This window comes from Rhododendron vialii, chromosome 13a, assembly GCF_030253575.1.
Source record: "Rhododendron vialii isolate Sample 1 chromosome 13a, ASM3025357v1".
NCBI lineage: Eukaryota > Viridiplantae > Streptophyta > Magnoliopsida > Ericales > Ericaceae > Rhododendron > Rhododendron vialii.
In genome coordinates this window covers 29,093,829-29,219,427 of record NC_080569.1, presented here as the reverse complement: position 1 = coordinate 29,219,427, position 125,599 = coordinate 29,093,829, and the positions used below count along the sequence as shown (strand labels likewise).

Genomic DNA, 125,599 nt, shown 5'->3' with positions numbered 1-125,599 from the left:
TGGCCAACCAGACATAAGAAGGGCTGTAGAAATTGGAGTAGTACGAAATACGAGATAGCTGGCCCAGAACATTATTTGTTACAAAAAAATAAAAAACGTACGAGCTGCTGTACATACCAAGGGTGTTCGGACAAATAAGTCATTTTGACTTATTTTTTATTTTTATTCAAATTTTTTTCGTATCACTTGACTTATTGTCATTTTTTTGGGGATTATTGCATCTTCACGACAAGAGGAATCTAAAAAGTAAAAATTTTTGACCGAAATCCAATTTTTTTTGAATAAAGACGAAAGTAAATCAATAAGCCAATTTTTTCGTCTTTATTCAAAAAAAATTGAATTTCGGTCAAATTTTTTTACTTTTAAGATTCCTCTTGTCGTGAGGATGCAATAATCCTCAAAAAAATGATAATAATCCAAGTGATACGAAAAAAATTTGAATAAGGACAAAAAATAAGCCACTGTGACTTATTTATCCGAACGGGACCCAAATATAGAAAGATGGCGTTTGACGAATACTTTTCAATTTTCAAACTTCCATATGTACAGGAAATTTTCTAGAGAGATAGAGGCGTTCTTTTGTGATCTTGATTTGATCATATGATTTCTCGTGAATTGGGCTCTCCGCATAGTTTTCACAACACAGTACGCATGCTTTTTGATTAATGGAGTAAAAAATATTGCGTGGACCCCTGCCAAAGTTTTGACAAAATCTGGTGGTTTTTTTTTTTTTTTTATCAGAAAATCTGGTTCATTTTCAAGTTTTTAGAAAAAAAAAATTTGAGTCATGCTATAGAAACCGACGGATCCAATAGGGAAATCGTACCAACGGCCGCATCGGGCCGTCTCTGGCCACCGGACAACCAATCCAAGCCGTCCAAAAATTCTATAAAAAAAAATTCGAGGACCTACGCAGAAATCAATAGTATCCGATATGTATAGAGTGTTTAGATCAAGCACCATATACATATCGGATGCCGTTGATTCTCACGTGGGCCCTCTCATATTTTTTTTTAGAATTTTTGGATGGCTCGAATATGCCGTCAGGTGACAAGAGACGGCCTAGCACGGACATCGGTACAATTACTCTACGGGACCCTACCTATAGCTTTTCTGAAAAAAAATTAGGAGTATTTACAATCCTACAATTTAATCATGTGTAAAACAAACATGAATAAATGTTTCTTCTCCTCATTACTAATTACAATCTTAATCTTACCTCGTTACAAATTCTCCAAAATAATACAGTATTTGTTATCAAACACGCCCAAATGATATTAACAACCCATCATTCAATCCCATGCAAAACAAACAAGAAAGGTTAATATCTTACTTACTATGAATTCCAATCTCAGTCTCATCTCATTACCAATTCCACCAAATATAGTTCTGTGAAAGTAAATGACTAGAGAATAAATCTCACTATTTAAAATAAGGAGAGAAATCACTTTGTTTGGTTTTGAGTTTTGAATTATCTTTTCATGTGATGTATTGAGTGAAAAAAAATAGATAGAAAAAAAATTGATAAGAGGAATGCTAGGTACAAAGAAAACATACCCCGAAAGTACCTGAAAAAAGCGACATGTTTGTTTTGGCTAGAATTAAGATTAGAATTAGGATTGGTATTGAGGTTAGATTTTAGACTTTTCTTTCTCAATCCCATGGATGGGATTCATACTAACACCACCCATGTGAGAGACCAGGGTTCGAGCCTCGATGTGAATAGTTTGTGGGTTCAAGGTTATGGACAGCCTTTGAACTGGTTTGGATTAACTCACTAACTTCTCCCACTAACCTCCACTCATGTATAAAATATTAGCCAAAAAAAAATTAAAAAATCTCGTGGGACAACTACCCCTTCCACAAATGCCTACCAAACAAGGTAGTATTAGAAATCCCCTCGCCCTTACAATCCTAATCCCCCCTCCAAGACGGTTATTAAACATGCCCAAAGTTGTTTAGGATAGGGTAGGATCGGATTACAATGCTAATGTCCTTTTTTACCCTCAAGGAAAGAGGAGAAAAAGCAAATGATTGCCCCTTTTTTGCTGATGATCGGTGGTCACATCAATATTGGAAGCTTTCTTACCTGTTCTTACACAAGGGAAAATACAGAAAGTCTACACACATATAATCTGTGCTCGTAGTTTCATTATGGAGCCCACCATGGGTCTTACACAAATTATTCGAGTCGTTCATTAAATGTAAAATATTTTTTCAAGGGTTCCTGTAAAAAATAAGCTCAATCCAATACCGATAGGTGCTTCATCCAACCATCTAACTTTCATTCTGACTAAAGAAAATATACTCGAATTTTATGCCCCTTTTCCTTTCATCATTGTGAAATTATTCCTATCTTAGGAATCACTCCTCTTCTCGGACGTGTTTCATACCCAAATCACAAGGATAGACACCAATTTTTGGACCAATTAGAAAATTTGACGTAGGACGTTTCATCCGAGAAATGTCAAGAAATAAGCTGTCAAGAAACATGGGTAATTTGAACTTTTCATTGCAAACACAAATCAGGGGTATATTGATAAATAGAGTGAGTAATCATTGGTAATTTGGCCTTTTAGCATTTAGTGGGTAGGATAGGATTGCTAATACCCCATTTTGGGGATTAACAATTCAATTAGTAATAATGAAAGTTTTTTTCATGGGTAATTTAGGATTGCTTCTCATTGTTCTATTTCTTTTTTCTTCCACAAATCAAATATTCAACTCAAAAAATACGAAGAGTTAAGGATTGTCGATCTGGTAAACAATTAATCGTGAACTTTTCCGTAAAACTACGTCTTACAAAATTTAAAAAATGCCCCGTATAATTGATGTTTTGCATTTACCTATAAATAGTAAAAGTTCGGATTATATTTTTTAGTTCAGGACGAGACCCAACCTGAGGGCACAACAGGATCCTTGAGATTGCCTCGAATCATTCGTGGGGAACCCAAAAGTGGGCCCTATTCGCTGTTTTGTGCACCACTGGTGCATTACCGTCGATACTGATAGAATAATTGATTATGCCTTCAGTTTGGGCCTTGTTTCTGGCTTCCAAGCTTAAAAACATAATCCGAATCGATTATTGTTTATAGTTTGATGCAAAGCAAAACCCCAATAAAATCAAGTCAATCGGAGTAATCAAATCACAATTTTTCTATAGCAAAATAACACCAAATAAAATTTTACAAAAATAGTACATTAAGCCACCAATGCTAGATAGACTCGATTTTTATCGAAGATATTGTTTGTATCCAGTTGTAACAGGTGAATGGTTTGGATTATATTTTCAAACTCGAAACAAGACCCAAACTAAGAGCACAACAAGGCCCTGAGTGGTCCCAACTCTTAAGCATGGGATTAGCATTTTACTAATAATGTAAAGACCCGTAAATTCATAAAATTGATTTAAATGTGTTACAAAGAAATAAAAGGAGGAAATTAATTTGGACTATTGAGATTTGGGGTAAAAATGTTGAAGTGTTATGCTTGAGGGGTAAATGTGTGAAATGTGTATATAACACATGTGTGTGTGTACCCCCCTTTCCTCACACTCCATTCCCCGTTCTTCTCTCCTCCCTCTCGGCTCCCTCTCTTATTCTCACTCAAATTCCAACCAAACAACTCAAAACCTCCACAAAACAGCCTTTAATCTTTCATTCCTTCGCGTAGTGGGGCATGTTTCTCGTTGGTTTGAGCTCGGTGGAGGCGTATTCCATTCGGTTTCAAGGTTTGAGGCTAGGGCTTGGAAAATCATTTAATTTCGTTCTTCAATCTTGAGGTGGGGAGTTCTAACTTGCAATATATGTTTATGATTTGTTTACTGTAGCTTGATTCTTGCCATTGGTTGTCGTTGTTGTTGTTGAGAAACCCATGAAAATCAGCTGAAAATCTGCTCGAAATGAATTCTTATCGATACCTTTAGCATTGTTATCGATACCTTTGTATTCCAAAACCCAGAAATTCACTTGTTATCGATACCCTTTGTCCTTATTATCGATACCCTTGCGTTTGGAATGCTTTTTGACCAAATGGTATCGATACATTTTTTCTTGGTATCGATACCTGTTGCTTATCTCCAGTTTTCATTGTTTTGCTTCATTTTTCACCGTTTTGGTTTTCAATCACTTCCAACATATCCAAACACCTCACAAATGACTCTTAACTTGGTTACTTATATTTTAATGACTTTGTTGAATGTATTCATAACTTTAAAACTCGTTTGGACATGATTTTACAAGAATCATGTATGTGTCAAAGTTGGGTTTGAATGATACGAACGCGACGATAAAGAGGATTTTGGAACTTTACGGACATAACACGAACATTCATGACTCATCAATGGACGAGTGCCTGGCAGAGGACATCAGGGTCTTTTAATTGGCCCGGCAAGAGCTATATGCTCGTATTGGATACTTTAGGACCACCATATAGGTAAGGTACCTGGCAGAGGACATCGGGGTCCTTTAATTGGCCCGGCAGAAGCTACGGCTCATGACACTTGTACGAGACATGTTTTGACATATGATGCTTTCAAAGCTTACTCCTTGAGACGCATGATTGATTCTAGAAATGAAAGGTTGGAATTGGATTGCTATTATTGTCCATTCATCAGATCTTGTTGTCATTGTTTGTCTTGTGATCATCCTTATATTTCATATGCATACATTGTTAGATTAGAGCTTTCTACTGGGCTAGTGTAGCTCAAATCTTACATTATTTTTCAGGCACTAACCCTGGACAATAGCTTCATATTTGGAGTGCATGGTTGTGGACATTCTTTTGGAAGCTAACATTGAGGAGTTACTAAGTCATCTTTGTAATTTATCTTTTGGAAGATGTATTCATAACTCTATTTGTAAATTTTTGATTAAGGAATATTGCAAGTTCTTAACTCTGGTTTGGTATTCAATACTTATGTTGATTTGAATCATGGAGCCAAAGATGTACTTTTTGAAAACATTTGGGTGTTGAAGTGTTATTAAGGAAATGGGAATGTTAAATTCTTTTGGGATATTATACGGATTATTGTGAGATTTTATGTATGAAAATCCTCTTATATGTATATTGAAAAATAGATGATGTGACAAATAAGGTGTCACCCTCTCCCATATTAAAAGATCCACGTGATATTTAGAGAGAAAAAACAATACTAAAACGAGTATCTAAAGATTAAACCCATAGCCCATATCTAAACCCACATCATGTTTGTCTAAACTCTTAAGTGAAGTAACTGAAGTGAAGCGGATTCTCTCCCGTTCATGTTTTGGATTGAAAAAGCTTTTTTAGTTCATGGGCCGGACTGAAGAGACTATCGTAATTTGAGCAAATTCTAATCATTCATTTTTTCAACGGTCCGGCTAATGGGTGCTATATTGCACCCCTTAACCTCGTAATCAGAGTAGTACTTTAGTCCTTATGTGGGTCCATTGGCTTTGCTGGCACGTTCTTTCTTTGTGTGTACCAATGCAAGTGTCAGTCCCAAATGAGTGCATAGCAAACACATATGAAAAGACAATACTACCCCTAGATTCTTTTTAAACTAATTTTGCTCAGCAAATAGTTTTTACGGTTCTACCTATGTACGTAGTAACTGACAACTGTAAGTGTTACCCACTTCTTTATTTTCTTTTTCTTTTCTTTTTGCTTTTTTTTTTCCCTTAAGGGGTTAGAAGTTAAGGTAAAAAAAATTATATTTGATTTTTTTCTAAAAGGGCTGTTTTGTGTTGTTTCAGAAGGATATACTACTATTTGACAAATTCTGAAACAACCATTTTAGAAAAAGCAAAAAATTCATTTGTCAATTACATAGGTTGAGAAAAAAAAAATTTGTCAGTTACATGGGTAGTGTAAAAAGGCAAAAATAATTTTCTTTGCGGTCCGGCTATCCAGCGCCACCATGCACTAGTTAATTATGAAACTCTTGACTTTTTTTTATTATTCAAATACAAGACAACCATCAAAGGATATGTACTTTCCAGTTCCCAATTCTGTGTAAAAAAGATTTTTTTAATTTTCTTGTCTTTATTCAAAATAATATGAGTTTCGATCATAACTTTTTATTTTTTCAATTTCTCTCGTCAAAATAAATTAATAAGTCAAAAAAATTTGATGCAAAACTAACTAATGTGAAAAAAAATTTGAATAAAGACACAAAAGAAGAAGTCATCTTTACTTTCTATACATAGACAATTAACATTTGAAACATGCAAAAATTTAGAGTGTAAAACTCTAGAAATGATTTTCACACTCTCTTTATTTATATTTTCTCTTTTCGTCTTTTAGCAAAAAAAATACATGCACTTTCAACAATAAAAAAATTTAAAAAGTTTGAATATCAAAAATAGGGATGTGAAAATCACTTCCCTAAAATTCAGTTACAATAATATAAAATTCATATTGAAAAATTAAAATTTTAGTTTTAAATAATTTTATATTCAATATAGATCTCATTTAGTAGATTTATACGAGTAGAGTTGAGTATATAATTTGTGTAAAAAATGAATATGTATAATAGTGGAGTAAATAGTTATAAACATTTTCAGAACAAAAATAAAAAATGAGATACGGAAAAGTGAGGAAGAGAGAGAGAGAGTTAAAAGTACTTGTAAAAGTAATGAGGTGGGAGCGAGTACATGAGGTGGGAACTGGGAACAACAAGAAGGGTAAAAACGTCATTTCAGCGCACATGGTAAAAGTAACGCTGCACACTCTGACATTGAGTTGACTGTCACAGCAAAAAAGTTGCAAAGCTCGCGCGTGAGCTACACAAACCGGTGCCATATTGCGGTAGTTAGCATTTGCCTTTTTTCAATAGTTCAAATTTGAACTGTTTCTTTCAATCCAAAACATGGAGATGATCCGAAGGATGAAGTGAAGATACGTATGCTTGTATCTACACATCATCACCTCACTGATTAGTGACTAGTCCCACTGATTATCCTGTCATCTGGAACCCATACCCAAAAGGCCAAAACAACTCAAAAGCCACCCAAAATCAAGAACCCACCAAGAAAATCAAATCCCAAAATGGGTTTCACAATGGGCCTCAACATGCTCCTCCTACTGGCAATGGTGGCCACCAACCTCCTCTCTCTCTACCACCTATCCTCCACCCTCCAGTCCCGCCCCCCCGCCCCCCCTCCCGTCCCCGACCACCTCCTCCGCCAGCTCCACACCATACGCGCCACCATCAACCACCTCACGCGCCTCAACCACCCCACCCCCGCCGCCACCACAGTAAAACCCACCAAATCCCCCACCCCTTCAGACCTCCTCATCTACACCCACCTCTCCCCCATCGCCTCCGCCTGCCACCTCCACCCTGACCTCCTCCACGCCTACATGACCTACTCTCCATTCTCTCTCTGCCCTCCTGACCCCAACAACATCGCCGAAACCCTAATCCTCCGCGGCTGCCACCCCCTCCCCCGCCGCCGCTGCTTCTCTATCTCCCCGCATAAACCCCAATCCTCTCTCTCCTCACACCCTTTCTCCCCCCTGCCCAAGACGTGGACCCAGAAATACCCTAACAATGGGTTTGACATGGAATCTGAGAAAGACAAGTTCGTGGCGTACAAGACGGATCTAGACCTTCCAACGTCCCAGCTGTTTCGAATCGCGAGGGATTCGGGGTTTTCGATCCGGCTAGGGTTAGACGTGGGAGGGGGGACGGGCACGTTCGCCGCGCGCATGAAGGTGGATATGAACGCGACGGTGGTCACGACGACGATGAACTGGGGGGCGCCCTACAACGAGGCGGTGGCGGCGAGGGGGCTGGTGCCGGTGCACGTGCCGCTGCAGCAGCGGCTTCCGGTGTTCGACGGGGTCCTGGATCTGGTGAGGTGCGGGCGGGCGGTGAACCGGTGGATACCCCTGGCGGCAATGGAGTTCTTGCTTTACGACGTGGATAGGGTTTTGAGGGGTGGTGGGTATTTGTGGCTGGACAGGTTTTTTAGCAAAGGGGTGGATTTGGATAGGGTTTACGGGCCGTTGATCGGGAAGTTGGGGTATAAGAAGGTGAAGTGGGCAGTGGCGAATAAGAGCGATTCGAGCGGGGTGAAGAATGGGGAGGTTTACTTGACTGCTCTTTTGCAGAAGCCTCTTTCAAAATGAGGCTTCTGAATCTAATGATCTAGGTAATTGATTTATGATATAGCCTTAATGGGAATTCTGTGTTTTTTGTATGGTTAGGTAACTTAGGTTTATGCTTGTTGATGGCTTTGGTCCTTTAGGTGTTAATGATATTAATGTGGAGTTTAAACTAGTGACTGCATCTTGTCAAAACACTAGGACTGTATGATTTCAATGAAAATGGGAGGATCTGCAAGCTATGAGCAGAGTTGAACTTTGTGTGTAGCTTGTAGGTTTGTGAAGGGCATTTTCCTATTATATGCATCGCATCGTTGGCCTGTGAATCCAATGTTGTAGAGCTGATATTCGACTCGTTATCTCCCCCCAGGACTCCGTATTTATCTCTGTTTTTTCTTATCCCTGTGTACTTGTACTTAGAGGAGGGATTTTGTTCCTAGGTTCATGTATAATCTGCCTTTAATTGCACCTGGTGCTTGAATTCGCGCCAATAGAATTGTCTGCGGATACAAATCGCGGCGAAAGTGGTGGCTGTAGCCTGAATTTCAGTTAAGGATAGAGGTCATTAATTGTGATAGAAGAGGTAAATTTGGCGTTCTAATAGATGGCTGTTTAGAAAGTCTCCAACTCTGAAGTTCACTGTAGTAATTCTTAGGCGTTCCTCTTTTTCAACCTAGCATTATGAGATACAAAATACACTTTGGGGCTTGAGAGCTTTAGTGTTGGATCTTCTTAAATTTGCTCTCTTCCTTTTTTCTCTATCAATGCACTTAACTAGTAAAGTATAAGATAAATCTTAGTTTGGAAAACTTCCTGAAAATTATGTTGGTCTCAAATACCTTTCTGATCTCAAGATCTACGACATTGGGGAAGGTGGGCAACTCTTGGCTGCTAGCTCACTGTCCTCCTTCCCCCGTGACATGTATTTTATAGAACACCGTTTGCATGCTATTTTTATTGCACTCACAAGAATTGCTATTGTTTTTAGCAGGTGGTTGTGCTGAACCTTCTCTTCCGCCATGACAAGGAACCAACTCTTCTGTCCAGAACTAAATTCGCAGCTATTTCATGCTGTCCACAGACATGAGTTGAGGTTTTTGCTGGTTCCAAATGGTGTATATTTTTATTATGACGGTGGAGAAAATTCTGGGAAGTTGAAAGGAAGAGCAAAAACAACGGCTTGTCGTGCGCAAGAATGTACTCTCAAGGTGAATCCCTTTTGTTTGTTGAATGTAATTTATTCATTAAATGTTGCATTTTAGAATCTAGAAATGTAGTTTGAAATGAATGTTTCAATAACAGGGATCGGGTTTGATTCAGATGGCCTGCGCTCTCCATGAAATTCTTCTTTTTACTTGTAGCCTGTAGGCTGTGTAACTCTGTTCTTTTTTTTTTAATAATGGCGGCTGTGTTTCTGGCTAGTTCCGGATGGGTATGTACAAATGGAACAGAAGCGTTAGGAATTGTTTTTGCTAAATGCGAAACATTTGGTGTTTGTTACAAATTATTTTGGTTAGCTTTTAAAGTATCGGCTGAAGTGTGCACCGATAGCCTTTCCCGTGTTGTTTCCCCGCTCATTTTGTTCTTCCCCGCACAATTTCCTTGTCCAAAACCAGCTTTACACAGCATTCTTTTTCTCCAATTCGTCAAAAATTGAATACTTTGCGCTCGATTATCTGCCCACATTTGAGTATCGGATAAGATTATAAATTGAATGGATCACGTATTTTTTGTTTAAATTTATAATGTTGCGATTAAAAATAAATAGATGTCGAGTTTAAGATTCACAAAAACCTGGGCATATAATGTTGGATAGATGGTATTCCTAATCTCGTTACTAACGGTAACGTGCTTGTGAAGTTAGATATTACTCCTATTTTAGTAGTAATTACCGGCTATTAATGTCTTATGAGTCATTAACTGTTTGCCATCCATGTGAACACCAAGTGACCGTTGCCCAACGGCATCAAAAAAAATGAGGTCAGGTGTTCAACTCCTACAATCATATACACACATTCACATTCATGTGGGTATCCCACATACACTGTGTAGGACCCTGAGAGTGCGCGCGAAGTGTGTGTACTTTGTATATGTGTGTGTATTTGTTCTATTAAAGTTGCCAAAGCGAAACCATTTGGTACAGACCCCCATATATGAGGGGATGGTTGGTGGATGCGTTGCCTATCTATCAATTTCGAATTCTCAATCATGCTTTATTGAGGGACCGGGCTCATGTGGGGCTGATTTTAGAGCGTCTCCATTGCAATAAGCAAATGGGCCTGGATAAACAAATTTAACAACAATACTCAAAAAATGTCCTACGTTGTAATAAGCAAAGTTACAAGTATTTTAGCAAATAATCAAATTTTACTCATTTCATAACCAAACTTACAACTTTTATCAATAACCAAATTCAATAATTCAAATACACTTCCCATTAAAATCGTCTCATCGAGACGAATAATTTGGTATGGTCGGGTGCGTAATTGAAACTCGTTTGCAATTGAGAATGTGTATTGTGGAGAGTTTTTTGGTTAGAAATGCAAAAATAACCAATATGGAAGTAGAGGTTATTAAGTTTGATTATGAACTAAATGGATAATCAAATGCTAACGTGACACATTTTGATTATTAGTTTTGACTATTCCCATTGCGGATGCTCTTAGACTTTGAAAAACTTGCAATGAATGCTTCTTAACCTTTCGAGCAACCCCATATCCTAAGAGCAAATGCTAATAGCTTGACGGAGGCTAAACAATTGCAGTTCTTTTCCATTTTAATCTTAAACAGGTGGTAATATTGGTCAGGTCAAGCAAAGCTTCAGTTGCACTGTGAAAGAGGCAAGATGTACATTGGGCAAAATGTCAAACCAAGCCTGCTCAAACATTAAACGGACACCCAAATACTAGCTGCAAGCCACAGGCCAGATAAATTGTTAATGTGATTGAACTGTCGCAAATGTAACCAGGACAAAATGTCACCAGACTACAGCGCATAATGAACCAGTCATATCTTTAGCTTTGAAATGTTAGCGTACTGTTTGGTGCCAAAAATTCTCTATTCGAAAACCCTTCTTGACTAAAATTCCCAAAATAGCATAAGTTGCTCAACAAAACTGCTATTTCAAACAACCCTACCAACAAATGTTCAGACAGAATGATGAGAGGAAAGGAAATTGAGTTGAACTGCATATAAGATGTCTGTCCATACAGAATCACTGCCATTAACTGAGAGACTACCATAACAAACTGTAGTTTCGCAGAGTTGTGGTACTTATTGACATTTAAGCCCTTGCGTACTTCTATCCATTAGAAGCTTTTCTACGCAAGAGATCATGCAACTTGAGCCCATTGATCTTAGCAGCAAGAATGAAATCGTTTTCTGTAAGTCCACCTGCACAACAAGTCAAAACATATACATTTATGTATTCTCGTTCACACAGTTTTGACCAACTGAAACAATGAGTCTACTATGAAGGCAACTGGAAGAACAATGATCCCAAAGATAGTTTAGTTCTGGAAAAATATTTCTAGATGTCTTATTTCATGTTTATTGATTTTTTTTTTCAGCTTCTCATATTTAATTACTTTTTTCATATCCAATCAGTGAGAGCATCTCTACTAGTGTAGCATTTTATTCTATTTTAGCACAATGAAAGAACACTTCATATCGATTTGTGGTGTCCAACTCCACCTTTATTCTATTTCAAAAGCGTAATAATAAAACATAACATGCTATTTTCTGTGCCAAATAGGGAATACAAAATAGCACAATACTAACTTAGCATGAGATACAGTACTCTACTGGAGTGAGTGTTTTCTGCTGCACTATGCTATTTTACCAGTGCTAAACGTAAAGACTACGGCAATGGAGATGCTCTAACCAGTCAGGTTGTAACGGTCCACCTCATTGCCTCAAATGGGGTAGTCCACCACACTAGCATATCAAATCCTTCAAGGTGTTCGGAGCTTACAATCATTTTAAATTCCACACATGTGCACTTGTTATGATCAAAACCGAATTGATGTCAGGATTGTTCTGTCTCTTCATACCGACACACCTAATCGGTTGTTGTATCTAGGGGTAGGAGTTCCCATGGTGGCTATCCGTCCGCAAAGACATCCATGACATCCTGGCTCAGTAAAAACTCATGCAGATACTGTGTCAGCAATTGCTACATGTCAAGTACATTCATTAGCTTTGCCTTTTACATCCTAATTGATCTACACTTTTTGTTTGTAACAGTTGATTAAGATTTCACCACCCACAACCATAATAAATAAAAAAACTAATAAAACCATCGTTCTAATAATGATATCCATATCGTGAAGGCAAGAATTGCAAACTACAATATTTTGGTGGTGTTCTGGACATCCATATGGATGACAACAAACATACAAAAAAATGTTTTTTTTTTTTTTTTGCTGTCCATGTGCCAATTTTTTCAGAACTGGATGTTCTGTATCTGTGCTTCTTAGGTCAAAATACTCCAATAGCTAAGCTGGCAGGCTTTTGGAGTTGTAGTAGTGCCCATGATAGAAACAACATCATCACAAACATAAACTGAGAAAATAAAAGCATGAATTGCAAAGGTTAGCGCAATAAACAGATGATTCTTACCAACAGCATGTGTCCATATCTCAATTTTGACATTGTTCCATCCAACAAGATGAAGATCTGGATGATGACCTGTAATGAAGGCTTGATTTCCTTAGTGCTATAACCACCGAAACATAGTTTACCAGAATGCGGATCACGTCAAAAGAATAGGGTCAAAAAGTGGACCAAGTTAGGACAGTGAGCCTACAAAGAGGTATCTTATCAGATTTGACTCATTTGAGCCCAAAAATTTGAAAGGACCACAACATAGGCTCGTTGTTCAATGGACTTGTAAACATGGGAAAACCATAAACTGATTCACACAGATTGCCCATAGCATAAACATTACAACAAGCACTATTGTGTTTTATCTTGGTGATACCCTACTTGAACAGGAAATTGAAGAATGTATATTAGATCTTCATTTTGTGGTATGAGGTACAGGAAAGTAATTATTCATAATATACACGCCGGAGAAGGAAGAAGAATGTCTCTCTCCTAAGCATGAGATTGAAAGGAGAAGGAAGAAGAATGTCTCTCTCCTAAGCATGAGATTGAAAGTTATCCAACAGTTACGAGAAATGAGGTCAATAGATGGAATACCCCACAACAGCCATATCACAGAGATCATAATGGAAATAGGGGATTCCATAACTAAGGAAGAAAGGTGTGGATCCAGTAGAATCCAACAAACCAAACCAAACCGAGCCTTATGTCCCAATCACTTGGGGTCGGCTACATGAATCCGTTTCCTCCATCGAGCACTGTCAAGGGCCGCTTGTTCACACAAACCCATTATACTCATATCTTTGCGCACAACAACATCTAATGTCAATTTAGGTCTACCCCTCCCCATAGCATTGCTACCTAGAGCTATCCTATCCACTCTCTTAACTACTGCATCTTTTGGTCTACAGTAGGCATGCTCAAACCACCTTAGCATATTTTCCCTCAACTTCTCCTCTATAAGAAAGCAGTATGCATAAGCCTCAAGCTCATATTGTATATGCTCTATCCAAAAACCTCCATTGTTGCACTTTTTCCATTCATGGATCATTGGGTTTAATCTGACAGACACAACTCCAGTCCCACCCAGAAAATGGATAATTCCATATTCTAACAGAATAGTGCAACTCCACAAAAGAACACCAACTGAAATAAGAGTAAAATATTAAAGCATCTTCGTGTCACATCTTAGCATGTCTAAACCTAAAAAGCCTAAAACAAGATCCAATTGAGCATTCTTTAAGGGCTACCACCCACAATTTGACTAATCATCTCTATCTGGCTGGGAAATAATGGCTTCGCTAAAAGTTTCTCTAGCAATGAACTCGTATAGACTTTAATAGAATGAAAAACCAGCACAACCAAATTCAAGTCATGTCCCTTTGAGGATGGCAAAATTTTTGAAATGATAACTTCCCAACTATGACATTGCTATTCAGTCATTGACACTTCAACGTGGTTGCATTTTTCAAAAGAGCAAGTCCACTGTGGCAGCATATTCAGTCACGAGAAACTCCACTCAAAAGACTTTGCATAAATATACAACCAAATAAGCAATGGACAAGAAAGAAAAAATAACAACCCCAATAGATAATATTCTATAGACCATATAGGAGTATCAATTGGAAACAACGAGAAGGAAAGTTGACTAAGATCTTGTGAGTCTTATAGTTGAGAGCACAGTATCCACTTATATAGAGAAGATTTTATCCCAATGGAGGCACTGCAGGGAAGACTGAAGTTAACATAGGCAACAGTCTACACGAATACTCAAGAGGACACAGCCTCAGGTAGAGTTTATTGAGTAAAAGATACTGAATTAAGCCAGTTTAAGTAACTATCATGCCGTATAATATGCCGGCAAATGTACCCAGTATGTGCGTACTGAGTTAATGGGTTAGTAAGCAGATCATGCTAGAATTTTGTATCATGCATGTTACCTCCCTCTAGATGGAACGGTGAGTATAGCAGTAAAAGAAGTAATACTAGTCAGTGAATGAAACCATACATGTAAAAACAAGGGTAGGCAAGTACAAAGGTTGTTCAACTTCCTCCATATTATTGTTGTCTTCAAATTAGTGATTGATGCATAACAAATTTAAAAGAATCCATTCTTAGTACTTACTTAAGTTCATGATCAACCGTTAACACCAATGTGGGCATAGCATTAAGTTTTGATGCACTTTGCTTAAGATGAACATGCTGGAGATGCAGCTTCAGATTATGTGTTCCTCAAGACTAGCCAGACCTCAAGCTCTTAAAAGAGTATCAGCAATTTAGAGGAGTTTTGATCTGAGATTAGTGAGATACCTTCTGCTTCAGCAACATTAGCAACAGCCTCAAAGAACTCCAAACCTTTCAAGAAAGTCTTGACTTTCCATGACCGACTTAACCTCAATCTACCACCTTCATTTACCAAGTCCCATTCAGGAACCTAAACAAGAAACCAGATTAGTAAATACCTAAAAAAGGAGGAAGCGACATAAATATTACAAACTCAGATCTAAAATGTAAACCTGTGAGATCAGTTCATGTGCTGCTTGTTCTGTCATGGGCCTCATCTCATTTGAGTTGCATGGCACACACTTCTTGGCTGACAAATCTGACAAGGAAATCATATTATTACCTACAAGCAGAGGAGAAGGCAAGAAGGACCCGGTGGGGGGCACCGGCCCCAATGAATGATTTGGGAACTGCACTTGGACCTACAGACTTCAGAAACTAATACAAATTATCCCTTCTAAAGTTATACTACGCACCCGACTAACTTCATTTGTGATTCCTAGTGTTAACCAAACTATCATGCAAACCTTTTAATACATGAAAACTCATAGGGGACTATGTTAAAATGAATAATAGATACCTCAATAAGTTCCTAACTCCACTCACCATAGTTGACTTGAAGTTATGTTTAATAGTTGCCCCCACCGGTGGTGGTGTAAATTACTGACACCATCACTGCTCACAAGAAAGAGCCAATTACATATAACCAAGTTGTTACCAATTGCGAATTCTCTCCTCTTTTTTCCTCATCTTTTCTTCGTTTTTTCAGTTCCACAACCATCACTAAATATAGTGGAGGCTAGGCATGGAAACTTAGATAGGCAGCAACATTAACAAAGGTATTGCCTAATTCCACAAAAGACGGTTTCAAAACATATTAATGTTCCAAAACCTATCAGCTTGGCAAGTAGCCACGCAGGTCTTGTTTTTCTGCAAAGACCACTCACGCCTTCCAGTTTATGGCCCATTGTCCAAGAAGAACTTCAACAGATGAAATTCTAAGAATATTAAAGCTTCAGTGCTTCACCAAAAGGAGAATGAGAGTTCCGAAAAGAGCACACTGTCCTTGCCGGTCTCACCAACTGTAACTCAACCGTCATATATTCTACCATTCCTCCCTTGCTACGCAACTCATACTTCCCATGAACATAGTACCTACTACCACCAATAGAGAACAAAATACAAGGTTCCTAATACGCTTCCTGACATTTACACTCTTTGTTTTATAGGCTCGCGAAATTCTTTATTCTTCTTTCCGTTGTTAACATTCCATTTTCCATACGAATAATTAATTAGTTACTATTACCATCGCCTGTTACTGAGCACAATGAAGCCAGTGGAGTAAGTCTCCTTATTACTACCTCCGTTCCAAAAAGGTTGTTTGGTGACTCTGGTCCGCAATTAGTGGATATCAATGAATTCTTTAAGTTTATGGGACAAAGTTCGAATTTCTTTTGACAAAAATGCATTATTTTCAAGTTCTCAAGTTGCGGCCCAGACAATCTTTTTGGAACAGAGGGAGTAACAATCAGTACCAACGGATCGTTCATCAAGGGAAAAGCACCCAGCAATGAAAGAAATAGCACTTACAAGACAAAGAATATCCCTACAACGCTGCAGATACCTAGGAGCACCTATTATTCCCGAGTTATGAGATAATGTCTAAAATGATTTATTATTATTTTTAAAGCTAGTTCATGATAACTGATAAAATTGAACCCCGACGCACTAACACAACCTCATCTGTTCTGGAAAATGAAATGGGAAGAAAAAAGTGCCAAAAAGCCATATGCTAGGGGGTGGTATGTGGTATAAAGGGATACATTTACATGTTAATATAACTGGTATGTGATACAGTTGTCAGTTGTAACAATGGATGGAACTATCATTTCCAAGCACGAAATATACTCACTTTTTCTAAAGCTTTTAAAAAGACTCATTACGTATTAGCATTATTGACTGGAGGAGACCTCTATAGGTTGAGTTGACGATGTGATATCTGCCTATCGCCCTTAACTTTTATTCTCTTCCGAAATTGACACTGTTCTACAAGAGTTTATTTGTTCTCCTCAGGTATAATCTTAGAAAGCAAAAACAAGACACTTATCATTGTTATCAAAGAAAGTGTTAAATCATCCAACTCAAAACCAATTAGCAATAGGTGGAGTAGCCTTTACAATATATTAACCAAGCTTGGGTGGCTTAGATGAGTGGCTTAGATGAGTGATGTGGGATAAGTCTAACAGAAAGAAAGACCCTAAACGAAGCAAAGGACAAGCACTTTAGTTATTTCATTTATTTTACCTACTCTCCATGTGGGTTGTGCATGGGTTACGCAATTTTTTCAATCTTCTTCTTTTTCTTTTCTTTTCCTCCTGGGGTATGCCTCTTGTAGGCTGTACATTCAGTTAACCTTTTTTAATTTCAAGCTATTTTACACCCCCCCCACCCCCCCCCCAAAAAAAAAAGAAAAGAAAAGACAAGAACTTTTACGGATTGTTAAAGTTGGTATTACAAAATAAAGTTTTAGCAGTCTTAGCAAGAGTGAACCAACTGAAGAATTACAACAACCCACATTACAACTGAGCGAGGAAAAACAGAGCAACTAGAACTCCAACTAGTATGTCGTTATTTATGATGCCATTACCAGTTCAAAGGATGTAGGACCAACCGGAGATGGTGCTATGACTAGGCCTTATTAAGCTTAACCTACAAATTCTGCGTTTCCCCTTCCCTTTGTATTTATGGGCTTGTCTCACAACAATACAAAAACAGTTAACAAACTGTGGGTCTGTCTCACATCAACATGAGTATAATTGGCATGGTGCTATTATCCGTTAAAAGGCTAGACTCTTTTGGAGGTGGTGCTAGGAATGTGCCTTATGACTCTTGGCTTTATAGTGTCAGTTGAGGGCGGGGAGAATGAAGGAAAACTTGTGCCCATATTGGAATTCTTTATTGTGCTTTAATTTGAACTCCTTGAAAACATTAATTGGATATGACAGCCCAAAACCACTGCGCTCTGTGTACTCAAACTAGGAACAGCCTATCCAAGGCAGAATAACCAGTTCATCTGCTGGACTCAGCATGCTTACAAGTCTTCAAACCAAGGGGTGTTAGAGATATTAATATTGCTCAAAAACAGGAATCTAGGTCCAATGCGTCAATAAATTTTATCTTCTGATAGATAACAGGGACTTTTTGGAAGTTTATTCCAGCATTCAGGTTCAACTCTCAACAAACTCCTGCAATGTTCTCTTCTCGAAATCATTTTAGGATTATTCAAAGTAATTCTAGAATCCAAAACAAACAGTTTGAGATCCACACGCACCTTTGCCAGCACAAAAGGCTCTAAACCCAATAACTGTTTTCATACGTGAAGACACTCCCACATGGTCCTGAAGTATCCGAGTAACCGAAGTACTTCTGTATGTAAATGAACTTATAATAGAATCTCACGAAAAAACACTACATCAAAAGGACCATATAAGATCTAAAAGAAAAGAAGAAAAACACAATATGACGAGACCCTATGTTCAATGTCACCACAAAGGACATATCACGGACCAAATTCACACAACCTTCTATATACAAAGGCATTGCAGGCTTGCAGCAGAGGAAAAGCGTATTTGTATGCGATTCTTGCAGTGAATGAGAATACGGGTGATGGAATTAAACACTATTGCACTAATCAGTTAAAAAAAATACACAGATAATTGTGGACTGCACAATCAGCGGAGAGGAGATTGGAGACCAATCATGTACCAGATATGCTACATGCACTGCAAACATATACTTTACTTCATCACCAGGCCTACAACTTTAAAGACTGCCATATTGACCTTACATTATCTAGTCGATTAATGATGCTATAGACTCCATTCTTCCTCAGAAGCCTTGCAAACCGTTGCCAGATTGAATAACAGGTACGTGCTATCATTGGTAAATGATTAGGTTAACGAAACAACTCCAGAGCAGTCCTAATGTAATAGTGACAAATCCATGGAGCAAATTTGGCATCCCAGGGACATGAAACTATTTCATCTTATATTCTGTCTTCCTAAAGAGTCTCCTGCACAAATACGTCTCATAGAACACATGGAAGTACAAGTTGGTGGTTGGTGGTGGGCTCAGGGGTCAAGCCACTGAACAAAAGCAAATTAAATTAAAACAAAATGAAACAAACTCTTCTTCAACTTTAATGCAATCTATATAGATAACATAAACAACTTCCTCAAACGAAACAGAAAGAAATAACACGATCTACACGCCCCCTCCTCTAAAACTAATAGATAGAGCCTTCCCAACAATCAAAATTCAAGTCCAAAATAAAACTTAACACACTGAAGACCATGTACTCACACATCAATGCAGAAAAAGGAAGTGCCTTTTAAAACAACCCAATAGATAGAAGGTCATATAAAAACAACAGAACACACAAATAATTGTTTTGAAGATTCATGCAACTTCAGAATGACCACTAAAAGGATCAACTAAAACTTTGCTTTCTATTTTTGGTTCCAGTACCCAACAATGCACATCCTAATAGCCAACATTCAAAGATTATGTAACGCCTGAAACCATTTCTCATTTTTTCCCATTCCAAAAGTGTCCAACAATTCTTGTTCAATACAATTCAAACAAGTTCGTACTTTACGATCCACTAACTCGAAGGGCATATATAGAAATTCAATTAAACTTTCGTCACATGCCATATAATTAGTAACTTTGACGGGAAAAAACTGCTTCATTTAGCAATGTGTTCAATCATTCACACGCCCACTCTTCTTCCAATTGCTGAGACAGTGTGAATTTCAACATAAAAAGTCACAGTGACCCTCCCATGTAAAAATGAGGAACGTGGTTGCAGTATCTGAAGAACATACTAAAGTTACTTTTCCGTAGTTTTTACATGAAGCAAGACGGGGTACCACAGTAAAAAATCCAGGATTCTCTCATCTTTCTAGCATTGAGTCTCCTTGTTCATATCCACTACCATTTACTCGGAAAAAAATTCCTAATAGTTTGTATGAAGGTTTATTTGCTCTCTATATTTTTGTTATTTGACAAGTAATCCTCCCAAATTCTTGTTTTCACGTTACAAAACAAATTTTTGTTTAGAATATATATATATATATATATGACTCAGAATGGTGCTCTGTACAGGCCTGACAATGGCAATCATGATTCACGATTTTTTTACTCATCAGTCGACACAAACTGGAACTAGTAATTGCAAATCATCATGAATCGAGTCCCGAATTGATTCTTTCTGACAGTGAATAGTTGCAGAAAATGGATATCAGGTTGGGTTTCAGACTCTGTAGCTAAACATTGATGTTATTTGCATTACTCTTTGATCTTCCATCCTACTTGTTGCTCGTGAGGGAAACCCCTTGGTGTCAGCAGGTTTGAAGCAGCAGAAACAGGGGATCTACAGGCTTTGACCCTTGAAGGTTCTTCAAGGCTATCGACTTCTCTTTCTTTCTTCTTTATTCAAGTTTATTTTGCACTCACCAGTGTTGTTTATTCCTAACTGCTTAACTCTATTGAAGCCTTTCAAGTTTCGAGCTCCAAACGGTATTCCTATTGCAAGTGCCTTTCCTTATACCACACAATCATCAATTCGTTTGAGACTGTCTTTTTATTGATCAGAATCCGAGCGGCTCACAATTCGATTCAATTCACATTTCGCAAAAGGACATTCTCGATTTGATAGCTGTGACTTTAAGCATAAATTTCTATGCTACAAATCCAGGAGATTACTCTTTTTGCCACCTATAATCCAGAATTATAACTCAATAGTCCATGGACCATATTCATTCAAGGTATGTCACACCCCAACTAACTCAAATCTACAGCATAGAACTAACTTCCTGAATTTATTGTTAATACAAGTTCACGGTTACATAGCATTTCTGAAGAGATGTAAACACAGCACCTAATACAACAAAAATATATGCACTAGATGCAATGTTAGTCAAGGGCATAGTTGTTAAAAACCTATGATATGGTATACGTATGTACGATTCATATCGACTCCTTCCAAAAACTATAAATATCCCACCCTGTATCCTTTTTTGTAGAAATCCCACGATACGATGACATATCCTGCAATATTTTTGCGCATCCCAATTCGGTACATATCCTACGATTACTTGTTCTCAAACAAGTCATACCATATTTTAAGAAGCGGAACAGAAACGTGTTGTAAATTGTTTGATCTAATTATGGTGACATTCAAACCGTTCCAAGAAAACCGAAACTCAATTCATTAGAGCTTGAAAAGAAGAGAGAACATATTTATGTCATGTCTTGCATGAATCAAATAACTAATAAGGGCTCTTCTTCTCTTCCCCCGACCAAGGCACTGGAAAGCCTCAAGGTGATAAACCACAATTGCGAGACTCGGAATATCTCAACCTAAAAACTTATTTTTCATAAATACACAGTATTTTTTCTAAACAGCACTCTTGGGGGAATTTCCGGTGTTTAACTTATCTTATGATGCGCATCACGATTCACAAAATGCAAAAATTGGTACACCATACCTATCCCGATTTGAATACCTATCCCGATTTGAAAACACGGGAGAAACGAAAGAAAACAAGGAATCATTGATCCCAAGAGATATCACGAGAGTCATATGGACAAAAGTTGTTATCAAGCACAAAGCATTCTCAACAATTTCTTGTCCCCTTAAAATCAATCTAAATTTAGCGAAAATCGTTGAATTCTCGCGATTTAGACCGCATGCAGGTGCTTCCGGGCTCGCAAAGTCGACGTTGACAGTCAAATTGACACGTCCCGTCAAGCATGAAAAAGGACGCGGGGTAGTACACCGCCGTCGTTTCCTCCGAACAAAATAATAAAGAGAACTTTCTGACGGAAAACTAATAACAAAAAAAAGAAATTGGGAATCGGAGGGAGCGAGGGAAGTACCGTCCATTAGGCCGAAGGAGGCTTTGAGGCGATGAAACCAATGGGACCTACAGAAATCCAAGCAAAGTTAACTACCTCATGTTTGTGTGTGTGTGTGTGTGTGAGAGAGAGAGAGAGAGAGAGAGAGAGAGGGTACTTTAAAGCGAGAAAGGAGCATCCGAATCATGGAAGAGATACTGGGGGCGGTGGGTTTCTTCCAGCGAAAGAAAGATGATGAAGACAGCGTAGCACTTTGTTTGGATTCTTGAGAAGAATTAGATTGTGGGCTGTGGTTTTTGTTTTCTTTTTTTTATCGCCTTTTCCATTTTGAATTGTACAGTAAATTGTAAATTTTGATTTTGGGTTTGGGCTTTTGGCATTTTGTATTTTGTATTTTAAATAGTGAATCGTAGCTTTTTGGATTGACTGTTGATTTTGCCACTCCCTTTTTTGTTAACGCCACTCTCCTGCAAGTGTATTTTTGCTTCTTCTTTTTTTTGTTAACGTCGTTCCTCTGCAAATTTATTTTTTGTGCAAAAATACACTTGCAAGGGAGTAACGTTAACAAAAAAATGAGTGACAAAATCATTTTCCTTTGGATTATGTCAATAGACTAGTGGATGCCAGGCACGGTGCAACGCATTCTGAGCGCAGTTTAAATGAAGTATCAAACCCACTTTTATTAGAAAAAAATTGGATACAATAGTTGTTTTTAACTCGAACTCACATGGGATGAGTTCCGTATTTGTGTATATTCCACCCCATGTGAGAGGATTTTTCCCTCCTCCCAACAAAATCTACTTATTGAAATTCCAAATTCCCAGAATAGTCTAACATAACATATGTTATCAAAACGGTGTAATTCCATTAGTTGCATCCAAATAAAATTTTTAGTGGAACGGAGCCTAACATAAATATAGATCAACATTAAGAGTTTCCTGAAGTTAACATAACCAAGAATTCTCGCTCTATTGACTTGTAACATTCCCAAACAAATAACTGAGGTAGTAAATAGTTGAAATAGTGAGATGGAGGGACACATCTCTAATTTGTGCACCAAATTGTTGACACCTGAAAATGGCATAGGGGACGTGTTTTTTCCCCCTTATTCGCGACAGTTCCCTTTTGTCTATCCTTAGCCATTGCTTCAACCTTTCGTTGATCATTTCCGGTAAAAAAAGTTAAAATCTATATCAAAACTTTTAATGTATAAACCAATAGGCCATGACATGAAGAATTGAAAAGTTTTTTTTTATAGAAATTGGCTATACACGTGTCATGACATGAAGAACCCATATTCTACCACGCGTAATAATCAATTTATTCAACCAATCTAACCAATCAAAAGGCTGAAACTTTTTTGTCAGATATCCAACAATAATACAACTAAATTGTATAATTAATGTCTGCATTAGCATTAAAAAATCAGCATTAGCAGGGGAAAAAAAAAGAGAGTACCTGCAAAGCTGTTGGTTGCATTAGTAGAATAGGTGCAGCATAGGCCACGTAATTTTCTATATGAAAAAATCAACAAATCCCCAATTTTGGAAAACCTTGGTATAGTGAGAAATTGAGGATGGGGGATTCTTACTAGGGAGAGAGGACCAAATGGATTTCGTAGATATGGAGAAGATGTGTACATACCGTGATTGATGCAGCGAGTGTTTCTTTGTGCGAGCGAGGAGTGGGTTTTGGGAGGGAGAGAGAAAGAGAGAGACTGTAACTACAGAGGAAGAGAGAAGAGAAGAGAGAGGAAGAGAGGCATCAAATTTTGAACGAAGAGACGAGGAAACACACATAGACAGGCGTGAGACTTGAAACATGTTGGAATCAATGATTCAATCAAACGGTTGTAACCTAATGAACATATGATCCGATGGTTGTAGAGATGCTTATGTTTGTATGGGTAGACAAAAATAATACATTTTGCAACAGGATAGAGTTGAAATTATAATCATCAAAATAAGTTATGAGTTTTTTTTTTTCATGCTGTCCTAACGTTGCCCTTGGTTATTTATAGTATGATATATGATATTATACTGTGTGAAAAAGAATGATGCAAATTCCCTAAAAGGCCAGGGGTAGCTCGATCTTTTCATAACCCCTCTATTATTGATTCTTAAATTGTGTCCTACCGTGTGAGTTTGAGATCCATTTCGGCTCGGTGCTCCCAAACACTCAAAATTCGTTAATGCAAAATGCAAAATTTAATAACGAAGCTCCCTAACGAGCCCTAAGTTTCGTCTAATTTAGTATTATTCAATTATTTTTCATGAAATTTTCATTGTCATATATTAATGGGTGAGTTCTTAAGTATTTTATATGATATTTTGTGTTAGTTGCTAAATAGGTATTTGAGAATTATTGATTCATCTCCAAAAAAGAAGGAAAGTTTATGACAAATATACTATAGTAACAAAGTTAGACTAAGGACTAGTTTGGCTAAATTATCCAAATTGTCTTCTTTTTTTATATCTTTATTCATATTTTTCGCATTTGTTAGTTTTATGTCAAATTTTATGAATTATTAATTCATTATGACGAGAGGAATCGAAAAATTATAAACTTACAATCAAAACTCAAAATATTTTGAATAAAGACATTAAAAGCCAAAAAAAAATCAACGTTCTTTACTTATTTTTGAATTTGAATAAAGAAAAAGAAAGTAAGCAATCGAGCTTATTTTAGCCAAACTAGGCCCAAGCTTGTCTACCCAATTTGTACCAAACTTTACCCACATTTTTGCCCGTTGGGCAAACTTTCTTGAGGACAAAGGTTCACAGCCCAAAGTCTTTTCTTTTTTTTTTCCCCCGTTCTTTAACGGCCCAATGCACTATATCTCATTTGGGAAAAAAATTTCAAGATTCAAGAGGAAAGGGAGATGTTTGAAAATAAATAATCTTCATAAGATACCATAACAGTCATAATAAGTTGTTAATTGAAACATGACACAACATTTTGGGTGCACTGTTGCAACATCGCATTAATGGGTTAGATCTTCTCTGTTTCGAAAATTTATGTGCTTCTATGCCGAGCAATTTTCCGACCTTTAGATTACGTGATTTTTTTTTTCTTGTTTTAAATTTAACGGTCGGAAGGAGATCTTGTTTTAAATCTAATGGTCGAAAAATCTCCTTCCGACATAGAGGCATGTGAATTTTCGGCACGGATAAATTATAATGGGACCTTTGAAATACGCTCCTTATTATGAGAAATTTTTCAATGCCGGTGGGCACGGGCCATGGCACCATCTTGGCCATCCAATGAAGTTTTGGACGGTCCAGATTTGTTCGGCTAATTTTAAAGTGTGAAATGACTAAAATATCCTCGGCAGCTGAACAGATCTGAGCCATCCAAAATTTCATTGGACGGCCGAGATTGATACACGACCCCACTTGGCCCGTGCTCACCCGGCACTGAAAAATTTCTCCCTTATTACAGTACTAATTCACGAGTCCTATATTTTCGGGGTTAGAATTTCTATTTTATACGCTCTCATTTCTCGGCTGTTCTTTCTCTCTCTGGTCGAACAAGATCTCCCCACGGTCTTCGAAGATTCTCGCACAATGGTCAATCTCCTACCGAATTTTCCGTTTCTCTCTCTAAGATCAGTTCTTCCATCACGATTTCGACTCAAAATATCTCGATCTAGTTCACAGCTTAATTGCTAAATGTCACATTGATGTTTGACGTTAACATTTTGAATTGAGAAATTACTATATGATTTTATCAGATGCTTTTGGTTATGTGACTCTCATGAAGTGATGCAATTGTTTGAATAAATGGCAACTACAGTTATTTTTCGCGTACTAGTTGGATCCTTTTGCGATGCTTGTGATCTAATTGCATGGTTATCATTTTACCATCATTCATTAGGACATTGATGTTTGATGTGCTTGTAGCATTGTGAATTGCAAAGTTTTAGGTTTTAGTTGATGCTTTTGGTACGTGACTGTTTTGGATAGTGTCCCTGGTGGAAGACATTGTAGCATGTTGCTTAGGTGATATATTTAATGCAGATCTGTAGTTTTCACGTGGTAATTGGATCCATTTCGCGGTTCTCTGTCTGCTCTCACTGATCTTCGTTAATTAGTACATTGGCTTTTTCAGGTTCTGAATGTGTTTGATCTGATTATAGCTTTGTGGATTGCAAATATTAGGTGTATTGGATGCTTTTGTTTTTAAGGGGTCCGGCTAACGTGAGCCCATTGAGCATAGGATAATATGCACAAAAACACAAACCAGTTAGAACTCCAATATAGCTTTCACAAATATCAATTTACTTTGGCGGATATCTATTCATTTTTTACAGATATCAATACACATTTTTGGTATTATCCAAAGCCCAATGGGCTTTAGTTTGTATTTTCCTCTAAAATATGGGACTACTATATATCATGTATAGGCACAACCGCTACCATCTTAGGAATAGTTTTGTTTCTAATTCTATCACTCCTAGTCTTACCACACATCCACCTCAAGATCCTCATTTTAGCTATACTCATCTTACTCACTTGTTGCTTCTTGATAGGCCAACACTCCGTCACGTATAGCTTAGGTGATACTCTCCCTGTCCCAATTTGTTTGTCCCTTATTTTATTTTAACCGGATAGCAAATTGGTTATATCTTTTAATTAATAATACTTTTATAGTTTTACAAGCAATATGCATCCTAGTTGATAGATCCCAATGAGTTTTATTAAACAAAGCTTTCAAAATTATATAAAACCTTATAACATAAAAGACATAAGCAATTACTATCAAACCGGTACAAGCTCCTAAAATGGGCTTACCCATTGTGACACATAGAGTATCTATTATGTAGATCTATATTCTTGACATAGTGATTGGATCCATTAAAATGTTTGTGACGAAACTGCACGAGTTGCCTTCTTTAAGCATGCACAGTGACTTCACCATCCTATTTTTGTAACAGCCAAGATATGATTTGTGTTGTGAAACTGAAAAGATAATGTCAACAAGGAATTCGAGACGTATCACCTACCCACGGGTCTAGGGGCGGCTGCGGGATTTAAATTAGCAGTGACAAAAATGTGTTAAAATTTTTTTGTATACAGAACATTATATAAACTAATGATACTTATTTTGATTGAAAACTTATCGGCACTCACAAATTTAAGTGATTTTTCATTTATGCTGGCAGCTGGCTTCATTTGAACGATCCAGTGTAGACAATATCAAAGAAAAATCCAATTATACAGGAAAAAATGATTCTTACCCTCTAAAACTTTACTACAGCCGCCCCTGCACAGGTCTTTTCTGTTTCTTTCTTCTCTGATGGATAGTATTGTTTGAATCTATGTTTTATGAAACGCAGAGTGTTATACGTACAAGGAACAAGTTTGGGAATCTGGTGCGCTACATGCTCAAAATTGTAGCATGTAGGTGTGGGTTTCTATAGATTATGACATTAGGTTGTGCTTCTTTCAAGTGATAAATGTCTTAGAGCAAGATACTATTTTCAAATAAATCATCCAAAACATATTTCTTGGAGCATAATAACTATTTTTTAATTTTTAATGTTTTGTCTTTCTCACTATCTCTAGATTTGTCATTTACTGCATTTGAGTTTTGGAAAAACAGAAGGCACCCCTTTGGATCGCTAAATTCACGGTTTGGAACAAAGGTGTACCTTTTTTCCGGACGTGACCTAAATCACGGGGGTATTCGCGTCTCTGGGTACCACAGGTTTCGTTTTGAATTTCTAATTGATATATGCAGAACCCCGTTGGCTAAAAGAGTTATGGATTTCTAATAGCGAGAGGGCCTGTCATATGATTCTTAAAAGTTGAAGGATCTGTAACTATTATTGGTGATTTATCTTTTCTCTTGTCTAATTTCCGCATGGGAAAAATGGTGTCTGGATTCAGAATTATGCTATTAGGACCGGATGCTTTTAAAACTCTTAGGATGTTTACCATTATTGGTAATTCTGGTTTTTTCTGCTCATCAAATTTGTTGTGGACTTTTAAATTTCATAAGTTTAACAAACATTTCCTCCTTGTTTATAGGAAACATGCCCGAAAGTGAAAAACATTCTTCTTCTGGATTCCGAAGGGAAGCGTGTCGCTGTAAAGTATTATTCTGATGACTGGCCAACAAACAGTGCAAAGGAGGCTTTTGAGAAAACTGTATTTACCAAGACGCAAAAGACAAATGCCCGGACTGAGGGTACTTTCTTGCTTTAAAGCCCAGTATTAGATCTTTTGATATTTTGTTTGTGCTTCCAGTACTTGTTCTATAGTTGCCACTGTTCAATATGAATTTCTCTTTTGTGGAGGCTGCTTGTCACAAATTATATCTCTTCTTTAACCAGTGTTACATGCCCTGGGGATTCGTGCGTGATGCTCACGCACGTGTGTGTGTTGTTAAGTTGTTTGTCACATAAGTTTGAGTATATGTATGGCAGCTAAAGTCACCCCTTCTACATACGGGCTTATGATTTACTTGAGATTATGGCTCTCGATATAAGTACTGTTGTCAATTGACGTGTGGCTAAAGCACAATTATGTGAGAGGATTAATTTATACATGATATTGTACAAGCATAATGTTAAAACTTTCTAAAAGGTTGAGATGGAAATTTGAGCCATATAGATGAATTCAGAAGTGGAACATTGCGACAAAGACAATTAACATGTGCCTAAAACCAAGTAACTTTGTTAGCCTTCTACTTCATAGGTAATCCTAGAATGTATAATCAGACAATCACACTAAATTTTTTATGTCCTTATGAGGTAGTAACATCAGTTCTGTATAAAATCATGTCATCTAACAGAAATGACATGAAAATGGTGGCCTTATTGATTAGGCAATAAGGAATGCCTGCCTACGTATGGAATTTGTCCTTATGTGTATGCGTGGACAACTATAACACAAAGAAACCAAAATCTGTGATTCTGTCCCTGGATGTACTTTTACCCTGTGCTGCATGCCTTTGGTTCACAAAAGCTATTTATAGGCTGGCTGTTAGAACAATTTATCAAGGATTTACCATCTGAATCACCTAAAGTATCAAATAAGGCCCCGTTTGAATCCAGTTTTGGAGTGTGGTATAGGATTGTGAATCCCGTGGGGCCTATAGAAATCTTGTTTGGTGTTGGCTACAACGGAAGGATTGCTAATGCCATGGGATTGTGAATCCCACAGTATCACCGGGTTACCCGTCCCAAGGGGGCTTACCTTTCCCTACTACTACTTTGTTCTTAAAATTTGAGAATATATGGTGGGCAATGTCCAGCATGTATTTAATCGTGCTGCTTTTTCATCTGCAGCTGAGATAGCTATGTTTGAGAACAAAGTTGTCATTTACAAGTTCATTCAAGACCTTCACTTTTTTGTTACTGGGGGTGAGGAAGAAAATGAGGTTATCTTAGCTACTGTCCTTCAGGCGTTTTTTGATGCAGTCAGTCTTCTCCTGAGGTATCTAGTGATCATATGCTCTCTTCTTCTTTTTTCAGTTTTCTTGATGCAGTTTTGATGTTGATAATTTTTACTCTGGCGCAACTCTGGTTGTGTTGTCATATCTATTTGTAGGGGCACTGTTGACAAGAAGGAGGCACTTGAGAACTTAGATCTCATTCTTTTGTGCATTGACGAAGTTGTGGATGGCGGGTATGCAGCATTCTCCTTGTGTAGTTCACATATGTGTTATCCGCTTATCCATTTTACTGGGAATATTGTTCGATGCCTCCCCTGTATGCTTTGTATTTATTTAGTTCTCGCTCGAGGGTGAAAGACTGAAAGTATAGGAATATTTACATGAAGAAACCATGGCGTTTGTAGACCGGGCCTTTTTACCTTTTTTCTGGGGTGAAAATCTAGTTTTACCACGTTATCTATGCTACTGAAAAATATCTAGGCCATTTATGGCTTATTTGCTTTTGGAATGATGGTAATTTCTTACTTCAGACTCTGGTTGTCTTCAGTTTGTAGGCGCGTTCCCGGATAGTATTATGCAGCTCTGCTATCATTTTCTTGCTTGTGACACAGCTTTGTCCCAGAAGAGACCATATGTGTTATCACCTGCATTTATTTATCTTACCTCTCACATCTAACTCCTTGATGTCCTATGCAGAATTCTTCTAGAAACTGATCCAAATCAGATTGCGGAGAAGGTTGCAAGCCATAGTATGGATTCTGGTGCACCTTTGTCTGAGCAGGTATTTGATTCTACTACTTTTTAGTTTTTAACACTGCCAAACAAATATATCTAAAAAAGTACAATTATCAATTTTTTGTTCACAGTCGATTCTCAGTTGGTTTAACTTACGAATTTTGTATCGACAGACTATAACACAGGCATTGGCTACTGCGCGCGAACATCTTGCGAGATCCTTACTGAAGTGATGTGGCTGAACTAACAATGGAGGCGGAAGCAACTCAAGAACTCCCAAATGTTACTTTTCATTATCCTGGTTACTGTTTACAAGCACATTGGTCTTCCATCGGTCTGCCTAATACCACAAATGCAAACACAAAGTAGGTACAAACACAAAGTAGGAAGGGAATAAAGATCTAAGAAAGAAGCGCACACGTTTTATTATTTCAAACAAGTCTGAATACAAACATTAGTGGCTTCTCCTTTCATAGGCATAAGGAGGAGCATCAAGACAAGCATAACTTCTAACTTTAGACAAGCATATCTTACAACTTTAGACAAGCATATTTTACAACTTTAGACAAGCATAGTGGGTTCAATTAACCCTTTTGCCTGAAGCTATTGGAGTTCCAGGAAAGTTATTTGTCGATTATGTAAACAAATATATGCTTGTCTATAGTTGTAAGATATGCTTGTCTAAAGTTGTAATGTATACTTGTTTAAGGTTAGAAGTTATGCTTGTCTTGATGCCTTATGCCTATAAAAGGAGAAGCCCCTGATGTTTGTTTTCAGACTTGTTTGAAATAATAAAACATGTGTGCTTCTTTCGTAAATCCTTATTCCCTTCCTATTGTGTTTGTAACTACTTTGTGTTTGCATTTGTTGTATCTGATTTTTTTGGATGAGAGATGAAAGAGCTTTTGCATGTTTTACATGAGTTTGTTATGTTGGACTTAGTGATATGGACATGGAATTGAGATATACAGTGGTAATTGGAGGAAATGGAAATGGGTGGCAAGGTTTTCAAGATACCTATGCAATCTTTGAATTTGGTCTGCATAGAGTCCATGCTGACTACCTGGATTTAGTGCTATTTGTTTACTGTATGCATTGATCCTGGGCCGATGTAATTGTGATTTAGGTATCACGGTGTTTGTAAAGATTAGTACGAAGAAAATGGGATGACAAAAAATAATGGTTCGTTTTCACTAAACTAAATGGACGCTCATGTTTTCGCGGATTTTTAGGTAGGTCATTCTCCTCACATACATTAACTAAAATACCGAACCATTTAGTGGAAACAACTTGACTATTGCCATTAGCCTGTAGTCCATTTAGTTTAGTGAAAACGCACCCTAATTTGAAATGTTAATGGCCCATTTTTTCTTGTACAAATCGGTTTTACTTATCAATTTTCGATCAAGCTAGTTTTTTGCATGAATGACATATTCCTCAAGCTCTTTACAAAATGAACGATTTCGATCATTGTTGTTGCTCCACGAAGGCTCAAACTGGACATGACAAAATTATAGCTAGGGTGACCGTTACACTGTATTGCTATAAGACCAAACTCACATGTGTCTTGGTTGGGTCGGGTGTCACCCTTTCAAAAATAACCCGATCAAACCAGAGATTTCCCAACCTTTACAACCTAACCAACCGTTGGCATGTTCAAAATTGTCTGTCAGACGAAGGGTCAAGTTGTAACCCGATCGAAACCAGAGACTTCCCAACCTTTACAGTCCCTATCTGACCGTTGGCATGTTCAAAACCGTCTGTTAGACGAAGGGTCAAGTAGGGTCAGGCATGTTTGGCTGCTCACCATGGGTGTAAGTGTTTTCAAAAATTTCCTTCAAACTAGGGGTGAAATAAGTATCAATTTGTTTGCCTTAGCTTTTTTTCTGCTTGTGAGAGAAAAAATTCAATTGTTAGGCTAACACAGAGCTTGTCAGTGTTACGAAATACTCTCTGTGGCCTAACAGGTATTCTTTGACGAACAGGCAATGCAGTTATATTGAAACCAGAAAAATGATCACATGGCCAAAAAAGCCTTGTGCAAATACAAGAAGAAATTATAACTAAAAAACAGAAAACACAACTAAAACAACAAAAATTAACAAAAACTGTAAAAACAGCAACTATAGTGAAAAATCAATAAAGTCCACTCAAGAGCGGGTTTTGAAAAACCAACATAGTCCACTCAAGATCGGGTTTAGAAAAGCTAGATCCGCGCCAGGTTGAAGTATCAATTCCGTCACCGCCGCCGCTACGTTGCAGTATCAATTCCGTCACCGCCGCCGCTACGTTGCTGCCAAGAATCTACCACCCTTCTTCAGAAGCCGTTGACAGCTGGAGCTCGAAATCCATCACAGATTGCTGACGGTCATACCAAAAATGCATGAGATTGGGGAGACCTTTCCTCTCTAGAAAGACTATCAACCCAAATCTACAGGAATAGAGGAGAAAACAGGTATTTAACGTATGGTCATTCTGACTATACTTACTCACCTCACTTGCTAGCTTGTGTTCCAGATTAGATGAGTTGGTACAATTTCAAAAGACTCGAGCACTAAATATCTACTTCTACAATTCCACCTAGGAATCTCCAACGAGTGACTGGAGATTCAAGCAACAGCCGGGAAATGCTGCCGATGCAGCTGGTATTTCACATTAGTCTCACTTAGAGCTAGAACTCGAAATGATGTAAAACAGTTGAGCACACACCGAAACATCAAACGTGCTTGATAACAATTCCAAATTAGAGAACTTACGAGGGAAAGGAAAAAGGAAACTGAATAACATAGAGAAATGATAACACTCCAAATTAGCACAAGTTGATCCTACGTCACACTACCCGAGTAATAAGTACGTAAAATACAACCTCTAGGCACAGGGCAGCAGCCGCTCAAGTTTCTGTTTAGAACATCACAAATCAATGTCATCCAACAGGATGAACGACTTGATTGGCCGCTTTCGAACTCATTACAAGACCCTAGTAAAAAAACCAAGAGGTGAAGAGATTAGTAGCCATTTTGCCACATCTGCTGGGACTGCTTCGAAGGTTGGCCTTGGGAGCTGCCGAGGAGCCCATCTCTAGGGTTTTGCTGCTGGTGGTCCAGCGAGATTCCAGAGTTGGAATAGTAGAAATTTGGATAACTATGAGCTCCATAATTCTGTGAAGGCTCCTGTTGAGTTTGCCGATATCCAGAAGGTTGCTGATTCTGTCCCTGCAAGCTAAAATATGCGCTGGCTGGAACAGAGGATACTGTTCTGGAACCAGACCCATGAACCCACATACCTGAGTTCTCATTCTGCCCAAAACAGGAGACAAGGATAAAACTTTAGAGAATTGAGAGTTTCAAAAAGGAAACAAAGGGAAAATAATAGAAAGGATGCAAAACATTTCTTGACCGCACAAAATAATTTTTTTATACGCACGTCTGTCTGTCTGTCAAGTATCCGTCCGTTCAAAGTTCAAACAATCACATGTGGTATGAGAAAGGATCGCATGCACCTTAATCTTTGCTTCTTTTTCTGTATTCTAGAAAAATGCCCATAACTAGAGCCAAAAGGGTACTAAAAACACAGACAGAGAGAGAAAGGGGGAGAGAGAGAGAGAGAGAGAGAGAGAGAGAGAGAACAGTTTAAAACTACACAAAATACTTATCTACGAAAATCCGTACATGATGCGTGTGCTAATCTCAAAACAGATCTTAACTCTCTTTTTTTTGACCGGCCAAAACCAGATCTTAACTGGTCTTATCAAAAAAGTTAAAAAATGGATTGAAAGGTCTATTAACTGAAGCAGGTAATGGAAAACTGAGAAACAAAGAAAACTATTCAATTTTGGCATAGACATTAGCATTACATAACTTCAAAGAGAGCCGACTGTTTGGGAGTTGGACACCTGAGAACCTAAGTGCTACCTTCTGTTAGTTTACACTAGTTCATGTCTTGTATTCGCCTGCAGTTTCGATGCTACTGTACCGTTGTAATGAATCTGTTTAGCTAATTTAATCTATGAATTTCCGATTGACCAGAAAAAAGAAATAGAGCGGAATTTTTGTGTTCTTGTCCTCTTGGTATATTAGTAGAAAGTAGAATCTAAGGACGAACTTCTGTACCTATCAACAATCCTTTCAAGCTAGGACATGTGTAGAGATGTAATCATTGTTTAAAGATAAGATGTGCCCAAAATTTTCTTGTTTTTCTTCTTCCGTATATTAGTATCCTTGTATAAATGCAAAACAGGTACCTGCTGAAGAGAGAGCATATAATTGTTGTCCTTGTACTGAGAGCTCATACTATCATCATATCCAATGCTTGTGGGTCCAGGGGCAGCAGGCAGGTTCACAGAAAAGTTCCCTGGAATGCTGGTTGAATTTCCGACGCTGCCATACCCAGAAGCAATAGCATTCGACTGAGGAAGGCTGCTAACAGAAATACTGTTTCTATATTGTGGAAGCACTGCTGCCAGAGACTGATGGTATGTACTGTTTTCAGCAAATGCTTGTTGGAAACCAGGTGGCACATACGTATAGTTCTGAGGCATGAAAGGATAACCAATCATGTTGGCAAATGGCCCCAGAGGAAGAGTAGGTTGGGAATAAGGGTGTGCCGCAAGGTGTTGGGGAAGAGCAGGGCCCTGTGCCGGTGTTGTTTGTGGAGTTGACGCAAAGCCAACTGTTTTCAAAGCCTGCTTGTGTACCAAAAGAATAAATACATAATGAACGAATTCATCATACATAAAACAACTATGAGAAGGAAAAAAAGTTGGAATGTAAAAGGAAATTTGTCCAAGATTCATACTACAATCAGAGTATGTAAAATATTGCCAAGTCACATAACTTCATAACATATAGCTGAACTAGTTATAACCCGCAACTAAAGGCACCGTAAATGTAATTTGGTCAAGCAAAACAAACCCAATATCACTATGATGATCAACTGGAACGACATATGTATAAATAGCTTTTAGTTTTTGATTCTTGCCTTTTGTAGACTAGGTTCATTCTTGGAACAATTATGAGTGGGGCTCGGAATATCTTGTTTGGTACTAATTTCTAATCGTGAGACTATTTTGTACTTTTGTTTTGAGTCTTCAACCCCACGCATGAACTTGTGCATGTCTTTCAGATACCTACCTACCTACCTATATATATGTGTGTGTGTGTTTGTGTGTTTGTCTTTCTCCAAATCGATCATTGAAAGCAACACAACCATCCTCATTTCAAACGTAGTACTGGCGGAGAACCCTTCCCCAATCGACCCAATAAAAATCTCTATATATCAACCGTCAATTTGGGAGCAGTCACATTTAGCAACAGCCCAAGGAAAATACAGATGGGTGAGAACTGGTCTAGGGACATTGAGGAAGAGGAACGAACATGGCATTGAGAGAGAGAGAGATGTGTCAATTGTCAGAGTGAGAAAGTTTAGGAAGGACAGAGAAGATGAATAAGCGTGGGTCCCATCAAGCACGCCACGTAGGACATTCATAAAACCATTGTGTAACGTCGTTATGTAGAGTTAGTTATAAATAGAGAGATAGTCCAGTGTTGCCATGAAGCCAGGGTTCTCATCTCCTTCTACAACAAGAAGAAAAAAGAAATGAAAGAATTTGTCAAGCTGACAGGCCCAGGACAAATGCTTTGGTATCTGTGTCCAAGTCCACACTTGCTACAAGCCAGCAGGGCAACACTTTTCTTTAGGAACTCAAACTGATTCCATTTAGATGGATTGATTATCAAACAAAGCAAAGCAAAATAAAAAATTCCCTTACGCATTCTATTATCTGGCCTTATAAAGTAGTTCTTCAACTAGCCTTGGAGAGATCCAATATTTTAAGTTGCAGTCAAACATCCACAATTGGGGCACAGCCGCAGAGGGCAGTGGAAGCTATACTGCTTTCTTCGTATGAGAGTTGCCAGCATCACCTATAGGGGTGCGCATCTGTGTAGTGTTCGAAACATGTCATTTCGGGATCGTCTCAAAACACTTGTTAACTTAAACATGTCATACGTCTTGACACTAACTCGACCTGCTTAAAATCGTGTCGTGCACACGTTGACACTCTTAAGTAGTAACCCCACTTGTTAACTTAAACGTCTCATACATCTTGACTCTAACCCAACCTGCTTAAAATCGTGTAGTGCTCAGGTTAACACTCCCAAGTCTTAACTGCTTTAGTTAAAAATCTCTAAAATGCACATACTCACATACAACGTTATACATGAACAACCTTCTAATCCATAACATAAATGAAAACATTTTCAATACCATCATAATCTCATATTTATCAAAACCAACAAACAAAAAACTAACAATAGCCAAATCATGGCATATAGTTGGCACCAAATCATGGCATATAGTTGGCACCACCGCATTGTGCTGCGTCGTGTTTGAGTCGTGTCATTTCGAGTTAACGGATCGACACGGAAAATGAATGTCTTGCCATGCCATGCCTTGCCTAGCCCAGTGACAAGCAAAAGTCGTGTCATGCCTTGCCTTGCCTGGTAACAAGCACATGTTGTGCCTCGCCTTGCCTGGAGCCATGTGTGGGCAAGTTGGGTCAAGTGACCCCACTTAATGTCTCAAACTACAAAAATTGTTCTAAAAAATTGAGAAAATTGCCCCAAATTCATTGAAATTGGAAATTGTTGTCTACTGTCCTTGCTACACCATTCCCAGCCCTTATTCTTTTGTCTTCTGCCACCTCCACCATCGCATAAGCACTAGATAGGGGATGCTCTGAAATTCAGCATATCGTCTTTTCCTCAGTGGTTATCAACGATAGAGGAGCCATCAAATAGTGATGCCACATGAAACATAAATGATGAGATTTGCCGTCGTATTCCCTCTTTTGTAGAGCAGTAGTAATTACTCTCCAATGAGATCTACTTCTCACTCAGAGAATCGAAAAAGAATTCCGTTTTTTCTAAGAACTTAACTTTAATCTCTTATTCCACTATTGGATAATATGGCATACAAGTATATCAGCATGTGTGATTATGTCAGAGAACCCCCTAACTAAAATTCATTAGAGCAAGAATTGAGAGCGGGAGCGGAGAGTCCTACCAGAGTGTTATGTGACCTAGTATATCTTCTTCTTTTTTGAATTTCTTTTTTTTTTGACAAGTTATGTGACCTAGTATATCCTCTGTACTATCATTGTCTTTTTGGCATAACTAATAATAAAGATAAATTTGGTTACCTCTATCTCCTCCCCCACAAGTTCTTCTTGTCTTTTCCTTTCCCATTTATCTTACTCTTTTAGGTGTTCTAAAAATCGGACGCCTAGGCACTAGTTCCCGCATAGGCACTAGGTGGTGATCCAATGCCCAGATTAGGCAGCCGACTGGTCGGCGCCTAGGCGCTAGGCACCCCTTTTCCGCCCGACTAGTGCCTAGCTATTTTAAGAACATAGCACTTCTTCTGCTTCCCCCAAAGATGTTTGCACTTCAATTTGTCCTAGTGTTGGAGAATCATATTGACTCCTCTTCCTTTCTTTTTCTTTGCTTGTTTTTGATTTCATTGCATTCATGCATGTAAGTGTATCCAAACAACCTTGCATATTTTTCTCTTTACTAAAGTTTATTTTCACATCACCATAATCCATTTCATGCCTACAAGATGCATGAAAAAGGGGACAAAATAGGGGGGGAAATTAATTAAATCGTGTATGTATTTCTAAAGCAAATGGTATCGAGTAGTCAGAACAAAGTCACCAAATGTCACATCATACAATTCACACATGCACGAGAAAAAATGATGACTGCATCAACATGAAGAATTGATTGGTTCCAGTTAAATGGATCAAGGGGAAATTATAGGGAAAAATGATGACAATCATTCAGGACATGATATGACCTCAGTGGACTTAATGGTGGACCATTTCCGTAAACCAAATCCAGTTAGTCCTTAGGAACTTAATGGTGGACCATTTTTGTAAAACCGCGTTGAAGTGCAGTTTTTAATAACTTGCACTTACCTCCTTGCACAGTTTTTTTTGAAAAGGTACTTCTTTATTCTGAAGTTGGAAAGTCAGACATTATATCTAAGTTTATCCATGGGCTAAACAATCTACAGAGAGCTGATTCGAGGGAGGGTACCTCGGCCACGGAAATGGTTGAACCGCTGATGGACGAAGGTGTGCTGCCGTACTTTGCATTCAATGATTGAGCCATGGGAAAGGGGGAGTATGTAAGATCCAAATCTCTTGCAGGTACAGCACTCGCAGCCAATAAAGAGCTTGGTAATGAGTTTGTGTATGCCTGCCATAACACACACAAAAAAAAAAAAAAAAACAGATAAAGATGAAGTGAGAATTAATAACAAAAATACAACTCAAGAGAACCTCCAAGAAAACCTATCTTCAGTTCTTCAAATTAGTAAGATCAATAGAAAGAGGGGGATAATAGAGAGAGCTCAGAACAAGAAGATAAAAATTGTCCAACCATTGAGAACAAAAAGCTTAAAATTTGAATAACCAAAACTCCACTAACTCTCGATTTAAATAATGTCAATGACTATGACAGTGACAAAAACCATCAAATCAAGATACAAGAACTTGTCAGGGAACTAAAAAATGGGTCACAATTTTTTTCCCAGCAAAATGGGTCATATAACTTAACAATACATTTAAATTAAATGCAATAATGTCAAAGCAAGTTGCCCGATCTAATTGAAACTGATGCCAGAACACTTAATTTTAGATGTGTTTTACCTAACATTTCAACATTCACACTAAGTTTACATGCGAAGTTTCCATCTGTCCACAATGTTAGGAGACTATCACAGATGCATACATAGGAGGCAAGAATAAGCACAAGCTTATTGTAGCCAACCATGACATGCCATGCTTCATTGACAATGAATGTAGTCAGAGTGCAAAATTCAGATGATATTAATTCTTGAACAAGGTCTAACAACAAAAATCACCCAACCTAGCTACCTAACACAACTTGTCAAATCTTACTTGCAGATCACAAAAGAAAGTTAGCACAAAAGAAATTACTGACGTTTAAAGAATCTAAATGCAGCATGAAATGAAACACACCACGTGCATTGCCTGTTTACAAGAATTGAAGCACACCAAAAAAATTCATCTAAATGCAGCTTGAAAGTTGAAATCAAACACATCATCTTCAAGGTTCAAACATGAAAGTATTCCATACTAATTCCGCCTAGAACTTAGCCATCAAGTTGAACCCAGGGCAAGATTGCTTGGCTCTATGATGCTCATAATTATAAAGTGTGATGATTGAAGGAAAGCAAAGGAAAAGCGGCTCAACAAGAGATACATATTGACAGTTGCAAGATTATTACCAAAACACATCATAAAAACTGAACTCAGAAGACAAAACACATGATCACAGTTCATTTACAAAAACCCAAGGGAACCAAAATTCATGTTGTCTAGGTCATTACACTGGGGAATGGAGCAAGATTCTGCATCTGAGGTCTAGTTTGAGAATGAGGAAAAGGAGCATTCAACTGTGGGCCATTTTCAAAGTCGTATGCAGAAGAAGAGGAAGGGAACGAGAATTGAATTTCTTGGGGTGCCTCAGTGTTTTCCGGTTTCAACATGTCAGATTGTGAAGTGGATGGTGACTCATAAATCCCTACATTTGCTCCAGTTCTATGAACTAAGTTTCCATCTGAGCCAGTTTTGAGGGAGTCATCGCCATAGTACTCAGGAGTTCTGCAACAAAATAGCTTTGATTCGATCATCAACAAACAAGAAGCAAGTAAAATGGCGGTACTATCAAACAAATGCAAAGAAGGATATGCCTTGTGTCTAAGCGCCCAACTGCTGGAGTATCTACATCTCCAGATGAGTCATCCCTGTTACTCTTCAGCCTAGATGAAAATGGACCGGATCCAAAGCTACCAAAGCTCAAGTGTGAACAATCTGCACTTTGGATTTGAAGGTGACTCGGAATTATTACTGAAGGGGTATCTTCTTCAGACGGCGCCCCCAGGTCCTCCTGTAAACTTAGTTGCTGCATGTTTGACCTCACTGATGATACTGAGATACCGTTATCAACTGAAAAGAAGTGAGATGGATAGGGAATAATAAAAAACGTAAGTTACTAACTATTCCATCAAAGTACTAATAAACGAAGAAAATTGGGTACCCCGTGGAAAAAGAAGTAAAAATAATAATACTAACTGATTCCATAAGACCAGTAAATAAATTCAGAGTGACCTAGACCAGTGGTTTAAATTGCTTACACGCAAATCACTAAAATTGAGATAATTTAAGGCGCAATCTGTCAGCTATTCAGAGGAAGCAAAACTAGAAATTAAGAAGAAGCTGCCAGACTCGGGGGCTGCATAACAAATACATGGGGTACAACCGTACAACAAGAAATGGGTTGATTACCCAGTCTGCCAAAAACTACTGAACTCCCTTTCACTTGAAATTCACCAAACTCACATAATTAACATCCCAACCAAAATAAGCCCCCCCACATAACAAAATACTGCCTTTGGACCATTGCTGGATCCATAATTTTTGTTCCGAGGGACCAATCTATTAGTTCCCTATAACGTCTATTTCCTACGGTCATAAAAATCAAGATATTTCTATTGAACGGAGTAGTATATTTAGTGCCTACAATTAGTATGTATTGATGGGAACCAATTATAACATAACATGCATTTCTTCGCACTCTCTCAAAAGATATACCTGAACGCAAGCTTTTAAAGTTTCCAACTAAAAGTTTTAAACAGCGAAGAAAGAAATTTGCAAAAAATATACGCACATTCATAACTACTTAAATAAAATGCTTGTAACGTATTAAAAACAAGTCAAACACATACTACAAAGAACCAGATTACTGTGATTCAACTTACTAGATTAGGTTTCAAGGGTATTACTTTCGTGTATCCAAGAACATGTATTATTCTCTACAAAAAATCCTTGAATAGGCTGAACAACCCCAGAAACTCAGTGTTTTGCAACTTGCTACAATTCCCAGCGGCTGTGTAACTTTCAATTTTTTCAAAACACTTCAAAATTATAATTGTACTCCACACATCATTTGAAGTGCAATGGTCTGTATAGAATGAAATAAATGATAAGCTATGCCCATTTAATCCATTAACCGGTGTCTGGAAGGGGTAGATTGGGCACAGATAATCTTTGGCATTAAATGCACAAAGTGGCTGCCCTCAAACTTAAACCTCAACTAGAGGTTAATAGGCTGAGTTTTGTTACCACCAAACCCATGATAATCCCTCCTGCATTGGTCTGTAACTACACATTCCAAAAACAAATTCCAGGTCATAGACTGAGAAGTAGAGCATCTTACCTTCCTGCCGTTCAAAACCACTTGTGAGAGGCTGGTAAGAACCAATGTTATCATATATGTCCCTATTGAAAAGGGAAGCACCTCCAGAGTTGTCCTCCTCTATCTTCCTACTGATTGCACTAGTATTTTCAAAATCACCATCTTCTACTTCCTCAAACTCATCTCTGTCAGGCTCTGGACGCTGATCAATACTGTTGGATGAAAAATAAGTTACATCTGCATGCAGCTGGGAAGCCACAGGTGCCCCCAAGACAAGAGGGACACTAGCAGTAGGTGGCTGCTCAACCAAGGGCCACTCATCAGTAGGAGAAACATGCTGGCCATTACCAACTCCTGGCTCCGATAGATAATCCTCCGAGGAACGCAAATTGCAACGAGAGCCATTGGAGTGAGGTTCATTGACCCCATAATGAGAAGTGTTAGTTGTGCCGGAAGCCTTGCCATGTGGCCTACCCATCTTCACAATATCAGCCATGGATACTTGACCAGGGACTCCTGACCAGGAAGGTTGATAACCCGAAGACAGCAAGGATGACATACCATCACTTGTGCCAACGGTTGATGCTTTATACTCTGTTGTTACAATATTGCTGCAAGAGAACCACAAGTGCAAAGAACTGAATAAGCATTGCAGTCAGAAGATTGGCAAATAGATTAAACCCCATACTTCAGGTAAAAGGCTTAAAATTTTTAATATAATAGTGCATGCAACTCCTTCACAAAGAATGTAATCATATGATACTAATCTGCTGAAAACATGCTTATTTAGAAAAGAAACGACAAGCAATCTGTTGGAAACTCTGAATTCTTCTGTATATCTTCTATAACATGTAAAAAGTTCACATTAAACCAATCAATTCTATAAATGCATAGGCAGCGCTTATTTTATCACTTTTTCACTTTGGGGCTCCTGCATGAGAAATGCATTTACAACAATTGGATGAAAGAATATGTCAAAACTATCCTTTAGTACGATAACAGTCCCACTAAGTACTACCCCTCTTACTTCTGCTGGTCCTCTTGTTCCATTAAAACATTACACTAAGGAAAACTTTGGCAGGCTCAAATTCTTAGACCATTGGTATCAGAATAAGAAGGATGATTAAGAAAACATTTATTCAAACGGTAGCTTCCTTTTTACCATATTACCAAAATACATTCATTTATGTTGTCATAGCTTTTAGGCATGTCATGGGATGAGATGCGCCAGTGGAACATCTGCCATGTGCAGCCAACGTTAGGGCAATTAGAGAAGAAATTGCAAAAATTGCAGATAGAACCAGGTAACAAGTTATACCCTGTATGATGCAGCCATGCATGCCATCATGCCAGAGTAACAGAACCAAGTAGCCAACTAACCAAGGCTATATGATACAGCATACTACCTTATGTATGTCAAACAGGAACTAAGAACAACTAGTGCAAGAGCTGATCTACTTGAACAATTCTCCTTGATTGTAGCATGTGTTTTACAATATTTGACACAACCTATTACTGTAAGTCCGTTATCCTTCACAATCCAAAAAACAAAGTTATTAATGGAAGCCTGGTGTTGCAAACAATCGTTAGAATAGCCTCAAAGGAAAGTCTTCATATGCAAAGCCAAGGAGGTAGATAAAATTATTTAAGCAATAGCCACAGATATTAGCGCTGAATATCCTTGTCAAAATATCTTTTGAAGATAAGTCAATGGGACTTGCAAACTCGGTCTCTTTATTGGGGATTGCAAACTAAGCTGTTGGGTGTCCCATAAGGGACTATCCTAACAGAGATTGTTACTTCAAACAGAAACCATCAACCCAAAAACTATCACACAGTTTACACCTTATATATTACATAGAGATGGCATGCTTTAGATTAAAAGCTGAATTATGATACTTGTATAGGGGCGGCATTTCCTTAATGCCTTCTTTCTAATACATTTGCTTACTTATGAAAAAAAAGAAGAAGCTGAATTATGATACATCACATGACAATAAGACCAATGCAACTTAGCCATGATCTACAAGCGTTTCTAATTCATCAACTGTTTACTAGTAGGTTTGATTTACTCCAAAACTAACAAGAGTCAATACTAGCTAGATACCCTTTCTTAACAAGCACATTTGTATATCATACTCATAGGCTTCCACAACCTGTTTCAGAGCTACTTGTACAGTGCACCATTTTAATTGCAGGATAACCAAGCATGATACAATTTGAAGACCAATAACCTTATAGTATTTAGCTGAATACAACAACAAAGCGGAGCAACAAATTTGAGACTAGCCTGTGGGCCGAAGGTTGCTGACTCGTATTATTTCCTGCCACTGCAGATGCCACAAATGAAGGGCTTGCGTAATTATTGGTTCCATTTTCCTTCTTGTATGCAGGTCTACCATGCAAAGCACCAGAATCTGAAAAAAGGATACCGATGTCAAGATCAAAAAAGATGTTCCACTGAACCAAAAAATGAAACAGAGTTCAATTTGCAATTTCTCCACATACCAGAATAATTGTATTGGGTTGAACTACTACGTCCATCATAACGATCAGTGCCACCCTTACCCCAACGACTTGAAGTATTACTGATGCCACGAGACCTGGATTCTGTTGTATCCTTATTCTGAATCAGTGACAGAAGACAAGAAAACATAGACAATAAGTGAATTTTTAGTCAGCACTGTCACGTTCAATCTAAAGCTTAACAAAGCTACAATAAGCTTTTGCAAGATCCTTCGAAAGAAGAAAAATAAGAACTAGGCCCAGTTTGGTCCCCATTGATGGGTCTGCTAGGAGTCCTTAGGCATTACCTGAACAGAGTGGCTGTCCTCGCATTCAACCCCCATAAGTTAGCATGTCTGGTTACACTAAATCTCCCCATAAGTTAGCCAACTAACCAAGGCTATATGTTATTGCATACTCACTTATGTATGTCAAACAGGAACTAAGAACTAGTGCAAGAGCTGATCTACTTCAACAATTCTCCTTGATTGTTGCAAGTTCAATCACTTTTACCCATTGATTTGTGTTCTCCATGCATAGTGACAAATGTAAACATGCAAAATTTTGTGATGACAATGGGGAAAAAAGCAGGAAGCCAAATAATTGACAAACAGAACCCAGTGTACACCAACAAAATCATACAAATTAATACACTGTAACTTCACATAGTCGGAGCCCGACCATAATGTTATCACCCATTAACCACAGGTAACGATTATATGGTTTCTAAAACAATGGACAGCTGACTATCCAACAACTCAAGTCAGATATTATATGCAGTTTCCAAATCCACGCACCTCTTTTTTCTTTTCTCGTTTGCTCTTCACCTCATGAAAAGGATCTATACAGGGGATAAACTTCAAATTAGAAAGGTGCTTAAAATCAGTAAAATCATATACGAGATCTCTCCATAGCTTTCTTTCACGTAAACACAAGCCACAAGGAAAAAGTTAACACAAGCTGCAATAGATAAATGAAAAAATGACACATGCGATCAATCATGTGAGTGAACAATGAGGCCGAAAAGGAAGGAGCGAAAAAACCAAGTAACTTTTAGAACAGTATGGTAAAATACCAAATGAATTATTTACTTCATACTCAAATGAGGTCTGGGGCCCTCATGAGAGTAGGCGGTGAATCACTCCGGTATTTTTATGATGTCTCCCTTACTTAATTCTCATGCTACAATGTGCAAGCACTTCAACCTACTGAATACAGAAACCTTTCAAGTCTGCATATTTCTTATCCCAGCTTAACCACTTCGAAAGTAAAAGCACTTCTTTCTTGAAAACAAGATTATCTACTAAAAAACATCACAATGCCATGGCATGTCATACAACATCTAAAGCTCTCAAAATCTGAAATTTATCATTATTTATACCCTAAAGCAAACAAATAAAACCCAAATCAACTTAAAAAACCATTCTTTTCAGGATAACTCAAGCTATTAAATCACAAAAGGCTAAGAAAACACAAATCAACAGAAAGTTACTCAACCAAGACAGCATAAAAGACATGATTATTAAACTTGAGCACTTACTATCACCAAAATCACAGCTAGATAAAAGAACCAAATCACGTTTACGTAGGCACATGCATTGATAGACAGTAGATGCATATGGCTCCATTCACTTGTCAATTAATTGTTGCGGGAATATTATTGTCAATGAATTAGTTTAGTAAAGTAAAGAAAAAGCAAAAAAAAATTTGCTACGTTTGGTGAAATAAATTTGCTGAAATTAAAAAGCAATAGTTTGGCTGTACCGTAAACTAGTAAAAAAAAAGAATCTTGGGCTTTTTGAAGTATGATTTTCAAGGAAAACTGAAAACTGGCCGCCAGAAGACCCAAGAAATATAAGAACGCCGGACATTCTTGTTCTTAAAACCAAAAGAAAACAAAGAAAGTCTCGTGCTTTCCTTTCTTTCCCTTGCAACTGTACGAGGCCTGTACGTGTACATAGAGAGAGATATGTACAGAGAGAGGAGGAAGGAGGGGCGGGTGGAAGGCAAGACCTTGAGAGAGAAGGCGGCTAACAGCCTCGTTGGGGTCCATATTGCATTCACTGAGCATGGCGTAGATCTCAGGCTCGGGACAGTTGACAATCTCCCTCAAGCTCTGTACCATCTTCCTCGACGGCGACGGGATTGCTGCTTGTATCCCCACGCCGCCGCCATTGCTGCTACCTCTGCTACTCATCTCTCTCTCCCACTCTCTCTCTCTCTCTCTCTCTCTCTCTCTCTCTCTCTCTCGTTGTGTGTATCTTTCGGCTACAGAGCTCGCGGCGACGATAACCTATGGAATGTAAACCTCTCCGTTTCTTCTACTTTCCCAACCAAAACCCTCGACTCTCTCTCTCTCTCTCTCTCTCTCTCTCTCTCCTGTTTCCAATAATTATAATCAGGATATTTGTAGTTTTAAATTAGGGTAAATTACTTTCACCAAAATCACCCCCAAAATTTCTAAACTTTACAGATTGTCCCTTCACGTTCGAGAAATTGCAAAACATCTCTATCTCATATTAGTAATAAATTACTTTATATTGTTGTTATTTAGCGCTAGAAAATTCAATGGAATTTGTCAGACTTCATCAAATCCTAATTATAGTGGTATTTGGCTGGAATTTGGCTAGAATTTTTAGCTACTTTGGAATTATTATTGTATACGAGCGTGCCAGAAAAGGCTTGTAATTATCCATTTCAGATTTAGCTGAAATTTTTTGCTACTTTGGAATTATTATTGTATGCTACTTTGGAATTATTATTGTATGCGAGCGTACCAGAAAAAGGTTTGTAATTATCCATTTCAGATTTAGCTGGAATTTTTGGCAACTTTGAAATTATTATTGTATGCTAGCGTGCCATAAAAGACTTGTAATTATCCATTTTAGATTTAGCTGGAATTTTTGTAATTATCCATTTCATATTTAGCTGGAATTTTCTTTGGAATTATTATTGTATGCGAGCGTGCCAGAAAAGGCTTGTAATTATCCATTTCAAATTTAGCTTATTAAAAGTCAAACTTAATCAGACGATTGTGTTATCTATTCGATTACCTCAATGAAGAGGATTTTTCCTTTGAAGTATTGAAATGGCACAACGATTCACTATAAATTCAACAATCAAAGAGAAACAAGATACCTTGATAAAACTCAAAACAACTTGCTTTCCAAATGATTCTCCAACTTCGAAAGAACAAAAACATATTACAAATGTAACTACTACAAATTACTCCCAACTACTTCGAATTAAGTCTAAGTCTTAATTTACTGCTTACAAACAAACCAAGCATAGCATAACTGATTGTCGATGATTTGTCCGAGGGTTTTTCCTTCTACGATTTCTTCTATTTATAAGCAAGCTATTGGGTCTTCTTAACTACTTTCAATCTCCCGACAAACTGTCTTCGAAGTCACTTTTTTTTTTAATTCAAACTTTCTCTCCAGACCTCTTGCTTGCAACTGTTCCATAGTGGTTTAGTTAACCTATTATCTCCACTTTCCTTGATTAAATCGTGTTTGAACTGGGTAGTTTTATACCCAAATCTCAACTTCCCTGATTGTGCTTAATAAGCATAACCATTTCAGTTAAAGGTATTAAAATGACACCGTTTGTGTCCCTGGGTTTCGAACTGCATGCTTCTCCTTCTTCATTTCCTGAGTGACACCTAACAATGATTGTTTTTACCCACAAAACGATAATAAATTAGTCAAAATGTCGTCGTTCCTTTAAGTGCATGATTCCATGTATTTCAATCCATACATGTTCTGTTTAGTTCAATGTAAACGGCCATTTGTCACTTTCTAATTGAGACGATAAATTTTTCATGTAAACAACTTGACCAATTTGTCTTTTTTAGCCTGTAAAAGCTTTTTTTCGCACATCTATTTCACAAGCTACAAAAGAAGAGGTAGACATACTATTGTGCGTAAAGATACGAGTATAATGGATTTGTGTGAATAAGTGACCCTTGACAAAATTTAATGGAGGAAAATGATTCATGTAGTCGACCTTATGTAACTAGTGTTTACCTGTGCCTACGACACTATCCACTCTGGCTCGTGCCTATGGTACTACTCACCCCGATTGAAATTGAAATTACCATTTGAATCTTGATAGTGGCTCAAAATATTATTTCAATTTTTAGGTAGCTATAAAATTTTTAAAAAATATAAAGGAAAATAGAGAAAATGATAACCAAAACCCAAAAAGTACCACGTATCAAAGAAAAAGCGAGAGAGTATGTTACCGAGGACAGTGGATTCTAGGTTCCGAGTGACTCACCGGCAAGGGCGATGACTGTTTGTGGCCGGACAATCAGAGGAGAGGCTTTGATGAGGGAGAGAGAGAGAGAGAGAGATGGGGCGGTGACTACTGGGTTTTTTTTCCCAACAAAACAGAAGCTGATTGGTAGGGGAAAAAAAACAAATTGATGGCATTTTTGTAATATATTTGTAAAAGTGTGAGTACTTTCTTAAAAGAGTTGGAAAGCACACATGAGTCATTGGATCAAATGAATCATAGTCATTCCAACAACTTTTTCCCCCACCTTTTTGTTTTATAATAGAGATTGGGACATAAGGCTCGGTTTGGAAGTCCAAGTAATTAGGATTATATGATGTGATTCCATCAAACTTTTTAACGACTACATCATGACCTCCCTTGTTATTAGATGGAGTATTTTGTAATTTTCCAAACGTGGGGGATAACTTGTAATTTAAAAAAACCTTGGGGTGGTTTTGATAATTTGCCCAATAAAATAAAACTATTGCTATAAAGTAAATCTGAATTTGAACATTAATTTTACTGTCTGTTTAGAATTTGAGAAACAGAAACGAAATAAAAAAGAAAACAAAATTTTCAAAAAAGTATTGATGGAAATTGAGTGTTCTTATAAGGTAATTTCAAGCTTAAATATAATGAAAATGAAAGATAAATTTTTAATTTTTTTTGCACAGTTTAAAAGATCTCAATGAGATCTATCAAACAAGATTCATATTGGTAGAAAAATTATTTACGTAAACGCATGATTTTTGAGCTTGAAATTACATTTTTTTTCAAAAAGTTTTTTTTTAAAAAAAAAAATTGGAACACCCTCTTAATTTTTTATTTTGTTAAGTACTTTTCTTCCAACTTTGTCAAACCAAGCAAAAAAAAAAAGAGTTTCCCTTCGTTCCCCCCCCCCCCCCGCGCCCCCCGAAGTTACCAACAAGACCGAAGTAAAAAGTTTGGAAGTTGGTTTTCACATATATTTTTTTTTTTCACACTACTTTTCTTATTTTTATGAGAAATTACATATAAAAGATTCATTAAAAATAAAAAAAAAACGAAGTGCATATATCAAAATCGATAATGCGTTGCACAATTTTTTTAGTATTAAAGACGTGATAATAATTTGAGTGTGTAAAACTTCACAAAATTTGAGTAATCAATTTGGTTAAGTTTAAGTCAAGACTCAAGAAGTGAAGAAAATAAAATAAAATATTATTTTTATTTGGAAACATTCTCATATTAATATGAGCCGGCTCTGCACTTGCAACAAGTGCTTATGGAGGACTCCTCTAATTTTGAATTTTCTCATATATTTTACTAACCTACTTATAAAAAGTTACTAGTAATTCAGTTCAGCAATAGTAAATAGCAGATTTGATGATACGACAATTCGAACGTGCAGACATTCTAGTTATGTTATGAATTTATCGTAAAATCGCAAACAAATATAACAAATTTAGCATGTACATACATAACAAAATTACCAAAAGCTACAATATTATAGTTTGTAGCCTTGTAGGTGAGGTAATAATTCGGAGTAATAAATAAGGACATAATAATGAGAGGTTGGTGAGAGATACATTATATGCAATTCAATAAGAATGTAACCACACGTAAGTATACAAACACTTAGGCACACTCATTTGCACTATGGGCACAGAAATGCTACACTTACAACTTTTTTCTACAACATATTTACAACATGGTGACGTGGTACACAACTGATGTTCAATCGTGTGGGATCCATTTATATTGTGAGTGAGTGTCAGTTGTGTGGGACCTATCCCTATTGTAAGTGAGCGTGTAAGTGTTTGTATGTGGTGGTAGCATTGCTGGTTGTAATTTGAGCCATTAATTAATAATGCGATAAGAGCATTATTGGGAATTTTTTGAACATAAGAATGAAACACAAGTATTCAAACAGATAGGATGAAAACCTCATTTCGATTCTTATTTTTTAAATACATATTTTTCGTTTCATGAGATATGTCATTCTCTCACAATATATATTACTTTTAATTAAAAAATAATTATTTATTTGAAAAATAAGTTTTTATTTTAGTTAATGGAACACATTTTTGCGTTTATGATCAATAATTAAAGTTTTTTTTCCCAAAAAACACAACTACAAGAGTAGTATATCCAAAAAAAGAAAAAGAAAAAAGGGAATTTTTTGAACATAAGAATGAAACACAAGTATTCAAACAAATAAGATGAAAACCTTATTCTGTTGGGATTTTTATTTTTTAAGTATTTATTTTTTTGTTTAATGAGATATGTCATTCTCTCATAATATATAATTTACAATTAAAAATTAATTAATTATTTAAAAAACAATTACTTATAATTAGTTAATGGAACACATTACTGGGTTTATGACCAATAATTGAAATTTCTTTACAAAAATCATAACTACTGGAGTATTATTATATAACCCAAAAAAGAAAAATAAAAAAAAGGGACTTCCGAGTTCCAAGAGCACCCCTCAATCAATTGTTTGGTTCCGATTTTCTTGGCGATGCTCCTACATCTGCGGCCGAATACAGCCCTGCACATATTGGTGCGAAAGCTGGATTGATTTGTAACAATGGAGTTACAGGTGTATACTGCTGCGAAGGGCCTTTCGGCTGCAGGGGAAGAAGAGTCTCAAGGTGAACTCTCTAACCCTAATCTCCAACTCTCCTACCCTGAATCGATTTTACACCTATTTTTTTTCATGGTATGTCTGGAATTGGAATGCTTGATATAAGGACGATAACAGAAACGGGTTTTGCTCGGTTGGTCTATGGAGGTTTACTCCGGTTGATAAGCATAGTATGCTAGCTCGAGATTTGCTTGATAAGAAATCACAGTTCAAACCCATACTTGAATTCTGCTCGCATATGTAGGATAAGTGAGTGGAGCTTGGATTGTTAAGGCGCGCAGGGGCTTTATGTGTTACTCCCTCCATTGTCCTGTCCTCAAGATGAGAACTAAGAAAGTAATATACTTTCATCAAAAAATTCCTAACCCTTTTGCATAAAGTGAAAGTACTCATCGATATCTAGCAACTTGCGGGAAAAAAGAATTTTTTGTTGAGCAAATTTCATTATTTTTCAAGTTTTCGTTCTGCAGACGGGGAATTTTTTTGGGGACAGATTTAGTATCTATTATTGGCTGTGATAACCATGTCAGGCCATGACCTACTTGTGGGATTTATCCAAGTCAGCGGAGGGATAATATGGACCCTTTTGCTCGGATTTTTTATTCATAACCTTGGCCGTGATACCATTTAATTAGTTTGAGATTATAAGGTAAGAAGAAATTGAAGATTTATGGTTTCTTGCATCGACAAACTATGGCCATGAGGTGTGATATTTTTAGTTTTGGTTTAGTTATTTTAAGTCTGTTAGAGCATCTCCGGTGCTTACTCATACTTTTACTCAAATTTGAGTAAGTGTGTGAGTAAGATCTTCATTTGATACAACTTACAAGTCATTCTAGGGGGACAAACTTAAATTTGTGTGGAATAGCCACATTTATATTTTTAAGCAGAATGTAAATGGCATAGGTAAGGCCGTTCCATTTCGACAAAAGACCCACACCCAAGTCCATAGCTTTTGGTCCGCTATCCCGATCATAATTTTCCTACTCCTACCCCAAGAGGGAAAGGGAAAGGTCCTTCCCTTTTGGAAATGTTGGGCAAGGTGGGATTTGAACCCCGGACACCGTGGTTCGTAGCCACGTTGAGCTACAGCCCCACACCATCTCCACTGGATCATTCCCCAGGAGTAGCCTCAAAAAAGGGAACCTCTCCTCCCCCGAGCCACAGAAGATGCTTTTTGACCAATAGCTACATAAACACATATTACATTTTTTCCTTGTTGATTGAGAATCGTATCTATGCCTACTGTTGTTTTACCGGTCTATATGTCCCCAATAATTAATTCTCGTTGATCATGTCCTATAGGAATCATCGAATCAATAGCAATAAGTCCTGTTTGAAGAGGCTCATATAAGGAATGTCGAGAAATAATATCCAGAGCGGGATATTCAATTAACCGAGATTCAGAAGATGAAATTTCTCCTCTACCATCAATAGATTTAGCCTAGCAAATCTAGATAGAAGATGACAAGTGTCATGTTTGGGGTGAATAGAAATTGAGTCAATAAAAATGGTCTCCCTTGATTTGGTAAAGGACACGAGTAAATGGGTTTGTTGGCATTATGTACATCTTTCGTTCCAACCCAAGTCACATAATGTGTGCGTGTATGTGTGAGCGGGAGCACGAGCGCGAGCGTGAAAGCGTCTTCCAAAAACATCCTAAACTACTAAAATTCATGAGAGCAAAGATTCAGAGCGCGAGTGCAAGCAAGGATTGAGAGCGCACAAAGAGGGCCCTTCTGACGGATTATGTGACTAAAGGTTCAACACTTTGCAAATATAGATAAAATCATAAAAATGTATGGAGAACTGACTAAACTACTTTTTGTATGGTATCTCATACAAAGAAATTATGTGCTATATCAATACGTGCAGCATCATTGCAATGAGGTGTGCTTGCCTTCTACGTCTTGGATATGGCGTGTCAATGCATTTGAGTTGTATTTGTGTATGTCCTCTATACGTGCCTCTGCTTAATACAGGACAGGGCAACTAAAGTAGAGTATAACACGATCTTTCTAAAATGAAAGGCTTTTTTTGGGGAGCTGTAGTGCCACCTTCTAGTGTTTTTTTTGTCCTTTTTGCAAGGTGCCACCCTCTAGTTTAGTATCTTAAAATTTGCTTCCCCAACTTTTGAAATGGTGCGATGTGATTTTTCCTTTTGTTGATGGCTTATGTCGCTGTGAAAAATGCAACTTATAGTTACCTAAAGTTCTGTTCAATAAAGCAGTTGTGCTTTAATTTCATTTCGTTTCATTTCATTTGTATAAAGACACGTCATAGCTTTTGACTATGGTTTTGTACATTCGTGTGTTATGCACTGATGCTTTATGATTATCATACTCAGCACACAATATTGTCTTATTAACGAAACTTGTTCTTTTTGCTACTTATTATTCACTAAGCAAGTTAGTAACTTCCTTATGAAATTCTGTAGGATATAATCTGTTGGCACCTTCCCAAGGTTTTGATGAACAACTTCAGGAACTGATGCGCAGAGGGTCATTAGACTTTGATACTTGGACTTCGATTATCTCAAAGATTGAGAAAATATATCCCGTAAGTATTCAATTCCTTATGTGATTAGTTTTATAACTTTCATATTAATATTCACAAACTTACAGTTACATTCTCTGTTAGTGGCACATATCTTAGCATTGTGGACATTTTGGTTTCAGCTTTGAAAAATTCCTTTTTTTTATCCTTCATTTCATCGTCCATCAATTATCAGTTATGCACAAGCAATTTACTTCTCTGTACTATCACAAAAGGAAGGAGTCCAGCAAAACAGGACCATTAGGGGGCAGGAGAAGGTGTAAGCAGAAATTGAGGATGTTGTCCCATAGAAGCAGACAGAGCTTCAACCTACTGTGGTAAAACGTGCTATAACATGACCAATTGAGTAAGCAAGCATTTTCAGGAAAGAGATTAATTTAACCAATAGACAGAGAGGTATTTACAGAAAATAGAGAACCCTTATGAAACAACACAGGCCATTAGCCAACATTATGAACTAGTATAGCTTTTCAGTTTTCTTTTCCTAGTTGATCATCTAAAGCATGGGTAGGGTTCAATCCTTTGAGGAAAACTAATGGATTCTTAGATTCCATGGTTGATGGCATCTTTGCATACGTGTTTTGGATCATAAACTTTTATGATATTGGTGGTGGAAAGATTGCTGAAAAGTTGCAAATTAATTTTTTTCGAGAAGTTGCAAATTAACTTTTATGATATTGGAGGTGGTTCATAAAAACATGTTACTACTCTCACGGAGGTTAGATTAATCCCTCAAATGCATTCGATCACCCACATAGCACATGCATCAAGGAAACATTAAGAGAGTTGAAACTGGAGTCACTGGACAGACCTGGTTATTGTGCCATTATCGTGGCCAAGCTCACCAACTGAACAGGTGCCCTGCTGTATTGGAATGGTTAGAATTGATATTAAGTACTACTTCCAGTATCTTTTACTATAAAAGGAGTGTTGAACTTCATTTGAATTCCATTAACTATCTGCTGCCACGACGGCTGAAACAAAGTTATTCTCTTTCCCTTTGAGTTCGTTCTCTCCGCATCTCCAATCCAGCCACGCCTGGTGTTCATTCTTTTGCATAGTCCATGGCCTGGCCACCGCAGAATATTAGCGCTTAGTGGCTCCTTGTTCAATGGGAATGTCAGTGGTGTAATTGGGAGAAACTGACGAGGTAGTTGCTGAAATTGGAGCCATGAGATATCCGTAAGGAGCAGTGACATATGAGGCTGGATATGCAACGAAATTCATTAGCTTATCCTTCCATAGTTGCGAGTGAAGTTCTGGTAAATAGTGATTTGATGTTTACAAACTACAGTTGTCATTATTGCTTACAAACTACAGTTGTCATTATTGCTTACAAACTACAGTTGTCATTATTGCTTGTAAGATTGCATCTTCTGGATTTTATTCTATTGTGACATTCTCCAGGATTTGGAGACGTCCAACCCTCGTCATTGTACCATATATGTGGACTAGATTTTGTAATGATGTCATGTTTTATAAAATTCCTGTTGACCATTGAGCTGTCGGTTACAAGAGTGATGTGGCTAGTACAAGGACTTTGACAATATTTGTTTTGTTTACCATTTAGCTCCAATTATCTATGAAGTTAATAGTTTCTTAATGTTGTCAGGTTGATCGGGATACTGAATAAACAAACTCTTGTATGTAATCGCTGCAGGATGATATAGAGAAGATCTGTTTAGTGTATGATTCCTTTTTGTCAGAGTTTCCTTTGTGCCATGGATACTGGAGGAAGTTTGCTGCTCACAGAGCACACTTATGCACTATTGACAAGGTTGTTGAAACCTTTGAACGAGCTGTGCGCTGTGCAACATACTGTGTTGGTGTTTGGGTTGAGTATTGTAGCTTTGGTATGGTGGCTTATGAAGATCCATCCGATATTCGTAGGTAATTCCAATACTCCAAACGTTGGTGCTGTTTTTCAATATTGAATGTATTGTCCAGGTTGTATGCATTGGTAGCACAATGAATTATTTTATCTGCACCTCAATGCTTGAGTAAGGGCATGACATATTTGTGTGGCATGTCTTGTTGGACATGTACCTATTATGTATGCGGGCCTAGTCGAGTTTGATATCTAACTCTTTAACTATGCGTTGAGGGCTAAAATGTGTGAAAAATAATGACCATCTTACTGGTATTAACTTAGGAAAAAGATTTTTCTCCATATTGTTGTACAAAATCTGGGAGAAAAGATTTTGGGGCACCTTTGTTTTTCTGGTGTTGTCTTATTTTTGGGTTTTTACAAGTTGTCAGACAGCATTTTGATGGTAATTGACTTGTATCCCGTAGTGGCGAGCTTGAGTTACTTAAGATGCGTACTTGGTGAATGTCCAAGTACAATGAGAGAGGCGAATTTATTGGCCATATGTAAAGGTGAATAACCAGAACCCAAGGTCATAAGAAACAACAGTGAGACAGAAATGCTTATGGTACTTTATTGACAGCTTATATAAATTGACTTTGTGCATTTGTTGTCTTGAAAATTTGAAGTTAAAGTATGTGGAGATAGTTTGATGTTTCCTTTCAGCATTCACCTGTTGCAAATAAAATGATACTTTTGTAGTTGGTCTTTCTTATTTTATCTCAATACTTATTCTTCTTGAACCTTAACTGGCAGATTGTTTAAAAGAGCAATGTCCTTTGTTGGAAAGGACTACTTGTGTCATTCCCTCTGGGATAAATATATTGAGTTCGAGTTCTCTCAGCAGCAGTGGAGCTTACTTGCCCTGATATATGTCCAAACTCTGAAGTTTCCTACGAAAAAATTACATCGCTATTATGATAAGTATGCCTCACACTTTTTTGGTGAAATATGAATGTAGGTTTTTCAGCTGTGCATTGTAGTAGCTTTCCTGTAATGAGTAATGTTTCTGTTCACTTTTGTCTCTTTTGTTCTAATAATAGTTTGGTGGTAAGAAAGAATTTTCCCGATCCTCTTTAAAGCTTGAATAAATATAAGGAAAATAAAAGGATAGAGAACTTGCTACCCAACACGGACGTCTTAGAACTTGTTTTTTGAACTTTGTGACTTGTGTACTTAAACAGAAGTTTGAAGCTTCTTCCATTAATTCTTTATGTGGAAGATATTAAGGCAAGGGGGAGTACTTGGTGCTTAACATGCAAAATGTAATGGCAAACACGTGTTTCAAGGTCTTCATGTAAAAGATGTGGCTGGAGGATGTAGTTACTTTTTAATCTTAGCATTAGATGATTAAAGCAGTGCCCAAAACATGTATTTGCATCATCTGCCATGTTTCTGGAGTTGCTAAAAAAGCACTTTTCCGACCTAAAGTTCAAGCATGGCTTCGGAAATAATTCAAGAGGGCAGATGCCGAAATGGCGGCAAGCCTGCATCGGGATCTATCATTTAGACTCTGATATTTTCCACTGTCTAAGAACCTTGAATTTGGCCAGTGGTAGTTGTACTTGCTATGGTCAATCACCAAAGAGTAATGCTTTCGGTCAAATTAGAGAATAACCATCTAAAACAATAGTTTTAAAGTACCAGCAATATCAACATGAATAGTCCAAACAAGGTATTACGATCCAAATTCACAGTCTAGACAACCTAAGATTGATATGTGAAATCTATTATAGGGTTCTATAGCTGTTTCATATGGTACGTAATGAATCTTAGTCTGTAGGGTAACTAGGGTTGATTGTGATTGTTCCCTTTTGATTGGTTGAGAGGTTTAAGCCATTACACTATTTTTCTCTTTCTACTTCTGTCCACTGAGTAGAACGAGTAGCAAACGCACTGACTGATGACGTGATCAACATATGTAAAGACCAGGGTGGGTCACATTATAGCATAACCAGCAATCAAAACCGTCATATTAGATAGGATCATCAAGCTTTTCTGGTGCCTCGTCTCTTTCTAACACTCAGCAGTGACTGACAACCCCACCAGTTTTTTCGGAAGCAGCAACCAAAGCCAACATTGCATCAGCCAACAACCTCCACTGAATGTCACTCCCTTGCCACCAACACCAAGAAACACCCCCCTTTCTCTGTCATGCTTTTGTTTAATTCTGTTATGGCTATAGCTTATGTATGTGATTGGAGTTCTGTTATGCTTGTATCCATCTACTTGTAGTTTCCCCTCTCTGCAGATCTAAAATTTGAGGCTTCCTTGATCATTTGATGTGAACATTAGGGGATAGGGTTTGAACTTTGAACAATATTACTATCGACACACATGTTTTTCCATTGTCGGTTTCATCTGCTTGGTAGACTAATGAGTCATGACTTTGACTTTAACTTTTACACACCTTGGATCCCTTTATTTCAGTTTTAAAAAGTTTGCGGCCATTTTGGAAGCAGAGATGGAACGGCATGAAAACCACAGTGCTGAAATAGAGTCAGAATCTGTCAATGATGCTGCATTCACAGCACTTACCAATGAAATCTCCTCTGTCATTAACAACCTGCTGGATCCTTCTACTGGCTACCTTTGTTATAGAGCTCTGCAGATCTATAAATCTATTGGGGAGAGGTTCTACCAGGAAGCTTGTGAATTAGAAAGTAAAATAAGTAGCTTTGAGAAAAACATTGGGAGGCCTTATTTTCATGTTATACCACTTGATGATAATCAACTAGAAAACTGGCATCACTATCTAGATTTTGTTGAGATGCAAGAAGATTTTGATTGGGTATGAAAATCTGCTGTTCTGGTCCTTATCTAGACTATGTCCTATTTCTATTCCGTATCTGAAACTCTGTCCACTTGTAGGCCGTAAAGCTTTATGAGAGATGCTTAATCCCCTGCGCTGATTACCCTGAATTCTGGATGCGTTATGTTGAATTTATGGAAGCTAAGGGAGGGAGAGAGCTAGCAAACTTTGCCCTTGACCGAGCAACAGAAGTATTTCTTAAGGTATGTGTCCCTTTGCGGGCCACCCACCCCACATTTAAGAAGGATAAGATGACATGGTGGTAACTTGTACCTTGTCACGTCTGGTAGTTTCTACTTTCCAAGTTTTCTGTGCTAGTCTTGTTACAACTACAATGGCTTAGTGTTTGATCCAAAATAAGAATGATTCGGTTTTGTGGTGACCTGATGATTATCCGAATGCGTTTGGTCTGATTACAGACAAATTGAATTGTATTTAGGTTGGTCAGAACTGTGATAATTGGAGCTCATTATTCACTAAATAATGCATTTGCATGTTTTTTTTCCTATTTTCTTTGTTGGATACTGATCTTGTATAATATAACCATATAGCCATTATTTTAATTCAAATTTTGTGTGATACCTCTCATGAGGTACTGCTTTAAAGCTATTCTGGTGCATATTTTGTTAAAAGCCATGGATTCGCTTATCAGCTTCAGTGTTGATTATTTCTCTTCGACTTAAAAGATTTGTGGCAATCTTTAATGGATTAGCTGTGGGTTGATTGTGTTTGATTTATTTACTAGCCTATACGTTTGTTTTGCTCAATAAACTTTTGCCATTATGTGCATATTCTAGGCCACCAAATTCTGTTGTTTTCACTTTTGTAATTATGCAGTATACGGGTGTTAAAAACATCCTTCTGATTGACGTGCATTTCAGCAAGTAATTTGCGGAAGTATGTTGGTGAATTTAAATAAGGAGACCAACAAATTTAGAAATTCTGTGCCTAATTGCAACTCCTCTCTCTCTCTCTCTCTCTCTCTCTCTCTCTCTGGGGCTTTGAGGTGGAAAATGAAGCTCACTTCAAAGTGCAGAAGGGTGTTGTAACAAAGGGGAACACAAGATTGATAATATACATTCAACAGAAAACAGGATAGAGAACTTGATGAAAAGGAGAGGATAACATGGATAAGAATCACCTGAGTATGCCTCATCTAAAAGTTGATTGCAGTGACCAGAAGACTGAATTTTTTTTTCCTGGGGCCAGTTTAGTAGTAGTAATTCACAATCATATGCATGAATGTTGCTGCACCTTCATGCCAAAAGATATAACTTCTCCCTTTTGAATGCATGAAATAAAGGTGAAAGAGGCGCTCATCAGACCTCAACACGTACTTCACAATCAACTAAATGCTGCCTTCTATGCAAAGAGAATAAATGAAAAGAGAAAAACTTAATGACAGCTGGTCCCTTTATGATGCAGATCATGTCAAGAAAAATAAGGGAAATTAAAGAAATTCTCATGGCTTGTCACTTCTTTGAACAAAATATGGGTAACATGAATCTTGTTAATGCTGGTGGTTTATTGGTGTATTTTCAGTCAAATTTCTTTTGTTGTGTTGTTGGAAATTGGAATTGGCAGTCTTTTTGCTATCTCAGTAATTGTTGGACATGGTTTTAATAGGATTTCTTGGGTTTTATGTGAGTTCTTTGTTGGGATTTAAGTAGTGCTGCTGGTCAAAAGATTCCAGTTTTTCAGATTATTATATTAATTCTGCCAGAACTTGTGGGCTTCAATGGCATGATACCTACAATCTTTTTTCTATAAGATAAGAAGTAGCGGGCGTCCAGCGACATGTATTGGCGTCCGTTGTCTTGTCTATCCCCCCTTCAAAGACTGGACTTAACAATATGGTTAGGAATTGCTCGACACCTGTGGTTCCCACATCACCCCCTAGCCACTATATTTGTCCTCCCCCCACCCTCTCTTTCCCCCATCTGCCTTCATCAGCCACTCGTCATGAACTGCCTACTCATCTTACCTCCCTATCTGTGGCAGCACTCTCTGCTCCCTCTCCTCTTTGTTGCAACCGGCTAATTTATTCTCCATTTCATTTCCTTTAAAGCCCAGCAAGCACAAAATCAAGGAAGTGCTTGATAGGAGAACCCTTTAACCACCCTCATCTCTATCTATTGAGCCGCCTTGTCACAGCTACATGCTTCAAAATTTGAAAGGTCCCTTGTACTCATGCAACCTTTTGTATCAAGAAATAAAACATCGCCCAACATGTGGTGGGACTCCAGGTTCCACAGCCCTCACAGAATTCCTTTAAGTTATCTTTCAATTTCCTGATGGGGAGACCAGTAGTACTGCGACATTAGTACTTCATGTCCAGCTAGAGTTTCATGTCTTGTATAGTGATATACCTACTCAATGCAAGTCGGTTTTTTTTTTTGATAATCAAATGCAAGTCAGTTGGATGCATGATTGCTGGAGGATTTGCAAAAAATTGCACACTCTTGGACATGTAAATGACAAGTCTCTATAAGCGCTACTTCCCCTGTGTTCTACTTGAATTAATTGGACAACTATTCATTTAGTCTCATGGAAGTATTATTTTATGCATAAAGGCAGTTACAAATTTTGGGCTTGAAGGTAATGAGTTCTCTCTGAACAGCTTCTGGTACTTAGTTCAGATTTGCTGAATAAAGTGCTAATTCTTCTTTTGTTCATGGCTTCCTAAGCGAGAGTTAAAAAAACAAGAAGATTGTACTGCATTGAAAGTTGGTTGATTTGTACATTTCTGGATCTTTTTGTAAATGACTGGCATGATTATGGCGTCCTCTTACATCCATTGCAGAATGTGCCAGCAATCCATCTTTTCAACTCACGGTTTAAGGAGAAAATAGGGGACAGGTGTGGTGCACGTGCTGCATTTCTTTTGCCCGATAAAGAGTTGAATTCTGACTTTGTGGAAAAAGTTGTAAAAGAAGCCAATATGGAAAAACGATTGGTATGTAATGAACTGTTTATATCTTTGAAATCTGGACTGAGGAGTTTCAATTGAAATTTCACCACACATTGTCAGGGAAATTTTACAGCAGCCTCAAGTGTTTATGAGAAAGCACTGGCAATGGCAGCAGAGAGGCAAAAATTGCATAGCGTTGCGATTCTCTACATTCATTTCTCTCATCTTAAGTATATGGTAAGCAACCATCGCATGTGCGTCTCTTAGCATAGCATTATGACATGTTTATTGCGTACTTTCTTGGGTTGTAATGTTTTCTTTCTTGTTATTGTAGTAGTTTTTTTCGATATTCTTCCAATTAATGTTCTCAATGGTAAGGTGATGAATACCTCTGTGCTGTTGATGCAAGTCTTTTAGGGTTTTCCTTGTACATGATCTAACACACTTGCTTCTTTTAGAACCGTCTCTCTCTGTTCAGCAATATCTAAGGGTGACCAGACCCCACCCTAACAGGATAGAACATCATGACTGGCCAGGAGTGATGCACTTTCGTGTGCCTACCTTTACCCTAAGAAGAGTGTGCTTGGGAGGTTGAGAAATTGGTTCAATTTTTAGGTGCACATATTGGTGCTGAACATGCAGATCTCTGTGGTCCAATAATCCCATTAGAGCAAGTGGTGATCACTCCTCCATTGCCAAAGATTTGAGAAAAGTTGGTCAAACATTTCTAGCATAGTGTATTATGTGAATGAACAAAGAGTACAAGTTACATATGCTGTTGCGTATAGCAAGTATTTATTTCCTGGGGTTTACATCATCAATTACCATATTATCCCTGTTTAGGTTTGGGGGTGCTTCCCCTGGGTCCCTGCGACCTGATTGGCAGGTCAAACCCCGAACTCTCAGCGAAGTGTGACCCAAATTGAATCATGCCTTCACAAGCCCAAGAGGTGGCTGAGTGTATCCAACTTATCAGGCCTGATCTGGATAGATGAGTTTGTGACAAAAGGAGAGAGAACTGATCTGTATTATTGAATATTGAGAGTGAATGGTTGCAATGCTAACACAAACTTAAATAGAGAGAAGCCTAGAAATCTATACTTAAAATAGAAGATTACAAAGAGATATGATTACAATATTATCACAAAATAGAAGATTACAAAGAGTTATGATTACGATTTTATCACGATACGATTCTATGCCTAAGATACAAGATAATACTTTCACAGAGTTATCATCAAGAGTTCCAACACCATGTCTCCATCCTACCTTTGGAGAGAACTCATCAAAATAGTTATGAACTACCTCAGCTTAACAAACACCCAGCCACATATCCTTGGGCTAGCAACACATCAGTGGTTGATGTAGAAGCCTATAAAATGCCTCTGAAGCTCCACTCGGCACCTACAGAAGTCCCTTCAAGCAATCAATAGCTTCGAACAGGCTCAATCACCTTTTTTTTTAAATGGAAACTAGCACATTTTTCTTAGAATAAAATAAGAAATAATCGTCTCATGAAACTGGGACAATTTTTCTAGTGATACCAGTAGGTTGCCCTTGCTTAAAAATGGAAAACATTGTGAGCAATGTCTAGACTCCACAGATGTTACTCACAATGTCTAGACTCCACAGATGTTACTCTGATACCATGTTAAATCTAGTATGATAGAGAAAAGAGAAGAGTGCGGAGAGAAGAGGAAGACAATGTGCAGTAGGGATTACTTATAAAAAAAAAAAAAAGTTGCAGTAGGGAAAAAGAGAGTCCAGAGTCAAGGTTTTCTCCCTCGTTCACCTTTTTTATATTTGATGCGGTTCCAACTATAAAACTCCTGATAACCATAAGACATACCATCTTCAATATTTCCCTGCCGCTGTACAAGTTGTTAATGATTCTCTTATACATCTTTTTATTGGTTTACAGATGACAGGTAGCGTAGATGCAGCCAGAGATGTGATTATAGACGGCATACAACATGTGCCTCATTGCAAATTACTTCTAGAGGTATCCTTGTCCTTGTTACATGTACCACATGGGATTGGCCCTAGTAGTGACAATGTACTTACAATAAGAATCAATCAGTAGTTCACTTTGTGTCGGTCTAAAAGCACTTGCAAATGGTTTCTGCGGCGGTTATAGGAAATAAAGTTGACACATTTTCCAATTTGAACATAGGTTTCGGATTTCAAGGCTTAAATTTAACAATTGTCTATTTGGTCACCTTGGCACTGGTATTCTTGTTCTGTATGCTATGGATTCACGTACGACACATCTAGGTTCACTATATCTTAAGAATTAAGATGATTTTGGTATTGAAAATTCCGCAGTCTCTCTATGTGATAGTTGATTTGTTTTTTATTTTATTCTACTGCTGCTGCACTCCGGTGGGAGTTAAGAAACCATGGCCTTCCATACTGCAGCAAAGCACCACTTATCACCTGAACAACTCCAATGGAAAAAATGACTTGTTTGTTTATTGTATAGGGTTTGATATACTTTTTGATGATGCATGGAGGAGTTGGACAAGTCAATGTAGTGGAACCCATAATAACTGATGCTATATCTCCAGTGCCAGTTGCATCTCAGGGGTTGGGTGCCAAAGATCGGGAAGACATATCGGTTCTATACTTGCAGGTTACAATTTCTCTTTGAACTTGTGTAATGTGCGATTGGAATACGAATTAAACTTATGTTCCATTGGTGTTTCTTTTATGCATGTGGAGCAGCAGGCTCCATCTATAGAAGTCTACCCTCATTGTGCCACTGTTTTGGTTACGTGGCCTTTTGCGTTCCTTTTCCTCGTTGAATAGGTGCCATCTAATTACATGTACTGACATTGGCTTTGTATTTTACTTTTTAATTAAAACTCTCATCTGATAATTATGTGTAATAAGATTTTAATCAACCCATTTCATTGCTTCTCTCAATATGATTTGATCATCTCTAGTCTTCATCATACACTTTGTGGGGTGGTGTTTATCCGGCCCTTCTCTTTGGACCTCTGGTTCGGATCTGGAAGGAGCAGCACCTTTCTTGCCATAATCTGCAAGGTGGAACCACCGCCAGTGCCTAGCCCTCTGCTGGGGACCGGAAGGCACTCCGATGGCTAAGTCAGTCTTAACTGGATGAGAGGAAAGTACAGTGCTCAAGATGAATCGTAATGGTGTACCTCCTTAGGGTTTTAGCCTGTACTTTATATAGGGAGAGACTTGCCTTAGACTCCAAGTTAGGTCGTGCTGAGCTTGTGCCTCCTCACATGTAGTCATGAAGAAAAGCCTCGCGGTTTGACGTCATGCATGACGATTGCTGAGCGCTACTTAGGCTGGTATGATGTGGCTGAGCCATGCCACTTGCAATCGACGTGGCCCGTGCTGCAACAAATATGATCTGCAATGCCTTGGCCCCACACTTCGCCTGGCCTGCAATTCTACGGGCCTAGCGGTGCCAACTCAGCCGTTTGGGCTTTGCTGCTGGGTTGACGGGCCTCTTCATCCGAATGGGCCTGTTTAGATGGACCCCGGGCATGGGCCTTTGGTCTCTCTCACTACACACTTCCAAATGATTTTATGGATCACGTTAGTGATTTGTGTGTTTGGAATGTGTTTTAGATTCTACTCTGTGCTATGATGTCTTATTTTAGTATCTAGTGTTTTAGATTGTTCATTTACAAATTAAATTGAAGACACAAAACACCAATAAATGAAATAATGTCATTTTAGTGGGGCAATATAGGAAATGTACAGAAGCCAATTGTCAAAACTCATTGTTGGCACGTTTTCCTGAATTTAGCACTGCGCACTGCTGGAGTTGTGCTATTCATGGTATCAATTGCCCCAAAAGCTAAAGTTAGGAAATTGGCCAAAAAATGGTATTTTAAGCTGTCCAACACTCTCCCTCGCATGCAAGCTAGTTTTGTACGTGGAGATGACACATCATACACGGTATGCAAAGGGGATTAGGGGAGAATTAAAATGCAAATGCAGTGCGGAGACTTGAAGCCAATACCTCTCAAAAACTATGTTAAGCAGCTTAAGCTACCAATTTGTCCCAACATCTTAAGCTATTGTAAATGGGCCCAACAATGTATATCAAGATATCGAACAAGTGATAAGATTATTCGAGATGTTCGGCTTTCCATCTCTCTGTTTCATCTGCGTCTCTTCAATGTAGAGCATAACAATTGCTGCCAGCCTTTTCCATAAGGGGCTTTGGCAAAATTCTATTCTTTTTTTTTACTGCGTACTTGTTGGTTGCTTTTGTACCCTTGTTCTTGGGCTGGACTTCTTTTTTCTCTTTTGTGAGCATGCACTCAAGACACGTAGTTGTGTATTTATGCATGTCGATGGACGCATTGGAAGTATATAAATATTCGTATGTATAAATTTGTGTTTTCATGTATGCTATATGTATCACAAGCTACGTTGTATTGCATCTTTCAAACAAATCAAGTACTAATGTTACATATAAAATCTCAAGTGCCCATGTCGCGCACGCTTGACACTTGGAAGGGTGTGGGATGTGTCTGGTAGTTCTCAATCAACTGTTCTGACACTATTGTGTTAATGATGTTATCACATGTGTATTTGTTGCGCAATGGCTTCCAAATGAGCAGAGTGCATTTTGTTTTACTTTTAAGTTGTATAAAACACAGATTTGTCCCACAAATAGTTTACAATGTTAAGGCTATTACCTTTTTTGCCGAGATTGCATAAACTACACTTAACATCCAGTCCCTGAACTGCATACCCAGTTCCGTATTCCTTGATTGCATGACATTTTTTGACTCTCCCATATTGTATGATAGGACTTAGCATCAGTTTCCTGGCATGTCTTTCCAACGATACTAAAGTCACATTCAGAGTCTGGGGAAAGATCGCATCAGTTTCTGAGCATTACGCTTAGTCAATGATGTAATAGTAAATGTGTCTGTAAACTAATAAGTCATAAAGTAGTTGATGTCAGGTAGACTAAAAATAGTAATTCACAATTATGCATAGGTATATTATGCATAGGTACTACACCTATGCATAATTGTGAATTGCTATTTTTAGTCTACTTGACATCAACTACTTTATGACTTATTAGTTTACAGACACATTTACTATTACATCATTGACTAAAGCTTACTTTGTACACCAATTATATAACTACTACCAACAGTAAACACCTATTATTTCACCCTCTCTGGAAAAGAGGAGAACACTACCACACTTTATTACAAAAGTAAATATACACCACACAAAAGAGACAGTTGGTATGAGCACATGGTTTTCACTCTGGATTATCTGAACCACTGCTTCCAGAATAATCTTCAGTCTACTAAAGTAACATATCTTTCCAGTGATTTCATTATGTGCATTTAGTCTCTCTGTAACTTAGACTTTGTAGTCTTTGGAACTCGGGGAGGTGCATAACCGTCATTCGGATTTTGGTATATCCCTGATATACAAGGGTACGAGCTCCGGTTCAAAATATTCTTCAGTCTAACCGGTTTAGTTATCAGACTGATACCAATGCCCGAACTGCAGGATTTTTTGTTTTGATGATCACTCTGATTCTCATAAGCCTCCTGTATGAAGTAATCGATCCCCACCACTCTCATAAATTTATCTTTTGCTATTTTTCCTTCTGTACTAGTACAGTTCCCTTTTTGGGACCCAAAAAAAAGCATGTGTTCCGTGCATGGGAATGAAGGTTCTTTTAAATGTCCTTTCTTTGTGCTTGAGATTCTTGTTGGTGTCTTTTTCTTTTCTTTTTTTTCCACCCCTGTGAATGTTTCAGCTATGACAGTTGCAGTGGCAGAACTGTTTCCTTTTTCTTTGCAATAAAAAAGTTAATTTTGTTTATGGGATAATATAACTCTAATTTATCCCTAATCAATATTAATCGATCATGGCAGCAGTTTGTTGACCAATGTGGAACTGTCCACGAGATTATTAAGGCATGGAATCAGCACATAAAATTGTTCCCACATTTGCTAAGGACTACCTCCTCAAAGAAGCTCCCAACTTCAGGCACTCAATTGTTGGACAAACTGACGGTAAAGCCTTGTTGTCCATCTGGAGGCCATACTTCGGACCAACTTAACCAGCTGCAGATGCAAGAGCAGAAGGTATCACTGCCTGAAAATCATCCCATACACCCCAACCAGGTATTCACAAGTCAGATCCAACCAGAAGAAAACAACAACTGTGCACAGGAGAGATCACAACAGGTATCTCCCAAAATTGCAGAACAGTGTATGGAAGATGAATCAATAGTAAATAAACCAACCCATGATGTGGTACATCAGTCTGGGGATGATGCATGTGGACATATGGAATCAACTCCTTATTCGGTACATCAGGCACCTGAAGCTGCAAATGAACCAGTGGGGCCAGCTCGTGTAGAAGATGAATGTAGACCAATAGTGCCAACTCATGGCTTACTTCATTCACCTGGAGAAGATGCTTATGAAACAATGGACACAACTCATGGTTTGGTAGAAAACACAACTCAACCTGCTCATGACTTAGTGCATCAAGTTGCGAATGTTGATTCATTTTCAGAGGCCTCACAGAAATACACAGATTCCATTAAGGTTGAGCAAGAGCTGGACCATGAGCCTAAACAGCATGCAAAGCCATTTCCTTTAGATGCCCTTCACTTGAATTCTCAGGAGAAGAGATATTGGGAATCAACACCAATGTCTTCTTCTGAGCAACAATCTCCGACCTATAATAGACCAGAGAATTGTCAGAAAGCTAAAGGGAGCCGTTGTACACTCAGCACAGGAAGCTCGATATCCTCTGATTCTGCTCAAATCCAAAATGAAACGTTAAAGCATTCATCAGGAGATACAAGATCTGGGTTTCATGGGGATTCAGAAAATCAACAGAATCAACAATGGCGAGTTTCTCCACAGAAACAACGCCTTCCAGCTGAAATTAATGCCCAAATGGTTAGCAGTGGAGGTGATTCTGATCATCCTTTACCTGCGCAAAATCCACTTGTTCAAAGGAATTCAACTACTCATTCGTCGCCACCACAAAATTTGCAGCAGCAGAGCTTTGTTTCCGAACACCAATCACTTCCTCAAGCACAGATGGCTCAGTTTCCTATGCCAAGCGGGGGGCAGTATGGGAACACAGCTTATATTCAAGAGTACAATCAGATGATGGAAAATTATTTCCGGCAGCTGCAGCACATGATTGCTCAACAACACTATGAATATCAACAACAATTTATGCAGCAGGTGCAGCAGCAACAAGTTCAACAACCCTATCAGCAGCAACAGCAGCAGCAACTTTACTTACAGCAGCAACAGCAACTGGCACAGTTGTACTATCAACAGTTGCCCCAGCTGCAGGGACAGCAAGCTCAGCTGATGCAGCAGCAGCAGCAGTTCTATCATCAGTTTATGCAGCCACATGATCAGAACCCGATGCAACAGCAACAAGCATATCAGCAGCACCAACAAATGCAACACCACCAGCAGATTACTTCACCACAGATTCCAACATGGAACGGGAGCTACTATCATCAGGTACGGACGTATGGTTCTGAACGAAAGCTATATTGTTCTGGTTCTGAATATGTAGTTATGCTGTTTTACATTTTGTGCTTGTGTCTGGGAGGGAAGTTGGATAGCTGAAACTTTCAATAGAAATGAATCATGAGGTGTGTAGTGTGATTTGTTACTTCAGAATTGGAGAAACCAAGTTCAACCGTCGAATCCTGTTTTCTGTTTTACTAGACAAATATATTGTGAAATCTCTTCCATTATTGCAAAACCATTTCCTCTATGTTGAGGTTTATACAATTCTCAGAGAAAAATCTAGTGTGTTTTTCTAAATTTTGGCCAAGATAAATGATGTATGTGTCTTCCTCAGATGCAACTGCCCACAGGGGTTTGAAAACATCTGAATTTCGGGTTTGGAGTTGATTGTTTACTTGCTAAGTGTCGAGTAAGTGCATTGAGAAATTGTATTTTGTGAAGAAATGATGTAAGCATGAAGGGGCCTGTTCCAATTTCCAACTGCTGTATGGTGTACTTTCTTCAATGACCTTATTATGTAACGATTGTTTTGAATTTCAACTCAGCGTTGTACAAAACAATAATTTGAACGGCTACCATCTGTTTCTTATTTTTCTCTCTCTCCTCTGATGTTCCCTTATCCCTTCAGCAGGTTTTAAAAGTAGTTATAGAGCTGGATTGCCATATCAAATTTTGCAATGTTCTGTGTCATCTTCTTTTTCTTGCTTTGTTCTTTTTAACTAGTTGTAAGCATTATTGTTTGCAATGCCGTGGAAGTATAGCGGAGGCCTCATCAAGGGATAGTCTCGACTATGGAGTGCTTGAACCTAACTTCTCTCCCATTCACTACCCATGCTTACTTTTGCTCTGTCAGAAGTTTAGGGTTGTTGAATTTTTAGTATATCATCTGAGTTAGCAGGGCAGTCTTAACTTCAGTATTTCCTCTCTACAGCAATCTTCATCGCAACATTTTGGCAGCAGCCATTCTGGGGTGGAACCAGGCCAGCAGTTTGTATCTCAGGTGAAAGATCGTTTCAATTTACACATGCACTTCAATGGATTAGGAAATAGAATGTGGTTTATTGCATAGTTAAAGACTAACATGACGTCAGACTCGTCAGTCATCAAAAGCTGTCATTGGAAAACCTACTTCTCTATTCAAATTCAGGAAATCGATATTTCAATTCCTCCCTCCCATTTTGTTTGTCCATTTCATATGTCTTTCCTTGTATTGGATCAACAAATAATATAGTTCTGCGAACAATTTTTCAAAATGATTTCCACAAAGAAGATCTCAGTTAGTTTTTATCTATGTTTCATGCACTCGGCTAGTGTCTAAAGTACCCATGTTTTCTTTTAATGAGTAAATTTCCATTGAAGAAGCTCAAAACGCACAATCTCAAAGGGGCATACCCCAATATATCAAGAAGAACAGAAAAAATCCTCCCTTCTAACAGGACTATACAATCATGCAAATGGAACAATCAAAGCTAAGCCCTACATCAAACCCAGATCACAACAAAAGGAACTAAGAGAATATACACAGAGACAAGCTCCAACTAGCTGCTAAATCCTTATTCTGGAGGGAAAGGTATCTCAGGTTCTTTCAAATGAAGGTTGATCACCTCTCTCTGCAGTTGGTGAATTCAATCAGAGATGCTGCGAGTTCTAGAAACGTGTAAACTGCAGCAGTGAGAACATTTTTTCACGATCAGACATTTAAAACGCTTCCTTTTAACACTCAACACTCGGATAAGGGTATGAGATTCGTGGATAGTCTCCTAGCAAGCACATTTTGTATTTTAAATATGCTATAATCATGCATAAAACTCTTTATATATCCGTGGAATGCCCCAGTTCACACTGAAAGCACCATTTATCCAAGAAAAAAGGAGTATCAAGAAGCATGAATATTTTGGAGTGTCCCCATGTCCTAGAGGTGGGAAATGGATGACTCTGGACTGTTGGACACGTACCCACAGCTACACCCTTATCCAAGGCCATCTGACATAGGTTCCTGTAGACAGTTTTTGCAAAATCATCTAGAAAGCATAAAATAGGAAATATAAATGAATTCTTGAGATGTCTGAAATAGTAAAGATGGACAAACAAAGCAGGTCAGAGGTAGTCCTATTTTGTAGCACCTTGTTTCTGATGTGCCAATTGTCTAACTTCAATACACACACACACACACATTAGAACATGACCTGCCAGTAGTTGAGATCAACCGTTGTTTTATGTATGCTTAGACCATGTGCTCTCAGAACTCAGAATTTTTATTTTTGCCACGTAGGTCCAACAGGTTATTTCACCTCATAGTGCAAGTGCTTCTGAATCTCTAGATCCCCAGCAAATATCTCAAGGCATAACACCACCGCATCCTCCAGCTGCATCTGGATCTGCTGTTTCTCCACATAACCAGCTGCAACCTTCACATGGAGGTACACCACATGGTGCAGGTGCATCTAGACCATCCTCATCTCCGTATAACCAGCAGCAATTACCTTAAATGATTTTCTATTATCCCCATGAGTCCTTGGGAGAAGTCGCCACAGAGGAGGACATTTGTATCATTGTTGTGACTAGTGGGAAGGCAATGAGGTCTGGAAATTGACAAAGGACGTACAACGAGCTTCTTTTGTGGGAATCCTATTGTCAATCTTCCATGCCGAACAGTAAAGCTCTAGTAGGTGTATTTTCCACAGCTTGAGCGTGTACAGTATGGGCTAGTTTTGAATTGCTTGTAGGGCGACCATTCTGGGCGGGTTTCTATGTTTTGATTCAGACTTGGTCTAGCTTTTTTGGCCTTGCATGAGACTCGATTGTTAACGTGATCGAGTGTCGTGTTTCTAAGTTCTTTTATGTTTCATTAGTTGCTTTCCTTTGGGATGTCGCTTTTGGCTTGGTAATGTCTCAGATGTTTGTTTATGCTATTTATCTGTCTTTGACTTGTCATTGAAGTTCTTATTGTTTCCTAACTAGAAGCAGTAATTCAAATTCAATGGAAACTCAAAAATCTGCCTTAAGATAGTCATATTTAGCAGATTTTAGATGCATTTGGAAGCCAATTCAGATGCCGACGAGGTTCTGCATGCATGATAAGTAGCTGCCAGTTTTCGGAGTTGGGAAATGTAATGAAATTATCCTCCCATAATCTTGCTGTAGTATAAAGAGAGAGCATTCCATTTTCAACAGAGAATTCAACTATCAATCGTCGCATGCAGAACAGTACTTCTGCTCCAGATAGGTTAAAGAATTCTACTCCTTCTTCTTCTTCCCCTGCACATAGTTTACTTGTGTAGCTCCCTACCCTTTCTTTTTTGTCCAAATGGTGGGAATGCGGTCCTTCCGCAATTTGTAACTTCTCTAGGACAGAAATAAAGGGAGCCCTTTGAGCTTGTTGACTGTTAGTCTGTTTCTAGCGATAAGCCCATTGGGAAGTGGTGGCCTCAATGAGATCTTCTTTCTCAACTGGCTGTGCTCGTGGAGTGCCAATTAGTAGTGATGATCTGGGTTCATGCCTTGGTGACTGGCTTTGTTCATTCTCTTTGAAGGGTAGAGAAATCTAAATTTTGCCTAACTGGGTGAGAACATTTGGTGATAAATTCACTTTGGGATTCTGCAGGGAGGTGTTTATGCGTGATTTCTTATGCAAATTAGAGTGGATCATAATTTTGTACAGGGGTGATGGAACCTTTCAACACAAAGAAGACAACCGCAATGAAATGTAGAGATGCATATTGGATAAACTAAAATCCAGGCTAACAGTAGCTAAGGGGATGAGCAAAATACATCTACTCATGGTGGCGCTGGTGATACGATGGTGAGCGCTGGTGCAGTCATCGTGGTAAACGAGGTGGTGATTGTAACTAACGGTAAAAGATTGTGGAGAGATGGAGGTGGTTGGGGCTAGAACCGGCTCTAATTTTTCGGGAACCTAAAGCGAAGATTAAAGATGGAGCGCTTTTTTGTTGAACTATTATAAGGAGAACTAAAGTAGGAGAGGCATCTAACATATGTAAATTTTCGAGGGCCTAAAGCGGCTGCATCTCAAGTTTCAGCTCATAGCCAGCTTTGGTAGTGGCAGTATTGGTGGTGATGATTGTGGCACCAGTAAGAGTGGTGGTGACGATACGTAGTGGTGGTAGTGATGGAATGGTGGTGGTAGTGGCTGTTGTAGTGGTGGAGTGGGCGTAGTGGCGGCTTCAGAAATTTTTGGGAAGGGTGTTCAAAAATCTCTACTACCTTTAGAAATCAATATTATATATACAAAAAATAATAATTCTATTACTTGGATTGTATACATTGGATTGATTTGTGACCTGATTTTTTGAGCCGCCATTACGCTAAAAGGTATCGGTAGGGTATTCAAGAAGGGCTAAACTAAGCTAAAACTAAAAATATTACATGTATTCTATGGAAAAATAAAATTTCGTGCTGTTCAAGTGATCCTTGGCAAAGGGTGGAGCCGCCACTAAGTGGTCGTGGTAAAATTACTAGAAAAAATAAACAACATATATTAAGGTAAAATGTGTGAAAATATACAATAAAGATAGGTACACTACATTGTACATTACATTTTATGTGAAGCCTACTTCGGGTCCCATGAATATTCAGAAAAATACTCAAAAAAATTTAATTATTTTTTTATAAGGCATCAAACAGAAGGAAATTACAGAGAATGTGTTTTAGGATTTTAGCATAATGGTTGTATTTCTCATTCGATCAATGGGAATAAATAGCCAATGTACAAAAAAGCTAATAAAGAAAAGCATATTTACAAGATTCTATACAATCACTAATTGATACAATTGAGAGAAATAAGGAAAGAAATTGGGAGAGAAATCAGGTGTCTTGATAGCCACAAATCTTTGTGATTTTGTAACACTTCCCCTCAAGTTGGTGCATAGATGTTACTCATGCCCAACTTGTCGAGACAGCTATTGATCGCTTGAATTGATACTGCCTTGGTGAGTATATCAGCAAGTTGGTCTTGAGAACGAACGTGTGATACTCCAATCAGCTTTGCTTCAAGTTTTTCCTTGATAAAGTGCCTATCCACCTCAACATGTTTAGTTCGATCGTGTTGAACTGGATTATGGGCAATATCACATGCTGCCTTGTTATCACAATATAATCTCATAGGACTAGTCTGTTCAATATGTAGCTCTTGCATAAGATTTCTGATCCACAGTAATTCGCATACTCCCTTAGCCATTCCCTTGTATTCAGCCTCAGCACTGGATCAAGCTACAACCTCTTGTTTCTTACTTCACCAAGTGACTAGATTTCCACCCACAAACGTGAAATATCCAGACGTAGAACGTCTATCATCGATTGACCCAGCCCAATCGGCATCTGTATAACCTTGAATATCCAAGTTTTCGCCTTTTGTATTTTTCGCCTTTTGTAAACATAATTCCTTTTCCAGGAGACGACTTCAAATAGCGCAGGATACGAGTGACGGCATTCATATGTTCCTCGCTTGGGGAGTGCATGAATTGACTAACAACACTTAGTGCATAAGCCAAATCAGGCCTAGTATGTGCAAGATACATTAATCTCCCTACTAGCCTCTGATAACGTTCCTTGTCAGTAGGAACTTGATTTGGGTACATACCTAGCTTCCGATTTTCTTCCATAGGAGTGCTAACCGGACTGCAAGCTGACATACCAGTTTCATTTAACAGGTCTAAGACATATTTCCGTTGAGGTAGAAAAATACCTTTCTTGGATCTTAATACTTCAATTCCTAGGAAGTACTTTAATGAACCAAGATCCTTCATTTCAAATTCACGGGCAAGATAATCCTGCAATGCCTTCTTCTCTTCTAGATCATTTCCGGTCACTATCATATCATCAACGTACACAATGAGAGCAGTGATCTTCTCTTGATTATGCTTCAAGAAGAGTGTGTGATCAGAGTTACTTTGCTTGTATCCAAATGCTTTCATAAAACTTGTGAATTTTCCAAACCAAGCTCTAGGGGATTGCTTCAAGCCATACAAGGATTTCTTCAATTCGCAAACCTGTTTGCTTCCTTCAATCTACAGATTACATCCAGGAGGCAACTCCATGTATACTTCTTCTTGGAGATTTCCATGCAAAAAGGCATTTTTCACATCAAACTGGTGCAGCGGCCAATCAAGATTCATAGCCAGAGATAGCAGAATACGAACAGTATTAATTTTGGCCACCGGTGTGAATGTCTCCACATAATCAATTCCGTAAGTTTGAGTATAGCCTTTGGCAACCAATCTGGCTTTGTATCGTTCGATGGTTCCATCAGCTTTGTACTTGATGGTGAAAACCCACCTACATCCTACAAGTTTCTTTCTTTCAGGTAAATCACGAACCTCCCATGTTAGGTTTTTCTGGAGGGACTTCATTTCTTCATTCATTGCTTCCTTCCACTTAGGATCTCTCAAGGCCTCCTGCACACTATTAGGAATAGATACATCAGATAATTGATGCACAAATGATTCACATTCCTTTGATAGTTTATGGTAAGACACAAAGTTACTCATCGGATACTTAGGTTTGGAAATAAGGGTGGGTTCATATTGTACTCTAGGTATTCCTCTTGTGACTCGATAGGGTAGCACTTTTAAGCTGGGTTCAGAATTTACCTGAGACTCAGTAATGGAATTAACTTGAGAGTCCAATTGGTTAAAAGGTACAGAAGAACAGGGGGAAGTTGCCGCTTGTGGTGGCTGTGGTACTAGTGAGGACATTGGCTCAAGCTCTATCACCTGATCTTGACCACTCTCATCTGCCTGATCTGGGCTCCCATCTTCTGAGTTGCTTCCATTCGCCTGATCTGGGCATTCTCCACTGAAATCCAAGCATCTATTTATAGGATCCAAAGTGTCCAAAGGATGTAGCAGAGTCTCCAATTCACCTCCATCACTCCCCCATTGAAGTGGAGACTCGGGGGCAGAGTAATACATTTCATCCTCGTGAAAGGTAACGTCAAGGGTAACATATGTCTTTCGAGAAGGAGGATGATAACAACTATAGCCTTTCTGATGCACGACATAGCCAACAAATACACATCGGAGGGCCCGGGTGTAACACCCCGACTTCTTAGAACGAAAAAGAATAAAGAAAGAGTAAGGGGATAATCATTTAACGGGCTGCTTACCGTTAGGATTTAGAGAGTAAATTGTTTGTGACTTATTTTATGCATATGTGTCAATTTATAGAACGTTATTACCCTAACCCTGTTAACATTGTCCCCATGAACCGAAACAATTAATCCGGAAATAGGTGACATCTCATTATAGGGCGAATCAGATCAAATCCTATTTGAATATCCCTAGATTTTGTGGGATAAACTTATAGATTAAGCAAGATCCTTCTAGATACACTAAATCTTGCTAGATATGATAAGATTTGATTGGATTTCATTAGATATTCCAAGATATGATAAGATTATGTTGGATTTTATTAGATATTGCAAGATATGATAAGATTCTAGTTGGATTTTATTAGATATTACAAGATATGGTAAGATTCTAGTTGGATTTTGTTAGATAACATATAGATTTGGAAAGATATTATAAGATTTGATTAGATATTATTAGATATAGTTGGATTCTCTTAGATTATATGAGATTTGATTTAGATATTATTGGATAATATAAGATTATGTTTAGATATTATAAGATTGTGATCTAAGATTTGATTTGATTTGATTTTCTAGATCATATCTAGAATCTTCCTTCATTAGTATAAATAGGCATGCCCTTTCACATTTTTTCCACACACCACAAACACATCACACCACACACTCCACCAAGTAAATAGAGAAAAGAAAGGAGAGAAAGAAAAGAGGAGGAAAGGAGAGGAAAAGAAATAGGTACGAGTCATTCGAAGTAGTTGACCATAAGCCAAGTTGGGCAGAACGAAAGGTGAGTTATGAATTATCCCTGTTACATGAATTTTCGTAAAGTTTATGTTTTTAAATTATGGTTATTTAACAATAAAGTTCTTTTGTAGCAAACATACCATGGAATTATGATGTTTTGAACAGTTTATGAAAAAAAGATATTATCGATACATCCGAACGATGCCTGAATTTAGGGGACGTTAAAGATACTAGTCGGAATGGTGTTATAAGGACGGAAAGGAAAAGGGGCACAGCCAGGTGTCCAACTGAATTGATCAATTCATAATGTTATGTTGGGGGTCGCTCCCTCATTACTGGTGGTAATCGTTGGATGGTATATCGTATGGTTTTGCTTATGATATTGGTTACAGTTTGAGCCATGAAAAACTGAAGTTATGATTTTGGTTACAGTTTAAGCCATGAAAAGCTGCAGTTATGGTCTTGGTTACAGTTCAAGCCATGAAAAATTGAATTTATGATTCATGTTATTCTTTGATAAAAAGAATTCCATGGTAGCTCATGTAACTCTGGTAATTCATAATCTCACACAAGCAGGGGCTTATGTTGTTGAAATTTTTCCTTTTTCAGGTAAGCAGGATTAGAAGGGCAGGCCGAGTAATAATGTTATTGCGCTTATGTTATGGTTATGTAATGAATAAGAGAAGAGTGTAGATTATGTTGATCTTAACATAATGAATAAATAGTGATTGTTGATTATTAAAGAAGGCTTGCATAAATGTTATGCTTATTTCTTTTTTGAAAAGGAAAAAGAGGGTCAATAGAGGCCTTTGGTGAGACGGACTCACTAGCCGATCACGATAATCAAATCCGTTAGATTTGGGTCGTGACACCGGGGTTCCAACTTATGTCTCAAAGGTTTGTGAAGATGCACAAAAGCAACACACCCAAATACTCTAGGTGACAGATTTGGCACCGTAGGAGCACTGATAGCCTGATGAAGAGCATTAAAGGGAGTCTGAAATTGTAGTGAACTAGAAGGTACACGATTGATGAGGTAGGCTGCTACGGTGAGGGCTGCGCCCCAGTAGCTAGTGGGCATGTGAGCCCCAAATAAGGAAGCACGTACTACTTCAAGAAGATGACGGTTCTTGCGCTCTGCAACCCCATTTTGCTGAGGGGAGGAAGTGCAAGTCGTTTGATGAACCATGCCATGCAAATTCAGATACTTATGAAAGTCTTGATTAATGAATTTTGTACCATTATCACTGCGGAAAACCCGTATTTGAGATTGATACTGAGTGGCTACCATCTTATGAAATTTCTGAAATAAAGAACTAACTTCGGCTTTTGATTACATTAAACACACCCAAGCCATACGAGAATGATCATCAATAAATGAAACAAACCAGCGTGCACCATGTAGTGAAGGAATCTTCGGTGGACCCCATACATTTGAGTGGACAACCATAAATGGAACTGGACTTTTTTGCATTCTTATTGGAAATGAGACACGATGATGTTTAGCTAACTCACAAATGTCACAATGGAAATCTAAATCAGTTAAATGACAAAACAACTTTGGAAATAATTTCCTTAAATACCCAAAAGAAGCATGTCCTAAGCGCCTATGCCACAACCAAATTTTTGAATTCTTAGATTTTCCAGATCCTTCAACCGAGAAAACTTGAGCCAACTTATTTGAACTTGTTGGTGTTAAATCAAGATGATAGAGCTTCCCCCTCCCAGTACCATAACCAATTGTCCTCCGAGTCTGAATGTCCTTAAAAACACAAAGGTTAGGCCAAAAAATCACGATACATTGCAAACCGCAAGTTATTTGAGCAACAGACAACAGACTATAGTTGAGGTAAGGAACGACCAAAACATAATCTAAATTCAAATTTTTTGTGAGACTGATTGAACCTTTTCCAATAACAGGAGAGAGAGTACCATCGGCTGTGGATACTATTGGTTGTTTAGATGGTTTCATAGAATGAATATGTTTAACGTCAAAGGTCATGTGATCAGTAGCTCCAGAATCAATTATCCAAGTACTATTACTAATAGGTGCAGAAGTATGAAGAATCTTACCAAGGTTACCTGTCTTAGCAATCAAAGATGAGCATCTTAAGGAGTATTGTTGGGAGGTTCGGCTACAGCAACAAAAACATGGTGATTGGGCTTTGAATTCCGTTTGCTTGGTGCTTTGGTAGGATCCCACCATTCTGGATACCCAATAAGTTTATAGCACCGTGCCTTAGTATGTCCGGTTCCATTACAATGAGTACAAAAACGGTCTGGTCGTGCAGCCCCCACTTCATAGCTACGGTTCTGTGATCCACCAGATGATCGATTTGGTTCAGAATTATGATTTTGAGGGTTAGATGCTCCTTGGTTCAGATTGTTTCACCGTTGTTGCGGCCTGGACCGGTGAGCCACCATGGCCGAGGACTCCGGGTGATCAGATTCTTCATTCAAAGTCGTTCTGCGAATAGCATCCCGGCGTACATATGCATAGGTTTCTTCAAGATCCAGTACTGGATCCTTCCTGAGAATCTCACTGCGGAGTTGTTCAAATTCTGCATCGAGGCCATTCAAGAAGATATGCACACGCAATCGCTCAACTGATTTTTGATATGCGACAACATCATCGGGATCTTTCATTACAATCTTATCACGATGGTCCAGTTCTTGAAAAATTTCTATGAGATCACCATAATAGGTTGAGAGAGGGCGACTCATCTGCTTGGTAGAAAAAGTTCGTTGATTCGATGAGAAAATTTGCGATTCATCCGATCCATCATAGTAGGCTTTGGCAAGAGCATTCCAAATTTCACGTGTTGTGCGCAACGGGAGATAGCGCTTCATAATTTCTGGTGACATGGATGTAAGCAACCATCGCTTAACCCTTTGATTTTCTGCATATCACTTCTCGTAGGAAGCATCGGTTTCATTCGGTTGAGGTGTTTGACCCACAATATACTCAATCTTTTCATGTTTTGCAATCTGCATCTCCAAGATTTGAGACCATACATCATAGTTGGATTCGGTAAGAATGATGGATGGTTTGAAACCAGAGGTTTCGGATTGAATATGAATGACTGGGGATGATCCAGATTTGGCAGAGGTTTTTGTAGATAATTCAGTGGTCATGGTTGTAATGAACGAATGAGGATACGGGTTGGTGGTGGGAGATAGAAAAGATGATACGGATTACTATGGGTGTGGCTCTGATACCATATCAAACAGAAGGAAATTACAAAGAATGTGTTTTAGGATTCTAACATAGTGGTTGTATTTCTCATTCGATCAATGGGAATAAGTAGCCAATGTACAAAAGAGCTAATAAAGGAAAATATATTTACATGATTCTATACAATCACTAATTGATACAATTGAGAGAAATAAGGAAAGAAATTGGGAGAGAAAACAAGTGCCTTGATAGCCACAAATCTTTGTGATTTTGCAACATAAGGCCCTATAAAAAATCAACTCCAACGAATATCGGTAAGTATTATTTCTCGATCTGTAGGGGTGCAACTACTCAACTTTGCAGTTTTGTCTCTACAAATCCATAAATAATACTTATCGATATTCGTTGGAGCTAATTTTTTACACCACCTCATAAAATAATATTTTAAAATTTATAGGTATTTTTCTGAATTTTTGTGGGACTCGAAATGAATCCCATATAAAATATAGTGTAACTATGTAGTGGAACAATATAGTATAGTGTATGTAGCATCTTTCCAAAATATCAATTGGGGGATGGTGCTGTGCAGTGATATACGTAGCATCATGTTGCGCACATTCAAACCATCGAATCGTGCATCCAACAGCTCAGAGGTGCACAATACGATACTTTACACCTCATTGCACAGCACCAACCCGAAGTCAAAAAATATATACTCCAGTAAGCATTTGTGAAAGCGTAGCAAAAGAGTACTCCTATAGAAAACTACTATAATAAAATGTGTGTCCCCATAAAAACTTACTCCGTCTTGATTTGTTTATTTCATTTTTGACTTACACATATTTTAAATTAACTGTTCAATTTCAAAATCAATGGCTTAGATTATATAAAATTTTAAATCAATAAATTATATTTGATTTTCTCAAACTTGTCAATAGAATATCCATTTATTTTTGGCTGTGTGACTTTCGAAATCGTGAGCACCGAGAAGATCCCTCATCCAATCAAGGAGTGACGTAAGGAACTGGACCCAATAACAGGAAATTATTCTGTGCTCCTGAAGTACCGCAAAGTGGTGCTCCATGCCTTTTTTTACTGCACATTGTTATGCGGCCCAAAAGAAAGTGTACGGACCACTTCGATATGTGATAGAGCAAAAGGTTTCGGAGCACCACATAACCATGTCCCAGGAACACTGAATAATTACTCTAATAATATTCTAATGCCGAACATGTGGAAGTATATAAGCCACAAGAACTGCAGACATGAATTTTTGTTTTCTTTGAGTTTCTAAACATTTTGGTGGCTGGGAATTTACAAACCACCTTATAATTAGCGAAAACGGCAAACCCGCATCCCACATGCAAATGAAAGAGAAGCTCGAACCACTCCTGACCTGAAGCAAGAAAAGTACAGTCAAGATAAAGACCAAGTACTAGGTTCCGGATAAATGGTACTCCACTGTATCCAGATCCACAGGAAAACCCACAAACCTTATGAAGATGGAGAGAGAAAGAAGAGAGAGAAGAACCACCACCTTCTCCTCCTCATCAGCTGCCAGCAACATGAACAACCCCAGCAACAAGGACATTAACAGAAAGGGCAAAGCCACAGCCCAGTACAACGCTGATGCAGGGCTGTTGGCTGAGTTTGAGCGATCAGCTGATTCTGGTAAGTCCTTCAACTACTCAAGATCAGTGGTGAATGCACCCGAGACTGTGCCTGATGAACACATCAATGCTTACCTCTCTAGAATCCAGAGGGGTGGACTCATCCAACCCTATGGCTGTATGCTTGCTATTGAAGAACCCAGTTTTAAGATCATAGGGTACAGTGAGAACTGCTTTAGTTTGCTGGGTTTGAATTTGAACAATGTGTTTGAATCAAATCAAGAAATAGGTTTGATTGGGGTTGATGCTAGAACCCTTTTTAGCCCTTCTTCAGGGGTTTCTTTGGTGAAAGCTGTAGGGTCTAGGGAAATTTCACTACTAAACCCTATCTGGGTCCATTCTAGAAGTACCCAGAAGCCATTCTATGCTATACTTCACCGGATTGACGTGGGGATTGTGATTGATTTGGAGCCCGCCCGGTCGGGTGATCCGGCAGTGTCGCTTGCTGGTGCGGTGCAATCGCAGAAACTCGCGGTAAGAGCGATAAATAGGCTGCAATCTCTCCCTGGGGGAGATATTGGTGTTTTGTGTGATACATTGGTGGAAGATGTGCAGAAACTCACTGGATATGATAGAGTTATGGTGTATAAGTTTCATGATGATGATCATGGTGAGGTTATTTCAGAGGTTAGGAGGTCTGATCTAGAGCCTTATTTAGGGTTGCATTATCCGGCGACAGATATCCCACAAGCTGCTCGGTTTTTGTTTAAGCAGAACCGAGTTCGGATGATATGTGATTGCCATTCGAGTCCAGTTAGGGTCATTCATACTGATGAATTAAAGCAACCTCTTTGCTTGGTCAATTCCACCCTTAGAGCCCCACACGGCTGTCACATGCAGTACATGGCCAACATGGGGTCTGTTGCCTCGTTGGTGTTGGCAGTCGTTATAAACGACAACGACTCAATGAAGCTATGGGGTTTGGTGGTATGCCACCATACGTCCCCTCGTTACGTTCCTTTTCCTCTTCGTTACGCTTGCGAATTCCTAATGCAAGCATTTGGGCTGCAGCTTTACATGGACCTTCAATTGGCATCACAATCAGTGGAAAAGAAGGTCCTCCGCATGCAAACCTTATTGTGTGACATGCTCCTCAGGGATGCCCCATTTGGCATCGTGACACAATCTCCAAGTATTATGGACCTTGTGAAGTGTGATGGGGCTGCATTGTTCTATGGTGGAAAATGTTGGTTACTTGGTGTGACTCCAACCAAATCACAGGTCAAAGATATTGCAGAGTGGTTGCTAACAAACCATGGGGACTCCACAGGGTTGAGTACTGATAGTCTGGCGGATGCTGGTTACCCTGGCGCATCTTTACTTGGCGATGCGGTTTGTGGAATGGCGACTACAAGAATTACTTCGAAGGATTTTTTATTCTGGTTTAGGTCCCACACGGCTAAGGAAGTGAAATGGGGTGGAGCTATGCATCATCCGGAGGATAAAGACGACGGTGGAAGGATGCATCCTAGATCTTCATTCAACGCTTTTCTTGAAGTGGTTAAGAGTAGAAGTTTGCCTTGGGAGATTTCGGATATCAATGCCATTCACTCTTTGCAGCTTATAATGAGAGATTCATACCAAATGATTGAAGACAGTGGTCCCAAGGGACTGATTTATAGCCAAATCCATGATTCCGAGGTGCAGGGGTTGGATGAACTTAGTTCAGTGGCTTGTGAAATGGTCAGATTGATTGAAACAGCTTCTGCTCCAATTTTTGGTGTTGACTCTGCTGGTTTTATCAATGGATGGAACGCAAAAATTGCGGAATTGACAGGATTACAAGCTAGTAAAGCTATGGGGAGATCGTTGCTTGATGACATTGTTCAGGAGGACTCACGTGGAGTCATTGAAAATCTTATGCGCAGAGCTTTCAATGGTGATTCTTTTCTTAGATTATGATCAAGAACACTGCAATATTGAAAATTTTAAAATCCTAATCTCTATTGGTGCATCACTGTGACTTTCTATTACCTTTTGGCAAGACGTGTCATATCTTCTCTTTTTTATTTTCTACATCAATGATTACTATTGTCTAGACGAATGCTGTAAAATATAACTCTTTTCTTTTGTGGTACATTTTGTATGCTTTTCAGGTTGCAGTATGCTGTAAAATATAGTAGTATTATTTTATTTTACTTTTTGGCCGGGGGGAGGGGAGGGGATAAGCAGGCTGCAGTATATATTGGTATTGTTTGCACATGAACCAAGTTGAACAAACCCTTACAATTCTTAACTTTTGGGGTTGCTTGCAAAGACATATTTGTTATTCTCATATGTCTGTCTCCTGTGCCTGACGCCGTCAAGCGTCTTTTCTATAAGGTCGACCCAGTACCATTTCCTTATTATGACTGGTAATGTTTTAAATATGATAAACATGTAAAATTGAGAATGTAGTTGATGAATCATTTCTAAGGTAACCTAGGGAGTCTAACACTTTTGCTCTCCCTAAGGCCTGTACAAGAAGTCTAGGGTAACCTAGAGACATTAACTCACACAAACATCAGGCTTCTAAACTTATTCCAATTTACTCCAGGTGAGGAGGACAAAAATGTTGAATTAAAGCTTCGAAAGTTTGGGATACATCAGCAGAATTCAGTTTCATACATTGTGGTTAATGCCTGTACTAGTCGGGATTACACACACAAAATTGTTGGGGTGTGCTTTGTGGGTCAAGATATCACGTCTGAGAAGGTTGTCATGGACAAATTCATCCGCTTGCAAGGGGATTATAAAGCAATCATACAAAGCCTTAACCCGTTGATTCCACCGATATTTGCGTCAGATGAAAATGCCTGCTGTTCTGAATGGAATGCAGCCATGGAAAAGCTAACTGGTTGGGGGAGACATGAGATTATTGGAAAAATGCTTCCGGGAGAGATTTTCGGGGATTTTTGTCAGCTGAAAAGTCAAGATACGCTCACTAAATTTATGATTCTTCTATACCGAGTGATTAGTGGTCATGATTCTGAGAAGTTCCCCTTGGGGTTTTTTGATAGGAAGGGTAATTATGTGGAGGTGCTCTTAGTGGCAAATAAGAGAACTAACGAGGCCGGGAATACAATTGGGTGTTTCTGCTTCTTGCAAACTGTGGTGTCTGGTATGCAGTTACTTGGAAACAAACAAGAGAATGGAGAGTCCCTTCCCAAACTCAAAGAGTTGGCTTATATTCGGCAAGAGATGAAAAACCCACTGAACGGAATTCGGTTCATTCACAAACTTCTGGAGAGTACCGCCACTTCAGAGGATCAGAAGCAATTTCTTCAGACTAGTGAGGCATGCGAAAGACAAATTATGTCAATCATTGGGGATATGGAATTAGGAAGTATAGAAGAGGGGTAAGTTTCTCTCCTTTTTCCCTTTCAGCCTACAGTTTTGCACCAATGCATTTTTTCAAGTAATATGTTGTATCATATTCGCACATTTTCCTTTGCTTACACTGTAATGCAAGTAGGTCCATATTTGTTAATAAGCTTATGCTGTATCGTAGTGATTTATTTAGAATGTCAGACGTGTCATCGTCACCCTTATATGATAGGGGAGATGACTTCTCCATACAAAATTTACAAAAAATAATATTTATGGTGATTTTTAATCATGTCTTTCTATATTGAGAAAACAATAATGTGTATTGGCTGAAATTGAGTCAATTTAATGTGTCTCATTGGTTAGTTGTTGCTGGTATAGCTTCATTCATGTTTTCTTACCATTAACAGTCAAAGGCAGCCTAGTCTTTTTAGCTTCATTCATTTTTGCATGACTTCATGTAATATCTTACAAGTAGAGGAGACGGACTGTGTTAGGAATTCCAAGAAGAATAATTGCCTCAAGGTCGGCTAGCTATTCCCAGTAAGCCCATATTGTTAAAGCTTACCTCATGTAGGTTTGTATCCGGTTCTGTCCTTTGGCATCTTTATATTGTTGACATTCCTATTTGTGCAGTTGATCATGCCATTGACCATGAAATATCCACTTCTCAGTTTCATCCTCCCTGTGATCCTTTTTATTTCATTACTAAAATAAGCATCCCACTAGTTTAGGATAGATAGTTTCCATTTTTCCTCATACGAACCTATGCAATAAGACATCTAAAGCATATGTTTGATATACTCTTATTCGTGCAGTAGCATGGAGCTAAACATGGAGGAGTTTCTGTTTGGAAATGTTATAGATGCAGTTTTTAGCCAAGTTATGATTCTTTTGAAGGAGAAGACTTTACAACTAGTTCATGAGATTCCCGACGAAATTAAATCTCTATGTCTAGTTGGCGACCAAGTTAGACTTCAGCAGGTCTTGTCAGATTTCTTGCTTAATATAGCACATTATGCACCGTCCCCAAATGGTTGGGTAGAAATCAAGGTCTCGCCTGGTTTCAAGCTGATCCCAGATGGGAATGAATTAGTTCATTTACAGTTGAGGTATGGTTGTCAAATATTTACAGTTTCTGAAGAAGCTATGGTACATGGATCCTTTTGAATGTCTGAAATTCTAATGTCGAACGCTCCACGCTCGAATAAATGTATAGGATTCGTGTTGGAGCTAATTAGCAGGACATTATCCTAGCAAGCATATTTTGGAATTCCAATTTACCATGAACTTTACATCGCTCTCCTATATTATGCAAGAAATGACTGACACTCAATACTATTCATCTGGGAAAGTAAAAGAAAATTTACTCAAAAATTTGGATTTTTGACGTAATCCCTTGTCATTGAGATCAAAATTGTATGAATCTGATACTTGTACCCACCCCCGACACCTGTACAAAGTCCATGTAACATGGTTGAAAAAGACTTTATCCAATGGGAACAAGAAATTAAGCTCCATCTCTGTGATTATGTGCAGCTACTTTTTGTTAGCAACTGTGATTTCTTTCCTCGATGCTTATGTTACTGTAGACTGTGGTATGCGGCAATTTAGAAAGGGAAAAGAAAAATGATAGTGAATCAAATGAATAGATTATCTTCTTCATGTCATTATCTTTTTTTCTTTCTTTTCCTGTGCTGGAAGCACAGATATAAACCGTCTTCAAAAGAACGTCTTCTACCTTAACCTTATATTACCACATTGGAATGGATGTCAGCTTCTTCACTTTACTATCTTCTTACCTTTCTCTTTAAGTCTTCATGTCCTCCCATAAATGCCTTGACAAATCCATGATCCTAACACAGCATGATTTCCTTTTTCGGTAATCAGCTTATGAGGACACTGTTTATCTTAAGAGTCTTAGATCCTTTGTAATTCGTGTTTATGTGCAAGTGTGGTTTTTTGTCTGCAAAAAAAGAGGTATTGAGCATGCTGTTATCTTTGTCAACAAACGACTATAGTTATTGGAGAACGGGTCATATTTTCACAAAAATCCTGAACAAGAAGTTGAGGGACACAGAAGTTAATTTGGTTTTATTTTTTGTATCAACCTTTCATATGAAGGAAATTACCTCTCGAAAATCATAGTAGTCTTCTATGCTATATTTCAACTCATATTACAGATATTGTTACCCGTAAGTGGCCACTAAATACAAACCTGTATGAGCCTTGAGTATCTGTGCTTTCCCTTGGGACATGTTTATGTTCTGGCTCCTCTTTAGAAATGTTTGTGCAGCATAATGATAATGCAACGCCCTTCATTGTGGCTTTCTTGTTCTTTCACTTTGTGAAACTCCGATCATTTACTTTTTAGTTGGTGAGAACACTTTATAAGCAGCTGGCATTGTCCGCGTTTCTTCTCCCCATTCTGGCTTTATTTGTACTACATTTTTTTGTAGGAGATGAGCAGTTTTGTTAACACTTTTTCCCTTTCTTCTTCTTTAGAATGACTCACCCTGGCGAGGGCATCCCTTCCGATCTTATTCAAGATATGTTTGAGGGAGGAAATCAATGCGTTACACAAGAGGGACTCGGTCTAAACCTCTCTCACAAACTTCTTAACATGATGCATGGTCATGTCCATTATGTCAGAGAGCTGGATAAGTGTTACTTCCTCATTGATCTTGAACTTAGAAATAGAACTTCACGACCAAGGGGAAGATCAAAGGCGGACACAAGCAGAACGACCTGAATTCTCTCCACAACAGCTGAATCCACGTATGTACGTATCAGTGTATGTGTGTTTGGAGTTAAATGTTTTGAGTAAATTGTTCGGCATAGAAGCATCTTGACGGCTTTGTAAGGTCTCTTGGGGCATAACTTTAAGCATGAGTATGTAAATATGTGCTGTGTTTGAGAGGTTGAGCTACAGATATTAAATCCTATACGTTGGGGTTCACTGGCCAAGTTGCACAGTGTATATGTCTATCGATCTTTGCTTTTCGACAAAGATTGACCCCCCAATCTTTAACTATGAAAGTGTGCAAGAGCGATGAACTGAGCTAATCCCAGTTTGTTGAATTTGCAAGGGATTTGAACCAGTACTAATGACCATGTTCGGTAGCATCTTTCCTTTTTTCTTTTTCATGTTGCCATGGCAAGAGAAATTACAGAATGATGTTGCTTGGGGAAGTCATGATGCAGTTTAAAACAAATTTTTATAAGAGGTACTTTGATGTGTTCTGCTGAATTAGAATCTAGATTGATGAGAACTACAAATCTATATTCGTAAGGATGGTATGTGAATTGGAGCCAACCCATTTAGAGTTTTGCTCTGAATTCAGTTAGAACTTCCGAAAGTGGATGGCGGGATTGTTCTCCCACGATTAGTCAAGATGTACGTAAGTTAGCTGGGATACTTGAGTTATCAAAAATAAAAGGAGTTTGGTTAGAAAAAAAAGAAAATGTGAAATCACTATACTCATAATTTTGGTCTTTTGTGTTGTAACTTTTTTTAAGCTCCAATTTATTTCTTAATACATTTCCAATTTCTCTTGGTGGGGCGAATGATTGCTTCTAAATTTTTTAAAGAAATAACAAACAAAAACTCACTAGAATTAAATAGTCGACTCTTTTGGGGGGAGTGGTTTTTGCAAGTCCCCTTTTACTAACCATGTTCCCTTTTTGTTTTTAGTTTGTAAATTTCCAAAATGTCCTTAACATTATGCAAAACAAAAACAAAAAAATCATTTCATTTGGATAAAAAAGGATAATATCGAAAAGTGGAAGAATATTTTGGTACTTAATTCTCACCAACTTAAAAACAATAAGGGAACTGTGATTGGTTAAGAGAGGGGTGCGAAAATTATTTTCTTTTTAAAATCTTTCTTTGCTGTTAAAAAAAAAATTTATTTCCCTTTTGAAGACAAATTATACACAAATGTTTCGGTTAAATATATCCAAGTTAGAGAACGCGCTCCCACTCCCAGTTTTCTCCTCGTAGAGACACCCAACGATGCAGAGCTCGTCCGTACTTTGTTCTTCAAACTCTCTCTCTCCATCACTCTCTCTCTCTACCTCTCAGCGGTTCCCACCCCCACTCCAAAACCGGTGCGCCACTACGGCCATAGCCTCCTCCTGTCGATTGCCCTCGTGCTGTTGGCAAATTCGCCAGAGTACCATCACTCGTTTGCACAGTACTGGTAATTATAACAACTATTTCCCGCTTACCTGATTACTTTGGGATGGTTTCGTTCATGGGTTATGGTTTGATTGGCATTTTATTTGGTGGGTCTATATTTTTGCCTTTTCATTTGGCTTCGGACTTGTGCTACTAAGGTTGAGTTCGGACGAAATTACCGAACCAAACCAAAACGAGCCTTGTGTGCCAATCAATTGGGGTCTTCGTATTAGGATTCATGTCATAAAGATCTAACGTGACTTTTAGCTGTTGCTTGTCAGCTACCTAACACACAAGCCTCCTCCTTTACCCGGGCTTGGGACTGGCTGTAAAAAGATAGGACTCTAAGCATGGCACAGTCGGAGTTCAGTTTGGACGAAATTATTATTTTGTTAAAGACGCTTCATGTTATTTATTTGTAGTTATGTTGGTTTTAGTTTGGACGAAATAGCAGAAGTTTTTGGTCTTGAAGTGAATCTTTTTTTCAATTTTGGTCTATAGTTTTATACTTGTTCGATTCTTCTTTTCTATACGAACTAGTAATCAAGAAATGAAGAAAGTTGACCCGAAATCTAATGAACATTAAGAAAGAAGATGATGAAAAAGATTGAAATCTTTGTTGGTGCAAAAACTGGAACCTTCAAAATCTAGAGTCTTCTGCAACTTGAACAATCTGATGGAAACCGCTTCAAGTCACGTTACGACGTCGCTTTCCGAAAACAGTATTCGCCCCCACCAATTGGTGTGCGCCGGGTTACAGCGAATCTGTTCTGAGGATAAAACGAAGCCCGATCAATGATCTTCTGCCTGCGTTCGCACAAACGAAGGATAGACAGAATACCGAGCCTAAGAGAATCAATTGAACCAAGGACTGTTAATTCCGTTTCTGCAGAATAACGAAATAACAGCGTAGAAAACAACGAGTCAGAGAGAGGGAGAGTTTCTGGATATTTTTTTTGGTGTATCGAATGACTTAACCATTGGCCTATTTATAGACTTATAGGCACCCTTACGTGAAAGGATGTGTCTTTAGTAAATACACATTAGAAAGGGTATGTCTTTTGAAGACAAATAATCAAGAGAAAGGATCATGCCTTTTAGTAGGCACCCTTTCATGAAAATAATTAATTAGGAAGGGTCATGCCTCTTAGAAGCACCCCCATGTATCACATCCCTTCCTAACAATCACACCCCATTCTAATAATCACACCCTAAGTTAATAGGTGTTATACCTATTCATATAAAGTCATACCCCATGTGAAAAGGTGTCGCACCTTTTCACAAATAACCTCCCGCAATCTTTTATTTTATTTTGAAAAAATCTCCAACAATCTTTTAGTCCAAAAGGGGCCTCGGTGCTAATAATTGCATCGCTCTTGGGAAGGGAAAAGTCTTAGTAATGAGAGTTCGTGGCTATGTTATGAAATTTTAGTATGTTACTTATCATTCTGGGTTTTTTGTTGGGACATTTGGTTGTGAGAAGAGTTACAAAGTTAGTGGTAAAACTAGAGTCTGGTTTTTTGTGGTGTTAGTTACGACTTATGGTTGTGCTGGTATTGACTACTATGGTGGGAGCATACTTTATGCAATTTCGGGGGGGGGGGGGTGGGTGTGTGTGTACAGTTGCCACCGCCGGACCTTTGTTCAAACTAGTCAGGCTATTATCATAACACCCTTGTTTCTTCTAATATTTCAATTTTCTTGGTGAATTGTTTGATGTTTTTTAGCAATCGGCTGAATTGCTATTGTTTGGGGTTAGCTTATTTACGTACAGAAATTGCTGAAACAATTGATTTTATTATCATGGTACATTAAATATTTCAGCTTTGTAGGAATTCTCTTGCTGAATAAGTGTTTCAGCTTTTGTATATTAACTTGTTATCTTAATTTGTCTCGGCTTCAGGAATGGAATTGTGGTTTGGTTCTGCAATTTTCCTATTCCTATTTCAGTAATCCTTGGAGCTAATATCGATCTGCAATAACATTCACCTAACTCAAGTAAAGTTTGTAGGGTTTTTTTTTTTGGGAAAGATCAATTAATGAGTTTTGGGTATTCTATGAGAAGCGTTTATTCTTGTTTGCACATAAGACTTCGGTTGTTGGTTGGATAGGTAGACATCAGTTTGACCGACTATAAAGTTCTTTGAGATTAGATAAAAATGTTATGGTGAATTCTCAACTCTATTAGGTCTCAGATGTTTTTAAGAGTTAATTTAGACACTAGTTCTGAGTTCCTTACCTTAATGTGGTTTTGTTCTGATTTTATTCCACTTCGATTTCTCAAAATTGTGCTTAAACTAGTTGTAGTTCATCAGGATTACTTTTTGTCTTCTTTGGAAAATTCTCTGATAGGTCTAGTTTAATACTCCCTCTGTCCGGATTTAATAGTCCTTTTTTGGAATTCGTGCCATTTTTCAAACGATTATATCTTGTAATTTATAATGTTTTATGTAATTTTAAAAATATTGTCTTATAGAGAACTAATTGAGATCTATCAAACAAAATCCGTATTTGATATAAAATTCATTACCAATTTAAAGATATAACTCATTTTTATCCGGTTAGAATTGAACGAGGGACTATTAAATCCGGACGGAGGGAGTATGTCTTTTGTGTAATCGATTCGTCAATAAACCTTGTTGGCTGTCATTTTATCAACAAATTGTAAGGAACTGCAAGCTTGAGTGCATCTATGTCGATGGGACGGTTTCAAAGTAATATGCTTTATATGGGATAAGGTTTTTTTATTTTGGTGATGACCATGTATGATTCTCATACAGCATTGTTTGGACTGCTCTAGCTGTTCAACCGGTCCTAACAATGAGTTTGAATTAAAGTATACTGCTATCTTGGCAAGTACTTGTGGTTGTTTTCATGACGATGACTTTACCTTCGGTTTGTTTTAGCTCTATAGTAGTTCTGTACTACAGGATTTTTTCATGTACCAACCAAAACGAAAATCTTGTGATTGTTTTCTTCCCTTCTAAAACTTTTTCAGCTACACAAGAGATTGTTGAAACCAGTAAGGCTGAACCAGGATTTGTGGAGATTGGGTACATATCCAGTGTCCATGGACTTGAAGGAGAGGTTCGGGTAAAGTCTAGCACCGATTTTCCTGAATTACGATTTTCCAAGGTAATTCAACTTTCTTGCAACTAGAGACATTATACTAAACATTGTAATTGTAGTTTATGTTCTTGAGTTCTTTGGGTTTCCTTACTGTAACTACTTTTCTTTATAGCCAGGGAGAAGATGGTTGCGACAACAAGTTTCAGGGAGAGAAGCAATTAGAGAAGTTGAGCTATTACAAGGAAGAGCACATCCAGGAAAGAAGAGTTGGACTGTTAAATTTAAAACAATTAACACGGTAGACCAGGTAAGCCAAAGGGAGTTACTTATACTACCTGTTTGCTTTGCCTTACATTCCATTCAATTTATGGGCAGAATTAGTTGCCCACCATGGGCTTGGATTGGCCTTAATTTGAAGTGTTGTTAAATTCTTTGGTATGTCGCTTGATGTGCTGAAAAGAAAATTGAAATGGTAAGTCAATGTCTTTGGTTTCAAGCTCAAAGCAAACAAGATAGCCTTCCCTTGGAAAAGTTAACTGGTCAATGTGGTAGTAGTTGTAGATTGAAAGTTTTGTTTTGGAAATATTTGTCACGATAGGCTATTCAATTGTGTCAGGTTTCAGACCTTGCTCACCCATTCTAACCGTGGCTTAAACTGTGTTAGAGTGTATTGAAGGGATATATTCCAAAAATGGTGCAATGACTGACTCTTTAGTCTTACTATGCGTACATCCGTAATGTCTTGTTCTCTTTTTTCTCAGGCTCAGCTACTCATTGGATCGACAATACTTGTCAGTGAAGAAGATAAACCTGAATTGGAGGAAGGCGAGTTTTACTCTAATGATCTTGTTGGCATGAGAGTTATCCATAAGGTTGTACTACCTTGCCATTATGTTTTTAAAGCTTAGAAAACGAAACTTGCCAATGATTTTATCAGATTGTTTCCAAAATATTTGCTAGTGTGCTTTTAACACCTTAGGGCTAAATGCTAATGCCAACCACCTTTAGTGAATAGTGTAGGTTTGAGCGTTACTAACCGTTGAGACAGACCACATTTGACATTTTGGCAGGCTAGCAGCAGAAATGGTTGTCTTGGTGCTGTGTTTAGTAGTTGTAGATTCTTCAACACTTAACTGTATCGACAAAATAGTGCTCTAAACTTAGTGGAGGCTGGGTGGCCTAGTGGCTCTGTTACATTTTTCTTATTTTTTCTTCTGGTGTTAGACATTAGACTGTATTTCTTGGGGTCGGAACATAGGATTTTGTTTCTTATTTTCCTTGATGGATGATTCTTCTATTCTTTCAGGAAACTGCTGAACCAGTAGGTACTGTGGTCAATATTTTCAATAATGGAGCAAGTGATGTTCTACAAGTCATGCTGAATTCCTCCACAGCTGATAAACCAGAGTCGGAAGCAAGTGCTTCTGGTCCCCTTGTTTGGGTACCATTTGTGGAAGCAATTGTCCCGAATGTTGACTTGAATAAGAGAGAAATGCTCATTACTCCTCCAAAGGGACTCCTCGATTTGAACATACGAACTCATGAGAGGTCCAAGAAAGAAAGGCGTCAGATTGTGAGACCTATTTTTTAGTACTCTTCTTCTGTTTTATTATAGTGAAGTTATTGGTGCACATCACTTTTCTTTTGAAGATTAAATATAACTATTTAAGCAACCTTATTTTGTATTTGTATGTACTTCAGTGTTCTTGTTTGCTATGTTGGTATTCACGGGTTGAATACAATGTTTAGCTTAGATTAAGTAACTGTATCTGAGCATTTACTAATTAAACAAAGCACAATTCATCTGTGCTTCTCCATTCATGTTTTAGTCTTGAATCTTGATAGCTTCATTCACCAACATTAATTAAATTAATTGCTGAAAATTTTATAGTTTAATTGAAGCTGAATGGTTGCAGACTAACTTGCAGATTAAAATCCATTCAGTTCAATTGTTGGGAATATTTTGATTTACGGTTTTTACCAATTCAACCAGTTTGAGTTGTTCCCATTTAATTTTTTGTTTGAGTTTTTGTTTGCTTTTTAATAATATTTACTATTTGATGATTCACTTTATGAATTTATCCTCATTTGCCTGTCATGTATCTATGTGGATTAGAAAGGGCAAAATGGTAAAAGCGGGCCTAGTTAGTTCCTGTTTATGGAGGTATGGGAGGGTAAATTGTGTACAGCTTATGAGGCATGGAATATGGATTACCATTATGGGGTTCAATATGATATGGATACGGCATATGACAAAGTCTAAAAAACCAGCATACGGGTACAGTTAGGATTACGTTAGATTTAATAGTATTTTCCAGTTATTTAGCATTGGATTGTACGATTTCAAGAATGGTGAGAAAACGTTGCATTCTTTATATGAAAAGGTGTTGTGTGCAAATACTTTGTTACTTGTTTAATTGTGGACATCCAATTTATGGAACATGTATGACACATTATGGATAGTCGAAAAATATCCAAGGAGGTGACACTATATGTTCATCTTATTTTATCTTCCTTTCTTAAAAGTATTGAAAACCTGTAATCTTTGTATCTGAACATGCAAGAAGTTCCTCAATTGTAACTTCATGAAAGTTTGGATATGTGTTCCCTAGTATCCAATATTTCACAATAAGGAAATTCATCTTTATATTGTGGTGGATAACTTTGTTATGTATCCACGAGTATCGGACGAGTCTCGGTATCCCAGACAGATATGACACGGATACAACTCCCATATAGAAGTTCGTTGCTTCATATAGACCTAACTTTTGGCATCATTTACGCAAATTCTCGGCCCTTAGGTGTAGACCCACATCCTCAAGGTTTAGACGATGAGGGATGAGGTATTCTGTTTTGCTGATGCATATCTGTGTCCAGTATATGTGTATCACTATAAATTCGTGATGGGACATGTGGAAAACAGTTTGCAAGTACGGCTTTGGTCCAATGTTTTATGTGCGTGTAAATAAACAAGTCAAACATATCATCCCAATGGAGTGAAGGCTGATTTATTGATTGCGACATCTGGTTTAAGTGTTATGGCTCAGCATCTTAGGTGTATTGTCAGATATCACTGATTGTTGCACCGTTATGGAGCTGGAGCTGGTGCTTTTCCCACTTCATAGTTTTTTTATAGTTCCACATATGTAGCCTAATGCTTTGGATTTTATGAGACCCCCCCTCTTCTCCTTTATTGATCGTTATTTTGTTCTGTTAGCGAGTTTGTTTTAGGAATTACTCTGGCGTGTGTTACAAAGGGAAAGTATTAAAACCTCTGATAACATTAGCACTTCTGCCTGTCTATCTAGTTATTATTCATGAAATAGATCTATGAGACATACTTAGGATACTGCTATCAGAAGAGTTCAAATCAAATTTGTGTTGCAATAGCTAATTTTTCAATTTAGTCTTGACATTTTCCATTGATGCATTTCAGGAATGGAAAGAAAGAAAGAAGTTTCAAAAGCGCCTCATAGCAGCAAAAAAGAAATTGTGTGAAATGGAGCAGCAGCATGTTTTTCATGGATTTAGATATGGAGAGAGATCCCAAACAAGCACACTTGCTGATCAGATCGTCAATGTAAATTCCAAGTTGCTTCATCAGGCATTGCAAAATCTGGATGTTCCCTCTAAGAGGTGGTTTATCTTCATCTGGATCTGTTTTGATGTATCTTGGGTCATTTGCTCAGATTGTTTCTGTGGAGATTGCTCACACATACCAATGCTTTTATATCATCGTGGGTATCTTCGTGTACATGGACGACAATCCTTTTAATTTGCTTATGCGACTTTTGTAAATGAAAAACTCCTTAATGACCTTGAAACAAATACATATAAACATCCATACACTTATGCACACACAGAGACACACACACGTCTATTTTGTGAAGATGGCACAAAGGTGAAGGTATAAGCAGATTCTATTTTCTAATTTCTGAGTTGTTTGTTGTTCGTTGATGATATTGCCTCACAGGCTCTGAGTTTGGTCTATCTTGTCCTGGAATAAGATAGTGCTGGGGTTGGTTTGTGCTGCAAGCTCCATTTTAACCACAAGAAACCAACATAGGGGGTCACATTGAAACTTGCTTGGTGCTTAGGGCCCATGTTACATGGATTCATCAAATGCATAAAGTACTTGTACATAACACTAAACTTTTGGATGAGGGTATATTCGAGTCTTAGTTGGACGTCCACTTAGGATGCATTTTTTGTGATTCGAATTTACCGTAAAGTTGTGTCGTGAACTCCCATACTGTTAGCGGCAGAGCCAGGATGAGAAAAAAATTCTACAAAAATGAACTTTTGAATGTTGATTAAGTAATGTTAAAGCATCCAACTCAAAACCAATTGGCAATGAGGGGAGAGGCCGCCTAGGCTCATATACTAGTTTTCAAGGCGATTATTAATCAATGTGGGATAAATTCCAACAAGTATATTAAAATTAGAGTTCAGAATTCAATTACATATGCTAAAAAAAGTTCTGACTGTTAAAATCACAAAACCTGTTTATTTATTTATTTATTTATTATTATTAGAAAACAAAAGGTTAATTTAACTGTATGGCAAATGGAGTGACAGCCAAGTGGTAGGCCTTGCCTTGTGCATATTAAATTTGGTGATCAATTCCAAATAAAATTTGTCTTTACTTTTGTATGCTCTTTTGGTCCAGATGGAATTTCCATGAGTTCATGGAAATTAATTTAGCCAAGGATGTGAGAAGCACTTTGAGAATATCAGAAGCATGTCTTTCTAATTCTGGGTGTGGAGAGAAGGTAAATGCAAGTTCAAAGTTGCAAGAAAAGGGTCACCTCCTCACATCAGAAGGCAAGGTTGCCACTGTCTTGTACATGGATGACTGTCAAAGGAAGGGAAGTAGCTTTGCACCTGATCTTGTTGACAAAGCTGAAAACTCTTCCTGCCTCCTAGTGGAGAGGTTTTTCCATGACAATCAGAAGTATGTGAAGGTATACTTCTTTCATAATCTTTTCCTTACCAGGTCAACTATGATCACAAATGCATGTTGTGTATCCAGAGTTGAGGTGGTTTGAAGGCAATGCTCTTTTTTTTTCACATTGTTAAATGATAACCACTTTATTCATAGTTTATGGTCTGGTATCGTTGGTAGGATTATTGTTATTTTTACCTTACTGATTGAGGATTATTGTTATGGTCTGGTATCTTAGAGGTATAGGGGGCCACTGTTTTAGTGGTTTTCTGAAAGCAGCCACTTTATGCATATATTGCCAAAGGTGCCAAAGATTAGGTCTGGCTCCAATCCTCCCTGCCCATACCCCCAAAGATTGGGGACTTGAGGGATTCTGTTATTGTTGTTGTATTGCCATGGTTGCGTTTTTTATCTTTTTATTTTTGCAAACCTTGAGGAATATCCTGCCTTTGTCTTGTTGAGACTCTATGAAGTACTAGCATGTTTAATTAGTGGCTGCATCCGTGTCGGACATGCTGGGGAGCCGGTGGGACACAAATGGGTCACGTCACATGGCGTGTCTAATTAATATTATTATTTTTAAAGTAGGGACATTCGTGGTAGACACAGCTGGTGACACAGTAGGGGCTACTCTTTTTTTTGGAAATGCATTCTGGGTAAGAATTGTGATTAATAGAAGGGTAGTGATTTTCACACTCCCTTTTTTTATTAATGCACTCCATTTTTTGTCCTGTAGTGAAACTAGTATTAGATTTGATTGTTTCAGGATACGATATCAATATGTAACAACAAAATATTCATAAGATTACATATATACATAGGGACCGGTTCCCCTCACACAATGTTTAACACAAATTTTGACACAAGATCTTAGCCGTTGAAAGCAAGGGCTGAGATTAGAACACATTATCCTCTCACCCTCAAACTCCTCACAGGATTCCTCCCTCTCTCCTTCCCCACAACGTTTTCTTCTCCCTTCTCTGGCCGCTGCCAGACCCATCTCTGGCCATCCCCTACTCCGGTGACTCTCTCTCTCTCTCTCTCTCTCTCTCTCTCTCTCCTACCAGGCCTCAATTCCTAAATGAGGATCCACAACCCATACTGCAGAAAAATTACTTCGAATGCCTCCACCGTAATCAAACTAATCTTATCCACAGTTACAAAAAAAATTACTTAGCTACTTGGTTTCTATTGGGACGGTTTGCTGTACCTCGTGGTCGGAATCGTCGCCTGAGTCGGGCTATGAATCAGACTCGGAAGGATTTTTATTTGGGATTTGAACATCGTTCATCACTTCGTCGGTGGGTTGAGGGTCCGAAGGAACTCTGTATTTAAATGTCGAATTTTGGGAAGGAGAAATATGGGGCGGGTACGAGAGGGAGTGTGTGTTTTGCCGGAGAAGGGGAGCTGAAAATTGCGACCCGGAGGTGGGTCTGGCCGGAAAAATTAGGTGCCGGCCGAAGTGGTTCTGGTTCTGGGAAAGAGGGGGAGAGAATTGAGAGATAGGAGTACTTTGTGGGGAAGGAGAGAGGAAGGGATCCTGTGAGGGGATGGAGGGTGAGAGGATAATGTGTTCAAATCTCAGCCCTTGCTTCTAACGGCTGAGATCTTGTGTCAAAATTTGTGTTAAATATTGTGTGAGGGGAACCGGTCCCATATACATATACCTATATATGTGTATATTATAGTGTCCCCTGTAGTGCCTGTGTCCCTATTTTCTTAAGAATGCCTTGTCTTGTGTCTTCATCCATGCTTCTTAGTCTAAACTCTAGACTTCATCTATCTATATGGTGTAATTAATCTGTTTGCCCATTGCAGACAAAAGACCGTGATTCCATGCCTCTGATTTTGGTTTGCCCTGCACATGAGATCCAACCTCTCCAAAGTGCATTCGAAAGTCATAATCATTTTGGGTTTGACTCCACGAAGGTCAGCATCCACTTTCTGATGTGGCAAAATTCTGTACTGATTTTCTGCTATTACTTATATTTTAACATTCCTTTGCAATGCATGGACTAAGATTACCTGGTTAAACTTATCACCAAAAAAAAAAGAAAAAAGATTACCTGGTTAAAATCTTAATTTCATGTTTCAAAACAATTCCAATGGTTTCTCATGCCGAAAGTTGTATTGGCTTTTATTTTATAAAGGTTCCTTGAAACTAAAGTGAAAAAGAACTTTTTGTCGTTGTTGAGACATTATAACGCTTAAAACTTGGCTGGATTAACAGTGTTTGCTTGAACTTCTAATATTCCATAATCCTTACATTGAAAGCTTTGTCATCGGGCTTCCTGTTGACATGCTTCATTGTATATCTTTTACGTGTCAGGTATGCTGAAGAATTACTTTCTGCAAAATGAACTCGTGATGATATACTGTGTCTTAATATGCATATTTTGGGTTTCCCTTCCTCCTTTTTACCCATTTTCAGGTATCGTTCTTGGAAGAAGAGAAGATACCTGTTGTTAGAACCTCACTAGAAGAACAAAGCAAATATAAAATTTTGATGAAGTCACCATGGGAAATCCTCCAAAACTCAGTTGGATCCGGAGGAGTTATTAGCTTGCTTTCATCAAACAGCATTCTAGAGAACCTCACCGAAATGGGTGTGGAGTATATTGAGGTTAGATGCTGTACTTCTCTGAAGCCCAGGGTACACAAAAGCCTGTAAAATTATTGTTGCCTCTTTTCCATCTAGTAACTGAATTTAGGAGGTTTAAAGATTTTAATTTTGTTGTCTCCTATTATTTTTTGTGACAGCGATATTAAAAACTTGAAAAGTTGTCTTAAACAGTTAATCAAGTAGTCTAGGTGGAGGTTTCTGAAGCTAAACTGGCGTCTTAAAGTTATTTTCTCTATGGGAGTAAATCAGTTGTAATTTTTGTCCTTTTTTTTTTTGTTTTGGGTTTAGTTATTAAAATGTTCACAGTCCCAATACTCTCAAGGCAGCAAGTTATACATAACATGCTCATTTACTTAATTGGTAAAGAGTAAGTAATCAACATGCCCGTGAATGTTTTTGCTGGTGAGTTTGCATTGCGGTGGCCTTGTACGGTTGCGGGGTTGTAAATAAATCCACCAGAATTGCAATAGATACAGTTCCTGACAGCACCCCTGGTAAACTTGTTTATCCACTAATTTGGAACTTTGCTTTTGATGCGGCTATGTTTGGATCTTGGACTTGTGGAGAGAAAACAAGAAGTAAACATTGGGATCCAAACCTAGTTTCCCAACTGATATGTTTCTCATGATTTTCCAGTGTTTTTTTGAGGTATGTAACATTGATCTCTTACAATGTTGCTTTCTTCCAGGTTTGCAGTGTCGGTCAACGACTTATTGGCGGGTACACTTTGCTTGGGCTAGTCAGTTCTTGCGAAGCAAACATTGGGATCCAAACCTGCAAGGACATCAACGGTCTTGAGGACAATTTTGACATGGTGTTCTCCATGACATTTATGAACCACTTGATCAAGAATATGAATAAACTCCCATTTGATGCAGTCCCGAAGTCATATCACCATGTCGAGAAGGTTGACAACGAGTGGGTGGACGTTGTCCCTTCCGCTTCCAACTCTTATGAGCTCCGTTGTTCAATCTACGGTTCTTTAAATCTCTGCTCTCCTGATAAAGTTTGTCTCATGGAGGTAACTGAGTAGTAATGCATACAGCAAAGTAACTGGTGTATGAAAAGAAAAGTATTAATACATGCAGCAAAGGTGCCCTTGTTATATCCTTCACCTCTCTCCTTTTCACCCTGGCATAGCAGTTGATGTACGAAATACAAGTATATGCTTTGTAACTTGAAAGCTATAGAGGTCGTGTACATTGCTATATAGTAGTGTTCTTTTTTCTATAACAAAGAATGATTAAGAAACCGATAATTCGTTAGGAATGCACGGAATATTTGTATGATCAAAACGAAGAGTATTTTTTATGTTTGTGATAAAAAGTGTACATTGCTATATAGTGTATTTTTTACGCATATCATGCACATACATTTTTGTAAGAGCTTGATTTGTGTTAAAATATATGTGCCGAAAGGTCTTTTGTAAATCTGTATGCAAAGGAATCATAGAATCAGTTGTGCTATATGCACATTTTTTAAAACAGACAGCGCGTATAGATGGTTTTTGGACCCGTTTTGGGTCCTACAAAGATGATCGAAATCGGTTATTTTGAACATCTTGTTTAAAGTCACCATAAAAAATTAGTTCATTTGGATACAGTAAAGAGGTTTATGAAACACCTAATTTTGCTCCAGAAAATAGCTTTTTTTAAAAGCAAAGTTTAAAAGCAAAATAGCTTTTTTTAAAAGCAAAGTTGAGTGTTTCGTAAACCCTCTTACCGATATCCAAATGAGCTGATTTTTTACGGGAACCTCAAATAAGATCTTTTAAACAAAATGAACGGCTCTAATCATCTTTTTGGAATCCAAAACGGGTCCAAAGTCCATCTGTACGCGCTGTCTGTTTTACAAAATCTGTGTCGGTAGCAGTTTTGGGAATCATATATAGAAACCAACCACGGTTAAAGCTTTCACAATCCAATCGGAATATCATCTTATCTCGAGTACCATAAAAATTATACGTTACTACTTCCACAACTAATCCCATCAAACAAATTGACCCATTATTACATGCTCATTACATCATGACCCAAGTCGGAGCATCATCATATAAACATGGGAGAATTTTTCCCAGGTCCACTATACCACTTTCCAAACCCACTAAGTCCATTTCTGAATTCTATAACCCCCTAAGTCCACTAACCTATTAGTAAAGATATAATAACCCTGGTTAGTTTAATATACCTTTGCTTTCAAAAAATCTTTTATCCCATTTTTTCCTCCATTCCCCTTTTTTTCTCCTTTTTTTCCTCCATTCCCGTTTTTTTCTCCATTCCCCTTTTTTTCTCCCTTTTTTCCTCCCTTCTCCTTTTTTCCTCAGATTCCTCCATTATAAAACCCATCCCCCCTAACCCCCCCTCCCCCCTTTTCCAGAAGAACAAAACCCAGACTAACAAAATCCAAACGATTTCCCATTAGAAACCACAGACGAATTTCTTTGTCGTCGCCTTCTTGGTAGTCGGCAATCAATCTTGGTCCTCGTCGGGCTTCTTCGGCGTCATCCCTTCTTCGTCGTCCTCGATCGGCGAGAAGCACTCGAATACCGGCGTTGTCTCCGTCGCCGTCGTCAAGCACTCGATTGCCGTCGTCACTCCAACAACGAGATTAACGGACAAAAAACAGAGATCAACCCACGCCCCAGACTTCCTTCGTCGTCGATCGCACTCCTCCTCGCCGTCGTCCTTCGTCATCGATCGTCGCCCTTCGTCGCTTTTGCATATATGTATATATAGTTTCTGATTTATATAACATTATATATGATCTACTGTCTCGTAAGACATTTTATATGATGTTCTGTTGCTATTACATATATGTATATATAGTTTCTGATTTATATAACGTTATATACAATATACTGTCTCGTGAGACATTATATATGATATTCTGTCGCTTTTGCATATATGTATATATAGTTTCTGATTTATATAACGTTATATATGATCTACTATCTCGTGAGACATTATATATGATGTTCTGTTCAACAAATATATAGGGTTATATATGGTTATATCAATGTTGGTAATTGAGTCCAGTTCAAGGTATATATAGGAACTCATTAGCAAAGCACAATTGAACAGTTAATAATATATAAGTTAGGGTTTTGATTGCGAGTAGATATGATTATATCAAACTCTGATCATTATATGTTCTACTTTATTAAATTGGTCCGCGCAGCGGCCTTACTGACTTATTATTTGTGCAGTTGTTCAAGGAGTGAAGAGTATTAAGTTACATGTGAAATCGACCGTGAAGAAGGCGACGGCGACAAAAGGGAAAGAAGTTACAAGATTTCCTCTTCTTTTTTTTCCCATTTTTTTTAGAGTTAGAAAAGACAGAATCTCATGTATAATGTTATAAGGCTATATGTTTATTTTTTGTCACACTTATTACGTTTTTTTGTGTGTATTTATTTATGTGGCAAAATAATACACATATAAAGTTCTTTGTTTATTTTTGCATTATAAACATATATAAGATTATTTATATACGGTTATCAGAAGTTAGTCAATGAAGCCGCTGCGCGGACCAATTCAATAAAGTAAAACATATAACGTTATATGTGAGTTTCTATGCTGTGAAACTCCAAAAAAATAGAACATATAACATTATATGAAAGCTGCTGACTTGTGTACCTCTCAACAAAAAAAGAACATATATTGTTACTCGAAGCAAGTCATTGAGGCCGCTGCGCGGACCAATTCAATAAAGTAAAAATATAATGTTATATGGGAGTTTTTGTGCAGCGAAACTCCAAAAAAATTATAGAACATATACCATTTTATGTTAATATATGTACGTTCAGATGTAAACGTGGAATGTTATATGTTCTTGTATTATAATAAAAAAAAGATTTCAAAAACTCATATAACGTTAAATGCGAGCCGATGAATGAGTATATAACGTAATGTAAGTATCGCACGTTAAATAAGAACTGATAAACGAGTATATAACATTATATATGTACAATTATGTTATATACAGTGTATCAGAAAAGGAGAATCTTCTGTCGCTTTATTCCAACGTAACTGCTGGGATTTCAAACGTATAACGGATAATGGGCTAAAAATATGGGATTTGAATGGAAAGGGTAATCTTTTTTCTCTCTCTCTCGTTTGGACTCTGTTTCCCTTTTGGATATAGGAACAACGTGAATATGAGAGATTTTATAGGAATGGAATATGGGAGATTTTATAGGAGTGAGATATATCAGATTAACAGTTTTTAAAGGTAAGGGTATTTTGGTCCTGAACTAATTCCTTTTTTAATTGAATTGGACTTAAGGCCTCACCAAAACCTAATTAGTGGACTAGAGGAGTTATAAAATTTAGAAGTGGATTTAGTGGGTTACAAATATGCAATAGTGGACTTCCCAACAATTTTTTATATAAACATTTGGAAATTGCTACTTCTCAAAAGTAATTATTCATTGCCCAAGGCAAGGACGCATGATGCCCAAATCTTGTCTCCGCCACATATCAGTGTGGAGACTTGAAGCATAACTAGAACTAAACTCACTTGACATTGCCTTCAATGACATTACAACTTCTAAGCATAACTAGAACTAAACTCACTTGACATTGCCTTCAATGACATTACAACTTCTAAGGCATATCCATTTTATCCTGAAAAATTATGTTGATAATTTCACTGCTAATCTCAAATAAATTGACCATTAATAAACAAAAGAATATACACGGTAGATGACCTATGCAAGAGCATTTTAATAAAAACATTTGGTAATTGTTACTACTTTTTAACCAAAACTATCATAGCCAATTAGCCACACTCTCAGGATCTCTCAGCCCACTTGACAGTGCCTTCAATGGAATTACAACCTCTATAGTAACACAGAGAACAATAATATAACGAAATCCCCTTTTTCTCATCAATCTAACAAAATCCTTTCAAATGGTGATAAACAAGGATCAAAGTCATCTCATCTAACAAAATTCCGTTGTCAATGACACAACAAAAATTCAATGAAAGCAATTATGAATTGCATGACAGACATTTTGAAACTCTAAATGTGAGGCGACGAATTCCCAAAAGCCTAAGATGGTCATTCGTCCTCCTGGCTGCGCAACCTAGCAAGCCTGTTGGTAACCACAACATCAAGCTGAGCAGCCCGCTCCACAATCTCCTTCCTCTTCCTCGTGGACACATTGTGTGCAATCTCTGCACAGTAAGTTCTGCAATGAACATTGAAAAGATATTTATCATGTATAGCAGGCAAAACCAAAAGGACTTGAATGAATTCATGGATAAGTAGAAGGCAAAAGTGGAAGGCCGGACTTCAATGTTTTACCTGTTATGCATCATCAACAGTTCAAGCTCTTTTGCATTGTGCACCAAAAATTTCTTGAAACCATTTGGAAGATAATGCCTAGTCTTCTTGTCTGAACCGTATCCAATGTTTGGCATCAATGTGCATCCCTTGAACTTCCTTCTGACGCGAGAATCAATACCCTTTGGTCTACGCCAATTTGGCTGCCATAGACAATCATAATACATAATTACATATAGGATTACTCCAGAAGGTACCAAGGTAAAGATATTGCATAATTGGTCACAGTTTGAACCAAAAAGGTTTTGCCCTGTACAGTCTAATGAATGTGTAAACTTTGCTGGAGTCCATGTTTGAGCTAGGGAACCTATGGGCGCATATGTGTTTGCAAGCGCACGAGCGTGTGTGTGTTAGAGAGCGAGAGGGGCTTATACAGGCTTTGTAAATATCTTTTAAATCTTCTCGCACATACAAAAGATCCACATTTCGTTTACAAAAACAGAATGACTAACTTCATTCAAAAGTAAAAAGTTACAAATTCAAAGTACTTAGACATACAGAACTTTTAAATCAGAAAATGTAACAGGCATAAAGTAACAAGAAGCTTATAAGTTAAGAAGCTAACTGTGTCGCAACCTGTTTTTACTTAATTTCTGCCCTTTAAACGAGACATCCAGCAACAGAATCAAAGTCTGGACATCAGATACCATGGGCAAATAGAAAATATATAAAATTTAAACTACTAAAAATCCTATATACTTCTGCAATCTCAGCCGAAAGATGGTGATAAATGTATATGATAATCACGGGAAAATCAGAAATGATTAAACACTTTCTCATCATAGATTGCATGATCAGAAGCACAAACAACTAAAAAATTGAGTAAATGAGTAGAAGGAACATGCCAGAAAAAATTTAAGTACAAAAACCAAGGCAAAAACTTGTTTTCACACCAGACAAGCTACTGAGGTCAGATGGTAGTGCATGTTTTTATCATCATTCAAATGCAGAAAAGGTGGATAAGCATCATCACTCCTCATAGCAAATGTCCATTATCAAAAATCAAGGTTCTTAAAAAACACATACACTCAGCAAAACCATCAAGTATAAAATCTAAAGGAATTACACTGAGAAATCATACAGCAAAGAAAATTACATGTTCTTCGGCAATAAAAGGGAATCAGATAGATAACGTCAGTCACCATCATTGCATCTGAAGATGCATGTAAGACTGGGGCGACAAAAACTATCATCATATTCCTCAAAGAAGAAATTATCAGAATCCCACTAACAGAAACAACGTACCACAAAAAGTCCCCTGTCAAACCAAATGTTCACCCCTTTAGCTGATTAAGGAACCAAGCAACTTGAGTTTGAACTCGTTTGTTTGTGAAAATCCCATTTGATCATTTGAGATTGGTTTGTTATATTAACAAACAAAGCTTAAACATTTTTTAATAGCCATTCAAGTTTCCAAACCAAACTTGAACAAGCTAAAATGCTCAACTAGTTCGAGCTTATGCCGTATAAAAAATTCAAACTACTGACATAGCGTCGTTTCGGCTCAAGATCAGCTCATCTCCCGAACGTCTCATGCTCGTCAAGATTTCAAACCAACCTTACTAATTCAGCTCATTTATTACCCCAAATCAGATACACATATACATATTATATAAGGAATAACAAAATCACCAAATCAATCGTTCTTGGAGAACAGGAATATATCATTCCCCGAAAACTATCTTCATGTGCTGATAAGTTCTATAAAAAGGCTTCGTCTGTACAAAAGAAAGAAGAGAAATGCGTGAGTTTGTGAAGATTATATACCTTGACAGAGACCCATCGGTCGCTCTGAGGCCTCTTGAACTTCTTTACCCTCTTCTTCACTATCTTCTTGGACAACAGTGGCACCGCCATTGTCCCCACTCACCACCCTTACCCTTCTGCACAAATAACCCAATAACAAACCAGAAACAATGAGAACCTGAACTTAACTGGAGAGAGAGAGAGAGAGAGAGAGAGAGAGAGAGAGAGAGAGAGAGAGAGAGAGAGAGACTCACTGTGAGTTAGGGTTTCTCGTTTCTCTAAGCCGCCACAGGCTCCCCATAGCAGGGGCTGGTTAATCTTTATAGGCAAGAGGCGCTAACAAGATATCGACTAGGGTTTTGATGGAATTACCCCCGATGGGCCCGGCCCACAAATGTAACTTTTCTTTGAGATTTCAAGCCCAATCGGCTGGACTTCGGCCCAAACCCTGCCTACAAGGATGGAGTCAGTCTAGGGCTAGGCTTAGTTTCAACGGGCTCGGGGCTACTGGGCCGAAATTACACCCCCACGCCGATAGAGGTGCAAACGAGCTGAGCCGAGATTTATAGTGTTCGAACTTGGATGAGGCCTTAACAAGCCTTGTCTGGCTAATTTACTTAACTGTTTAAACAAGCCGAGCCTATAGGAACGAGCTGGGCTTTTGAGTGTCTAGCTCCAAAAACTTGAGCTTGAGCTCGAATACTAAACGAGTCAAAACCGAGCCATGAACTAGCCGCGAGCAGCTCGGTTCGTTTGTGGCCCTCGCTACAAGATAAGGGCAAGTGCAACAACTATTAAGTACGTTAAAAAAAATGAAGTATCTAACTTTGTGAAGAAAACAGGGAGGAAAAAATGGATAAGAAAGATAGAAAAAATAGATAGGTTGGGTTGGGTACGAATTGAGGAAAAAATGAAGTAGCTCAATTTTAGATGCTAAGTGGTTAGTCAAATAAAATTCCGGTTCCACTTTTTAACACATGGTGTAGCATATGTTATACGTTTCATCCATCATTCATTTAACACGATCATGAGGGTGTAACATTAAGAAAAGCTCTCCCTCTCTCATCCTCCCGCACGTAAGAGATCCAACTAGGTCACTCTTGACACATGGCATAACGCGATTGAGTCGGCACACAATTCGCCACGTAAGCACCTCTCCACTTGGCAAAGAATATAGTACTAAGTACTAACTTTCTTCCTTCCTCAGCAGAAGAATCACAATTGGAAGTTTGGAACAAAGCCAGGCTAAAGCCTGTACCCTTCAACAAAGGAAACACTATAAAAATAGGATCAAATTACCTTTAAGAATCTGAACTCTCTTCCTTGCCTTGGCTACAAAGCATCATATTCATCTTTACAACCCTACAAATTCCCCTTTGTGCCAGCAGCCTTACAAGCAAAGAACCGAAAAAACCCTTCTGATCAGGCCCTTTATAAGACACACCTCACCTGCACAAGTCATTTGTATGTGCCCAAATCTTTCTCTGTTTATAGCAATTCAGGAGTATTGACATTTTCCTAGCTCCTCCTCCATTCAAAAGCTTCTCATAAAAAAAGAATGGCCGGCGAGCAGTTGAAACCGATTGCATCGCTGCTCTTGGTGCTCAACTTCTGTATGTACGTCATCGTTCTGAGCATTGGCGGATGGTCAATCAACAAAGCTATTGATCATGGGTTCGTCATAGGTACAAATCATGTTTTGTTTTTCTTTGTCAAGTTATTTAGGCTCAGTTTGTTTGGACATAAAAAAATTTCTCCAAAAAATAACTCACTTTTTTCTTAAACAGGTCCAGGATTTAACCTTCCAGCACATTTCTCTCCCATTTACTTCCCAATGGGAAATGCTGCCACTGGTTTCTTTGTGATGTTCTCTCTGATTGCTGGCGTTGTTGGCATTGCTTCAGTCTTCTCCGGACTAAACCACCTTCGTTTCTGGAACCTCGATAGCATGCCCGCTGCTGCTAATGCTGCCGCCATCGCCTGGAGTCTTACCCTCCTTGCCATGGGGTAAGTCATTAGAAAATTATACATGTGCCTAGAATCTGACTTAGACTTCTCATTGCCAACAGGAGGGCTAGCTGAAATTAGTAAATGCCACTTCTTCTTTACTGATGCCTTAAGAGCTTTGCATAAATTTTTCTCCAGTAAAAATATACGCTACTTTAATTTTTATCCATTACATGTTACAAGTTTTCGCAAAGTTGAATTCAGAAAACGTAATCTGAAAAGTGTCAAAATTGAAGTTAAGCAGTTCTATGAGTTTTCTTCATCTTGACTAGAAAGTTATTTCTGCAGCTTTGCTTGGAAAGAGATTGAGCTACATATCAGGAACGCGAAATTGGTAAGTAACCTTGAACAACAGACCGGTTAATTTGCTAAGAGTTGGGGTAAGATTATGAAAACTGAACAAATAAAACTGTCTCTATTTTGCAGAGAACAATGGAAGCTTTCATAATCATTCTTTCGGCTACGCAGCTATTGTACATAGCAGCCATTCATAGCGCTTCGATGAGGAGACAAATTTGAAGCTTGAGTCACATCGTGTGCGGATTGTGTGATTGATTTTCCTCTTTTTCTACAGAATTTATTTCCATTCTACTCATTTGTGGTGTACAAAGCCAAGGGATTGGCAGATTGTATTATATTTTGTGTGGTTTGATTTGCATTTGTGTGGGATGAATAAAGTGTCAATGTACAAGGGACATAATTTAATTTCAAAGAGTGTTTTTTGATTGTTTGTATATCAAGCCGCCTGCTCATCTAGTCACTCCTTTTACTAGGCTCACATATTTTATTGGAGTTCAAGCTAGGCCTATCAATAGACTGGATTCGATCCAAATCCCAAGAAAATGATAATTCCAGTTTAAAAAATCCGGATATGAAACCAAACCCAAAAAATTGGACATCCGATCCGATCCGGATTATATTACTATCATGTACTAATGAAATTATAGTCTAAACCCAACATTTCATACATTTAAATGTCTGATCGGATTGGAGTTATCGAATTCAGATTTTTTTCGAAATCATGTTTGGATCGGGTTGGATTGAATTTGGTCCATCGACAGGCCTAGTTTGACTACAACCTCATAACTATACAAGAACAGCTAAAAAAAAAAAAAACTCAATAGCAGAAGCCAATAACCAGCAAAATGAGATCAACTCCATTCTGAATCAATCCACAGATATGGGAGGAAAATAGAATATTATTTCAATGATGCTGTTCTCCCATATCCTTTATTGACTTTTTGTGACCTCATTCAAGTTATTGACATTAGAAAGATAATTCATATATTTGCCTGCTAAAAAAACCCCATTTCGAGCTGTTAAACATCGATTCTGATAGATTTATGCAGTGATAAATCAATACATCAGATGATGTCCACAAACGGGCAGTTAACAGGGACCGGTACTTTAACCAATAACATAACACACTGAAACATATCGCTAATCAAGTTCCATAATTGAATAATCAATCGAAGCTTCAATTGGCACAATCAACCGATGCATAACAGAAACAAAGAGCGCATAACCAGAGAAGAAAACACGATCAAAAGAGTAGTACTCACCACGAAGTACCACAAATAAACAGATCGGCAAAGATACCAAACAGACCTTTTGTAGTTCTGCATTATGCAAATTTCCCATCCATCACAAAAATATATACTCCAGCTATAGATATAGCACACCAACAACAATGGAAAAGTACTACCCGCTGCAAAATCAACAAGAGCGCAGTACACAAAAAGGACGGACTTCAACTGCCTTCCATAATAGCACTAAAATACATAAGCTTCGCGATTGTTTGTATGTGACGCCACTTGCTTTTTATACTTCTGAATAGAAACTTGAAAAGAAAGTTACAAACTTTCCCCAAAGTTCGCCTTGAATGTTCAATAGCTCCACCCATCCGCTCCAGCTCCTTCATGGTCTGTTCTGGATTCAAGCAAACCAGTAAGATCACACGCAAAACTAGGGCTGCAAAAGTGTTGTTCTATTAACGAACATTTTTTGAAATTTCTACGAGCGACAACTAATAATGAGGGGAACAGTATCCAAGGCCCCTTTTCGGAGATAAATAAGTACGGGGAAAAAAACCTAAAGGGATGCCACTAGATAAATTTCACATCAAGATTGAATCAAAATCAATCACTTCTTCCAGCAGATCAAGAAAGAACATAATCCACCAACAAACTGAATGTGTTTCAAGTTGGCAGAGACAAAACGATAAGCTAAATATGAAGAAACTTATAACAAAGTTATAGACAACAATTTCTCAACAAGAAACCAGCATGAGCAAGAAAAATGGTGGATGCTGGCTTAATTCATCTACCAAACATTATAATTGCCAGAAACATTATTTTCCACCAGTGATGAGCTTAAGGCTGCTATCAGGTTTCCTGTGCTTGAGGAGCGTGGGATGGATTAATTCAGCCTGTTTATGAGTTGGAGATCAAGTCAGCTCTCAATTCTATCCATGGTGATAAGGCCCCAAGGCCCTGATGGATACAACTCTGCATTTTATCAACAGAATTAGGACTTTGTTGGCTCTGATTTAGTGGATGCTATCAACCAGGTTTTTTCCTCTGGTTATCTCCTTAAAGAATGGAATTCAACAGCCATTACTCTGGTTCCTAAGGTTAACTCCCCTTCTAATGTCAAAGATTATAGGCCCATTGCATGTTACAATGTGGCCTATAAATGTATTTCCAAAATATTTGCTAACAGACTTCAACATATTCTCCCTAAGATCATAAGCCCATGTCAATCTGCTTTTAACAAAGGGAGAAGCATTGTTGACAATGTGCTCCTTATGCAAGAATTGGTTAAGGATTACCACAAGGACCAAGGTAGCCCTAGGTGTGCAATGAAACTGGACCTTATGAAGGCCTATGATTCTGTGTCTTGGCAGTTCCTTTTTGAAGCTATGGCAGCTATGCATTTCCCTGAAGTGTTCATCCAGTGGACCAAACAATGTGTTATTGTAATAAATGGGGAATTACAGGGTTATTTTGCTGGGGCTAGGGGTCGTAGGCACTCCTTAGTCCTTACCTTTTTCTGATTGTCATGGAAGCATTCTCCCCTATCTTTCAGTACAGAATCTCCCATAACCAGTTCACTTACCATCCCAAGTGTTTGGACCTTCATATTTCTCATTTGGTCTTTGCTGATGACTTTTTTTTGTCCTCTGTGGGGCTGACAGAATTTTTTTTCAATTGATCAAGTCCATGTTGGATGATTTCTGTCATTATTCAGGGCTTGGTACTAACCTTGATAAGAGCACTATCTTATTGCTGGTGTGCAGCCTGAAGTGAAAAACCTTTTATGTAATATTTTGCCAATTAAAGTTGGGGAGCTCCCTGTCAAGTACTTGGGTGTTCCACTGATTACTACTAGACTCCATGCTAGTGATTGCCAACTTCTTATGGATAAGATCACTGCCAGGGTGCAATCTTGGACTAACAGGTTACTGTTATATGGGGGAAGGGCACAGGTTAGAAGCTGTGTGTTGTTTAGCACTCAGGTGTATTGGAGTTCCATTTTTATCCTCCCTCAAAAAGTGCTCAAGAGTATTATTGAAGCCATCCTTAGATCAGTTTGGACCTTACCTCAAAAAATCTGGCTCTAAGGTCAAATGGAGTGATGTTTGTGCTCCTGGTATGGAATAAGGCAGCAAGGTCTAAATTGTTGTGGGCAATTGCTAGCAAATCTGACACTCTCTGGACAAGATGAATCCATACCTATTTGGTTAAGATTCTTAAGAATCAGTGTATGTGGTCCATGAACTTCCCTTCTACTGTTTCTTGTACCATAAGGAAGATTTTTAACCTAAGACAGAAGGTTCAGATCTGGATAACAACAGTGGTGGGAAATGGTCTTGACACTTTCCTATGGTATCATAATTGGCATCCTTTTGGACCTTTAAAGGATTGGTTTGGTGACAGGCTTGATCACAACCTTCTAAGATCTCAAAATTCCGTAGTGGCTTCTACCACAAGCGATAACACATGGCACTGGGATAGGCCAAGAACCCTCATTGTTAGAGAAATTTTGGCTCACATTCCTCCAAACCTGCAACCTCATTGTTAGAGAAATTTAGAGAAGTTTTGGGCTTTATCTGTTTTATTTGGGTTTGCGTTGTGCTGTCTTGTTTAATTGTTGTTGGACCCTTGTAGACCTTTGGGTGTTTTGGGCTTTGCCCTTAAGGTGTTTTTTCCAACTTTTTGTTGGATCCCCTTTCCCCTTCCCCGTTTTTAATAAAATTTCATCTTTTGCCGATCAAAAAAAATGGACAATTTTCAATTTAATCTGCTTGGCAGGGTTTCAGGACTCCATCTCCTGGCACAAAGTGGTCTGGTTCTCTAAGGCAGTTCCTAGATGGTCTGTTATTGAATGGCTGGCTATTCTTGCTAGATTGTCCACAAAAGACAGATTGCAGGTGTGGGGTACTGTTGACAATGCTGACGGTGTTTTGTGTTCTGGGGGTCTGGAAACTCATTCCCATTTGTTCTTTTTGTGCCCTTTTTCTAGCCAAGTTTGGAGGGACATACTTAGAATGAATAATCTCACTAAGATTCCTGGTACTTTGTTACAAGAACTGGATTGGTTCAGACACAACATGAAAGGGGAGGGTTTTTTTACAGTCTTTATGCAAATTATCCCTAGCTGCTACCATCTACCACCTATGGAGGAAGAGGAATGCACAAATTTTTCAACACAAAATGATGGATGCAGGTGATGCAGTGAAGAGGTAGTGACAGAGATCAGGTTTTGTATCAGCTCATGGAGAAGGATATAGGGTACAGCCGTGAATGTCCAAATATGTTCTGCCTGGCAAGTCTCTCCTAAAATCTTTGATGGGGCAAAACATTAATAGTTGAATATTACTGCTTTGCTTCTAGGCAAAACATTATTAGTCGAATAACTATTGTAGCCACTCATCCATTTTCATCTGGTATGAATTAAAAAACAGAACCTGCTCATTGAAACATCTATAGGATGTAATCTAGTAAAGACCATATACCAGTCACCGAAGAGAAATTGAGCAGAAGACCGCTCATAAGCAACAACCAATTCTCAGACTACCAAACTCCTATAAATCCCAGCCAAAAATAGCGCTATTGATACACAAGTCACTGAAAAAGAACAATATCTACATCAAAGTTTCATCCCACCTGATATTATGCATTGGAGCCCTTAAACAACTCAAACAGTCCACAGCAACCAATCCAGGAAGTTTTGTGCACTGGTCGTGGGGCAGAAGCTACCAAAGGCTGCAAATAATTTCAGAAGAAACATGAAACAGACATGACAAGATGGCAATCATTTGTTCAGTGTTTACTTAAGCAAACAAATGATAAACTGATCTGGGCAGGCAAAAGGAATAGGCGCATTACCTGGCTATCAGAGCATTCAGTAGTCATTTGATCTTTATTGTTTTCCGCACCATTACTATTTTCAAGTGGAGGAACACTGGATGATAGCATCAGTCTCTCTTTATCATCTTTTACTGCAGATCCGATCGCAACTGACGACGGTGCAATATACTTAACTGTGCTGGGCAACACTATATCCTCTTTTGGTTGTGATTCAGCATCCGGCAAAACAGGTGAACCTCCTGAAGTTCCAATTTTCCCATTTTCCATCAACCCAGATTCCAAACCACCAGAGCACGTAGGATTCTCCATTGGTGTGCTGTCATTTACCAGTTGTGATCCAGTATCCATCACAACTTGTGAAACCCCGGAACCCTCATTTTCTCCATTTTCCTTCAAACCAGATTCAAAATCACCCGAACGCTCGGGATTCTCCACTGGCGTGCTGTCATTTGGATGAACCACCACTTCAGATACATTCTCTAAGCTAATAGGAGGGGTAGTTTTCACGAGTAAATTAGAGGGTTCCTTGGCAACTAAACTACAAGCCTCAATATCTGGAATACTATCTGTAACTCGAGTTACTCCAGAATACTCAACTGTGGCAGGAGACACTTTATCCTCCTCTGGCTGTGATCCAGTATCCATCACAACCTGTGAAAGTCCTGAACTCTCATTCTCTCCATCTTCCTTCAATACATATCCAAAATCATAGCAAGCATGATTCTCCATTGCCGTGCTGTCATTTACCAGTTGTGATCCAGTATCCATCACAACTGGTGACACCCGTGAACCATCATCATTTCCATTCTTCTTCAACTCAAATTCCGAATCAGTAGAGTGTGGAGTGCTATCATTTACTTGAACCACGTCTTTAGATACAGTCTCCGAGTCCACAGGAGGGACAGTTTCTATGACTAAATTAGAGGGTTCCTCTACAACCAAACTGTAAGCCTCACTATCCGGCAAACTATCTGCAACTTGGGTAATTTCAGGAAAATCAGATGTGTCGACTAAATTAACAGGAAAGGCATTTTTGGCGACAGCATCATAAGCCTCTTCTGTTGGCTCTTCCACAGAGATATTATAAGCATCTGTAACCGGAACACCATCAGTGGCTTGAGTTATTTCAGGCAAATCAGTTGTCTTTACTGGATCAGCAGAAGTAGCAGTTTCCCCCTTTAATGCAATAGGATCATAAGCCTCATCCACCGCCAAATCATAAACATCCATAGTCGGAACATCATCAGTAACTTGAGTTACTTGAGGCAAATCAGTAGTCTTTATTAGATCAGCAATAGTAGTTCTTTCTTCAACAAAACAAGGAGCTTCCTCTTTTGATTCCCCTGATTCTATCACCACTATGTTCTTCTCAACAACATTGGACTCATCATCGGAGCTTGAGCTGGAGCTGCTGCTGGAGGTCCCACCATCTTGGGACTTATGCCCACCATTTGATTCCTTCAAAGACTCAACAAACTCCACACAACCATTCTTTCTTCCAGATTCATCCTCTGGCTCCAACTCCCAGTCTATTATTTGAACAGCACTGTTCCCCTCCATTTCCATTTCCCTTTTCTGTGTATCCTCTCCATTGCCGTTAAGTCCTATCAAGGGTTCATTCTCAGCAATAATTGATCGTACTGATAAAGTGTCTTCTCTCTTCTCCATCTCCATCTCCATCTCCTCCTCCTCTCCCTCGTGCTGGTGGTTATGGTTGTCCTGTGAAGTAGGAGAGCCAGTGTCGCCTCCGTCACTCTCTTTCTCATAATGAACTTGCAAATCATCATCTCCTGCCATAGTTTGATTGATTCACAAGAATTCAAGACAAATTTTGAGTGAAAAAAAAGACAGATCAAGAAATACCCATCAAGTTGTCTGAGCCAAAACTCAAAGTCATGAATGGAAAGTGAGAGTGTATGAAAGTGCCTGTATGCATTGAGTGCCACAACTGTACCCTTTTAAAGCAATGAATGCAAAAAAGGTGATGAGCTTCGTACCCTTAAAGTAAGCCCAACAAAAATGAGCAAATTAATACCCATCAAATCATCTATGCGAGGACTCAAAATCACTAGTTCGAAACTCAGTAGGTGGCCTAGCATTCAGAGAAGCATGGGTGTTTAGTGGATTGGTTGAGTGGGTTTTGGAAGCAAGCAATTAACTCAGAACTTTTGCGATAAATCCAAAAAGAAACAAGACAATTGACCCATCCCCACCCAGGTATTTCCACCAAGATAAAAACAAATACAAAGGTATCTCTACAGAAACGTAGTTTTGAAATAAACATATCTATCTATCAAGCCATTTGAGCCTTTGCTCAAAACTACCAGTTCAAAATTGAAATAGACGGCGTAACATTTAGACAAATTGGTCGAGGGGGTTTTCGAAAAAGGCAATGAATCCAGCGCCTTTTGGTATTTCCAAGAAGAAACAAGACAGATTTTGCGTCCAACCCAAAAAAAGAAAAAAAAGAAAAACAAACAAGACAATTGACCCCATACCCACCACGCTACTTCCCAATCAAGAATACCTATATATACAAATATATATATATACACACACACACACACACACACACACACCAGGGATGGATGAAAAGTGGAGAATATAGAATTGATAAACAGATGGTCAAAGTTAAAGAGAAGTAGTAGTAGTAGTATAGAATTGAGAGACACGGCAAATCAAATAATAAGAAACACAAATTGGGACGAGAAAAGTGAAAGAAGAGCAAAGAGTAGTAGTACTAGTAGTTACCATGAGAGAGAGTAGCAGAGCTGTTATTGTTGGTTTGCTTTTGCTGCTTCTTCCTAGCAGCTTTTCTCCTCTTTGCACCCGATGGCATGATTGGAGATTGCGGGGTGCTTGATGTAGGGATGGAGTAAATTGGGTCTATAAGCAGATCTTGGGCTGTCTTTTCTCCCTCGTCGCTCTGTCAATTGGAGTAGCTGAAAAAACCTTCACTCTCTCTCTTCTCTCTCTCTCTCTCCTACTTTGGTTCGGGATTTGTTGCAATTTGGATTTCAAAATGGGAAGGGGTGGGACTGGGCAGCGACAGATACGGGGTGATCGTAGTGTAGTATTTTTTATGCCAGGCAATCTGGTTGGCTTCAATTCGTTAGCAAGCGTGATTAATTTAAATAGGGCTCAGCGTCGTATCGTGTCATTTTATGTTTGTGTCAGAATGTTCTTAATTCTACCAACTTATTTAGTTTCTTGTGCTATTGTATCATATGTATCATATTATATTTGTATTTTGTGTCAGAAATAATTAACCAAAACTCACTAACTTTGTGTTGAGTTCGTGTCGTATCAAAAATTAACGCCCCTAATTAATTATTAGTGGGTGTTACCGAGGCAAATTTGGTTCATATGGTGGAGCCTGTATGCGACAACAAATCCACTTTTCTCCCTCTAATTTTTTTGTTCGAAATTGATTTTTATGTCGGCATTTGACACGTGGTGGCTGCTGTGTCTCGGGGCACAAAGGCAGCTGGCTGTGCCAGCCATATAGGCTGTGTCCCGAATTCAAAAATATGATCCAAACCGGATACATTGTAGGGCTCAACGCATTTAAAAACCCTGAAAATTATCAAATTGATCGGACATCATTTGCCTCAAAATGTTGTACTGTGGTATTTTTTGTATCCCATTGTTCATTTAATGCAAATAAGCGCGGTTTTCTTACTGAGTCTCAGTTTGTCTGGTCAGCTTAATTTCTCATGGAGCTGTTAAACTCGTCAAGATCTATAGCGTGAACGGTTTGGATCATGTTTTTGAGCTTAAAACTAGGCCAATATAGCCAACACAATATTTTGCTATGCCTTGAGGCACAGCAGGAAACCCTTCTCCGTCGGCATAGCATGCGTAGACTTTCGCTACAGACTTCTCAGTGGCATACCAATGGATGTGTAGGAACCTCGAGGATATAATAGACTATAAAAATGATCAAATTAATTCATTAATTTTAAAATAATTTTTTTAGCGATCTTTGGAAAAAATAGCACCATCGGACGATGGTAAGTAGTTGATTCGATCTTTTAAATTTTACGTTCAAGATTTAGAATTTTGAATTTTAAAGAAAAATTAGACAATTGATTGATTGAATTGATTTTATGGAAAGCAGCTTAAAAAAATATTTCGAATCATCTGTATGATTAGCCCGAAGAAAATATTTTGAATTGATTTTTTTTGAACGACATTTTTAACATTACCCTTTCTGTGATTGATGAAAATTGTGTGGGTCATACTGCAAACTAACTCATTATTACTAAAAAAATGTATTGATTCTGTGAATTTTACACATTTTTCACCAATCACATGAAATATAATATTCATCCTCTTTAAAACGAGATGAACAAAATTATTCCCGGGATAAGTGTTTTGGCATTTGCACTTTTTCTTCAGGGAGTCATATTCCTATAGTTGTTCTCCCTTCTTCTTCTTCTTTTTTTGGGTGGAGGGAGTCCTAGTTGTTTTCTATCAAAACTACGGCATTGCTCGTTTTACATTTTAGTTTTTTTTTTAATCATTATCATTTTTTTTTTCAATTATTATTCTATTTTAAAAAATTTTATTTTTATTTCTCTCTTTACTCATAATCTCAATTTTCAATTATTATATTATTTCTCTCTCTACTCACTATTAAAATTAAAATAATAAAAAATACAAAACGAACAAAGCCAGCAGGAGATTCCTTAACCAACTCCAACTCGTACAATCCCGAGACCTTGAGTGTGATGGTAGAATAATTGAAATGAGGTAGGGCATGAATAGTCTCTGAAATTTGAGAGCTGCCTGAAAAATTCAATGCCTGGGAGTTGGTACGAGGGAGCGGTGTGGCATCCGCCAGGTCTCTCCCACTCCTACCTGTAAACTTATCTACCTCTGGTCCTCTACTCTGTCTCTCTCTAGACTTCTGCTACTCTTGCAGGACTACATTAAATTAGTGATTTATTGTGCTGCAACTTGTCACGCCGTGAGTTCAGGGTTAAACTGGAGGGTCAACAGTTGAAGGGGGACAACATACTATGCAGGTGGCGGTGGCAGCTTCTGCCTTCGGTCTAAGGCGGGAACGAATTCAAGTTAGTGCGGCGGGTCCATTCAGGAGAATATATTCTGTGTCCATACCTGATCACTCCAGTCTTGGCCACTCCAACCTCTATTTTCATGAGTGTGATGGACAGATCCGACTCCGGCTTCTTGACTTCAGACGGCTTTTGGTTTGTTTTTTTTTTCCATTATTTTTCTCTATAATTTCGGACCAATAGTGTCCCCTTTTGTTGTAATGTTTTCTTGTATATATTATCTACATATTCTGGTTGGTCAAAAAAAATATTTGTTAGGCCAATTGTGAGTTTAGCTAAATGGTCGCAATCATTCACTTTGTAGAGATTGTTGAGAACATGAATCACGCCAAAAATCATTAATATTGACCACAGCCCAATGAATATCTATTCATGCGGCATTTTATTTGGGAAAAAATCAACTCAACAAACTGGATAAAATCAACTTTGTAAAAGAACTACGGAAATAAATCTATCGGTGAAGATGAATGTGATTTTTGATACATATGATTGAGGTTCTCAAAAAAATTTACAAAAATAAATGATTTTGATCATTGAACAAGAACCATCATATACCCAAAACATAGCGAACTGTACAGTGTGCGATCCTCCCTTTAAATACTCATAATTTATTTTTACTATCATCCAAAACTTAAGATCTATAATATGGAGTAATACGTAATTTAATGAAGAAATTGGCTTCCAAACACCTACAGAGTGTATGAATTAAATTATAGTATGTAACGTCACCATAAAAGCAACCTATCGTTTTTTTTAATACGTAAATAGTTAAATCTAAAATCTTATTCCATTTGTTTGAACAGCGAAAATCCAAAATCCAAGTAAGTATTCCGGTCGACCAGAATCCATATACTAATTATATGGGCATGTTTGACAATCAAAATTGAACAAAACATCATAGCTTCATTCTGGTTAATGATAGATCACCCAGGTTTGGGTTCGGGTTCGTAAGAGTGACAATTGTCTTATGAAGACTCGATTTCGCTACGACTTTGATGGGTTCACTTTTTTTAAGCCGCTGCATGTCCATGAGTCGTTGGCTCATTCTTCAACATGCACGTGATCATACTCCCGGACTCCTCCCACTGCCCCGGGGGTGAATGACTTGGTACAATGACCAGAACAAAGGGTCGCAATCCCACGAGGGTTGCTAATTCAAAAAACTGTTCTCAGTTTGGATTGCAGCTTTCAACTTATCAGAATCGCAAGAAAATCGCCGATTAGCCTTACGACAGTGAATTCCTTTTCCAGGCCCTGTACACGCCGCTCGTCAAAACTATGAGAGCTGGTCATGCCTCAAGTTGTTACCTTAATCGTAGTGAATTCTATCAATATAAAAAATGAACCAGAGAATACAGGGGAAAAAATCACATATGAAGGAGTTATTTTAATTAAACTTTAACTGACAAAATTATTTACAAATCATCCAAAACACTTGTACAAGCTTTCATTATTGTAAGGAAGCCTCGCCAACAATGAAACAACCGTGACAGTTGATCATCGACATCCACATGTGCTTCTCCAACGTATAATCATTTGATCAATTTTTAGTTTTTTTTTTCTCATATAATATACATCAGTAGGGGGTTAGCGGCATGGGTGAATTTACCATAAGCATAGGTGGGTCACGTGAACTACCTGCGATTTTCGGATATTTAAAAAAAAGAAGAGCTAGTGTAAGTAATATATACTTAAACTACACAAAATATAGTAGACAATGCAACTTGTAGTAGTGGTAAGTGCTTGATCCTTCGTGTAGGAGAGTTGTGTTCAAGTCCTTACGGTGTCTTTCGGCTCTCTTTTTTGGTTATGATGCTTAAATGGTTTTAAAACAATTTTTTTCTTCTAAATTTTCAGATAATTGGGAGTTGAAACATGTCCAATAAGTACTTATACTTATAGTAGAACTAGAAAACCAAAAATACCTCTGTATGCATTACACAAAATGTAATACTATATAATGAACTACAAATACACAAATACTAATATTTACACAAAATGTAATACTATATAATGAACTACAAATACACAAATACTAATATTCCATTAATTTTATTCACTATCCTTTGTTTAAATATTTTTACTAAGGTTGTGCTTCCAAAGTGACCCATCAACGTGAGATTTTTAGATCTACCACTGGTTAGCATAATGTTAGTTTGTTAGTCAACAAGAGATTCAAAGGCTCTCTATAGTCTTGAATTCCAAACCTGTTCTCTGTGGGACTCGAACTCAGATCACCATTGAAGAAAAAAAAATTGAGACAATCAACTTGACAAATTTGATTTCTCGATCAATTTATAGCTTTTTTTTTTGACATGGGATCAATTTATAACCGGATATACCCTTTACACGATTTACAGTAATTGTGATATTTGTTGTCAGGTGTGCAATTTTAGTCATTTTTCAGTTGTACTATTAGATGCACGCGGTACCTGTAACGGTCCAAAATTAAACTAATTTACACTAGTTAAATCCCAAACAACCAGTTGCGCTGCTGGCCAAAACACAAAAACAAACCCCTCCGTTTTCATAATCATCAGATCTGACAACTTCGTCGAATCCAATTTCCAGCATATTAAGCTCTCGCTCCAAATACAGTCTCTGTGTGGGCATCGGAGAGACGTTGAACGCAATGGACGCCTTGAGAAGGCAAGCGAGCAAGCTCAGAGATCAAGTCGCCAAACAACAGCAGGTAGACAATCTCTTTTTTCCATAGCTTTTCAGTTTAATGACTGTATTTATTTACAGTCATCAAACCGAGACACAAATTGAAATCTAGAATTCAGAGTATCTCCATTGGTTTCTGAAAATGCGACGTAGCAATGTGCTCAAACGGTTAAAGAGGGGTTAAGAGAGAGAAATTTGACTTGAGCCATTCTTTTTGGGGGCTCATTTCAAGGGAGAACTAGAGATGGTCACAGGAAAACATGGCTTGAGCAAAATCTTGTGCCAAATGTGGCAAAAAATTTAGCTAAACTACTATTTGGCTTAGGGTTTGGATTTTTTTGTTTTTAGTTGAGATTGTGATTTTTTGTTTTTAGTTGAGATTGTGCCGAATTACGACTTTGTAAGAGGAAGTGGCACAGGGTTGGAGATGCTTTGAGGGAGTGGATTTTAAGGCAATGGCATTTCGAGTAGTGCTAATTCTATGCAATCATGTTACTAAGAGATAATTGAGTATGCCATGATGTTGTCAGTATCTCATGTAGGCCTTTGTGGCCTTGGCCTCTAAATTGACCTTTACGACCTTCTAAAATATCTTTTAGGCCATGATCAATGCCCCAGTTGGTTCTATGCATGAAAGTTGTGACCTCCTTTCAGGAAAAGGATTGCGTTTGCTAAAAAATGGCGTGCAATATCGTTCGACCATGGACCCCGGTTATTGGATCTAAATCTTTGCCGGAAAGCCAAAAATTCCGCATATTTCGACAAATTCTTGGTGAAAATGGGTTGCTCTCTAAGAGATCCCCCACCCATAGGTGCACCAAACCAAGACTAACCAAGCCTTAAGTCCCAATAAATTGCAATCGCCTACGAGAATCCGTTGTCTCGGTTGTGTTCCGTTGAGGGTATCATGTTTCATGATATCCAAGAAACCTAGCTCTTTTAGAAATACCACATCTAAAGTCAATTTTGGCTCTTCCCTTGGTGTTGTCGTCTATCATGATCATATCATTCCTTCAAACTACTACATCGACCGATCTAATACAAACATGTCCAAACCAACTTAATATATTCTCTGATGTTATCTCCATTGGTGCCACCCTCCTATCCACGAAATTTATCGTTTCTAATTCCATCTTGCGAAGTTTTACCACACATCCATTGTTGTTTTTAAGTAGCCGAACACTTGGTGCCGTATAACATGACTGTTCTTATGGCGGCATAATAGAATTTCTCCTTCGACTTTGTGGGTATCCCTGTAGGATACAACACACTCTAGAAGCCTAGAAGCATTTCGTCACTTGACCATTTAACCTGTACTCCATGCATCCCATCCTACGTCATTTCCTAATCCTTGCTAATAATTGAGCCAAGATACTTAAAACTCTTGCTTGTTGATAACTCTTTATTTTGGAGCAGGGACGGATCTAAAGGGGGGGCACGTGCCCCACTCGAAAAAAAAAAAAAAAATAAAAAAAAAAAAATAATAAAAAAAAAAAAAAAATATATATATATATATATATATATATTGTATAAATTAGCATAATTATGAAAGTGTGCTAATATATAAACATACACACTTGCATATATCTCGAAAATATACATATAGAATTAGTTTTATGTCTAAATTTCATCATATAGTGCATTTATATTTGGTGTTTTATGAGTTGTTTGTCTATTTGGAGCTATTCTTTCTTGATTCTCTTTATTTTTAACCGTCTTGGGAGAAATATTTTAAAATAAGTCATGAAGAAAACTAGCTCGATCATTCTAAAACTTGTCGATGCGCATTTAAAACATATTTTAAAATTTTGTATGAGATTTTGTGCTGATTTTTATCTAATTTAACTCAAAGTACGCATTATAAACTTTTGTAGTTAGTAATGCATGTCTTAATTTTGTACGATCTTACTATGGTTGACTAAAAAAATGAACTTTCACCATTATGATTAACAGGTGCCCCACTAAACTATATTCTTGGATCCGTCCCGATTTGGGAGGGTCACAAAACTAACACTTTGACTACCACTAAACGTACACTCCATGTATTCCGTTTTGCTCCTAATGATCGTAAATCCTTTTGACTCCAATGCTTCTCTCCAAGCTTCTAATTTAGCATTATCACTTCTTGCGGTTTTATCTACTAATTGAGCCAAGATACTTAAAACGCTCGCTTGTTGGTAACTCTTTATTTTGGAGGGTCGCAAAACTAACATTTTTGACTACCTCTAAACATACACTCCATGTATTTCCGTTTTGCTCCTAGTGATCGTAAATCCTTTTGACTCCAATCCTTCTCTCCAAGCTTCTAATTTAGCATTATCACTTCTTGCGGTTTTATCTATTAAGACATCCATAAACAACATACACCATGGGGTAGCATCCTGAATATGTCTAGTCAATTCATCCAATACCAAGGCAAATAGATAAGGACTAAAAGTGGACCTTTGGTGTAATTTTTCTGTGATTGAGAATTTGCCCTTTTGTCGCTCCCTTTCTTTCGAAGACCACCAGATAATGTGTCTCTAAGCACCTAATCTTATGCTTTTTTCTAAGTCAATGAAAATCATTTGAAGGTCCTTTTCTCTCTATACTTATCAACTTCTCTCCTTACCAACTAGATTGCTTCGACAGTTGATCTACCAGGCATATACCCAAATCATTTGGGGCATTGCAGGATAATGCACTATAGAAGGTAGCACCTCTTGTGTGCAAGATTTTCTCAATGCGTTGTTATAAAGAAATCAAGAAACTCAATTGGCAATATTGAAAAGAAGGTCTAACTTGTTTGAAATTTCGTAGCCACTAGCTTGGTAGAGTCGGGACCATTGCAATTCCAAACATTTGTGGGCGAGCAATCGTGACAAAAGGAGGAGAGGGGGATGGAGAGAGGGAAGGAAAGAGATGTGGGATAGGTTATGAAATAATGTGACTTCAGCATTTGGTCTTGGATATTATGAAGAATCTTATGCTGAACAATCCGAGAACAAATTTTCCTGTCTTAATACTGCTTTGCATTTGTTACTTTTTTGGTCGATTATAACTAAATTTGTGATGTTTATGCAAGTTCAGGCTGTAATAAAGCAGATTAGCGGAAGTGGTTATGAAAGTTCTGATGTAATGGTCATCGATGAGGTTGAGATGCAAAGACACCAGCAATTGGAGAAATTGTACAGGTCTACTCGTGCGGGAAGAGTAAGATTTTCACCTTTTAAAACTGTTTGGGCTGCAGATGCAAATCAGAAGTGATTAGGAGGAGGCCAGTTTTGTATTCTTAGGCAGGCATAGCATGTAATGAACTTATATATACCTTAAGTATCTTAACAAGTCAGATGTAGGGAGATACTCGTTAGAACCCACGATAGGTATTGAGCTTGATTTTGCTATGTTGAATGGATATTGGATGTCGCTGATATGGAACATGACTTAATAACTGTTTGACTCATACCCTTGTTCTTTTAATAGTAATGGAAACTTATGACTACTTAATGTAATCCTAGACTAATAGTGAAGAAATATATTATCCCATGGGATGGGTAATCCCATTAGACTTATATTCAAGGGATTAATGATACCACAATGCACGTGGTATTGTAATACCACACTTCGTGGGATTATATATCAAATGCTTGTTTGGTCTGGGCCGTTAGAATTTCAACGGAACACTGGATATGTTGCATATTTTGAATATATTGTGCAATTCGATGCTCATATCTGGTCAAACAAATGAGCCCTTTGTTTCTAATGCAAATGCTTGTCAACTGACAAGGCTCCGAACTTGTTAGGTGTGTGCCATTAATGTTTCGCATAATCGTTCTGCAGGATTTTCAGAAAGAAATTGTTAAAGCGGCTGAAGCGTTTACTACTATAGCGTATAAGCATATCGAAACAGGTAGAGTACCTGTTATGGGGGATATTTTTTCAAATGAACTGCACGAGTTGGTTTATCTAAGTTTATATTGTTTTAAGATACAATGGACAATTTACGTGTTTGGCCTAACCGTTGGAGTCTTAATGGTAATCAGGAACCAAGTTGTCTGAGGAATGTTTCAAATATGCTGTTGAGAACAGTGATGACAAGATTCTAGCTAAGGCTGCCTCTCTATACGGTGATGCTTGTAAAAATGTGGAAAAGGAGCATGAGGACT

At 38.1% G+C, this 125,599-nt stretch overlaps 12 protein-coding genes and 3 non-coding genes across 28 annotated transcripts in view; 8 read left to right on the top strand and 7 right to left on the bottom strand.

Moving 5' to 3' along the window:
- The first annotated feature begins 6,880 nt into the window (after positions 1-6,880).
- Positions 6,881-9,616, top strand: LOC131312397 (probable methyltransferase At1g29790). 4 transcript variants are annotated; one of them, XR_009195861.1, is made up of 3 exons: positions 6,881-8,138; positions 9,080-9,299; positions 9,394-9,616. XR_009195861.1 is itself a non-coding variant. In XM_058340109.1 (2 exons), exon 1 carries the CDS (start codon positions 7,030-7,032, stop codon positions 8,113-8,115), a length of 1,086 nt encoding a protein of 361 aa, XP_058196092.1. In that variant the 5' UTR covers positions 6,881-7,029; the 3' UTR covers positions 8,116-8,138; positions 9,080-9,616. The 4 variants fall into 4 exon arrangements, 2 of the variants coding, with proteins under 2 accessions (XP_058196092.1, XP_058196091.1); XR_009195860.1 differs by having other exon boundaries at positions 6,883-8,138; positions 9,083-9,299; XM_058340109.1 differs by having other exon boundaries at positions 9,080-9,616.
- A 1,470-nt stretch (positions 9,617-11,086) lies between these two features.
- On the bottom strand, positions 11,087-22,207 carry LOC131312396 (pterin-4-alpha-carbinolamine dehydratase 2, mitochondrial-like). The gene is made up of 7 exons (XM_058340107.1): positions 22,058-22,207; positions 21,922-21,968; positions 18,311-18,405; positions 15,213-15,298; positions 15,007-15,130; positions 12,712-12,780; positions 11,087-11,484 (listed from the first exon to the last, which is right to left on the bottom strand). Exons 1-7 carry the CDS (start codon positions 22,085-22,087, stop codon positions 11,393-11,395), a joined length of 543 nt encoding a protein of 180 aa, XP_058196090.1. The 5' UTR covers positions 22,088-22,207; the 3' UTR covers positions 11,087-11,392.
- A 3,148-nt stretch (positions 22,208-25,355) lies between these two features.
- Positions 25,356-31,052, top strand: LOC131312395 (coatomer subunit zeta-1-like). Its single transcript, XM_058340106.1, has 6 exons — positions 25,356-25,469; positions 27,933-28,092; positions 29,195-29,342; positions 29,457-29,534; positions 29,998-30,082; positions 30,210-31,052. The coding sequence occupies exons 1-6, from the start codon at positions 25,467-25,469 to the stop codon at positions 30,267-30,269; spliced, it is 534 nt and encodes a 177-aa protein (XP_058196089.1). The 5' UTR covers positions 25,356-25,466; the 3' UTR covers positions 30,270-31,052.
- A 1,744-nt stretch (positions 31,053-32,796) lies between these two features.
- LOC131314092 (uncharacterized) lies at positions 32,797-46,208 on the bottom strand. Its single transcript, XM_058342583.1, has 14 exons — positions 45,837-46,208; positions 44,621-44,664; positions 43,827-43,944; positions 43,568-43,735; positions 43,426-43,485; positions 43,071-43,117; positions 42,741-42,885; positions 42,497-42,637; positions 41,340-41,972; positions 39,814-40,069; positions 39,451-39,724; positions 38,133-38,294; positions 34,277-34,717; positions 32,797-33,332 (listed from the first exon to the last, which is right to left on the bottom strand). Exons 1-14 carry the CDS (start codon positions 46,018-46,020, stop codon positions 33,042-33,044), a joined length of 2,964 nt encoding a protein of 987 aa, XP_058198566.1. The 5' UTR covers positions 46,021-46,208; the 3' UTR covers positions 32,797-33,041.
- A 4,346-nt stretch (positions 46,209-50,554) lies between these two features.
- On the top strand, positions 50,555-71,412 carry LOC131312394 (pre-mRNA-processing factor 39-2). Of its 4 annotated transcripts, none has more exons than XM_058340103.1 (13): positions 50,555-50,743; positions 53,174-53,295; positions 54,953-55,182; positions 55,916-56,083; positions 57,590-57,950; positions 58,031-58,174; positions 60,775-60,927; positions 61,003-61,119; positions 62,804-62,884; positions 63,365-63,514; positions 66,783-68,405; positions 69,349-69,417; positions 70,699-71,412. In XM_058340103.1, the coding sequence occupies exons 1-13, from the start codon at positions 50,680-50,682 to the stop codon at positions 70,903-70,905; spliced, it is 3,489 nt and encodes a 1,162-aa protein (XP_058196086.1). In that variant the 5' UTR covers positions 50,555-50,679; the 3' UTR covers positions 70,906-71,412. The 4 variants fall into 4 exon arrangements, with proteins under 4 accessions (XP_058196086.1, XP_058196085.1, XP_058196087.1 ...); XM_058340102.1 differs by having other exon boundaries at positions 70,690-71,412; XM_058340104.1 differs by lacking the exon at positions 55,916-56,083 and having other exon boundaries at positions 50,567-50,743; positions 70,690-71,412.
- Positions 71,413-80,716: 9,304 nt separating this feature from the next.
- LOC131312393 (phytochrome E-like) lies at positions 80,717-87,548 on the top strand. Of its 2 annotated transcripts, none has more exons than XM_058340100.1 (4): positions 80,717-82,990; positions 83,648-84,449; positions 85,236-85,529; positions 86,923-87,548. In XM_058340100.1, the coding sequence occupies exons 1-4, from the start codon at positions 80,938-80,940 to the stop codon at positions 87,167-87,169; spliced, it is 3,396 nt and encodes a 1,131-aa protein (XP_058196083.1). In that variant the 5' UTR covers positions 80,717-80,937; the 3' UTR covers positions 87,170-87,548. The 2 variants fall into 2 exon arrangements, with proteins under 2 accessions (XP_058196083.1, XP_058196082.1); XM_058340099.1 differs by having other exon boundaries at positions 80,745-82,990; positions 85,239-85,529.
- Positions 87,549-88,382: 834 nt separating this feature from the next.
- LOC131312392 (uncharacterized) lies at positions 88,383-100,577 on the top strand. The gene is made up of 10 exons (XM_058340098.1): positions 88,383-88,619; positions 91,596-91,732; positions 91,839-91,973; positions 92,428-92,538; positions 92,973-93,239; positions 95,103-95,302; positions 96,336-96,630; positions 98,430-98,540; positions 99,043-99,234; positions 99,923-100,577. The coding sequence occupies exons 1-10, from the start codon at positions 88,433-88,435 to the stop codon at positions 100,265-100,267; spliced, it is 1,980 nt and encodes a 659-aa protein (XP_058196081.1). The 5' UTR covers positions 88,383-88,432; the 3' UTR covers positions 100,268-100,577.
- Positions 100,578-104,100: 3,523 nt separating this feature from the next.
- On the bottom strand, positions 104,101-106,699 carry LOC131312391 (large ribosomal subunit protein eL32z-like). Of its 3 annotated transcripts, XM_058340097.1 has the most exons (5): positions 106,578-106,625; positions 106,512-106,535; positions 106,349-106,464; positions 104,543-104,724; positions 104,101-104,426 (listed from the first exon to the last, which is right to left on the bottom strand). In XM_058340097.1, the coding sequence occupies exons 3-5, from the start codon at positions 106,436-106,438 to the stop codon at positions 104,297-104,299; spliced, it is 402 nt and encodes a 133-aa protein (XP_058196080.1). In that variant the 5' UTR covers positions 106,439-106,464; positions 106,512-106,535; positions 106,578-106,625; the 3' UTR covers positions 104,101-104,296. The 3 variants fall into 3 exon arrangements, with proteins under 3 accessions (XP_058196080.1, XP_058196078.1, XP_058196079.1); XM_058340095.1 differs by lacking the exon at positions 106,512-106,535 and having other exon boundaries at positions 106,582-106,699; XM_058340096.1 differs by lacking the exon at positions 106,512-106,535 and having other exon boundaries at positions 106,349-106,461; positions 106,582-106,612.
- On the bottom strand, positions 105,284-105,372 carry LOC131315437 (small nucleolar RNA Z196/R39/R59 family). Its single transcript, XR_009196763.1, has one exon. It is a non-coding gene; the product is annotated as a small nucleolar RNA Z196/R39/R59 family (small nucleolar RNA).
- On the bottom strand, positions 105,486-105,561 carry LOC131315436 (small nucleolar RNA Z195/SNORD33/SNORD32 family). Its single transcript, XR_009196762.1, has one exon. It is a non-coding gene; the product is annotated as a small nucleolar RNA Z195/SNORD33/SNORD32 family (small nucleolar RNA).
- LOC131315420 (small nucleolar RNA U31b) lies at positions 105,699-105,781 on the bottom strand. Its single transcript, XR_009196749.1, has one exon. It is a non-coding gene; the product is annotated as a small nucleolar RNA U31b (small nucleolar RNA).
- A 1,004-nt stretch (positions 106,700-107,703) lies between the features above and the next one.
- On the top strand, positions 107,704-109,068 carry LOC131312390 (membrane protein PM19L-like). Its single transcript, XM_058340094.1, has 4 exons — positions 107,704-108,012; positions 108,115-108,334; positions 108,623-108,668; positions 108,761-109,068. The coding sequence occupies exons 1-4, from the start codon at positions 107,886-107,888 to the stop codon at positions 108,851-108,853; spliced, it is 486 nt and encodes a 161-aa protein (XP_058196077.1). The 5' UTR covers positions 107,704-107,885; the 3' UTR covers positions 108,854-109,068.
- Positions 109,069-109,928: 860 nt separating this feature from the next.
- LOC131312389 (flocculation protein FLO11) lies at positions 109,929-116,801 on the bottom strand. Of its 2 annotated transcripts, none has more exons than XM_058340093.1 (4): positions 116,458-116,801; positions 113,725-115,496; positions 113,503-113,601; positions 109,929-110,263 (listed from the first exon to the last, which is right to left on the bottom strand). In XM_058340093.1, exons 1-3 carry the CDS (start codon positions 116,543-116,545, stop codon positions 113,509-113,511), a joined length of 1,953 nt encoding a protein of 650 aa, XP_058196076.1. In that variant the 5' UTR covers positions 116,546-116,801; the 3' UTR covers positions 109,929-110,263; positions 113,503-113,508. The 2 variants fall into 2 exon arrangements, with proteins under 2 accessions (XP_058196076.1, XP_058196074.1); XM_058340091.1 differs by having other exon boundaries at positions 109,929-110,258; positions 116,458-116,790.
- On the top strand, positions 112,109-113,066 carry LOC131314090 (uncharacterized). Its single transcript, XM_058342582.1, has 2 exons — positions 112,109-112,412; positions 112,648-113,066. The coding sequence occupies exons 1-2, from the start codon at positions 112,109-112,111 to the stop codon at positions 113,064-113,066; spliced, it is 723 nt and encodes a 240-aa protein (XP_058198565.1).
- Positions 116,802-121,266: 4,465 nt separating the features above from the next.
- Positions 121,267-125,599, top strand: part of LOC131312383 (SH3 domain-containing protein 3) — a 17,877-nt gene continuing 13,544 nt past the window's right edge. For 3 of the 4 annotated variants that reach the window (XR_009195852.1, XR_009195853.1, XM_058340087.1), the window contains exons 1-4: positions 121,267-121,479; positions 124,524-124,646; positions 125,274-125,343; positions 125,477-125,599. The exon at positions 125,477-125,599 is cut by the window's right edge and continues 23 nt beyond it. Coding sequence is in view for 2 of the 4 variants with exons in the window: in XM_058340087.1 (XP_058196070.1) it covers positions 121,420-121,479; positions 124,524-124,646; positions 125,274-125,343; positions 125,477-125,599 (376 nt within the window). In the remaining 2 variants the exon portion in view is untranslated. The remainder of the gene's footprint in view (positions 121,480-124,523; positions 124,647-125,273; positions 125,344-125,476) is intronic. The other variant, XM_058340086.1, reaches the window with a different exon arrangement.

What these genes read in the sequence shown, in the direction of transcription:
- LOC131312397 (XM_058340109.1), top strand. Translation starts at nt 7,030, where the DNA reads ATGGGTTTCACAATGGGCCTCAACATGCTCCTCCTACTGGCAATGGTG.
- LOC131312396 (XM_058340107.1), bottom strand. Translation starts at nt 22,087, where the DNA reads ATGATTCGGATGCTCCTTTCTCGCTTTAAA. An exon ending in CTCCTTCGGCCTAATGGACG is followed by an intron (nt 18,406 to 21,921) that starts GTACTTCCCTCG and finishes ATTTACATACAG; the next exon opens with AAGTACTTCGGTTACTCGGA. An exon ending in GATATGGACACATGCTGTTG is followed by an intron (nt 11,485 to 12,711) that starts GTAAGAATCATC and finishes CTTGTTGTGCAG; the next exon opens with GTGGACTTACAGAAAACGAT.
- LOC131312394 (XM_058340102.1), top strand. Translation starts at nt 50,680, where the DNA reads ATGGAGTTACAGGTGTATACTGCTGCGAAGGGCCTTTCGGCTGCAGGG. An exon ending in GATCCATCCGATATTCGTAG is followed by an intron (nt 55,183 to 55,915) that starts GTAATTCCAATA and finishes CTTAACTGGCAG; the next exon opens with ATTGTTTAAAAGAGCAATGT. An exon ending in ACGGGAGCTACTATCATCAG is followed by an intron (nt 68,406 to 69,348) that starts GTACGGACGTAT and finishes TCCTCTCTACAG; the next exon opens with CAATCTTCATCGCAACATTT.
- LOC131312390 (XM_058340094.1), top strand. Translation starts at nt 107,886, where the DNA reads ATGGCCGGCGAGCAGTTGAAACCGATTGCATCGCTGCTCTTGGTGCTC. An exon ending in TGATCATGGGTTCGTCATAG is followed by an intron (nt 108,013 to 108,114) that starts GTACAAATCATG and finishes TTTCTTAAACAG; the next exon opens with GTCCAGGATTTAACCTTCCA. An exon ending in ATATCAGGAACGCGAAATTG is followed by an intron (nt 108,669 to 108,760) that starts GTAAGTAACCTT and finishes TCTATTTTGCAG; the next exon opens with AGAACAATGGAAGCTTTCAT.
- LOC131314090 (XM_058342582.1), top strand. Translation starts at nt 112,109, where the DNA reads ATGAACTTCCCTTCTACTGTTTCTTGTACCATAAGGAAGATTTTTAAC. An exon ending in TCCAAACCTGCAACCTCATT is followed by an intron (nt 112,413 to 112,647) that starts GTTAGAGAAATT and finishes TCTGCTTGGCAG; the next exon opens with GGTTTCAGGACTCCATCTCC.
- LOC131312391 (XM_058340095.1), bottom strand. Translation starts at nt 106,438, where the DNA reads ATGGCGGTGCCACTGTTGTCCAAGAAGATAGTGAAGAAGAGGGTAAAG. An exon ending in ACCGATGGGTCTCTGTCAAG is followed by an intron (nt 104,725 to 106,348) that starts GTATATAATCTT and finishes TGTCTATGGCAG; the next exon opens with CCAAATTGGCGTAGACCAAA. An exon ending in CTGTTGATGATGCATAACAG is followed by an intron (nt 104,427 to 104,542) that starts GTAAAACATTGA and finishes TGTTCATTGCAG; the next exon opens with AACTTACTGTGCAGAGATTG.
- LOC131312393 (XM_058340100.1), top strand. Translation starts at nt 80,938, where the DNA reads ATGAAGATGGAGAGAGAAAGAAGAGAGAGAAGAACCACCACCTTCTCC. An exon ending in TATGCGCAGAGCTTTCAATG is followed by an intron (nt 82,991 to 83,647) that starts GTGATTCTTTTC and finishes AATTTACTCCAG; the next exon opens with GTGAGGAGGACAAAAATGTT. An exon ending in TTAGTTCATTTACAGTTGAG is followed by an intron (nt 85,530 to 86,922) that starts GTATGGTTGTCA and finishes CTTCTTCTTTAG; the next exon opens with AATGACTCACCCTGGCGAGG.
- LOC131312389 (XM_058340093.1), bottom strand. Translation starts at nt 116,545, where the DNA reads ATGCCATCGGGTGCAAAGAGGAGAAAAGCTGCTAGGAAGAAGCAGCAA. An exon ending in CTCTGCTACTCTCTCTCATG is followed by an intron (nt 115,497 to 116,457) that starts GTAACTACTAGT and finishes AAACTATGGCAG; the next exon opens with GAGATGATGATTTGCAAGTT. An exon ending in CTGAATGCTCTGATAGCCAG is followed by an intron (nt 113,602 to 113,724) that starts GTAATGCGCCTA and finishes AATTATTTGCAG; the next exon opens with CCTTTGGTAGCTTCTGCCCC.
- LOC131312392 (XM_058340098.1), top strand. Translation starts at nt 88,433, where the DNA reads ATGCAGAGCTCGTCCGTACTTTGTTCTTCAAACTCTCTCTCTCCATCA. An exon ending in GCATGAGAGTTATCCATAAG is followed by an intron (nt 92,539 to 92,972) that starts GTTGTACTACCT and finishes CTATTCTTTCAG; the next exon opens with GAAACTGCTGAACCAGTAGG. An exon ending in TTGGGTTTGACTCCACGAAG is followed by an intron (nt 98,541 to 99,042) that starts GTCAGCATCCAC and finishes ACCCATTTTCAG; the next exon opens with GTATCGTTCTTGGAAGAAGA.
- LOC131312395 (XM_058340106.1), top strand. An exon ending in GACAAATGCCCGGACTGAGG is followed by an intron (nt 28,093 to 29,194) that starts GTACTTTCTTGC and finishes TTTCATCTGCAG; the next exon opens with CTGAGATAGCTATGTTTGAG. An exon ending in GTGCACCTTTGTCTGAGCAG is followed by an intron (nt 30,083 to 30,209) that starts GTATTTGATTCT and finishes TTGTATCGACAG; the next exon opens with ACTATAACACAGGCATTGGC.
- LOC131314092 (XM_058342583.1), bottom strand. Translation starts at nt 46,020, where the DNA reads ATGAGTAGCAGAGGTAGCAGCAATGGCGGCGGCGTGGGGATACAAGCA. An exon ending in AACGAGAAAAGAAAAAAGAG is followed by an intron (nt 43,945 to 44,620) that starts GTGCGTGGATTT and finishes TCACTGATTCAG; the next exon opens with AATAAGGATACAACAGAATC. An exon ending in GTTGGGCGCTTAGACACAAG is followed by an intron (nt 39,725 to 39,813) that starts GCATATCCTTCT and finishes ATTTTGTTGCAG; the next exon opens with AACTCCTGAGTACTATGGCG.